General features: G+C 37.5%; 1 protein-coding gene and 2 pseudogenes across 7 annotated transcripts; 1 reads left to right on the top strand and 2 right to left on the bottom strand.

Annotated features, from left to right (window-relative positions):
• Positions 1–16,534: 16,534 nt before the first annotated feature.
• Positions 16,535–17,766, bottom strand: LOC149821056 (putative N-acetyltransferase HLS1 pseudogene; annotated as a pseudogene).
• A 54,295-nt stretch (positions 17,767–72,061) lies between these two features.
• LOC149821055 (ammonium transporter 3 member 1-like) lies at positions 72,062–74,302 on the top strand (annotated as a pseudogene). The gene is made up of 3 exons (XR_016426579.1): positions 72,062–73,329; positions 73,437–73,722; positions 73,814–74,302. The product of XR_016426579.1 is annotated as an ammonium transporter 3 member 1-like (transcript).
• Positions 74,303–74,380: 78 nt separating this feature from the next.
• On the bottom strand, positions 74,381–128,325 carry LOC149821054 (BAG family molecular chaperone regulator 4-like). Of its 6 annotated transcripts, none has more exons than XM_089982989.1 (5): positions 128,253–128,325; positions 127,984–128,168; positions 127,300–127,556; positions 127,009–127,155; positions 74,381–74,763 (listed from the first exon to the last, which is right to left on the bottom strand). In XM_089982989.1, exons 2-5 carry the CDS (start codon positions 128,096–128,098, stop codon positions 74,569–74,571), a joined length of 714 nt encoding a protein of 237 aa, XP_089839115.1. In that variant the 5' UTR covers positions 128,099–128,168; positions 128,253–128,325; the 3' UTR covers positions 74,381–74,568. The 6 variants fall into 6 exon arrangements, with proteins under 6 accessions (XP_089839115.1, XP_089839117.1, XP_089839116.1 ...); XM_089982991.1 differs by having other exon boundaries at positions 127,300–127,605; positions 128,045–128,168; XM_089982990.1 differs by having other exon boundaries at positions 127,984–128,156; positions 128,253–128,279.
• Between the last annotated feature and the right edge of the window lie 15,854 nt (positions 128,326–144,179).

Here is a 144,179-nt window from a genome sequence, read left to right as displayed (position 1 = left end):
GATGACTTTGCAAGAGAAAAGTAGTCATCGCTAAAATTGAAATTTGTTATAGAATTAGCGACGAAAACATTCTGTCTCAAACTCTGTCGCTAATTAGCGATGGTAAAGTTCTATGTCAAACCTTGTCGCAACTTAGCGATGGATTAGCGACAGATTTTTTTCGTCACTATGGAAGTCGCTACTTAGCGACAGATTTTGACACAAAACTTTTTCGTCACTAATCCGTCACTATTTTTTGATATAAGTCTGTCTAAGGCACGAAATTTGCTCTCGCTCTCTTTCCTCTCTCTCTGATTATCCCCAAATCGGGTTCTCAGTCAGAGAACCCTAGCCCTCTGCCTTTGCCTCCGCCGACCGCCCCCTTAGCCTATGGCAGCCCCTTTGCCTCTGTCGGCCCTCTCTGCATCTGGCTACCTGCCGCCAGCATCCCAGACTGAATCCACCCTGCCGCTGCTCCCTTCCCTGAGCCTCGATCCTCGCCTCACCAGAGGTCACCCGATGTCAGATACCCTGTGTGCCATCTGCCGCTAGCGACACCCTCCGCCTTTCGACCCCCCTTAGGTCTCTCTCTCTCTCTCTCTCTCTCTCTCTCTCTCTCTCTCTCTCTCTCTCTCTCTCTCTCTCTCTCTCTTCGTCTCTGCCACCTTTGCCTCCGCCAGCCCCTTTGCCTCTGTCGACCCTCTCTGCATCCGACTACCTGCCGTCAGCAGCCCAGATTGAATCCACTCCATCGTTTCTCTCTTCCCTGAGCCTTGGTCCTCACCTCACCGGAGGTCACCTGATGCCAGAACCCCTGTGCGCCATTTGTCGTTGGTGACACCCTCTGCCTTTCGTCCCCCCCTCAACTCTCTCTCTCTCTCTCTCTCTCTCTCTCTCTCTCTCTCTCTCCTAGTCTCCCGTTGTCTTCCTCTTCGTCTCCTATTTTTTGGCCATTAGGCAGAGGCTGTATGTCCTCTATTTTTTTTTGGCTAACAGGCAGGGGTTGTGCCCCAACTTGTCTCCCTTTTCTGACAGGCAAGCAGGGGCACCCCTGTCAGTTTTTTTGATCGACGGGGGAGACACTCCCTACCGTCTGTGACAAAGAACGAGGCAGGGGCTTTGAGCACCTCCCTTATTCCTTTCGGTTGGCAGGAGCTTTGCCTCTACTGCCTGGATGTTTTCGGCATGTGGGGGCAAGGCCCTTGCCCCACCCGTTCCTTTTTTTTTCGCTAGGGAGGGGTCGAGTTCCCTCCTTGACTTCTTTTTTTTGGGTTTTGAGGGAGTGGCTCAGCCCTCTCTCGTTTCTCCCTCTTCGTAAGGGAAGGGCCGAGACCCCCTCCTTGTTGCTTGGGTTACGGGGGAGGGGTTCAGCCCCGACTGCACCTCCCCTCTCATCGTCGCCCTCGTCCCTCTTCGCTGTATATAAATGTGCATTGCAATATATAAATGTGTATTGCAGGTACATAGCTGAGCTAATTGTGTGATGCTTAGTGCTAAGCATCACATTCGACTAAAAATGCAATGCAAAAGAAATAAGAAAAAAATACAAAGGCAAAAGCAATGCAAATCGGGTAAATACCCATGGTAAGTGATGCAAGCACATCACATGTTATTTACTTTGTTGGATGCAACACTTTTCTGTTCACACACTCACTTAGTTATGGATATCTAGGACTACTTTGTTGGAGTTCGGAGATCATGATGAGCATGATTTGAATGTATGAAAATAGAAATGCTCTTATTTTTATAGTTCGGGGTCCATGGTAGTAGTTAGCGGGATATTGGAGTGTGTTTGTTGTAGGTACATGTTTGACATTATTGTGATATGAATGATTGAATGTATTGCAATGTTTGACATGACTGTATCCATGCTTGCATGAAGTTATTTTCTAATTAATTATGCCCTCCATGTGAAATTGTATTATGAAAACATGCTTAAATTGAATGTATCATGTTTATGAATGTGATTTTATCTTTCTAAATATCTTTGTGATATATATATATATATATGTGTGTGTGTGTGTGTGTGTGTGTGTATGTGTTTATCGTGTATTCATGCTTGCATGAAGTTATTTTCAAATTAAATATGCCCTCCATGTGAAATTATATTATGAAAACATGCTTAAATTGAATGTATCATATTTATGAATGTGATTTCATCTTTTTAAATATATTTATGATGTGTGTGTGTGTGTCATGTATCCATGATTACATGAAGTTATTTTTGAATTAATTATACCCTCCATGTGAAATTGTATTATGAAAACATGCTTAAATTGAATGTATCATGCTTATGAATGTGATTTCATCTTTCTAAACATCTTTGTGATATATATATCCAATAATGCATGATAAATTATATATTTTCTTCATCATAGCATTCTTATGATTCTCTTTTAACTGATTAGGATAATATCCATAACATCATACGACAAAATGGCTGCAAACCGTGAATGGATGTATCGTAGGATAGTTGACAATGAGGTATCACTTGAATATATAGATGTCATTGACAGTTTTATTGAATTTGCAAGAGCAAGTGTCAGTACAGTGGATCCCAACGATCGGATCAGGTGCCCCTGCACGATGTGTAAGAACAATCGATTTGTAGAACCTCATGGCGTTAGACATTACCTATACAGGAAGAGTTTTGTGAGTGATTATCAAAATTGGATGATTCATGGTGAAGAATTTTTGAACAATTTTGATGCATGGGTGAATGTGGTGCACCATAATCTATATGTGGATTTGATATGTGATGTCGCAGGGCCATAACTGGATTCTACTATGGGTCCTAGTGATGTACCAACTTGGGTAGAGGAAGAAGCAACAAACGATGCAGCTAGTAGATTTTATAACTTACTTAGAGATGCTGATGAGACACTTTGGAATGGTTGTGAGAGTCACACTATCTTGTCTGCAGTTCTTCAACTACTGAATTTAAAGTCCGAGTATAATTTGAGTCAATCATGTTTTGACCGTCTGTGCTCTATTATGAAGAGTATGTTGCCTAAAGATGAGAAATTGTTATAAAATTTCTATCGTGCGAAAGTTATGGTCAACACTCTAGGTATGGGGTATCAAAAGATAGATGCTTGTTCAAATCATTGCATGTTGTATTTCAAAGATCATGAAAATAGTAGATCATGTCCATCATGTGTGCATCAGATGGCATGCAAATAAAGAAGTGTCATACAAGTCGCTCAGCTACTTCTCTCTCACCCCTTTATTGCAATGATTGTATATGTCTTAGAGGACAGCTAAACACATGAGATGGCATGCAAATAAAGTTTGACGTGATGAAGACAAGATCACGCATCTTGTTGATGTGAAAGCTTGGAAGTACTTTGATCGTACTCATCAGACCTTCGCAATGGAAGTGAGAAATGTTAGGCTCGGTTTATGTATAAATAGATTTAATCCATTTGGGAGTAGATCAACTTCATACTCGTGTTGGTCAGTATTTGTCACTCCATACATGGTATACACCGATCGCTCAATGAAAAGAGTACCCGAATGAGGTATTAGAAAGATTGTGGTTCTTATTCATGGTATACAATCGTTTATCATAGCTAATGTGTTTCATATTTAATTTTTTGTTATAGTCATGTGTACTAACATTCTGAAATTATTTGTAGGCTTTGAATCGCTCCATGACTCCAAAGAAGGAGCAGGATGTGAGACAAGTATGGCAGAAGGTGGTTGTCAGTCAATTTGCAGACATGCTGCACAATATGAAGACTGCAACAACAAAAGCATCTGGTGGGATAGATGATCAACTGTCGTGGAAGGGGCATGCCCTCCTACTATCAGGTCAGATTATTGGGATGCAATGTGCGACAAGTGGGCAGGCCATGAATTTTGAAAACGCTCAGCAAAGGCTACACAAAACCGAGCGAAGATGCCCGATGATCATCTACACACAGGTGAATCTTGGACTTTTGGGAGCCACCTGAAGAAAATGGTAACTTATATATATATATATATATATTGTCAAATTTATAAGTATTGTTGCATACTTTTTAATTGATTTTTTTATCATTTAACATCTCAGAAAAAGGAGGCATTATGCTTTAAAAGGATGTGTTTGTTGAAACACATAAACATAAGAGCATGGGACAGTTTGTATCAAAGAAGGTGAGAGCGACAATGATATATATTTATTGTATTAATAAATATTATAATAGATAAGTTACCATGAACATTGTAATTCTTAATTATTAATTTATACTGTAATTATTACTTTGTAGGAATCATATGAGCAACAGATGGTAGAGCGATATGGCAATGACTCCACTCAACATCCGCCTTTTGATCCTACAGCATGGGTGACTATAACCGGTGAACCAAAAAGGATCGTGTGTTCGGGTTTGGGAGTAATATGAACACCACACCAGTCATTGCCTCCTCCAGCTAGAACTCTCAGAGTTCTCTCGCCAGCATCAACTCCCAGCGTCTGATTGACCCTGCTAATTCTTGGGATGGTGTCTGCCAGCTTGTTAAGGATACAATGCGTAACTATTTACATGAAGTCATTTCTGACATTGTCCGTAATGAGTTGTGCAACTTTTTCGAGACAGGAGAACTTCGTCTGCAGGTGTCTGTAAGGTATGAAAGTTTCATGTTATTTGTTTCATGTTGTTAGATTTCAAGCTAGTATATGCATGATTTCATCACATATGAGCATGATTTCATCATTATGAAAGTTTTTTTACTGCCTTATAACACATATATGCATGATTGAATCAGTATGAAAGTTTTTTTATAACATTAAAATACATATAAGCATGATTTCATCACTATAAAAGTTTTTTGACTTCCTTATAACATATATATGCATGATTGAATCACTATGAATTTTTTTTTACAACCTTAGAATACATATATAAGCATGATTTTATCACTATGAAAGTTTTTTGACAACCTTAGAACATATATATAAGCATAATTTCATCAGTATGAAATTATTTGACTGCCTTATAACACATATATGCATTATTGAATCACTATGAAAGTTTTTTGACAACCTTAGAACACATATCTGCATGATTGAATCACTATGATTTTCTTTTTACTGCCTTATAACACATATATGCCTGATTGTGATACAGAACACATTTATTTGACAGCCTTATAACACATATATGCATGCTTGAATTACTATGACATTTTTTTGACAACCTTAGAACACATATCTGAATTTTGTTAATGTTCTTTACTTTATTGCTAGCTAGTCTATGTGTAATTCATTAATGTTACTTTGACTGTCTTAGATTATGTGCAGTGCATATAATTTATTTCATTATATTTTGTTTATCAATGCTAACATTTCAGTTCTCTTGTAGGATGCTGGAGACAATCAGCGTAGAGGAGTTGATGGAGGCATGGATGAAGGGCAGATCGAGACAATGGAGAGGATGATGCTCAAAATCTTGGCGATGATTAAATTCATGTATTGAATTTGTTGCACCTTCTTGTTGTTTCAAAAGAAACTCTTTGTATATGTTCACTTGTAAATAATTAGAACTTGACGAGGATTATAGTGGATCGATAATTTTTTTTACCTTGTATCTTGTGTTAAATTTGTTTCAGCTGCTTTGTATATATATTTTTTATGTGTACTTTGTTTTTTATACATAGGATATATAAATTATATAATTTTTCTCGATATTTATAATTTTTATACACAGAATATATAAATTTTTTCTCGATATTTATATTTCAAATATTTTTTTTAAATTTTTTTTTGTGACGGATATTATCCGTCGTTAATTAATATCAGTCTCCAATTTAGTGACGGATATTTATCCGTCGCAAAACTGAATCGGCCGATGTTTTGCAATGGATTGAAATTCATCACAATTCCATCGCTACAATAACAATGGAATTAGTGACGGTTGTGTATCTGTCGCGAAACCAAATCTTTGTGGATTAACGATGGCCTCACGATGAATCATGGCATTCACTAATTCATTGCAAATTAGCGACAAAAGTAGCGACAAATATGTTCCATCGCTAATTAGTGACTAGAAAGTTGCGATGAAAATTATCCGTCGCTAAACTGTTCAGCGACGGATTACAATCATTGCTAATCCACAAATTTCTTGTAGTGAATGATTTTGTTGTCTTTCTGGGTACCAATCTGATCTTTTGGTCTTCTCAAAAGCAAAGAATCATAGCCTAGTCCAGCACTGAAGCCGAGTACAAGTTGCTAACATGCGTTGTGTCAGAGCTTCTTTGGCTACAGTCTCTCCTGACTGATCTTGATCACGCTCCCTCTTTGCCACCTACACTCTAGTGTGATAATGTTGGTGAACTATATCTTGCCATGAATTCAGTCTTTCGTGCTCACACTAAATACGTTAAAATCGATTTCCACTTTGTATAGGATCATCTGCAAAAAGGTCATATCCAGGTTCAGTTCCTCTCCTCATCTGACCAACTGGCTGATGGGCTCACTAAGCCTCTTCCATTCTCGTGTTTCATCTTTTTCATGCAAAGCTCAACGTCATTGACCCCACGTTGAGCTCACAGGGGCATGAAAAGGATATGGTAGGTACCTATGTTCGGAATACTTCAAAACACCATGAGTTTCTTCCATACTCCTGTGTCCAGAATATACCAGCACATAAGGAGTCCGGTTGATGAAGAGTTCTATTGAAGATTGATAAAGAGTCATATTGAAAATCGATGATTATCGTTTTTTATAATGATTATCAAAAACTATAATTCTAGTGTTATCGTTATTTCATGTATGTTAACTCTTGTAAACTGTTGTATACTGTTTGGCTATGAATATCCTTCTCCGCTATCTTCGAAAGCAATGCAATACACTATCTAGTTCTTATCCTGTAGCTCTTTCAAAAAAGCGAGAGATGGGAGAATGGGACAGGTAGAGAACGGACAATGGGGTCGATGAGTTGGGGCATGCAATGTTATAGGTGAGGGTATGCTATGCTTTGGCGTATGTGGTTGCATCAGGCAACGCTTTTCTGCTTGTTTCTAATGAGCCACAGGGGAAGCCAAGTGTGGCAATGGTGGGCTCATTTGGTGCTAAAAATCATAGGGTTGTCTTCGAAGCAGGTTATATGTTACCCCCCCCCCCCCCTCGAATAGGGCATCTCATGCTCGGGGGTCCCAAAAAGCACCATGTATTTAAGCATGTGTGTCTCGTATCCCCATTTTGTCAGCATTAATTAGCGTTGGAGTTTGATGCGATTGCAAAGACTTAAGTACCCTCTCCTCCATTGGTGCCAAAAAAATGACGATTCTAGAAAAGGAGTGGTTGTAGAGACTTAAGTGCCCTGAAGATGATTATTTAAGACCCAGTCTCTGCACTGCAGGATTATCCGAGAAAGAAATCTCCCATGTAAGAGGCCATAAACATCAACCCTCTCACTCTCTCTCTCTCCCTTCTCTTTACGCTTCTGTGCACATCCAACAGAAGATCCTACATTGCTCCTTCAAGCACCGACTGACTTGCACATTGACTGTTATGGAGCCTGATTCAGAGTTTTTACCCTTACAGGAGGAGGGTTTGGGGGCTCCTCCTAGCGTGGGTAGCATCATTCAACTAAAGAAGTTGTGGATCCTGATTCAGAGTTTTTACCCTTACAGGAGAGGGGTCTGGGGGCTCCTCTCAACGTGGGTAGCATCATTCAACTTGAAGAGTTGTGGAGCCTGATTCAGAGTTTTTACCCTTACAGAAGAGGGGTCTGAGGGCTCCTCCCAGCGTGGGTAGCATCATTTAAGTTGATGAGTTGTGGAGCTTGATTCAGAGTTTTTGCTCTTAAAGGAGGAGGGTTTGGGGGCTCCTCCCAACGTGGATAGCATCATTCAACTTGATGAGTTGTGGAGCCTGATTCAGATTTTTTGCCCTTATAGGAGGGGGGGTTTGAGGGCTCCTCCCAGCGTGGGTAGCATCGTTCAACTTGATGAGTTGTGGAGCCTGATTCATAGTTTTTGCCCTTATAGGAGGGGGTTTGGGGGCTCCTCCTAGCGTGAGTAGCATCATTCAACTTGATGAGTTGTGGAGCTTGATTTAGAGTTTTTGCCCTTACAGGAGGGGGGTTCGGGGGCTTTACCCTGGCACGGGCCCCGCTGCGTGGTCAGCGGTCCAGAGGGGGCTGCCCATGGCGGGTGGCTCGGGGGGCAGCGCCCTTCGGACCAAATTTTTTTTGGGCCTTATATAATTTTTTTATTTTCTTTCCCTCTTTTAACTATCGAAAAAGAGCAATAAAGCATTTTGTTTAATCGTGGGGCTCATGTTTCCTTCGGTTGTTTCTTGCTCGAGTTTTTCGTAACACCTCTTCTCACGATTTTTCTATTTTTTTCTGTTTCTTTCCCAAGATTTTTTTAATGACTCCTCTACATCGATTGTTAGTGTTGTCGGGTCTTCAACTAGCCCCACAATGATTTATAGTGTTGTTCGGTCTTCCAACAGTGATTTGTAGTATTGTTGGGCCTTCTTACAGCGATTTATAGTACTTTCGGGTCTCCAACGAGCCCCACAACGATTTATAGTATTATCCAGCTTTCCAACAATTATTTGTAGTATTGTCGGATCTTTCTACATCGATTTGTAGTATTTTCGGGTCTCCAACAAGTCCCACGGTGATTTATAGTGTTATTTGGTCTTTCAACAATGATTTATAGTATTGTCGGGCCTTCCTACATCGATTTTTAGTGTTTTCAGGTCTCCAACGAGTTCAACAACAATTTATAGTATTATTCGGTCTTTCAACAACAATTTGTAGTATTGACGGGCCTTCCTACAACAATTTGTAGTGTTTTTGGGTCTCTAACAAACCCCACAATGATTTATAGTATTATTCGGTCTTCCAACAATGATTTGTAGTGTCTTCCGCAAATCACTATAGTGATTTATAGTGTTTTTGGGTTGCACAATATAGAATAATAGAGGTCTAGTTTTTAGTTAAAATAGATAATGAAATGACCATAGAAATCACTAAAAATTTATAGGAATAAACTAGATTTAATAACAAAGATACCACTTTTACGGATTTGGAATATGACCTCTGATTAGAGAGATATGGCCCTGACAAGTTGGTCCTAATTCGGGTAGCGATTTACAGCGATTTGCTTATTGAATAACACTACAAATCGCTATAGTGATTTGCGGAAGACACTACAATTCGCTATAGTGAGATCCAACAACTCTATAAATCACTGTGGGGCTCGATGAAGACTCAAAAACACTATAAATCGCTATAGTGATTTGTAGAAGACACTATAAATCATTGTTGGAAGACCGTATAACACTATAAATTATTGTGGGGCTTGTTGGAGACCCGAAAACACTACAAATCGTTGTAGGAAGACCCGACAATACTACAAATCGTTGTTGGAAGGCCGAATAACACTATAAATTGTTGTTGGAAGACCGAACAACATTATAAATCGCTGTGGGGCTCGTTAGAGACCTGACAACACTAAAAATCGTTGTAGGGGAGTCATTGAAAAAATCGTGGGAAAGAAACAGAAAAAGAAAAATAGAAAAATCGTGTGAAGGGGTGTTACGAAAACCTCGAGCAAGAAACAACCGAAGGAAACATGAGCCCCACGATTAAACAAAATGATTTATTGCTCTTTTTCGATAGTTAAAAGAGGGAAAGAAAATAAAAAAATTATACAAGGCCCCAAAAAAATTTGGTCCGGGGGGCGCTGCCCCCTGAGTCCTCCGCCAGGGGCAGCCCCCCCTGGATCGTTGACTGCACAGCGGGACCCGCACCGGGGGGGAGCCCCCGAACCCCCCTTCTGTATGGACAAAAACTCTAAATCAGGCTCCACAACTCATCAAGTTGAATGATGCTATCCACGTTGGGAGGAGTCTCAAAACCCTCTCCTGTAAGAGCAAAAACTATGAATCATGTTCCACAACTCATCAAGTTGAACGATGCTACAGTCAGTGTGCAGGTCAGTCGGTGTTTGATGGAGCAATGTAGGATCGTCTGTTGGATGTGCACAGAAGTAGAAAGATAAGGGAGAGAGAGTGAGAGGGTTGATGTTCATGGCCTTCTCCAGGGGGAACTCTTTGCCTCCCTTGATTTCTTCTCTAGAGAGAGAGAGAGAGGGTTTTACAGTGTTTTATGGAGAAGGAAGAAGACAAAGATGATGATGAAAAGTTCAAACAGACATTTTTGATAGTGCAGGTTCGTTTCGCTGGATGACCATCGGATCGCTGGCTCACCATTGTTTCGCCGGATCACCATCGGTGAAACGATTAAGGTTCGTTTCGTTGTGTAGACTTTGAAGAGTCAACATCATCCTCGACTTTCTGGATGGAGGACATGTTTATCCTTTTTTTGAACCGTTTGTTTTTTCTTTTTTGAATGAAAGGCATTTTTGTCATTTTCTCAAACCATCGTTTTATAAGAAGAATAGCAAGAAACGGTACTTAAGTCTTAGTAACCACACCAGACTCCAATGCTAAGTGATGTCAACATACACGGGAATACGAGCCCCATGTGCTTGTATACGTGGTTCTCATTCAGACCCCCGAGCACAGACGTGGGATTCAGTGAATCATCGGAGGAGAACATACACCACCCTCTCGGTTGTCTTGGACAAGACCACATGAAGGAAACACACAAACGCCCACACACAGACCCAAGAGGAGGGACTTTTGGGTTGGATAGCGACCTCACGCACTACTTGAAACGAAGCTTTCACAACCACTACAGGCGGCTTATCAGATGTCCATGCTTTTTGTTAACTTATCCAAAGATGCTCCTCCAAAAAGAACAAGAAAACAAAAAAGACAAAATCCTTATCCAAAGAGATTTCAGTTATCCCCTTCCAAATAAACAATCCGCGTGAACTTTTTTATCCTAAATTGACAGCTTTAACTTTGATATTTGCGTGGACTAAAAAGAAAATCTCAACCATTTCACCATATTTAGCATATCACTCTCTCTCTCTCTCTCTCTCTCTCCAAAATATAGGTGATCTTGTGAAAATATTGCCGAAAATGGTGATATTTTGGTTCCCAATTTAAATAGCCAATATTAATAATATTGTGTTATAGTGTTATATTTTGTGTTGGGTAATGTTTGCTACCTCATAGATGAAAATTTGTAACGTTTTTATTTTTATTTTTTCTGTTTTTTGCACATTTGACCCTTCAAATATAATCTATATATCAAGTTTAGTAGAAACTGACTTTTGGAAAGAACAGGGTAGGAGCTGTATGTGACGTTGCAGGTTCAAAACCCAAATGTACCTTAAATAATAACTTGTGGGGTCTGCCTAACCCCATCTTGCCTTTCAAAAAAAAGGACTGACCTTTGGACCATGTTTTTCTGATGTCTATGTCACATTTTTTTAAGGTTGAAAAATGAATGACATACAATATACCAAATTTTCAAACTTCAAAAAAAAATTTATTTTTATGTTCAAAAACTATAATCCAAGATCGTTTATTATTTTGACCGTGCTGAGCACATCGATGATGTTAGATTTGGTCAAAACATCCTTATATGAATTCCAGATAGAGGGTTGAGTTTTAGCAAAAGCCGTTCTGCGGGGTCGTATTGATTGGTTGAAAGGCCTAAAAAAGAATGCTGTTCTCAGAGATGATACCCATTGGTACTGGATTCAAACAATCCGTTCACCCTTCAAGCGAATACAACAACATTCCTTTGAAAATACAAAAGAAGAATCTATTCAAGGGAAAATGAGAGAGATTCTGTTCCACCACATACAATTATTTGGTTCTTGCATCCCCAAGCCAAAGAATTTCCATAATACATCAGAAAAACCATTCTATGGGATCTAATCCAATCATTCATAAGAGCAGATTCATTATTAGCTAAGCTAATACTATATCACCTAAGAGAATAGCAAATTTTATTCTACCCACAGTATAAAAAAAATGTCATCTATCGTTTTTCCATATATTAGTTTTTATATTTTTCATTTATTAGATAAAAATGTGCGTGTGTGAGCCCGTGTGGTAAGCAATGGCCCCCCTTGACAATTGTGGATGGAGACACATGCCCTAGCGGTCATATTCAAAACGTTTGGTCTCTGTTCTGTTGCCAATGAGTCAAGCCACCATTGTTGTCCAAGACATGATTACTCGGTAAGGAAACTAAAAAAAAAGTCTGAAGGGTGGATGTCATTTTGTACATGAAAGGCATGCTTTTGGTAGAGTGGGCTAAAAAGAAATCATATAGATTGTAAGGTCACTATATGTGCACATCTCTGGATATGTTCTTAGAAATGATATTAGACATTTCACACTATCTATTTAGTGTAGGCACGCGCACTCATTCAATATACACACCATCTACTTAGTGTGGGCAAGCTATATATAGGAAAGCCCGTAACAGTGAACGGGTTTTCCATCGTCGGACTTGCCTTGTATGTCCGATTTGCACAAAAAAAAAAGTATTAGTGGAAAACCACATTTAGCAGCGGTCGTAACTGCGATAAATGTGTCAACAACAACAACTACGCCTTCATCCCAAAATAATTGGGGTCGGCGATATGAACCAAAAAAGAAAATCATTATGGGTCTTCCACATGAATCCTTCTCCTCCAATCATTTCTATCCAATGCCATGTCCTTGGTGAGGTTCAAAGCATTCATATTCTTTCCTATCACCTCCATCCATGTCTTCCTAGGCCTACCTCGACCTCTTTTAACTAATATATTTTCCCATTTCTCCATCCTTCTAACTGGAGCATCATTAGGCCTTCGCCGAATATGTCCAAACCACCGTAAACTATTCTCTCTCATCTTATTTTCAATGGGTGCAATGCCTACCTTCTTACGTATCTCCTCGTTCCGAATCTTATCTTTTATTGTATTTCCACACATCCATCTCAGCATACGCATTTCAGCTACACTCATTTTTTGAATATGATGTCTCTTGGCAGCCCAACATTTTGTACCATATAGTAAAGCAGGCCTAATAGTCGTCCTATAAAACTTTCCCTTCAACCGCAATGGCATTCTACGATCGCACAATACTCCAGTTGCACTTTTTCATTTCATCCACCCAACCTTTATCCTATGATTTACATCTTCATCAATTTCTCCATACTTTTGAATGATAGATCCCAAATATTTGAAACAATCATCCACCGATATTTCTTGCTCACCAAGCTTCACTACACTCTCATCATTACTTCGTTGCTTACTAAACCGACATTCCATGTATTCTGTCTTACTCTTACTCAACTTAAAACCTCTTGCTTCCAATGTCTGTCTCCATAATTCTAACTTAGCATTAACCCCAGCTCTAGACTCATCAATCAAAACAATATCATCAGCAAACAACATACACCACGGCACATTTTCTTGAATTGATCTCGTAAGCTCATCCATCACTATAGCAAATAGGAAAGGGCTTAAAGCAGATCCTTGATGTAACCCAACCGTTATAGGAAAATTGGTTGTCACCCCTCCATAAGTGCGGACATTGGTTACTACTTCATACATATCTTTAATTATTTTAATGTACTTGAGAGAAACACCTTTCTTCATCATTGTCCACCAAAGAACGTCCCTAGGTACTCTATCGTATGCCTTCTCTAAATCAATAAAAACCATATGGAAATCTTTATTCCTCTCTCTATTTCTCTCGATAAGTTGTCTAAGAAGATGTATAGCTTCTATAGTTGATCTTCCAGGCATAAAACCAAATTGATTCTCCGATATCATGACAACCTTCCTCAACCTAGACTCAATCACCCTCTCCCAAAGTTTCATAGTATGACTCATGAGTTTTATACCACGATAGTTTGTGCAATCTTGTATATCACCCTTATTTTTATATAGAGGCACCAAAGTACTCTTCCTCCACTCATTAGGCATCTTATTTGTCCGCCAAATCTTGTTAAAAAGATTTGTCAACCATTCTAAACCTTTCTCTCCCAAGCATTTTCAAGCCTTGATAGGAATACCATCTAAGCCAACTGCCCTTCTTGATTTCATTTTCTTCAAAGCCTCTGCAATTTCTTTCTTTTGAATCTTGCGCATGAAGGCATGATTCATCTCATGAAAAGGAATAGAGAAGTCTCCAAGATCCTGAGCATGACTTTAATTAAATAGCTTATCAAAATAATTTTTCCATCTCTCCTTAATCTCCTCATCTTTGACTAAAACCCTTTGTGTTTCATCTTTGATACATCTAACCATACCCAGATCCCTCGATTTCCTATCTCTCATCTTTGCAAGCCTATAAATATCCTTCTCGCCTTCTTTGGTATCCAACTTGTCATAAACCTCCTTATATACCTTATCCCTCGCGTTCCGAACTACTTTTTTAGCTTCCTTCTTTGCTATCATATACTTCTCCAAATTCTTCTTATCATGACTCTTACTTAGATTTCTATAACACTCTCTTTTAACCTTAATAGCTAATTTGACATCCTCGTTCCACCACGATGTATCCTTACCTAGCGGTGCACCGCCTTTAGACTCACCCAATACCTCCTTAGCCACCTTTCTCATGCCACCCGCTATCTTATTCCACATTGATTCTGAATCCTCCTCGAGACACCAATCAGCTTCATTAACTACCTACTCTACAAACATTCCTTGTTTAGCTCCTTTCAGTGCCCACCACTTAATTCTAGGATCTATCCTATGTCTATCCCTTCTGCGGCATTGTCTAATTCTAAGATCTAAAATTAAGACTCTATATTGTGTAGCTACACTTTCTCCCGCTATAACCTTACAATCGATGCAACAACCCCTATCTCTCTTAATAAGTAGAAAAAAAATCTATCTGACTCGTATTAACCCCACTTTTAAATGTTACTAAGTGAGACTCCCTCTTCCTAAACCAAGTGTTTGCTAAGATCATATCATAGGACAAAACAAAATCTAAAATCCTTTCTCTACTTTCATTTCTTTCTCCTATACCATAGCCTCCATGGATACTCTTAAAACCATCCCTACTAATGCCTACATGCCCATTAAGGTCACCGTCGATAAAAAGCCTTTCTCCATAAGATATCCCTTGTACTACTCCATCTAAATCTTTCCAAAATTGATGCTTAATGAAATCATCTAAACCTACTTGAGGAGCATAAACACTAATAATATTAATAATATATGTACCTAATACTAATTTAATAAGTAAAATCCTATCACCCTTCCTACGGACCTCAACTACATTATCTATAAACTCACGACTCATAACAATACCTACTCCATTCCTATTCCTATTTATTCCTGTATACCAAATCTTATATCCCCAAGGTTCTATCACTCTTGTAGACATAAAATATCAATCTTTCTCCTACACATAACATCTACTAACTCTACCAACTTACCAGTTAAAGACCCTATGTTCCAATAGGCTAACCTAAGTTTATGGTCTTGGACTAACTTCTTTACCCCCACCCGTCCAACAAAGTGAGGGAACCCTTGCCTATTTGACACCACACCCGGGCGTCGGTGTGACGCGTCGCTTCCGGACGACGACCTAGCAACCCTTGCCCATTTATCACTGCCTCCGGACCTATAGAGTACAGCGCATCGCTGAGTAGGGAACGCCCCAATGAAATTCTCATATTGGTTCATATTCATAGGGTATGACTAAGTTTTTATGCTGGCTGTCACAGGCCTACCGCAACCCTCCTCCTTTATCCGGGCTTGGGACTGCGATAAATGTGTTTTTTTCAAAAAAAAAATGTTTGCCACTGATCTTTACACGATCAGCAGCAGATATGCTTCTGATAACAGTTGAAGATTTGCTCGTCCACTGGGCTACTCTCTCTCTCTCTCTCTCTCTCTCTCTCTCTCTCTCTCTCTCTCTCTCTCTCTTGTATATATACCGCATGCAAGTTGCGCAAGTGTAGTTGAAAAAAAGCTTTAGCAGTGGTCTTTAACTGCAGCTAAAGACCTGATTTCTGACCAATTCAAAACCAACGCTGAAGGGTTTTCAAGCAAAAAAAATTACACTGCTCGTAAATTCATCCGATTTGCATTGGACATTTTTAGTGTTTGATGACACACACACACACACACACACACACATATATATATATATATATATATATATATATATATATATAAAGAGAGAGAGAGAGAGAGAGAGAGAGAGAGATTCACTTAATTCAAAGCTTCGTTCACTCTAAAATGATCAATCGGTTATGAAGGCCTCTGTAGAGTGGGTGACCCTTATTGATTTACTAATTTGCCAGGTATTGCACAAAGTTCATTTGAGCCATATCTTTAAAAAATCAAGCTAGTTGAGTTCAATAGGGGTTCATGAACATTATCAAATATCTTGGTTCACATTAGCCTCTCGTTCATTGAATTGGTTCACCAATTCTAGGTTATGATGCATTAATTTCCTTATATCCATCTGAGAGAGAGAAAGAGAGCACTTTAGAGTCCAAGTTGGTAGGCTAGGGTGGGCGCTCATTTTTGGGAGCAACATAAATGGTAAAAGAGGAAGGGAAAGGAGGAAAAGAAACCAATGCAAGTATATACACGATAAAAGAGGGAAAGAACAGACAGTGGTTGTTCATTTGTGAGTACTTATTCAGGTAATATAGTTATTATTACTTCCATTTCAAACTTCGCGTGGGTCAACAAAAAGGGATTGAGGTGGTGGACTCTTGGACCAGTCCACCCCATCCTTAGCACAGCATGGCCTATCACCACCACCTAATGACTTTATGCACCACAGGTCCTCTGACGAAGACAACCATTTCCAGTGTGGTATATGAAGCCTCAGCTCATCCAGCCCACCAACCTCTGTCACAATAACTCTGCAATCCTCACTCTTAGCAGCCAAGTCATGTACAAACCTGCAGAGTGCCTTGATCATGAGCCCTGACTTTGGTCCCTGGCCATGCAAACCATACATAAAATAGAACCCAAATGGGCTAAAGACATCAGGAAATGCAGGGACCCTTAAACAAGGAAAGGCTCTATCTAGCATGCCACAACTCCTAGCATAAAGAGCACAAGCCATTGGTTCACCTTCAACCCTCAACTTGAACAGTTCATTGCTGTTCCATACACTTAGCATTGCCCAGTTCTGTGGTGGCTTGGTGATCTTATCCCAATTCTCGTCCTTCGGATGTGCAACCCACGTCCCCATGCTCAATTCTTTCGCGAGGACCCGATCGATGTCGTCAGGGAAGAATTCGGTGGAGCCCATGTGTTTCCTATAGAGGAACTCTGCCTGGTCTATGCTTAGCTTCATGATGTTAATATTAGATTTGATACTCTTAGAGTGAAATCTCACTGGGTTCACAAGGATTGCAGGGGTCCTAAACTTGGAGTAATGACACTTCTCAGTGAAGAGCTTAACAGAGGCCATGTTATCTTTCTCTGTAGCCATGTACGCGTACTCAGCACCATGGTAGCTGAACCACTCCTCCAAACAAGTAACTAGCTTGTATCCAATGCGTTTTTGACGGTGCTGCGGCAAGACTCGCAGGCCGAGGACGTAGCCCACCTTGGCTAGGTGGGTCGGGGAGTGGGTGCAGGCCACCACGGTCTTTATCGTGCCTCGGACCACGCCAACCAACTCTGTGTGCAATTCAGCAACCTATACATTATAGAACAATATGAATAATAAAGCAAGAATGGAGATTTGGGTGAGTTTGGTAAGTGATGTTGTACCAGCATGGTGTAGAAAGGGCAGTGACGGATCCTAGCGATGGGGTCGCCCATCATGTCAGCCAGAAGACACGAGTTACCGCTTTGCCCTACTTCACATCTACTCTCCAACTCTTCTACCAAAACAGCATCTCTTTTGCTATCGAAGGCTCTTATGGTTATCTCCTCTGCCATTTTTCAAGTACGCAGTTTAAAAATATACAAAACGAACACTCTCTCCTCTGATTTGGCTGCCCATCGACGTATATATATATATATATATATATATATATATATATATATATATATATATATATATATATATATATATATATATATATATATATATATATATAAGAAAAGAAGGATATCAATCATCAAGGCCCACCCTGCCTCATATAATATTTCAAGTTTGCTTTTTAAAATTTTGGGGTGTGTTTTGTTTGAGTCGAAGAGATTTGGTTTAAAGTTAAACGTATGGTAGAGGTGGGAGAAGACCCAATATTCTGGGCAGAATACCTAATAAAATGTTCTGCCCAACTAGGGAGAGACACGCTCTATAGGGGTTTGGCGTAGTGGGATGGGACCTTGGCAGCTAAGCAGGTGGTATAGGTTCAATTCTCATGGGCATCATCTTTTGCACGAGCTGAAGCGTCGTGACTTCGTAAGGGCAAGGGGTAAGCCAAGTGAGTTTTACACTGCCAAGAGAGAGACAGTAAGTACCACTGGCAGAGCCAGCACGGCTAGGTCTTTGATCCTTAAGGTGGTTATTCCGAGTCAATATCAAAAAAACAAAACTACGAAGACACGTAGTGGCTGCCCCTATAAAAACAAGAGGTGCGCCACCAGAGGGCCCAGTGCACGGTCCATGAGTGTTCGGCCTCCAGCAAAGAACCACACCGATAGAGGTGAGGGGCAATGTGGGTACTTTTTATCCTTAATGGAACAACAACAGAATCATTGGATTAATCCTCACAATATAATGAAGATTTCATTTGGAGATAATGACAAATGTTTTCGGTAAGGAATCCGCTCTGGTGATGAAATTATGAATCCACAAGATTTTTTTCTGTGGGCAGCAGAAAAATCTGAATGTGTTAGGCTTGTGTTGCTAGATTAATGTGAGCAAATTTTTTTGAATCATAATCCCTCTCTCTCTCTCCATCCTTTGGACTTTTGCACCAGGCTCTGAAACCTTGCTATTTTCTGAAATAGAAGGGTCAATTCCAATTTCAGTTTTGCCTTGACCCAGTCAGGAAAGATGGGTATGAGGGGATAGAAGATCGGGTGCAATATGATTGCACAAAAGTTGTGCATTAAACACCCGATCACCATCCATCAGGACTTGGGCCCCACACCTGACAGGCCCTGTCCCCAAGATGGAGGGTGATCAGGTGCTTAATGCACAAATATTTGTGCAATCATATTGCACCTGATCTTTTCACGTCTGTGGGGGTCCTATTGAGCGTGAAGACTCAAGGTCAGAAAGGGCCTTGTTGAGAGTGTGAAAGGACACTAGAGAATGGTCTGGTTGTTTCTGCAGGCACTGCTTTTTGGCAAATGCTGAACTCATTTGGCTTTCATTAATCCTGACTGTGCTCAGTCAGGTTAGGTTCCCTCCACTTGCCGATTTTTGTTAAGGCTAGCAATGACCAGCCCCCTCATTCTCATTTCCCAGAGAGGGAATCCATTACTTCTTGTAAATATAATTGGCTCTCGTGGGAAATTGAAAATTTTCATATTTCTGGCATTATCAGTGGCAAAAAAATATATATGCGCAAGAAGAAATAAACTATCATGATTTTTTGCTGTATGAAACAACTCAAGATATTCATTTTTTTTTTGTTTCTTGCAATATCTTCAAGACATATATTTGCTACCTACAATTGAGTTGGAATCTAATGATGAGAGTTGTTTTGACTCAATCTAACCTCATAGATGTGTTAACAATTTTGTAAGAATCTATAATTGCGTTTTTTTAACAAAAAATATGTTTTCATGAGTCGGAAAAAATCAATATATTCATAGTGGTTGAGTTTTGGATGGATGGAAAAACCTGTATACAGGTTAGATTCAGATGAAACACAAAAGCCAGTTCCAACTAATAAAAACATGTAGATCACATTTATGATGTTAGATATGCAAAAAAAATAAAAATAAAAATAAAAACGCTGTTTTTGAAGTCCATTGTAAATACAATCGACTGTAGCAAACATTAACCCATCTTCAAAATATCGCAGATATCAGTGACTTATGATGCATTCATTAACAAGCATGCATTGAGATGATGGTGGTGGGCTCTTTTCATTAGTCAACAAACAAAAAAGTTGATAAAGGCAGGTACCAAATTCTCTCACATAAAATTTGACACCATGTAGATTAAAGTGCTCGCAATATATATTGTCTGTTACCGAAGATTGGTTAGGTCCAAGCAGGCTCTTGCTTTGTGAAGCACATTGATGATATTGATAGCCTGGTATATAACCTAACAAGAAAGATATATTTATAACTCCTTGATATTATCATGAGCTATAGAATACAACAATGCAACATATTAGGAAATTTCTAATCCAACCTAATTGCCCAACATGGCTTTCTTTTGATATACATATTTCCTTCCTGTTGGGAGTTTTTGGCCTATATATGTGGGTTTACTATGAAATGAATTCCGTCTTTGAATGGAATTTCCGTCCGTTTTTGCAGACAATGTTGACAAGGTAAATACTCAGCCATACTTGTCATCATGTTTACTGACCTTACCACTCATGTCTCTCTGTAAAGGTATTGTAAATCTTCATTTGGAATAGTTATAGGTAATAAGACATGAAATTAAAGGTGGACCACTGGTGTCCCTTGGAAATGCTGGTAGGGGCGAGTGCTCCGTTCGTGCACCATATTCGTGGTGCAGGCAGAATGGTAGGGGCATCGTTATCTGAATGCATCAGTGAGACCTGAATAATTATGTCTTCTTCGTGTTATGCTCTGCATAATCATAAGCAGTCGGCGAACGTTGATAGAGAGCTGATGTCGATATATCCACTTCTGATAGATACATATTTATCCTGACTGGACTGATAAAATCTTTTCATGTGAAGCATGTCATTCTCTCTCTCTCTCTCTCTCTCTCTCTCTCTCTCTCTCTCTCTCTCGCTTAAAAGAAACAACTAATTACCGGCGTATTTTTCAGCTGTTAGTAATACCACTGAATCACTGATATAGCCTCCGCCGATACAGGTCATTGCCGACGCATTTGAGTTCGCCCGTATTGAACCTGTAATGGCAGATTTCATGCTGGTAATGACCAAACTATTTAATAGCAGAAAAATCTACCGGTAAAGCCTATATAAATTTTTTTAATATATATATATATATATATATATATATATATATATATATATATATATATATATATATATTTTTTTTTTTTTCTGGCCCCATCACATTAACAGGAAAATGCACTAAAATGCATTACAAATATAAGAGAATTGCATTCCCAAAAAATAGTGAACCAAATAAGTAAAACATCTGTGTGCCATTTGTGATTCTGCTCCCATTTCCAAATCCAGCTAGCAACAAACAACAAAGCCAGCTCAACCAGGATCCGCTGGATTAGAAGAAACCACCATTGAGTGAACGTTGTTCTGATGAAAGGAGAGGTCTCTAAGATGCATACGTAAAATCGCATATACGTCAACCAGGATTTTATGGACAAGATGATTAAGGGTGATCGAAATTTGACGGAAAGTAGCATCATTGCGTGTCATTCAAACAAACCACCAAGTAGTAAGCAAACATGTCTTCCAGATCAGTCTCCACCGCTTGCATCGTCTAATTTCAATAGGGCCCAAGAGTAGATCAAGCACAAAAGACTCCTCTTTGACAATTACGTTCGGAGATCTCCATGTCCTATTAAATAGGGCCACAAAGATTGGGCAGGACCAAAATAAATGAAAAGTAGTTTCTTCAGCAGCTTGAAACAACACACACCAACTTGGAAACTAAAAGCCCACACACCAACTTGGAAACTAAAAGCCCAACTTCTTTAAATAACTGTGAGTCTGAACCCTATCATGCAAAATTAACCAAGCCAAGACCCGAGATCTTGGAGAAGGGCCCTTGCCCCATAACGCACACTCAGGAAACCAATATGCCCCTAGTAGTTTCTTTTTCTTTAGCTTTTGTTTTTTTCTATATTTTAGTTTTGTTTTCTATTTTGTTCGGTTCATGGGTTCAACATTTTGTTGATCTTCATGAGTATTAATGTTGATCTCCTTTCGGCCCATTTCCAAATCCAGCCCCTCAAATCATATTTACTATTTAATAAATGTGGTTTTCCACAAGCATCCAATGACTACCGCGGTTAGCCCCAATGTGAAGACAGCCCTAAATAACTTATAGGAAGAGAGCCGGTCTTGCAATTGAAAATGATAGGTTGGGATGACAGAGGACTGGGGGAAAACGGGGCCTGCGCTGCCTCGCCACATTTGAACCAGGAATGGAGGACATGAAATGGGGATGGAGGGATTGACTTACGCTTTTCCCCTCCCCGTTCTCGTCTCCAAGCATTGCCCCACCCTCTGTCCCCGATCCTTTTTTAGGAATGGCAGTGGATCGAGGGGAAACAAGGTTCTGCCCCGGCTCACCCCGTTTGGATGGGGGGGTGGAGGATATGAAACGGAGATGGAGGGGGGATGGAAGTTAAAATCAAAACATGTGCAGGGATGGAGGGAAAAATTTTGAGACAGGGCAAGAGTGGAGACTTTGTCCCTCGCCTAAGTCCACTGTCGTCCCTAATGATAGGTGTTGCACTGCTTGTGGCTTCATCAGCATTGAAGGCAGTAATTTGGAAAGGGTGGTGTATGTTCTCCCCCGATGATTCACTGAATCACACGTTTGTGTTTGGGGGTTTGAATGAGCACCATGTATACAAGCACATGGGGCTCGTATTCCCGTGTATGTTGACATCACTTAGCATTAGAGTCTGGTGTGGTTGCAAAGACTTAAGTACCCTTTCTTGCTATTCTTTTCATAAAACAACGGTTTGAGAAAATAACAAAAATGCCCTTCATTCAAAAAAGAAAAAACAAACGGTTCAAAAAAAGGACAAACATGTCCACCATCTAGATCGTCTGTTTGAACTTTTCATCGTTTTCTTCTTCTTCTTCTTCCTTCTTCGTAAAACACTGTAAAACCCTCTCTCTCTCTCTAGAGAAGAAATCAAGGGAGGCAAAGAGTTTCCCCTGGAGAAGGCCATGAACATCAACCCTCTCACTCTCTCTCCCATCTCTTTCTACTTTTGTGCACATCGAGCAGACGATCCTACATTGCTCCATCAAACACTGACTGACCTGCACACTGACTGTAGCACCATTCAACTTGATGATTTGTGGAACATGATTCATAGTTTTTGCCCTTACAGGAGGGGGTTTTGAGGCTCCTCTCAGCGTGGGTAGCATCATTCAACTTGATGAGTTGTGGAGCCTGATTTAGAGTTTTTGTCCATACAGAAGAGGAGTTTGGGGGTTCCCCCCCGGTGCGGGTCCCGCTGCGCGGTCAGCGGTCCAGAGGGGGCTGCTCTTGACGGAGAGCTCGGGGGGCACCCCCGAACCAAATTTTTTTGGGGCCTTGTATTATTTTTTTATTTTCTTTCCCTCTTTTAACTATCGAAAAAGAGCAATAAAGCGTTTTGTTTAATCGTGGGGCTTATGTTTCCTTCGGTTGTTTCTTTCTCGAGGTTTTCGTAACACCCCTTCCCACGATTTTTCTATTTTTCTGTTTCTTTCCCACGATTTTTTCAATGACTCTCCTATAGTGATTTTTAGTGTTGTCGGGTCTTCAACGAGCCCCACAACGATTTATAGTGTTATCTGGTCTTTCAATAGTGATTTGTAGTATTGTTGAGCTTTCCTATAATGATTTATAGTGTTTTTGGGTCTCCAACGAGCCCCACAATGATTTATAGTATTATCCGGCCTTCCAACAACGATTTGTAGTATTGTCGGGCGCAAATCACTATAGTGATTTATAGTATTTTTGGGTCTCCAACGAGTCCCACAGCGATTTATAGTGTTGTTGGATCTCACTATAGTGATTTGTAGTGTCTTTCGCAAATCACTATAGCGATTTGTAGTGTTATTCAGTAAGCAAATTGTTGTAAATCGCTACCCGAATTAGAACTAACTTGTCAGGGTCATATCTCCTTAACCGGAGGTCATATTCTAAATCCGTAAAAAGTGGTGTCTTCGTTATTGAGTCTAGTTTATTCTTAAAAATTTTCAGTGATTTATATTGTCATTTCATTTCCCATTTTAACTAAAAACCAAACCCCTATTATTCTGTGTTATTTGAGTTACACAACATCATTCTCGCTTGACATCCACATCTTGATTCTAGCATGCTCCTTGTTGGATTTCGCATTGATTTCTTCCAACCTTGCTTGGAACAAACATATGTCTTTCTCACCACGACACTCTGTACAATTTTTGACCAAGAAAACCTTCTCACAAACTCTAAATCAGGCTCCACAATGAATCAAGTTGAACGATGCTACCCACGCTGAGAGGAGCCCCCAAACCCCCTTCTGTAAGGGCAAAAACTCTGAATCAAGCTCCACAACGAATCAAGTTGAATGATGCTACCCACGCTAGGAGGAGCCCCCAAACCCTCCTTCTGTAAGGGTAAAAACTCTGAATCAGGCTCCACAACAGTCAATGTGTAGGTCAGTCGGTGCTTGATGGAGCAATGTAGGATCTTTTACTGGATATGCACATAAGCAGAAAGAGAAGGGAGAGAGAGAGTGAGAGGGTTGATGTTCATGGCCTCCTTCAAGAGAGATTTCTTTCTCAAATAATCCTGCAGTGCAGAGACTTGGTCTTAAATAATCATCTTTGGGGCACTTAAGTCTTTACAATCACTCCTTTTCTAGAATAGTTATTTTTTTTGGCACCAATGGAGGAGAGGGTACTCAAGTCTTTGCAATCGCATCAAACTTCAATGCTAATTAATGCTGAACGCAATGGGGATATGAGACACACAGGCTTAAATACGTGGTGCTTTTTGGGACCCTCGAGCATGAGATGCCCTGTTCGGGGGGGGACATATAACCTGCTTCGAGTAATTTGGCTTTTTCTTGAGAGAGAGAGAGAGAGAAAATAATGATAGTTTTATTAGAAGTCATGAGGTTGTAACAAAACCATACAGTCCGTCTAGTCAAAAGGGGTGTGATGAGATATCACACCCCGAATTAAATGAAAATACCAAACCGTCACCAGTACAAAAAAGCAAAAGAAAGAAATAATGTGTAGAGTCGGCTTTGACTGAGCGTGGTGCTCAAGCCGCATCCATATTCCCCCATACCAGTTTATGGAGCAATCGAGCCATTTGCCAAGCACCCATTCCTTGAGTTTCCAATTCAGCTGGTGCCAAATACAGTCTATGTCAACAACCTTACCTTTAAAAATATGTTGATTTTTTTAAGCCAAATTAGTCTGTCAAGAACCAATCACGGCACACAAATTTCCAACGGGAGCCTTTAGAGTTCATGTGAGATGCGATCAAGACCTCTCTTGGGAAAGAGATGCTTTCTCAATTCGTGCAATGGTCATTCCATGCCTGGTGCATTAAGGTGCAGATGAAGGCACAAGTCCAAAAGAGATGAGAAATGGACTCCTCACAAAGGCAAAGTGAGCCCCAGCTAGGAAGGTAAAATCTTGGTCTCTTGAGTCTAAGTTCTGGATTGACCACCTCATGAATAATCAGAGTCTTGCCACCCATAAAGATTTTTTTTGGTAGCCAAGTGGGGGCCGGTATGCTAGGAAAATAGTACATGGTGGATGCTATTAGGGGTGGCAATCGGGCCAGTTGGTGTGTCAGCATACATCAACCCAAACCCGACCCGTTTATTAAATGGGTCGGTTGTGGCAAACACGAACCCGGCCCGTTTAATAAACGGGTAACCCAACACGACCCACCAACCCATTTAATAAATGGGTTGGGTCGGGTAAACGGGTTCTCAGGTTGGATGGTCGGGTTGGTGGGTTGGCAGACGAGTTGGCGGGTTGGCATACCCCTAACACGAACCTGACCCGTTTAATAAACGGGTTAGGCAGGTTGACCCGTTTATTAAACAGGTTCATTTTTTCCAAACCCGAACCCGCCTAAGAGGCGGGTTGGCGGGTCGTGTCAGGTTTTGCCACCCCTAGATGCTATAGAATCACCATCCTTGGAGAGTGGGCAACACACCACATTTTCCCATTGAGTGAGTGTGACATCTTCCAACGAAGCCATAAGAGCAGTCCATTCCACATTCGATGGGCTCTCTCCTTAAACCAATGTCACACACTTTGCATCTTTTGCTTGAGCTACATAGTACAAGTTAGGAAAGCTGTCACTAAGTTTGGCCTCTCCACACCAACACTAGAAGAATGAGGGTCAACAGTGGTGACTCTTTTATGGTGAGAAAAAAACTTGCCGATATTGATCAAGCAATAACGGCGAAAGTTTTGTCTCCGCTAATTAATAGGTAATAACGGCAACATAAATGTTACGACATTATTACTCTATTACGGTCATGAATCTCATCATTATTGCTTTATCAATAATGGTGAGCTGGACCGGGCCATGCTCCTGCACACATCTTACCATTATAAACATATCTATAGCAACGACATTTGTATGTCCTCATTAAAGACACATGTATAATGGCAAGATTCTCTACCATTAAATATTGTCGTTAAAACACTTTAATTACAATATTTAAAGGCCACAAATTCTTGTTGTTATAAATCAATAATAACAATATATGGATTGCACCGTTATAGGGTTTTACTAGATAACAGTGATCGTTATGTCACAGATATAGAGTCAAAAAAGGGTCCAACAAGCCCTTTTTATATATCTCTCTAGAGTCATATTTACAAATCTTTCTTTCTTTCTTTCTTTCTTTCTTTCTTTCTTTCTTTCTTTCTGTCTCTCTTTGTGATATTGTTGGACTGCAAGCCTCCTTCCTACTCGTGTGACACCGTTGACGACTACTTCTCGATCCTCCTCCTTGCTCGAATGGCACTGCCAATGAATTCTTCCCCTCAGTATTTCAATGGTTTGTGTTCTCTCTCTCAATTTTCTAGGGTTTTGGCATATCTATCTTTGATTTTCTAGGGTTTCGACATTCATATGGTCGATTTATTGCGATTGAAGTAGCTTTTTCCCTTTGTATAAATCAAAGTGTGCTCAATGTTTCATTCTTATAACTGCAATTACTTCAAAGGTAATTTTTCAATTTTTTTATTTCATGTCAAAGAGTAAAATCTCGATAAGGAATGTGTCTCTACTTCTTTGATTAAGAAACTTCAGCAAGAATGTTGATAAGGTTCCTTCCATTGTACAACAAATGCAGCTATCAGAAAAGTATTTTTTTTACTCAGAATAAGAACACCGATAATAAAGTTTGAAAGAAAAAGGACTGAGAATCAAAGATTGGATTCTACCATTGTGTATCAATAAACTGAATTTAAAAAGTACCAGTAACATGAGTCTTCAGGATGTGCGGGCTATCAACTAGGTTTTATTGAATAAATGAACCATTTTTTACTTGTAGGAATTTGGAATTTAGAAATATTAATTACTTGCTTATTAATGTTAACTACCTGAAGGGAGTTAGAGAATTGGTGTTTCATTGTGCGAGATATCAACTAGGTGTTATATAAATAAATTAAATATTTTTTTACTGATAGAAATTCAAATTTAGAGATATTAATGAGTGCATCATTATTAATGTTAACTATCTGACAGGATTTGGAGAATAGAGTTTGATGTGTGGGATATCAACTCGGTTTTATTGAATAAATTAATCATTATTTTTTTGGTATCAGTTGGAATTTAGGGATATTAACAAGTGCTTTCTTATTAGTGTTAACTATTTTAAAGGAATTGGAGCTTGGTGGGAGGGATATTGAAGGTTTTATTGAATAAAATAATCATTTTTGGGGTGAATTGACATAATTGGATCATCAGTTTGCATTTAGAGTTTTTTGTGTATCGATCATTTTTCTAATATGAATTAAATGATTGGATTATGGTTAGGTTTGAAAACTAGGTGGTTGTCTTGGGGTTTCATTTTTCTGAGTGAAGAAGATTCTAGTTTTGATCAGTCTTTAAGTTTTTAGTTTTATAAAAAAAAAGCAATTTGCATTGACTGAAAAAATTGGCATTTAATGTTTTTGATGTATCGATTCATTTTTCTGAATTGAATGAAATGGTCAGATTATCTTTAGGCCTGAAATTTAGGATTGGGTTTTCAATTTTATAACGATGGGAATGTTAGATTTGTTTTATCTCTTAGTTCTTGGTTTTATCACAAAAAATCAAAGTTCATAACTTGAAATTGCTATGCTTGTTTATGATTTTCCTTTATCTTTGAGTCTCAAAATTTATGGTTGGTGCAAAGAGTGAGCTCTGAGAATGATTCTGTAGTATTTTGCTATACCCATCTTTTTTTTTTGCCCATCTTTTGTTGATATAACTTCAAAAGGTTGAGGATATATATATATATATATATGGGTCCATGCTAAACCATGTGCTAAATGGGTTTTTTGGGTTTTTTATTTTATTTTTAAATTTTGACCGTACCTATGCGATCTATGTACTTGATTTTAGAGGTATCAGCTCTTTAAGAGTTTGATTCCAACACATTGGTGGGTTTTTATAAAGTTCAAAAAATCAACGGTCCAAAATCTTTGTAAATTTTTTAGGCTCCAAACATCATTTTTTTTATAAAAAACACATGATCCATGTGTGGATTCTTAGTAAATCGACCATGCCCAACACATTTATGAGACTGGAACCAAATAAAAAGTATCGGAGAAGCCCAAAAACCCCATTTAGCACGTAGTTTAGCACCAAATTATTTTATCATAGACCCATTTTCCTATATATATATATATACATATATATAGATATACGTATATATATACATATTGAAAACTGAAAATATGAGAACCAATGTGTGAACTGAAATTTCATGGATTTTTTGTTCTTTTCTCTTTAATCTAACTGGATCGATGTGATCTACATGCTTGGTTTTATAAGAACTCACTATTAAATCATCCAATTTTGATGCATAAGCGGGATTTTTTTAAGGCTTTAAAATCAATGGCTCATAATCTTCATAAATATTCAAGCATTCAAAAGTCACATTTTTCATCTAAAATACACGATCCAATGGATGGTTCCTAGCAAACTCACCATGCCAAGCACATCCACATGGTTAGATTTGCAAAAAAAGTTTTGAAATGCCCATATTTCTACTTCTCATATTTTAGCTCTCATATTCTAGTGACTATATATATAGATTAAGTACTTGATGGGCAATCACACCACAACAGTAACATGTGTCTTTAGGATCTTCACTAGCCTTGCACGCATTTACAAATGCAATGCAGTATTAGAAAAAGTTTTTCTACTAGCTAGAAAATTAGAAAGGCCACCATTGACTAGAACTATATCCAAGTCTTAAAATACTCATTCTAGTAAAACGGGAGGGATACCATTATCAATCTCATAAAAAACTAGGACAATTTGGCTCACTCGACCCAAGCCAAGCCAACTAGTTTTACATTAATTTACATGTACCAAAGTCATTCTTTAAGAAAAGATCGGAAGCATGTTAAGAATTTAGCCAACTTATGTAGATTTTTAGAAATTAATTTATTTCTTTTGATAACATAGTGATTCTTAAATTTATAGTAACTCCAAGCATTTCTTAGACACTTTAGATGTCGAACTCTAAATCATGTGACAAGTACTTTTCCATATTAAAATATAAAACAACTCTTTAAGCCTATGTGATTAGGTTCTGAAATATATTTTTTGAAATGAATGTTTATATGCCTATGTGCTTATGTTTTGAATGGGGATTGAATTTAGTTTAGAATTTTTGTGATTTGTTACTCTTGGATGAATTTGTTTGATCTTTTGATATGTGAGCCTTAGTAGGTCACGTGTGTCATTTTGGGATTCATAAACATTGTAGCATATCTCCATTACAAGCAGAGAATGAAGACCCTATGTTGCTAGAAAGGCCTAATTGGTTGAAAGATTCATAGCTAGACCCAGAAATTAATACAAGTGTAATTAAACATCTACCTATTTAAGAGTTGACAAAGCATCTAGGGTCACAAAGAAAGTGTAACGTAAGTGCATGTGTTATTGCTTTGTTTTTTGCCTTTATGTTCTTTTTCCTTTTTTAAAACAAGTTCAAAAATATATATAATCCTTGTTTATATTTCATAATTATATGCTATCTTAACATATCAAATTTAATATTATTTGTGTTTGATAGTAAATATTCTTGTATGATTCAATTATATATAGTGTAGTCTAATCTAATATTGTTTGATATAGATATCAACATATTAACAATGAGGATGTGAACATTCTTTCTCTTTGAGGACCTGTTCACCACCAGTCAACCAAGGCGAACACCTAGTCGAGATCAACTTCATATTATAGGTGAGTGATACTTCAAGGGAGAAATAGGTAACGATCTACACACCACAGGCCACTGCAGCTCTAGATCCATCCACAACGAACTTAGGTAAATATTAATTTAGTATTTTTTTATTATAATTAAAATTTTATTATTGTCATTCTTACTAATATGTGTTTTATTTCTTACTATAAATTAGCAACTATAGAACCTTATCAACACAAATGTGAGAAGAACAAATGTTTAGCCCACCAAAGATAAATCATGCAACGAAAGGCATCAATAACTATCAATCTTAGGATGCAAGAAGTTGTGGACGAGAGCTCCTCCATATTCTCTAGGAGGCTTTTGTGCATCATCAGGGAGCAAGCCATACTCACTCACAATTCATGAAAGAAAATCTCAAATGATGAGAAGATGGTGTTGTGTAAGGTAGTTTATATAAGTATATTGCCTAACTATATTTTGATAAACAAATCAATTCATAAAATATGCATTACTAACTATATTTTGATAATTTGGTATAGAAATAATTTGATTTAGATAAGAATATACCTAAACATCAGTGGTGCGTGAAGAAGCAACTTCAGCTATCATACTCAAGAGTATAAGAAAGTTTCTACAAGCATTACTAGAAGTTTCAAAACCATGACGTAGCATAACATCCTCTTGAGAAAGTCAACTCTGAAGTATGAAAAGGGATTTGCATATTTTTCACCAGAGACTATTGTATGGTAAATATTGAATGTATATTTATAAGTAAATAAATGTTTGAATTTTTTTATTTTTGCATACTAATTGATCTTCTTTTTGTTAACAATGGGTGTCAAAGAAAAAATCAACTTATAGAGCAAAACATACAATCCAACATACCAGTGAATCATCTTCATATCTCTAGAGGTATCATACGATAGTAAGTTTCTAAGTTTATTTTTTATATATAGTATAGTGCTAAATATGTTTGATCTAATAGATTCTTAATTTGTTATTTGCAGACTAAAATAGATGGACAAGAATCGATGACAAGTGCATTCTACAAACAGACCTACACCTATTTAAATCACATGATATTCATTTGTAGTGAAGTAAAAGACACCTTTGTAAATAACTCACACTTTATAGTGCCACATTCATTCATTTTATTTTATACATTATCATTAGTTACTGATAACCAAATATTAATGATGTGCAGACAAAGTTGCAATCTGTGAAGATTGAAAATTCAATATCTTCTTTACAAGAAAGTTCATGTGAGGGGGATGGGTGAATTTTTTCCTCCATCCAAACCATCTTACCCCAATCAGACCCAATTTTTGCAACTATCTACTTAGCTAGAAGCGACACAAACAAAGGTCCAACAATTAAGAGATAAAATGGCGTGAGAGAGAAGCAACTAGGAAGCTCAGAGAGGAGATACATGCCTTCATGGATGCACAAAGACAGTACCCCCCCATCCTACATCTAAAATTTTTAAACTCTTTTCATATATGAGAAGTGTATATGCTTTGATTTCTAAATTCTTTGCTATAAGTGTTATAACTAAATTTTGATTTATGTGTATATTAAAAGTATATGTTTATTGCAGGCTTGGAGAGGATGAAATGGAATGCAAGGGGTTTGTATTTGAAGTGTGTTTGTTATAGGCTTAAAGCGAATGTAGTAAGCTTGTATTTGTTTTAGGCTTGAAGAGGATGTAGTGAGCTTGTATTGGAAGTGTGTTTATTGCAGGCTTAGAGAGATATGGAGGGGGGTTTGTATTTCCGAAGTGTATGTTTATTTTTTGAAGTATATTTAAAGTTTTTGTTGAATGTATGTTTGAAGCATATGTCAATAGTTTGAAGTGTGTTAAATGTTTGAGGATGTATGTTTGAAGTGAATGTTTGAGAATGTATATTTAAAGTAAATGTTTGAAGTGTATTGTTGTTTTAGTTGAATGTACGTTTCAATTGTTAATTTTAGTATATTTAAAGTTTTTGTTGAAGTGTATACTTGAAGTATGTATATGAATATAATTTTTTTTTAAACTAATTTGTAGTTTTTAATTTTCATGTTTATAGCCTATAATGATGGCATTCCTATCTTGTCATTATAGATGAGATCCCTTTCTCGCTGTTATAGTTAGCTTATAACAATGAGTTAATTCTCCCTATTATAGCCTACAACAATGAGTTAATGCTCGCCGTTGTGGGCTATAATGGTGACACAACAATGTTATAACTTATAGGTAACCTATAGCGGCGAGCCAAAGATCTTGTCATTAAAACAATCTTGCCTTTATAGGCTACCTCGCCGCTATTAGTGTTCTTAGTTTTGGTGAGTAATCTCACTAGTGTTGGGTCACCTTTAAAGGACACCTATAAATATCATTGTTATTGGTCAACAAAGACCATTTCTTTATGACAATTTATTAGTGTGAATTCTGATTGTTATAGGCCAATAGGAGCGAGAAAAATCACCACTATTGACCCTTATTCTTACAATGCAAACATCTTGCCAAAACTAAGTACTGGTGCCATTATCCACCTTCACCCGAATAACCAAATTGAAGTGGTCCAACATCATCACCCAACCTTTCCAAATGCTAGAACCTCTTTCTCATTTATAGATTTCGGACCATCTTCAAGTCCATCTAACCAAATCATATTTTTCGAAAATGATTGTGCTAAGAGTGCCCTCTTTCCTACACAACCTCCAAAGCCATTTGGACAAGAGGGCAAGGTTGAACATTCACAAGTTATGTATTCCCAATCCTCTAACTTGTAGTGGTTGGGAGACAAAAGTCCAATTAATAGGCACCTTAGATCTCCATTCATTCGAACCTTGCCAAATAAAATTTTGAAATAAGGTATTTAGGCGCTTGTCAACTTTCTGGGGCAACTTGAATATTTGAAGAAAGGGAAGTACGGAACAAGAGATGTTGAAATGAACAAGGTTCATTCTATTCACTCTCGAGAGCAATTGAGAGACACATAACTGAAATTTTTGATGAATTTTATCCCCCACCATGCTCCAATGTGACTCCCTAAAGACTCCCAAATGTAATGGCATCCCCAAGTATTTTCAAAGGCAAGGAAGCCTCTTCGCAATTAAAAATAGTTGATGTCAATTTTTGGGAGTCTCCATTAGAATCATTAAACACCATTATTTAACTCTTTCTTTTATTTATATGTAGACCAAAAATTTCAGAAAAATATTAGTAATTTGGCTTTTAGATTCATTGATTTGCAAGCATGATATTTTGGAGAAGAAACATAATATAAGTCAAAATGCCCACATGTTTTCCACGTCATCTATAAAAAACAAATGAGAAAAATAGGAAAGACTAGGAACGATTAATCCATGAAAAATACCATTCTGGAAGCAACTTGAAGCATAGAATTGAGACCCTACATGACAACATTGAATAGTAATGGTGAGAGAGGCTCACCCTGCTTCAAACCACTTTCAAGTTTGAAGGAGTGTCCTTGTTGGCCATTAATAGATATGATGGTGTGGGATATGGAGAGAAGGCAATGCAATGTCTCATGAGACAAACGGGTGCATTCATGTAACCACCTCGTAGGGATCACAAAAAATTATGTAGAAGAGATGCTAGAATTTTATGAAGATATGGGGTTATTGATTTTTCAAACCTTATGAAAACCTACCCATGTGTTGAAATCAAACATTCCAAGAGTTGATCCCTACAAAATCAAGCACTCAGATCACATCTTTGTAGTTAAAATTTAAAAATAAAATAAAACATTTTGAAAAAACCATTTACCATGTTTGATTTAGCATATTTTCACCTCTCTGTTTCTCTCCACATGTGTGTGTATGCAAATTGTCTAAATGGGGTTTTCAAAACATTTTTGCAATTCTAACCTAATAGATGTCCAAATGGGGGTTTCAAAACATTTTCGTCCAAATGGTGCACTATGGGTTGTTGATTTTATAAAGCTCCTAGCATATTTTCATCTGTCAGTCAAAATACTGGGTGTCCACAATAAAAAGATTGATTTTAAGAACTTAAAGCATCGACAATCTAGAATACATCATGTAAAACCCAAGATTTTCTTTGACAATTGAATTAAATAAATGAGAAATTTTTATGTGTATCTATGACTTGAGTGCGAATTCTTGATTTTATTTAAATTCTTGAATTTCTTGATTTTGACTAATTATAAAATTCAGTCTCAAGTTATGAAGAACATTGCAAGAATAATTATAAAATTTTAAATATGTAGACTAAACATGAAAGTAAATGATATAAATATTTTTTAGATTATGGATATTGGATTTGGATAGAAATCCTAGCATTCAAATCCAATATGAATTTAAAGTGATAATTTGGATTAGATTTAATTTAAAATGTTAATTGGATCCAATACCAATGGATTGGACCTGATCATGCATAATATTCACATTTTATTAATCATTATTTATGCATGATCCATGTTAAAATCACTAAAAAAACTCATTTTTACCGTTAGTTTTAAGAAACCGCATTAAATTGAATTTTATCAAAAAATCAGGTTTTTCAAAGCTTTCCCTACAGTTTTAGTGTTTTTATTAGATTTAGATTTTCTTAATTGTAGTTTAATTAGTTTAGGCTTGTATTAGCTAAATTTTAATTAGTTTAGTATGTTTTGATTTTTAGAAAAACATGTTTTTCATAAGAGACCTTGTTTTGGAAATTAGCAAAAATCTTCAGACTCTTTTTGAAAAACATGTTTTAACCTAATTAGATCATTATAAATACATCTTTTCCAGTCATGGAGGCTGTTTTTCCAGTAGCCCTTTTGCTTCCCCTCCTTCTTGCCTCCCTCTTCTCTCTCTCCCTTGCTTCCCCTCTCTTTTGCCAATTTATTTCTCTCTTACTCTCCTCTTCTTCTTTTTCTTTCTCTTTTTCATCAAGCTTCGAACCCTTTTATCATCGGCAACTTCTTCTTCGTCGGGGCAGCGTGGATGCAGTTGGATTGACTATCTTCTCTTCTCAACCCTTCCATCGGAGGCGATCCGTGACAGGTTGTTTCTTTCTCTCTTTTTCACCATAGTTTAGGATCATATCATTACATGTATCGTAGATTAATATTTTATTTGTTTTCTTGCATCGTTAGTTCATTTAGAATAATCTGATTTAATACTTTTTGTTTTTTGCATAGTAAGTAGAATAGATGTAGTATAAATAATTTTGTATGATTTGTTTTAGCTTAATCTTTAGGTTTTGTTAGAAGCAGCAATATCCATTGTGATTTTGGCCTAAGAACGAGTTTTGTATGGTTAACAACGATCATGCAAGACTGTTTAGATCTGTGCAATGCAGTTTGATCTTCTATAAATCTTTTTGCGAAGACGATCTGAATAATCCATCTTTGATCTTCAACTTTATGTGTGTTTGGGCCTGATTGAAAATAGGGTGATCATAAATGATTTGTGTGTTTAGCGTGGAACTTGAGATTGAAACCCATCACGCGATAAGTCGAGGTCGTATTCTGTGCAGCATGGTAGTTTTAGCAACTTGCGTTGATTCAGCCATTCACGAAAAATAAAATTGTCTAACGCAATTAGTTGTTTTCAGACCCCGATTGCACGTAGTTGAGGTTGTCATCAATCATGCTATTCACCGTTATTAACGACAACCTGTTCATAGGTTAGAAGTTCAATGGTAGTGCTGCTTGTTTGAATTTTCTTTATAAGCTGTTAACATAGTTCTGATTTTTAGTATAGTAAAATGTTATACCATAATGATTCAAATTGTTTCATGTTTAGTTATCTCCAGTTGGTAGCGTAAATTAAAACTTTTGTTCTTTGGTTTCATGTCATGAATTAGGTAGATTGACTTATGTTAGTAGTTGGTTAAGATAGCATTGCATAGTTAATGATTTAGAGTAATTTTATATTTGGTTGAAATTAGTTAGTGGAGTCATAGTTTGTTACAATTAGCATACGGTGTCTTTGTTTACATTTAATTTTTTTCTTGTGCTTTGTCATCATTTGAGTAATTTATCCTTAGTTTAGTAGCTTAGTTTAATTGAAGGCCAAGGTTAATTGGTTAGCCCAAATTTACATATGTTCATACGGTTCATTAAGTTAGGCATAAATCCATGTGTTTTTATGACATTTGTCTTAGTTTGCTGAAAAGTAATTAAAACCCAGTAGGGGTTAGCTATGATTCAACATTTTATATAAAGTAGTCAGTTTGTTTGTTTGTCTTTTAGTTAATCTGTCATTAGTTGGGTACAAATTAATTCATGATTGTTAGTTAGGCAGTTTTGCTACCTTGTCTTTTAGTGTTAGTTCTTTCAAGTTTTTTATTAGTTTAGTTCATATTTTTTTTTTAATTTAATTCATGTTTTTATGATTTTTTTTGTAGATTTTTTTTTCTGTTGTTTGTTTTGTTTTTATGTTTTGCAGGGAAGCATTAGAACGTGCGGTAGATCCCTTTTCGTGCCCTAAAAGTACCCTCTAAGGTTTCCTCAGGCTCTCAGAAGTTCCCTCAGGGAGCCCTCAGAAAAGCAAAAGTTCAAGAAAACATACATTACCTCAAGAAGGGACAAGAAAACTCGAAGCACTGAAGCTGTTTCTTTTCTTTTTAGATTAGGGTTTTATTTTATTAATGGGGTCTATAATAAAACCATTTATTTATTTTGGTTGAGCCCTCTGCGTAGGGCAGTACTTAGTTATTTAATTATTTAATTAAATCTTTTATTTTTGGCAATAAAGAATAGTTTAGCTTGTGTGTTTGAATACGAGTATTTTCCGTTCCCTAAGATTGACCAGGACTCCACCACTCGTGCGAGCCGGTTTTTATATTTTTGGTGTCTGGCTTTCACTGGATTTTCATTAAAAATATTGTTTTAAAAAAGGTTTTCATAAAACTCACACCAGGACCCTCATATAAGATGACTTATGTGAACCCCATTTGGATCCAAGTCTGAATTTCATTTGGTTCTAAATTGAAAATTAATTAGGATTTTATTTGAGAAATTGGATTTTTTTTAATTAATTAAATTGTTAATTAGGAGATCAAAGAGGGTAGGACGTTCCACACCTCTTAGAATAATTAAAAAACCTAGCTAATTGTTAGTGGTTAGTATGGTGGAAAGTCAAATAAGAAGAGTCCTAATTAACTAAGAGTTTTAAAGAAAATAATAAACAAATAAGGAAAGAAAGTTCAAGAGAGTTGGTAGTTGCTCTAGGCTAGGACTCTTTCTCCACGGGTTTTTGGAAGAGAGAGTTATAACCATGTTATAACACTATCTAGGTGAGAGAGAGGGCTATATAAACCCCCTCCTACACGCCTCTCTTATTCTCACTTGCTACAAAATTTTCTTTTCTCTCTCCTTCTTTTCTTTTTCCTCTTTTTCTTCTTCTTGCTTTTTTTTTCTTCCTCCTCTCCTATTCATGCCTAGGAGGTCCGGTGTGTGTAGATTAAACAACCATTAAACGTGTATATTTAATCAAGTTGGTGGTGGTAAGACTATCGAATCAATGGATTTCTTTACAGTTTATCGACATGTCGATTCTTTCAGGTAAGATTTATGTAATGTATGCTTTGTGCATACACCAAATATGCATATGTGTATGTTATATTATTTTAGAGCTGTATTTTCATTATTAGATCAGTCATACATATTCTTTTTTTAGAAGATGTTGCTTGTTTAGATTTTCAAAAACATGAAACATAGGTTTTTCATAAAAACATTTTTGAAAAACACATCTAAACAAGGTTTAATTGTTTAATCTAGTTAGATTTAGCCATAACATTTTCCTTTTTGGTGTGGTCTGTAGGTTAGTCATTATGTAATATCGCTGAAACTAAAATATTGAAGTTTTAAAGGTTTTATGTACTCAGGATAGTTTTTAGCAAAAACTTTTTATAAGAAACTTTTGTTTGAGATAACTGTTATATTCTTCCGACCAGTTTCAAAAATAATTTTGTATCTTTGAGAATATCAGTTCAAAAAATTTAAGTTAAAATACAGAGACAATTTGCACATCTAGAGTTTAATGTTAGCATCTTGTTTTTCCAAATTTGGATTAGTTTTGGGGGAGAAATGTTCATCCTAATAGAGCTCCAGTTTTAGGCTCTAGTTAAAGGACTATTTTGACATGTCTTTTTGAAAAACATAGCAGCCTAAGTAGAACCACTCCAAATAAATTATGAAAAAATTGGGTGAAGTCCATCGGCTAATAGAAAACTGTGTAAAAAGGGTTTTATCAAAAACATTTTCTATAAATCCCAAAAAATTCTTCAATCAGAGAAAAAAAATTTAGTTTGCAGAATCTGATTTATAACTCTATTGGAACAAGGTTTAGTAGAGGTATTTTTATAATTTTTATACTCATGATTTTAAAGATAAGTTTATTGAGTTTTGTTCCTAACAGGTGAAGACAACTCTAATAAAAATGTAAAGGTTACATATGTACTCTATAATTTTTTGTGGTTTTTGCAAAATTGGGTTATTAGGGATCCAAATTTTCTTGATGACTTGTGCATGTGTTTAGGCAATAGTATGTTTGGATTTTGTTGTTTCACTATTTTTCTTTCATATCTTGCATATTATCAACAATTAGACATCTTACTAAACCACGCCGGCTTATATGTTTTTTGTTATGGATTAGTTGTAATAAACTCATTAATTCAATCTGATATTATTAATGTTTTAATTAGGTCTAATATAATTTGATGTACTAAAAATCAATACATTAATCGAGGTCATATAGATTTGCTTGATAAGGGTTTATAGGAGCTCTTATTAGAAAAGTCGGGTTTCATGACTAATTATGTTTTGATGTTTTTCTTTAAACATTTTATAAATCTAATTTTGAATTATATCAGGTCTAATGTAAATATTTATGATTGAGATGATGATGAGTTAAATCATAATTGATAAGTTGTGGTTTTGGTGTATAGATGCCCTGTTTCGGAGAAATAAACTCCTATGCAAATTGTGATTAATGTCACTTATGATAGCTTGAATGAATTTATTTTCTTGTTAAATTAAGCATGATTATGTTCTTAACTACAATGAATGTGAATATGAATCTGGACATGTTTGGATGCAATGTGATTGGAAAAGCATATTTTAGTTGTGGTTTTGAGTTACTCTAGCCATGGGACTTGAACAACTTAATAAGAATTTAAATAGTGTTTCATAGAATGATATATATTTGTGATGATGATGCATGTTGATTAATATTCGTTAAAATTATATGATATTGCATAAATAATTGTTTAATAACATGTTTACATGATTCTTGTGTTATGAGAATGCATTTGTGTTATGTGATGCAATATTTGTGAAATGCATGAAGGGTGATTGAAAACCCATAGGGTTATGTGGGCATATAGGTGTTCAATAAAATTAAATGTTAAATTAAAGTCCCAGAATAAGAACTATGTGATAATTATCACAATGCACTAACCTAATGGTAGTTGTATTTACCCATGGCTTAATTAATAAGATAACCCTTGAGTAGGATTTTGGGTATGTCTTTGCCAAAGTGTACTTAACTGGAATGGTCTTTTATCTACCTTAGAGAGGGTAGGTGGTATGAACTCTAGGCCCTTCTTTTTATGCTTTGAGAGGAAATGTCTCAGTGGTCTCTGGTCAAGAGAGGTAAGGGAGCTAGTACTGTCAAATTTTGTCCTAGGTCAGCGTGTCTCTGGGTCTTCTGCAGAAGTGAGTGATCATTCTGATATAGCTTGAAGTCATATTCTAAGAAGTTTATCTCAGTATAATGTCACTCCTAGGGAATGACTAAATTAAAATATAGAGCATAATAAACACCCAAGTAGTCTAGTCTATTTAGTAGTGGGCCTATGCAAACCTAATAGGCATTTTATAAACAAGTAAAAATTAAAAATAGCTGTTCACTTTACTTTTCTGCAATCTTATATTTATTCATATGTTTATGTGAATGCATGCATGTGATAAGATGTATTGGATTTGAAATATATTGTTTTTATGTATACCTGAAATGAGATATTATGATTGTAAATATCAAGGAAATATGAATTCTTAAACTTTATTGTTTAGTGATTTAGTTGAATAGTTAATGTTGAATTTTGTATAATGTGAATGATACATTTTATGCAAGCTCAGTGTATTGTATATTTGCATTATCTGTGTAAATTTTACTGGGACTTTTTGAAGTCTCATATTTTCAAAATAAAATATTTTTAGGTAATGTGCGATCTGATAGAGCGGATGTAGGTTGCTGCAAAGGTGCTGTGTGAGATCGATAATTTTAAGATCCCAAGAGCTATCTATTAACATTTAATTAAATATTATTTAATGTTTTAAATGTCAATATTTAGACATGCATAGATGGTTTGATAATTAGATAGACTATTCAATATTTTAATTAATTTCTTTTATAAATGATCGAATGTGTGTGCTTTAGAAATGTAACGCATCTGAGAGGTTTAACTAAAGTCCATGTTGGTTAAAATCTCGCGGACCATCACACATCAGAACTACATGATCCAAAAAATTGGTTTTTACATTGAAAGCACTTGATCCAAAGTGTATTTCCTATTAAATGGACTACTTTGAACATATTTAAATTAACAATGCTTGACCCACAAAAAACACAAAACAAGCAATATATGAATGTTAGGGTTATCAAAACTTAGAAAAACATACCAAATGGAAAGTTTGTCGAGATTTGTGATTATGTTAGATACTTGTGATGGAGTGAAATGGAGAAGGTGTTGGTGATAACTTTGTCTTTTGTTTGCCTTCTCTCTTTCTTATGTCTATGGTTTGTACCAAAAATATTGTTTGGTGGACAGTGGACGTACGGTGGATATGGTAGTAAATTTTAGTTTTGACTGAATGGACCTTTCTGTTTTGTAATATGATGATGATGGACTTATTAGGTTGTCAAACTTATTTTGTGTATGGAATGAAATGTGGACCTTTTGTCCTGAAATATAATAGGTTTGTGTTTATTGATTAATTATACATGCAACTGTTGATTAATGTATGCACAGGTTTATTGGAAACGTCATGTATGCACAATATTAAACAAGTTGATTTGGCTAAACAAGTTTAATTGGATTTGTCAAATCATGTATGGACAAGTTATAAGTGGTTCATGGGCGTATCATGTATGGACAGGTTGTAACAAGGATTGGTCATATAATGTATGGACAGGATGTAACAGGTTGAGTGCGTGAATCATCATATTTGTATAAGAAATGCTCTAAGACGGTTTTATTGTTTGGACCAAGTGCCACCAACTAGCCATCGGTCAGTCAAGTCTTGTAATTGAATCATATTAAGTCTTACGGAATGTTGATAATGTTTGAAAGGGCAGCATGATGCCTTCTTGTAATGTAAAGAGAACCTGGGAGTGAAATGCCTTGTATTCTTTCACCACCTGAGTTTGAAAGGCTAGTATTTTGCCATCATGCAGTTCATAAATATTTTCAATATTTATGATGGTCAATTGGAAACACATAGTGGGTGTGAAACACGGATGTACACATCTAATGTTGGTGATATACCGTAGGTCTTATCAATCATGATAGTGATGAAGGGCCAGGGTGCAACTGGGCAGACAAGGTTTTTGATGATGTGGATAAATTATTTTTTTTTAGTCCTTCCACATGAGTAGAGGCACATCTGGGGAAGTAACAGCAATCCGTAAATATCAGAAAGTAGAGGCTAGTTTTGGTTCTTCTTTTGTGTCAAAACACACTCAGATCAGCACTAGTGACTGGAAAGGGGCACCAACTTGTTGCTCTTTGCAGTTTTCACAGTGTTCTGAAGTTAGATTCCACGGTGATCCGCTTAGTTCGAGAAAGATCAGCGTATTGTGACTCAAACCATTCAGAATTTACCAAGCCTTTGGCAGGACCCTTGTGCTTAATTATCTCACAATCATCGTCAGTTACTAACATATAACTCTTAGGTGCTAAGAATATACCTTTCTTTACAAAGTGCTCCTGCTTGAACTTACCCAATTCTGAAGAGATTTCTTCTTCTGGAAGATGACTTCCTAGAACAGCGTAGTCAGTATCAGTGTAGTCACAGTAGGGTCTTGAAATGTATTGGTACATATGAATACGAGCACAAGCTGTAATGGCTGCGGCCAATTGAACAGCCGATATCCTAGGAGGATTCCAGTCAGAGTTGTCAACATTTCCTGTATTGCTAGTGTAACTCACGATATAGTAATGCTCGCTCAGCTTGTCCCCAAAGATCAAATCTGCCTTCTGTGGAAAAGATCCTGCTAAACGAGTCATGAGGTGCTCATCCAGTATAAACGAGTTGAGACGAGTTGAGACGGAAGAGAAATAAAACAATAGAAAATGACTGTAATATACAACAAATTTGATGTGTTTCTCAAAAACCTACAAATGATAACCAATTTCGCAGGTTTCCAACTGTTTTAGAACCTTTTTATCTTCACTACAAGAATTCTGCGGATTAGCGACGGACGCTATCCAATGCTAATCCATCGCAAATCCATCATTGAACTGTTTAGCAATGGATTGGTGACGGCTTAGCGATGGATAGCGTCTATCGCAATTCCTTTGTCGCTAATTCGCGGCAGATTAGCGAATATCATGATCCGTCGCGAGTTTGTCGCTCTGATTTGGTTTTGCGACAGATACATATCTGTCGTTAATCCGTCACAAAAATTTAACGATGAATACATATCCGTCTCTAATATCTGTCGCCAATTTAGCGATGGATTACACTCTGTCGCAAAACATCAGCTGATTCAGTTTTTGAGACAAATAAATATTTGTCCCTAATCCATCGCTAAATTGAGGACGGATATTATTCATCGCCAAATACCGTCGCCATTTTGTGATTGAATTTCTTCAGAAAATCCATCGTTGAATATTAGCAACGAATAATATTTGTTGCTAATCCATCGCAAAATTTTAAAAAAAAATAAAACAATCTTGTTTGAAATATAAATATCGAGAAAAAATTTCTCGTTATATAATTTCTGACGATAGGTATTGATTTCACTTTGTTGATCTATATCTAACCACACCTAGTCATGTCCTTTAGCATCATCCATCTTGCACCATTTGAACATAGTTATTGAATTTTTTCTAGAGTACCAATTTTTTGTAGTTGTCAATGCAGTCAATTAACAAAAATAGCCATAAGGTTATGGTATATGATACTAGATATGTAAACATGAGTCAATTCCAAAGACAATCATAAGCTTGGGCAGATAGAACTCTGTGAAGTCTTCCGAAAGTATTAACCAAATGAAAGAAATATTTTTGCAAAGCAATGGGCATCAATAGAATCATGGTAGTGGAAATGGTTTTAAGTCAGGATCTTAAGGATCAGATAGATTTGGTAACAAGACAATATTGATCATCAGTTCATTCAATGCTTAACAAGAGATGAGACACTTTCTTTCTTAATGCTTAAACAGAGTTATATTCTTAAGCAGTTTCGCACCACAATGATCTGTTGTAGAAGGCCTTTATGCCTTAATAGAATACAAGACCTTGTTATTATACAAAGGTTTTTTTTTAAAGAACTTGTTATTATACAAAGGTTTTTTATTTTTGAAAGAACTTGTTATTATACAAAGGTTGAAACATCCAAAATTCTACAAGAGAATAATTGAAGAGTTGGAAATTAGATGACTTATAGACCCATATGCAAGACATAGAGAAAGCAATGCAAATTATTCCATCAGCAGAATGTTCACAATTATGAGGTCGAAGACAACTTCAAGCAAAATATCCAAGAACAGAACTTTATTTCAAAAGATAGATATCAGATATTCATGATAGATGGAGCAATGAGGAACGACAGTTGAAAATTATCCATTCAACAGCTAGAGATGATTTCGTTCTCATGCAGATTAAAAGATGACAGTCACATTGGAACTAAATGGCATGGTTAGGGACAATGTTGAAAGAATCACGGTAGAGATGCTACAACAACAAGCTAAATATAAAAAGATGTTACACATGATTGATTCAAGAACAATGTATTTTATACCGTAAGCAGTGAGCAGACAATCATCAACACAAAAAGAAAGTGAACAATGAATAGAAACTAGCTCATGATTTCATTACATCATATTTGTTTCAAGGCTTCTGAACTTCAATAGAGAACCAACATATTGTGTAATTATAACTAATAGATGTTCTTGAGAGAAAAACAATGAATAGAAACTAGCTCAGGATTTCATTCTTCAGGCTAAGGACACAATGTCATGCAGAATTGATAGCCGAACACTACAAACAACTTCTCCTTGAGGAAGAAAATAAATCAAGGATGAAGATCTACTGAATAACCATGTTTTTTTAACCCATAATTGTGGGTTCGTATGTGGGGTCTACATATGCATATACATATATAATCACAGTGAAAAAAAATAATTAGTAAGAATTCAGCTAGAACAAGTAATAAAAATTCATGGGAACTATTTGTTATGGCGATCACAGATAGAATCTGTGATGTTTTTCCAAGATCTCCTGAAACATGTGGATAACTCATCAGAAGCACCACCTTCCACCATTACTTTTGAGGAGCAATACATCCCTAACCCAGAGTTCCTTGCCTGAAAAAAGGTTGATCAACTCGCGTTGAGTTGGATCAAAGCGACTATTAGTAAAGCAGACCTCAGTCGCATTGTTCGTATAACCTCAACAAGAGAAGCTTGGCTAGCTCTTGAACAATCGTATGCATCATCATCCAGCATGCATGTTCTTCAACTTAAACATGACTTACAGAACATAAAGAACGAGTCCAAGTCCATGATTGACTACCTTACTGAGGTAAAATTCCTCTCTGATTCCCTTAGTGTTGTTAATGAGGAAGTTTCTTATAAGGATCTTGTGTAATATACCCTTAATGGTTTACCTCATGCATATGAAAGTCTTGTTACAAATGTAACAGCTTTCAAAACTCTTCCTTCATTCTCTAAGATGTATGACTTGTTGCTTAATCAAGAAAAGAGAGTAGAAACATATAAGACTAAGCAAGATTCCTCTGGATCTAATGTTGTTGCCTTTTCTACTCAACATGGGAGAAAATGTTGGAATAGAGGAAGGGGCAGAAGCCGATTTAATGAGAATTACAATAATCGATCATATCAGAATCGATTATATCAAAATTGTTCTAGTAGCAACCAGAATGTTATCAAAAATCAAAACCATGTTACTTGTCAATATTGTGGACGAAGAAATCATACCACTAGACAATGTCATGACATCCCTAAAGCTTTTGCGACATGGTCTATGAACAATGGAGAAGACACTGCCTAGTATCCAGACACAAGAGAAACTCATCATATGACTATAGATACCTCCCACATGATGAATATATCTGAATACAATAGACTAGACAAGGTGAACGTTGCTAATGGGTCGTCAGTCAACATTGTTGGAACAGGTACTATGGCTTTTCCTTCTAATAGCAAGTTATTCACTTTGAGAAACGTTCTCCATGTTCCAACAATCACCAAAAATTTACTTTTGGTTGCTCGCTTTACTAATGACAATAACTATATTTTTGAGTTTCACCCATCTCATTTTATAGTGAAGAGTATTCAGACAGGGAAAGTGCTACACAAAAGAAAGACTGGCAATGGGCTCTACCTTTGGCCTTATGAAAATCCAGATGAGAAGAATTCTGACATGCATTTGGAAAATTCAGCTAAGTGGTTAAATAAAAAGAATTCCAAAACTTGGCATTGTCGGCTTGGACATCCCAATTATGATGTTATGACTCTTTTGAAAAATAAAAGTTTAATTCTGGTTGATAGTTGTTTAAATTTATTTTGCTCCAGTTGCTTAATTTGCAAAGCTCATAAATTACCTTTTGGTCTCGCTGAATTTCATGCTTCAAATCCTCTTGAATTACTACATGTTGATCTTTGGGGACCTGCTCCTTGCCAATCACGTGAAGGATACCGGTATTTCTTACTTATTGTTGATAATTTTTTTCAGCTTTCATGGTTTTTTCCTTTAAAAGCAAAATATGGCACTCAAGCTTTCTTTGAAAACTTCAAGACCATAGTTGAGAAACAAGTGGGGTTTCCAACCAAAAAATTTCACTCTGACTCAGGAGGAGAATTTATGAGCAATGAATTTTCTACTTTTCTGTTGAAGAATGGTATCCGACGACGGCTCACTTGCCCTCATACACCCCTACAAAATGGGGTTGTATAACACAAAAACAGGCATGTAATTGAATCAGGAATTAGCATGATTGTTTATGCTAGTCTAAACCTTACATTTTAGGTTGATGCCTTTGGGACTGTTGTACATCTCATAAACAGAATGCTCAGACAAAGTTTAAAAGGAAAGCTACCTTATGAACTTCTTCTCAATAGAATTCCCTCCTACAATACTCTTCAAGTTTTTGGATGCACGTACTATCCTTTACTTGTGCCCTATAGAAAACATAAATTAGAGCCCAAGTCCAACCATGCGTGTTTTGGGGATATGGATCTCAACACAAAGGATATTTATGTTTGGATCCTATTACACGACGTGTTTTCATATCACGACATGTCTTATTTTGGGAGAATAGTTTCCTATTTGAAGGCTCACGGGCTGCTCTGACAGAACAGGAAATATCTAACTGGATAAAAAATAAGCAAGTACCAGACCCTACAGTCACCACAGCCAGTCTATGTGTAAAAAAATCCAAGGAGATATCTTATATGGCTTTACCACATATGATTCTTTCTTTAGATTTGAGTAATTTTGTTTCTCTTGAAAATAACCCTAAAGAGAGAGAAAGGGACACACCGTCAAACTATAAAGAAGAGATCAATCTGTCGTCCACTGAGTTCGGCATAGACAATGGCATTCCCATGGAACAACCTTCTAGAGTCCATCACATGGTGACTAGGTCTATGGACGGGACCCGAATACCTAAAACATATTTGGCCAACAAAAATGATGAGAAGGAATTAGAACCAAAGGACTTCATTGAGGCTTTGACTATTCCAAAATGGGTGCATGCTATGAAATGAAAGTGCAGTAGGATCGAGGCAACGAGCACTAGAGGGGGGGTGAATAGTGCTTTTAAAATTTGTCTCTAAAATATAAACGTATTTTGCAATTTGAAAAGCAAACACACAAAGGAACACAAGAATTTATCTTAGTTCGGTCTTTCCTGACCTACATCCAGTCCCCAAGCAAAACCCGCTTGAGATTTCCACTATCAACCTTGTGTAACTACAAGATCATACAGACCAAATCCGGTCCCACTTCTAGTAACACACCTACTGAAAGCAAACAACTCCTTTAAACCAAGGAGTCCTTTCTTTTACAGAAAATTGAAATAAGTAACAACTTACAATACAACCTATGAGCCTTTCTTTTGAATGCAAATGAGATGCAATTGGCTTTTGAGGTTGTTGAAATACTCTACTCACGAATTCACTATCTCTCAAAAGAATTTGAGTGAAAAACTAAAGTGAAAATATCAAGTGAGTGAGAAAACAAATACTTGAATGAATAGGAGTGAAAAGCAAGAAGTAATTCAATTGGATTTGATATTTTTGAGTGTAGAATGCACTCATATTTATAGTTGAAAGTTTTCATACGTTGAGGGTATGAAAGGGTGTCAAAACAGTCCATTTTGAACGATCAAAACGTTTGAAAAATGAAAAGACACGCCTTTTTGAAGTTTCAGGAAAAACGACAAAATTAGTCGACTGGAACAGTAGTTAGTCAACTAATAGTTAGTTATTAGTAGACTGACAGTTATTGTCGATCGACTGATCTGTTTATCGAGCCATTTGAAAATCTAAACTTTTGAAACTTAGTCAACTAGAGATAAAATTAGTCGATTGATAATATCATCAGTAGACTGAAAAACCTTTCAGTCGACTGCTGCTAAAATCTTCTGAAAAACATACATTCTATCTGGTCGACTGATAAAAGCATTAGTCGACTGCTGCTGAATTTCCAGAAAACACATGTTCTGTCCAGTCGACTGATAAAACCATTAGTCGACTGCTGCTAAATTTCCAGAAAACAGACATTTTGTCCAGTCGACTGATAAAACCTTCGGTCGACTAATTTGACAAAAAATACTTTTTAAAAAATATGACGCGAAAGGATTAGTCGACTGGTGAGTCTATTGGTCGACTAATAAACACGAAAATTTAAGAAAAGAGTTTTCTAAAAAGATTTCATGAGGGGTTCTTTTAGAAAAGTTTTTCTAAAGACTTTTTAGGTGAAATGCAATTTAAATATGCACTCTAAGTAAGGCTCTTATAAGAATCTAAGACTTTTAATGAATATAACATTTGCACACTAGTCTTTAAAGATTCTTCATCGAATTCTTCAATGTCTTCATTGCCTTAGTTGAAATGCAGTTGATTTCACTTGCTCATCATCAAAACCTTGTACTTGAAGTATCATGTATGACTTCATTGTTGTAACAATCTCCCCCTTTTTGATGATGACAAACTTAATGAAAGATGAAGCATTTAGATGCATAGATGGAGATTTTACTCCCCCTATCAATATGCTGCAAAACATTAAAAGTTAGTATATTTAAAGCACATATATCACATATTGATTGGTTTGCATTTCCATCATTACTTCATGCATTTTTAAAACTTTTTCAAGAATGCAATTTTCAATGCTTTCTCATGATGTAATTTCCATGTCATAATGTAATATTCAATTTCTATCTTTTTCTCTTAATTTCTCATTTCTCATGCAAGGTTTATCATGTGTCTATCAAGAGACACCAAGTTCTATCTTTTTCTCCCCCTTTGTCATAATAAAAAATAGTAAGGGCAGAAATAGCATAAGCAAAATGTAAATTCAAGTTCAAAATATTACAACCCTTAAAGTATCAAAGTTTAGTAAAGACAGAAAACAAAGATCAGAAAAGTGAGTTAAGCAAGTCCTTGATTGCAGTAATATCTTTCTCAATTGAAGAAAGTTGTTGAGTCACATCTTCACGAAAAGTGTGTTGATGCAGCTCCAAAGCTTCCAGTCGCTGCAAAACTTCATCATTGTCTTGACTTGTAGAAAATTTATTTATTTTTTCTTGAGATGAACGTATCACAAAAGATGGTGAGGGTTCAGAAATTGATGGTTCAGTAGGATCAAATGGTTCAGTTTGATCAACATTTAAAGGAGGCAAATATTTTATTTTCATTCTTTTAAAAATTGTTTGATCAAAGAACTCCTTTTGCTCAATATATTTTTCATTTGTTAAAGGAACTTTGAAATGTCTGAAAATACGAGTTAGAAGACAACCATAAGGAAGAAATGGTTTTTGTTTCCACAAATTTGTAAAAAATACACGTTGGCCCAATTTACAGAAATATTTCCAAATAAAACATAAAGAGTCGTAGATAGATTTATGGAATAGTAATCAAAAGAACCAGTTTTAGGTAGAACATTGTGGGCAAGGATTCGTCCAGCAATGCGTGCACGAGTTTGAAGATTAGTATTTTTGAAAGGAGGGTAGTGAAGTGCACCTGGAAGAAGAATTTGTTCAAAAATTCTCTCATCATTCAGTTCAACAGTATTGAAAAGAGTGTTTGAAGATGGAATTTATAGGATTTCTCCAAGTAGTTTAGAATCAAACTTGATTTCAACATCACGAACAAGAGAGGACAGAACTCTAGTTTCATGATCAAAATATAAATTCGTATAAAACAAGTGAATCAGAAAAGAATAGTAAAGGGTATCTTCACAGGCATCAAAAAGATGTGAAATTCCTGGAAAAAATTCTCTTATTTTGTAACAAGAAAACATATGAAACAGTACATTTCGGCCTAGTAGAATAGGTAGTGCAGAAATCGATCCAAAAGTATCATATAAAAGAGGATTTCAGAGTAATCTGAGAGAAAATCCATGTCTTGAAGAAGGTGTAGGAGGAGGAGAACCTAAACCTTTTGTAGATGCACACTTCGAACGAGGCATGGTTAAAAAACAGATTTACCAAAAAGAATGTCGGCTTCCAAACGACGTCCGATAGAAGGAAGATGTTGTCCGGCGTTGTGAAACAGAAATAGAAGAGGATACGGTGGCTGACGGCGGGTGAGAAGGCGGCCACAAGGGGATTTCGGCAATGGCTGAAGATACACCGTCACGGCAAGAGGGTTCCGGCGCGTTTTGAAGATGCGCTAGTTACTGCAAGAGGATTCCGGCGTTTCCCGATCACGGCATGAAAATCCCGACAAGGATAGGATCGAACGACACTCCGAGGGTTTTTCGGAAGAGAAAGTGGAAAGAGAGAGAGGGTTTTGTTTTAAGGGTTTCATTTTTAAGAAAAACGAAAAGGTGTGAAAATGAAGTGAAACGATGCCTTTTTTTATAAAAAAAAAACGGGTGTTAAAAAATCCAAGGGGTATCGGGTCCCTTCAGTTAAAATTTAAAAAAAATTTAGTCGGCTAAAATTTTATCGGTCGACTAAGAATGTGCGACTCATTCTAAAAAAAAAAAATTAAAACATCAGTCGACTAGAAATTTATCGGTCGACTAATATGGTGTGATTCATTCTAAAAATTTTAAAGCATCAGTCGACTAGAATTTTATCGGTCGACTAATATAGTGTGATTTTGAGATTTTGTTCAAAAATCAGCATTTTTATAAATCCAAAAACAAGCAAATACCTAGTTCTCTCCTAATTCTCATAAAATCTTCATTTTTAAGAGGTTTAGTGAAGATATCGGCATGTTGTTCTTTAGTGGAAATAAAATTTAACAAAATATCTTCTTTTAACACATGATCTCTTAAGAAATGATGTCTAACTTCAATATGCTTAGTTTTTTAGTGCTGAACAGGATTTTTAGAAAGATTTATAGCACTAGTGTTATCACAAGAAATAGTTGTTGTGGAGTAATTCAAACCAAAATCTTTTAAGGTCTGTTTCATCCATAGTACTTGTGAACACGCTAAACTAGCCGCTATATATTCTGCTTCAGTTGTTGAGAGTGACACTGGATTTTGCTTTTTACTAAACCAAGAGACTAAGGAATTTCTTAAGAAATGACAAGTTTCACTAGTACTCTTGCGATCAGATTTACTTCTTGCAAAATCTGCATCACTATATGAAACTAAATCAAAGGAAGATGATTTTGGGTAAAACAAACCGAAATCTGAAGTATCTTTCAAATAACGAAGAATTTGTTTTACTGCAGTTAAATGAGATTCCTTTGGATTAGCTTGAAATCTTGCACACATATAAACACTAAACATAATATCAGGTCGACTAGCAGTTAAGTATAATAGAGATCCGATCATACCTCTGTAGAGCTTAGTATCTACACTTTTACCATTTTCATCTTTATCAAGAGAAGTAGTTGTACTCATAGGATTCCTTCTTGATTTCGATGAGTCCATCCCAAATCTCTTGAGAAGTTCTTTTGTATACTTAGCCTGATTGATGAAGATTCTTTCTTCAGTTTGCTTTATTTGAAGTCTAAGAAAGTAGTTTAATTCGCCCATCAAGCTCATTTCAAACTCTTCTTGCATAGCTTTAGCAAATTCTTTACAAAGAGAATCATTAGTAGAACCAAATATTATGTCATCAACATAAATTTGCACAATAAGAATATCTGAATTAAGATTTTTAATAAATAAAGTGGAATCTACCCGACCAATGGAAAATCCAGATTGTTTTAGAAAATTTTGTAGTCTTTCATACCACGCTCTTGGTGCTTGTTTAAGTCCGTACAAAGCTCTTTTTAATTTGTAGACTTTTTCTGGATATTTCTCATTTTCAAAGTCTGGAGGTTGCTCTACATAAACTTCTTCATTGATGTGTCCATTTAAGAATGCACTCTTAACATCAATTTGATATAACTTGAAGTTCATGTAACTAGCAAAAGCAAGCATCATTCGAATTGACTCCAATCGAGCCACTGGTGCATAGGTTTCATCAAAATCTATGCCTTCTTGATTATAGCCTTGTGCTACTAGCCTTGCTTTGTTTCAAATGACTTCACCATTTTCGTCCAGCTTATTTCGGAAGACCCATCTTGTTCCAATTACCGGATGATCCTTTGGTCTATCAACTATATCCCAAACATCATTCCTAGTAAATTGGTTAAGTTCTTCAGACATGGCCAAAAGCCAAAATTCATCATCACAAGCCTCATTGATATTCTTTGGTTCTATTTTAGATATGAAAGCAACATTTGCAATATATTTTTCTAATTGCCTTCTAGTTTGGACACCACTTTTTATTTCTCCAATAACTTGTTCATGTGGATAATTGGGAACTTCTTTCCAAACCGGTTGAAGAGGAATATTTTCTTGAGAAGTACTCTCTATCAAGGGTTCTTCTTAAAGTATAACTTCTTCTCCTTTGCTTAGAGGTATAACCTGCTCACAATTCTCATCAAATTCAACATGTAGAGATTCTTCAATGCAAGATGTTCTTTTATTGAAAATACGATAAGCTTTACTTCTAGAAGAATATCCAAAAAATATTGATTCATCTGATTTTGAATCAAACTTATCAAGATTATCTTTGGTATTTAACAAGAAACATTTACTACCAAAAATTTTGAAATACGAGATCTTTGGTATATGATCATAATACAATTCAAAACATGTTTTATGTAAGATTGTTCGAATAAGAACACGGTTTAAAACATAACATGTTGTATTTATTGCTTCAACCCAAAAGTATTTTGGTAAATTTTTATCTTGAAGCATGGTTCTAGTACATTCTTGCAAAGTTCTATTCTTTCTTTCAACAACTCCATTTTGTGGAGCCGCTCTAGGAAAAGCAAAGTTGTGAGATATTCCATGTAAATCACAAAACTTTAGAAAAGATTCATTTTCAAATTCACCACCATGATCACTACGAATTTTAATTATAGTTGTAGATTTTTCATTTGTAATTCTTCTACAAAGTTTGGAAAATTCCGAAAAAGTATCATTTTTGCTTTTTAGAAAAATCACCCATGTAAATCGAGAATAATCATCTACTATAACAAAAGCATACTTTCTACCATTCAAACTTTGAATTCTAGATGGTCCAAATAGATCTAAATGTAAAAGTTCAAGAGGACGTTTTGTTGAAACTATATCTTTTGCTTTAAAAGGACTCTTGATTTGTTTACCACTTTGGCAAGCATCACATAAGTGATCTTTCTTATATGGTATTCTAGGTAGGCCTAAAACAAGATCATTCTTGGATAACTTGGAAATTATTTTAAAGGTAACATGTCCAAGTCTCTTGTGCCATAACCATTGAATTTCATTTGAAACAATAAGACATTTTTCATTAAAAGTGGGTAACTCATCTAGATATAGTTCATACACATTGTTCCTTCTTTTACCTTTAAAAATGATCTTTTCAAATTGAAAATCAGAAATTAAGCATAAATCATTTTCAAAAGAAACATGAAAACCTTTATCACATAATTGACTAATAGATAATAAATTATGCATTAAACCATCTACTAAAAGAATATTTTCTATCAAGGGAAATTTTGGATTACCAATATTACCAATACCTATTACTTTTTTCTTGTTATTGTCACCAAAGGTGACGGTTCCTTCATCCTTATTTTGAAGGGTGGAAAATAACTCCGGCCTTCCAGTCATATGTTTGGAACAACCGCTGTCCAATATCCATTTGCTCTTTATTTTGTGTACCTACAACAAAATTAGAAGACAGAGCATTTGACCCCTTTTTATTTTCAGGTCCATGAGAGTTAGTCTTAGGAACCCATATCCATTTGGATTTTGGTTTCCTTTGATAATAAATATTCTTTCTATAAAAAGATTTAGCATTTCTAGAATAATCATGTCTAGGATTATAAGCATTATAAGTTTCATGATTAGATGCATTTCTATTAGAACTAGAAAGTTTAGTTCTATGAACAAATGATTGAGAATAATGTATTTGATTCTTCACAACATAGTTTGGTCTATTTTGAGTATCAAAGAAGCTATATCCCAATCCGGTTTTATTAACCGAGCACCTTTGAGAACCAAGAAGTCTTTCTAGATTCTCTTGACCATTTGTGAATTTGGTCACTATAGAAATGAGATCATTTGATTTTTCTTTTAGACTAGTTATTTCTTTTTGTAAGAGATTGGTTCTAATTCCAATTTCCTTTATCTCAAAAGCTTGGCAAGAGTTTTCCTTCTTGAGATCTTCTATCTCTTGAAGTAATACTTTATTTTGAGAGCCAAGAGTTAAATTTTCAGTTTTTAACTCTTTGTTTTTAGAACTCAGACTCTTAAATTTATCATATAAATCATTAAATGCTTCTAATAAATCATCATACTCAAATTGACTTACCGAGTCTTCTTGTGCTACAAAGCACATGTTGGCGACTTCTTCATTTGATTCTTCATCGAAAGAGGAGTCACTATCATCCCAACATGCTTGAAATGCCTTTTTCTTCTTGAATTGGTCCTTGGGCTTGATTTTGAGAACAGGACAATCTTTCTTGATGTGTCTTGCCTTTTTGCAGTTAAAGCACTTGACTTCATTAGGATTGGAAGAATCCGCTTTCTTTACCTTTCTTTGAAATCTTCCCTTTCTGATGAATCTTCTGAATTGCCTTGTGATGAGGGCAATATCTTCATCTTCATCTTCTTCTGAATTTTCAGAGTCAGAAGTAGCCTTAAAAGCAATAGATTTCTTCTTGGGTTCTTCTTCTTGTTTGTCTTGAAGTTGGACTTCATATGCCATTAGGTTACCAACCAAATCTTCAAGAGTGAGCGTGTTTAAATAATTTGTCTCTTTAATAGCAGTGGTTTTTCTCTCCCATTCAGGAGTTAAACACCTTAGGATCTTTCTGACTAAATCCACTTGTGAATATTCTTTTCCAAGGGATTTCAGAGTGTTAGTTATATCGGTCATTCTTGTTACCATGTCCGATATAGATTCATTTTGATTCATTTTAAATAATTCAAATTTATGAACCAAAGAAGCAATTTTAGATTCTTTTACCTTTGATGTACCTTCGTGAGTCACGAGAAGAGTATGCCAGATTTCATTTGTTGTAGAGCATTGAGAGATGTGATTAAACTCTAACTTGTTAACGGCACAATATAATGCATTCATTGCCTTGGCATTCAGTGAAGCGGTCTTTTTTTCTTCATCGGTCCATCGGCTGAAATCAGTTGATGGAGTTTGGAATTTATCTGAAACAACTCTCCAAATATCGAGATCCATTGATTGCAAGAATATTTTCATTCTCACTTTCTAGTATTCATAGTTTATTTCGTCGAAGAGAGGAGCATCCTTCTTTGTGCTGAGATGTTGTAGTTGTCATGCTAGATGATGGTCAAATCAAAATAATAGCAAACCTGCTCTGATACCAAATAAAAGTGCAGTAGGATTGAGAAAACGAGCACTAGAGGGGGGGTGAATAGTGCTTTTAAAAATTGTCTGCGGAATATAAACGTATTTTGCAATTTGAAAAGCAAACACACAAAGGAACACAAGAATTTATCCTGGTTCGGTCTTTCCCGACCTACATCCAGTCCCCAAGCAAAACCCGCTTGAGATTTCCACTATCAACCTTGTGTAACTACAAGATCATACAGACCAAATCCGGTCCCACTTCCAGTAACACACCTACTGAAAGCAAACAACTCCTTTAAACCAAGGAGTCCTTTCTTTTACAGAAAATTGAAATAAGTAACAACTTACAATACAACCTATGAGCCTTTCTTTTGAATGCAAATGAGATGCAATTGGCTTTTGAGGTTGTTGAAATACTCTACTCATGAATTCACTATCTCTCAAAAGAATTTGAGTGAAAAACTAAAGTGAAAATATCAAGTGAGTGAGAAAACAAATACTTGAATGAATAGGAGTGAAAAGCAAGAAGTAATTCAATTGGATTTGATATTTTTGAGTGTAGAATGCACTCATATTTATAGTTGAAAGTTTTCATACGTTGAGGGTATGAAAGGGTGTCAAAACAGTCCATTTTGAACGATCAAAACGTTTGAAAAATGAAAAGACACGCCTTTTTGAAGTTTCAGGAAAAACGACAAAATTAGTCGACTGGAACAGTAGTTAGTCAACTAATAGTTAGTTATTAGTAGACTGACAGTTATTGTCGATCGACTGATCTGTTTATCGAGCCATTTGAAAATCTAAACTTTTGAAACTTAGTCGACTGATAATATCATCAATAGACTGAAAAACCTTTCAGTCGACTGCTGCTAAAATCTTCTGAAAAACATACATTCTGTCTGGTCGACTGATAAAAGCATTAGTCGACTGCTGCTGAATTTTCAGAAAACACATGTTTTGTCCAGTCGACTGATAAAACCATTAGTCGACTGCTGCTAAATTTCCAGAAAACAGACATTTTGTCCAGTCGACTGATAAAACCTTTGGTCAACTAATTTGACAAAAATGACTTTTTAGAAAATATGGCGCGAAAGGATTAGTCGACTGGTGAGTCTATTGGTCGACTAATAAACACGAAAATTTAAGAAAAGAGTTTTCTAAAAAGATTTTCATAAGGGGTTCTTTTAGAAAACTTTTTCTAAATACTTTTTAGGTGAAATGCAATCTAAATATGCACTCTAAGTAAGGCTCTTACAAGAATCTAAGGCTTTTAATGAATATAACATTTGCACACTAGTCTTCAAAGATTCTTCATTGAATTCTTCAATGTCTTCATTGCCTTAGCTGAAATGCAGTTGATTTCACTTGCTCATCATCAAAACCTTGTACTTGAAGTATCATGTATGGCTTCATTGTTGTAACATGAAAGAGGAAATCTTGGCTCTTCACAAAAATAAAACGTGGACCTTGGTGTCTGCCAGTGAGACAACTAATATTGTTGAATGCAGATGGATCTTTAAAATCAAGCAGCATTCAGATGGGTCTATTGCACGTTATAAAGCAAGATTAATTGCTAAAGGGTATACTTGATGTCTTCTTTATAATCGTTGTAATTTTGAAAAGATTTTTATATGAAAAACATGTGAAAACTAGACATCAAATAATAAAAACCGGTTCTCACTAGTGGATGAGACCGGGTCGAACTCAGGGAACGGGAATATTTCGTATTCAAACACACAAATCTAAACTAATCTTTATTGCCAAATTATTGAAATGTAAAATGTTCAAGAAAGGTAAAAACAACTAACTATTACAACAAATGAATACCCTTCGCAGAGGGCTTAAAGTGCAATATTTACAAACCCAATCAAATTCCTAATTCTAAAAAAATAAAAGCAAAAAGAAGCTTTATTCTTCGTACTTCGTGTTACGTAATCGCTTCCGCTCCACTCCTGTGCAATCCTGCACAAATCAAATGAACACGAGCAGTACAAGAGAGAAAAGTAAAAACTATACTAAACACAGTTTATGCTAATTCAATGCTAAAACATGAAAGCAATCTAATGACAAATAACTAAGTAATCAATTACAACTAATACCTAATTAACAACACAGAAATTGAAAAGTTGAAACACAAAGGAAATGAATGATTTATAGAAAAACAAGGAAATAATATGTAAAATTACATGGAAACATGAAATTACTGAATTGAAAAAGACATGAAATCAGTGTATTAAAAGAAACAAGAAAAATAAAAGTAAAACAGAAAGTAAATGTAATACAAAAAAAACAGGAAATGAATGTACTAAAAAAAAATAGAAAAATGAAATTTAAAAATAGGAAATGAAGGAATAATGAAAAGAAAAAAAAAACTGTAAAATGAATGTAAAAACAAAAAAATGAGAAATCAGTAATTCAAAGAATGAAAGAAAACAAGAAAAAAATTGTAAACAAAACAGAAAATCTTAGAAAACAAGAACAAAAGATGAATGAATCAGGAAATCTAAAACAGAAAACACAAATTGACAAAACAGAATTATAAGAAATCATGAATCAAACAAGTGCTAAAAAGAAACAAGAATTACAACAATGAAACAACAGACAATTAATAACAACAAAATCAGGAAATAAGGAAATTAAAAACAGAAATTATACTAAATGAAAACAGGAAAAGTGAATTTCATGAAAAAAAAAACAGAACACTCAGGGAATGAAATACAGGAATTTAACAAAGGAACAACAGGAATTTATTGAATGCAAATCAGGGGATCGGGTGAATGCAAAACAGAAATTAATGAGAATGAAAGTAAACAAGGAATTATTTGACAAACATGAAATTAAAAAAAAACAGGAAATTTAATGCGTAAAAAAAAGACATGTATCATAATACAGGAAACTTAGCAAAATGAAAAGCAAAATTATACTAAGCTAGATGAATTAAAAACAACCGAAATTGCAGACAACAAAAAACAGGAAACTACACTAAAAAATATATAACCTAATGCTAACAATTTTTCTTTTTTTTTCGTTTTACACAGAATTAATGAAAAAAAGAAGAGGAAAATGAAGATCGGAGAAAGAAGAGAAGGAAGATCTGAATAAGAAGAAGAAGAAGAAGAAGAAGTAGAAGAAGAAATCAGAAGAAGAAGAAGAAGAAGAAGAAGAAGAAGCTGAAGAAGAGGAAGAAGAAGAAATCAGAAGAAGAAACAGATCGGATGAAGAAGAAGAAGAAGAAGAAGAAGAAGAAGAAGAATTTGGAAAAAGAAGAGGAAGAAGAAGAAATCGGATTGACTTACCGTAATTGGAGAAATCGTGGAAGAGGTTGGCGGCCTCCACCACCACCGCTGTCACTGGAATGAAGATTCCACCACCGCTGCCGGCTGGAGTGTCATTAGAGGAAGAGGGAGAAGGGGAAGGTAGGGAAAGGAAGAGGCCGGTGTTGGTGGAGGAGGGTGAGAAAAGAGGGAAAGAGAGGAAAAGAGGGGAAAGAAGAAGCTTCAGCCGTGAATGGGGGAGGCACCTTTTTTTCTTGTTGAAATGCAAAACCGGTTAAACCGGTTTGCGAAGTATTTTTTTCAGTTTTTTTCAAGAAATCAAACCGTGTAAAACGGTTTGTTATTTTATATTTTTTCAGTTTTTAAAATTCAAAAACTATGTAAACCAGTTTATTATAAAGTTTTCAAAAATTAAAATCAAAACTTATTTATAAAGAAACTCAAAAACTATTCTAACTATTTATTTTTATTTAATGTTTTTTTCTAAAAAACAAACATTTAAAATGATTTTATTAACAATATAAAACTATTTTCTCTAATTTTTTATTTTATTTTTATTTTTATTTTTAATTGAAAACTAAAACTAAACTACTACTATGACTATACAAAAACTAAAATATGCATAAAAATATAAAATAAAACTATTTTTCGTGCATTTTCTATTTTTAAATCATTTTAGCACATTTACTCGAAAACTAACATAAAATTGGGTTTTTGAAACATTATTTTATAAAATCATGCATATTTTAATGTTAATTAACCTTGAATTATATGTATGATCAAATACCCCCATGCTTATGTTTTGCTAGTCCTCGAGCAAACTGGAAAAATCCATGAAATCAAACTATCACCTAACTCACTTTCGCAGGAATCATGGTTGCATTTAGCTCATGCAACAAGCCCTTTCAACCCCTGGGTTACCCTAGTGCACGAGTAAGGTCTCGTGAGGGTTTGCAGTGATGATACCCACAAACATCTCTATCATGTATGCAAAATATTACACATCCTCATAAGCAGTAGGTAATTAAAGACTTTGTTTTCACAAATATTTCCTATTATTTCAAAATCGAAATATAATTAGAGTTTTTTATGTACCACCACATAAAAAGAATTTCTTTCACTTTTCTAAATATCACAATTATTTATGTTTTATTCTTAGAAAATCCTATAAAAATATATTATTATTTATTTATCCTCACTCATATGTTTTCTGCACAGGTTTTCTCAATCACACTTCTAAGCACTGAACTTTTCTCTATTTTTCAGCTCTTTTCTCGATTTTTTCATTTTTTCACGCTTTTTCTTTTTGCGCACTTATTCTTCTCTTATAGCTTGTGTGTGGTCTGCTTTTATGCCTTGTGCAATGTCAATATCTTCTATACTTCTTCAATACATACCAAAAGATATCAACTAAGACATAAAAGTGACTTCCTTCATTCACCTTTATAATGTGAGAGTCAAACATTTCAACTTGTATCTGTTCTCAGTTACTTAGGATCACGAAGTTTTCCATTCTCCTTTTCGAAATGGAATTAAAAGTTTCAACTTACATCTAAGTTCCATCTACTAAGGATTGTGGAATTATCCAAACAACCTAACGCATGCTATTTTTTTTTCTATTGAGCTCATTTTTTATGCTTTTGTTCATTTGCTTAGTTTTTCAAAAATAAAACTGTGCATATTCATATTTATGATTCAAAATAAATTCTAACATGTATCTATCATCATTTCTTTGAAATCCACATAAACAACCATAATTTTTAGATCTATGTCAGAAAAAATTTTTGTGGGGCTTAAAAATCCTCTAAAAACATCAGATTTGAAATAACATTCATATAAGTTCAAACTCTTTCTTTAAAAATCTACTTTTCATGAGAGATGTGTAAACATGTGCAAGAACGTAAACAGAAATATCAAGGTGTGCACTCTACACCCTCCCCCATGCTTGAATGACACTGTCCCAGTGGCACTCCCCCATGCTTATATGAAACTACGTGAATGTACATGAGAGAAAATAAATGAGAGAAAAGAGTAGAATAACTTGACATGAATTAAAAAATACACGTTCTATGAATGTAATGAATGCAATGTATACATGACAAAACATAAAACTCATGAATGAAACAAAAAGAACATGAAAAACTTATGAAAAAGTAAAAACAAAATAAAATCTATAAATTCTTAGCAAATCTAATAATATACAAGATATGGGTTGCCTCCCATAAAGCGCTAAGTTTCACGTCTCCAGTCAGACGGATCCCTGGAAAAACCTTCATCATCCATAAGATCAATGGACATGAAGTCAGGCTCAACCGGGCTCTATGTAGAAAAGAGTGTCATCTGTGACACTACGCATTGTGTTTCCATCCCGTCTACCTCTAACTGTAGTATCAAAACTCTCTCGACGTGAAGAACAGAGATTAGTCTCATCTGAGAGACTGGTCAAGAAATGAGAGTCCAGGACCGACCGACTATCAATGAATGCAACTTCAGACAAGTGGTGAATATGATCAGGCTTGACTTGGTCAAGCACCTTCTGCATCTGCACCTCTTGCTTACTAAAAACAATCGGTGATCCTAAAGGCTGAGAAAATGGGGCTTTATATGATGAAAATGTATGCTGTGAGTAAGGCCCCTTCTGTTGAGGTATCATGGAGATCGACTCGTCAGTAGAAATGATATGAGGTTCATGAGTCGATTCCTGAGTGGAGTGACATGCCTTCCCATACTGAAGGGATGTAACAGATTTGACTTGCTCATGATGTGAATCGGTGGGTTGCAAGTCAAATGACATGGAATCCTCTTCTTTTGATGTGACAACAGACTTACTAGATGGGTTCCCCTCGCTTTGCCTACTGAAGGTCTCAACCAACTGTCCCATTTGAGTCTCTAGCTTGGCTATTGACTGCATATGGGAGCTCAAAAGTTGTAATATCCTATCTTGGAAGGATTGACTAGGTGAATGCTCATGAGAATGGGGTTGAGTATAAAGAGGTTGGGCTGGGGGATGAACCTGTGGAAAAATGCGATGCGAGTAACCTTGTGAAGGGTTACTGGGTCTATACTGTGTCTAGGAGGGCTGATGGGATGGGGGAATGGATTGATTTCGCCAACCTGGGGTATATGATGGTGTAAATGAATCAGGCATGGGTCTAGCGAAACCTTGGGCAGCATTCACCTGCTCCTGAACGAATTCAGGATATAATGGCGCTGCCAAACAATCCGCAACACAGTGTGCAGGGCTAGCACATATCTCGCACACTCTTTCTATTGGATTTCTCGAAGAATTGGCTAGGAATTGATCTAACTTCCTAGTCAACTGGTCAACCTTGGTACACAATTCTAACTCAGACCCAACTTCGGAAATCCCAACTTTCCTAGGACCACTAGACACAGGTGTAGTCCTATCGAGACGTGAAGACAAGGTATGATGCATCGTGTTTTCACTCAAGGTCTCGAATAGAGACCACGCCTCGTCCTCACTCTTGAGCATAAAAGTGCCCCCACAAGACGAATCAACCATTTGGCGATGCTTCTCAGTAAGCCCGTCATAAAAATACTGCACCAACTGCCAACGAGGCACCTGGTGATGGGGACACTTGCGGAGAAGATCTTTCAATCTCTCCCAAGACTCGTGAAACTGTTCTCCCTCAATTTGAGAAAAACTGATTATAGCTTTACGAAACTGGTTCGTCTTACCAATTGGGAAATATTTTTTTAAAAATTCTCTTTGCATTCCTTCCCAAGTAGTAATATGAACCGTCTCAAGAGATTTTAGCCAGTGTTTGGCTTTATCTTTGAGAGAGAACGGAAACAAAGTCAACCTCATAGCGTCGTTTCCAAAGTTATTGATTCGCACAGTCGAGCAAATCTCAAGAAATTCGTTGAGATGACGATATGGGTCCTCATTGCTAAGGCCATAAAACGAAGGTAACATTTGAAAATCTCAAAATGGCTCGCTCCTACATCAGGTCTCGTGATGCAGGAGGCGGGAGTATACGTATTTGGCATGAAGTACTCCCTCAAAGGATGGATCAATTGATGATCGTCAGCCATTGCGTACACCTTTGAGTAGACCGGTGTAGCACACGTCCTAACTTTGGGTTTTCTACCTAACTAACGCACTAAGCGGCCAAACCACGCAAACTACAAAGCGAGTAAACTAAAAACAACAAAAACTAAACAAACACCACGCAGTTACACATAACAGAGATTATGCATAAGAAATATGAAATCTATGTGTACGGTACCAATCGTACACAGTCACCTCTAAGGGGATCCTAATAGGTGGGCTGTGCAGAAAAGTAAGCTCGTCTCTAAGATATGCACATACGTGGTTCTAAACCTAAATACAACACAAACACTAGGCAATAAAGTGAATACTAATATTACGCCGTTCCCCGGCAACGGCGCCAAAAATTTGATGTCTTTTTATAATCGTTGTAATTTTGAAAAGATTTTTATATGAAAAACATGTGAAAACTAGACATCAAATAATAAAAACCGGTTCTCACTAGTAGATGAGACCGGGTCGAACTTAGGGAACGGGAATATTTCGTATTCAAACACACAAATCTAAACTAATCTTTATTGCCGAATTATTGAAATGTAAAATGTTCAAGAAAGGTAAAAACAACTAACTATTAGAACAAATGAATACCCTTCGCAGAGGGCTTAAAGTGCAATATTTACAAACCCAATCAAATTCCTAATTCTAAAAAAATAAAAGCAAAAAGAAGCTTTATTCTTCGTACTTCGTGTTACGTAATCGCTTCCGCTCCACTCCTGTGCAATCCTGCACAAATCAAATGAACACGAACAGTACAAGAGAGAAAAGTAAAAACTATACTAAACACAATTTATGCTAATTCAATGCTAAAACATGAAAGCAATCTAATGACAAATAACTAAGTAATCAATTACAACTAATACCTAATTAACAACACAGAAATTGAAAAGTTGAAACACAAAGGAAATGAATGATTTATAGAAAAACAAGGAAATAATATGTAAAATTAGATGGAAACATGAAATTACTGAATTGAAAAGGACATGAAATCAGTGTATTAAAAGAAACAAGAAAAATAAAAGTAAAACAGAAAGTAAATGTAATACAAAGAAAACAGGAAATGAATGTACTAAAAAAAAAACAGAAAAGTGAAATGTAAAAATAGGAAATGAAGGAATAATGAAAAGAAAAAAAACTGTAAAATGAATGTAAAAACAAAAAAATGAGAAATCAGTAATTCAAAGAATGAAAGAAAACAAGAAAAAAATTGTAAACAAAACAGAAAATCTTAGAAAACAAGAACAAAAGATGAATGAATCAGGAAATCTAAAACAGAAAACACAAATTGACAAAACAGAATTATAAGAAATCATGAATCAAACAAGTGCTAAAAAAGAAACAAGAATTACAACAATGAAACAACAGACAATTAATAACAACAAAATCAGGAAATAAGGAAATTAAAAACAGAAATTATACTGAATGAAAACAGGAAAAATGAATTTCAGGAAATAAAAAAAAAACAGAACACTCAGGGAATGAAATACAGGAATTTAACAAAGGAACAACAGGAATTTATTGAATGCAAATCAGGGGATCGGTTGAATGCAAAACAGAAATTAATGAGAATGAAAGTAAACAGGGAATTATTTGACAAACATGAAATTGAAAAAAAACAAGAAATTTAATGCGTAAAAAAAAAAGACATGTATCATAATACAGGAAACTTAGCAAAATGAAAAGCAAAATTATACTAAGCTAGATGAATTAAAAACAACCGAAATTGCAGACAACGAAAAACAGGAAACTACACTAAAAAAAATATAACCTAATGCTAACAATTTTTCTTTTTTTTTCGTTTTACACAGAATTAATGAAAAAAAAGAAGAGGAAAATGAAGATCGGAGGAAGAAGAGAAAGAAGATCTGAATAAGAAGATGAAGAAGAAGAAGAAGTAGAAGTAGAACAAGAAATCGGAAGAAGAAGAAGAAGCTGAAGAAGAGGAAGAATAAGAAATCGGAAGAAGAAACAGATCGGATGAAGAAGAAGAAGAATTTGGAAAAAGAAGAGGAAGAAGAAGAAATCGGATTGACTTACCGTAACTGGAGAAATCGTGGAAGAGGTTGGCGGCATCCACCACCACCGTTGTCACCGGAATGAAGATTCCACCACCGCTGTCGGCTGGAGTGTCATTAGAGGAAGAGGGAGAAGGGGAAGGTAGGGAAAGGAAGAGGCCGGTGTTGGTGGAGGAGGGTGAGAAAAGAGGGAAAGAGAGGAAAAGAGGGGAAAGAAGAAGCTTCAGCCGTGAATGGGGGAGGCGCCTTTTTTTTCTTGTTTTTTCTGTTTTTAAAAACATTCAAAACCGGTTCACCGGTTTGTAACAACTTTTATTTTGAAATGCAAACTGGTTAAACCGGTTTGTGATGTATTTTTTCAGTTTTTTTCAAGAAATCAAACCGCGTAAAACGGTTTGTTATTTTATATTTTTTCAGTTTTTAAAATTCAAAAACTATGTAAACCAGTTTATTATAAAGTTTTCAAAAATTAAAATCAAAACTTATTTATAAAGAAACTCAAAAACTATTCTAACTATTTATTTTTATTTAATGTTTTTTTCTAAAAAACAAACATTTAAAATGATTTTATTAACAATATAAAACTATTTTCTCTAATTTTTTTATTTTATTTTTATTTTTATTTTTAATTGAAAACTAAAACTAAACTACTACTATGACTATACAAAAACTAAAATATGCATAAAAATGTAAAATAAAACTATTTTTCGTGTATTTTCTATTTTTAAATCATTTTAGCACATTTACTCGAAAACTAACATAAAATTGGGTTTTTGAAACATTATTTTATAAAATCATGCATATTTTAATGTTAATTAACCCTGAATTATATGCATGATCAATAATCAACAGGAAAGAGTCGACTATACATAGATTTTTAGTCTTGTCATCAAACCAACTACTATCTACACTATTATTGCAGCAAAAGACTGGCCTATACGGCAATTGAATGTTAACAAAGCATTTCTTCACAGGGTTCTCAAAGAAACTCTTTTTATGAGTCAACCACCAGGATTCGAAAATGCTTAGTGTCCTCAACATGTGTGCAAACTTCACAAAGCCATCTATGGTCTAAAACATGCATCTAGATCCTGGTTTGAAAGACTCAAGACATATCTTACCAAACAAGGGTTTCATGAAACTCAATCAAATGCTTCCTTATTTATCAAAATTGATTGCAATGACAATATATATGTCTTGATATATGTGGATGATATAATTGTAATAGGGAATAATTCCTCAAGGCTCCAACAGTTGGTGAACAATTTTGGAAAAGAATTTTCCATCAAAGATCTTGGATCGGATCCTTGAATTATTTCTTAGGGATTAAAGCTATCCAAGAAAGGCGCAGGCTGATATTGACTCAGAGACAATACATTCTTGATCTCTTAACTAAAGCTCGTATGATAGAATGCAAACCTATTGCAACCCCTGCAGCCAGTAAAGTCACATTATCCAGATATGATGGGCAACTTCTAGAAAATGGATTTATCTATAGAAGCATTGTTGGAGGTTTGCAGTATGCCACTCTTACTCGTCCTGATATCACCTATGTAGTAAATAAAGCATGTCAATTTATGCAAGAACCTACTGAAGAACATTGGAGATACCTTAAGGGAACCATACAATATGGCCTTGGCTTTTCACAAGGAACAAATCTCAAACTTTCTGTTTTCTCTGATACAGATTGGGAAGGATGCCCAGATGACAGATGATCCACCAGTGGATATGTGACCTTCCTTGGACAGTCTACTATATCGTGGGCTTCATCAAAACAAAGAACTATGGCAAGATCTTCTACCAAAGCTAAATACAAAGCTCTTGTAGGAGCTACCTCAGAAGTAGCATGGCTGAAATCTCTTTTGCATGAGCTTGAAATAAGAGACAATCAAAAACCTGTTCTATGGTGTGATAATCTAGGAGCTACTTATCTTTCTGCTAATCCTGTGTTTCATGCTAGAACCAAGCATGTAGAAATTGATTATCATTTTGTTCGTGAGAAAGTTACGAATCAACAGTTAGAAGTAAAATTTATCACCACAGGACAACAGGTCGTATATATCTTTACTAAAGCTCTTTCAGGATCTCAGTTCAATTATTTCATATCCAAACTCAATCTAGAGGAGATTGGTTTGAGGGAGAATGTTGAAGATAAAAAGAGAAAGGCGTTACCGAATTCAAAGGAAACAACAACTCTATCCTCTCTAACAAAATCTGTTATGATAAATATTTTCCTTTCTGATGATAAAAATCTTTTGTTATGTATTAGCAAATCAAATCCAGATTTGATTATGTAAATGAATATTATAAATAGAGGAAGAACTCTATCTCTCGACAGTAGAAAAGAAAAGGAATAAAAGAGAAGAGAGAGGATGTAGGCACATTGACGAACCTCTATAAATCTGTGAGTTCTATTTTTCTACTTATCTGTGTATGGTTGATCTGTTTAACAAATCGAACGTTGAGAGTTAATGCTGGCCAAAGAACTCTGAGAGCCCTGGCTGGAGGAGGCAACGACTGTTGTGGTGTTCATATTACTCTCAAACCTGAACACACGACCTTTTTGGGGTTCACTGGTTGCAATCATCCATATTGCAGGATCAAAAGGCGGATGGTGAGTGGATTCACCACCATATCGCTCTACCATCTGCTGCTCATATGACTCCTACAAAGTAATGATTACAGTATGAATTAATAATTAAGAATTATAATATTTTTGATAATATAATTTATGATAACTTGTATATTATAATATTTATTAATACAATAAATACATATCATTGTCGCTCTCGTCTTCTCTGATACAAACTCTCATGTGCTCTTACGTTTATGTGTTTCAACAAAAACATCCTTGTAAGGCATAATGCCTCCTTTTTTGGCTTCCTGCAAGGTTAAATGATAAAAAAAAATCAATTAGAAACTATGCAAAAATACTTATAAAAATCAATTAAAAACTAGCTGACAAATAGTAGTGACGACAGAATCCTCGAGATTCTTTACCTCAGTTACTATAACTTTTGATGCACACAATGTTCTAAAAAAATGACTCAACTTGAATAATACCCCCCATATAGGTTTGTCTAACATTTCATGGAATGCTAGGGGAATCAATCATTGCATGATGACATGACAATCATGGCTCTTCAACCCATATAATTGTCTCTTATCTATCTTCACAGCCTGAGCAATGTTAGAGACGTATCCATATGAAAATTTCAGTTGTCTCAACCACTGACATACATGTTTTACTTGATATGGTCCAAGCATGTACATTGCCTTTGGTTTCAGTACTTTGTCATTGTACTCTTAGAGTTCCAATTCTGGTCTTTTACATATTACTTTTAAATCCGTATGGGCCTTCGGATTATCCTTCGTTTTTCCTTTAACATTCATTACCGTATCAAACAAATTTTTTTCCATATGCATCACATCCAAATTATGTCATATTAATAAGGTCGACCAATATGGTATATAAAAGAATGGATTAAATATAATGTATAAGCGACTTTATTTTATGAAATAATGAAATGCATACATTGTATTATTATTCATTCATTTTGTGAAAGAATGTCATGAACGCAATATATGAGCAACTTTATTTTGTAAAATAATAGAATGAATGTGATGAATAAGCAATTTTATTTTGTAAAAGAATAAAATGAATGCAATGTATGAGCATCTTCATTTTGTGAATGAATAGATTGAATATAATGCATAGGCAACTTCATTTTGTGAAAGAATGGATTGAATGTAATGCATGAACATTTTCATTTTATAAAAGAATAGAATAAATGCAATGTATGAGCAACTTCATTTTGTGAAAGAATAGGATAAATGCAATATATAAGCAACCTCATTTTAGCAAAATGATAAAAAATTTGCACATATACAAGCAAAAGAATGGTGAATCCACACGTATATATGTGAATTTTTTCCAAAATATAAAAATTTTCTATTTATATGCAAAATTTTATCAAATATGCAATATTTTTTCTTTAAATTTCATTATTATGTAACAGATTCATCTGTTTAATAATTTAACAATACATACAAACAAAAATTCTCAAATTTATAATTAAAATTGTCCACAAACATAACAGAACAACTACAAATTTTGTCAACCTTGCAAAATTATAACCAAGTTTTTAAATACAACTATGAATGAACTTTACATCCAAATGATATCTAAGTTTTCATTCATTTTGTCAAAATTACATCCATGTTTTTTATTGTTAAAATAGAATATATGAGTTACAGTGAATGATCTTTGACAATCTGCCTTCTGCTTGCATTTGCTTTATGTAGTATTTTTGGAGTATCTTTATCAATTTTTCTAAGTGTTGTATCATCAAAATAAGGGATACATTCATGTTAGATTTAAATGAGTACACATATAAATATAACAAACAAACAACCAAACAACATATGATATACTCAGTAAATATAACACATTTGCATGCTAAAACGGAATCTCGCATAGGTTAAAGTCAACAACATGTGAAAGTTCGTGAATTATGCAAACTTGTTATGAGTTTTACATCAAAGCAGACCAACTACCAATATGAAACTCTTGTCAAAATTCGCACTCTTATCACCTTATATATATATATATATATATATATATATATAGAGAGAGAGAGAGAGAGAGAAATTTGCATGCTAAAATGAAATCTTATGTTGCTTAAAGTTGACAACATGTAAAAATTTATGAATTTTGCATCAAAAGTAGACTTTCGTAATAACCAACGCAAAACTTTTAACTAAATTCACACTTTAATTGCTTATATATACACGTAAATTCACATGCTAAAACAAAACTTTGCATGCAAAAGTCTATGAATTCTGCATCGACAGGAAGACTTTTGTAATTACCAATGCAAAACTTTTCAAGAAATTCGCAAGGAATTTTTACACGTGTCATGATTTTTGTAATGTTTGTGCAAAATACATTATTTTTTGCAAAAATATGGTATAAATTCTATTTTTAGTGAGCTTTAGTGAGATTATGAGAGTATTGCGACATAACACACAAAAATCGAGGAGTTCGGCTAGTGCTAAGGTTAGAAAGGTCCTTAAAAAATTGAGAACCTACGTAATTGGTCATGCAAATTTTGGTAAATTGTTAGGTTTTTTTTGAGAAAATGCATCAAATTTGTAGTACAGTACGGTCATTTTCTAAATAAACAATATAAAAAATATAAGGCTAGTGTGTAGGTCTGCAGAGCGGGAGGTGTGTTTTGATTATATGCATCTCATGCTTCGCTCAGGTAAACATTACTCTGAGCCCGAGTTGGATCCAATTGTAAACAAGCCATGCCCAAACATCATGTGTTCGGCTCATTTACCAGCTCTATAAATAAGGGCAAAACACTTATTTTTGCATGTCCTGGGGTTTTTTGCAAAATAGTCCTAGTTGAGGACAAATTATTTTTACATACTTTTTGCAAAATCAGTCGTTGGGTTTTTTGTTTTTTACAAAGTGGATCTCCAGAACAATCATTTTACACAGTTTTTACAAATTTGTCCCTACTTTATTTAGTATTTTCAAAATTGTCCCTGTGAGGTCTGATTTGCATTCCTTTAATGGTTCCAGTCAGGAATGAGGAACGGCTGTTAACCCAGGGACTAATTTCCAAAGGTTAGCAAAAAGGCTGGGACTAATTTGCAAATGGCTGATAAGGTGGAGACTAATTTACATTTTCTTTTTTCTTTTTTTAATAATGGAACCCCCCCTTCCAAAACCAGGTCATTTTATGGGTCTGCTCCTGTGAGATCAACTCCAAGTGAGGTCACCAATACCCAAGTCCTTATGGAGCCCACCAGCATAACCAATGAGAGTAGAACGAAGGATTTAGCACCTTCTCCACAGACACTCGAGCGACTATTGACGCACGATCTTTTTCAATCGACTGTGTGCAGTGAGTTTAACAGGTGCATTTATAGTGGCTTTGGAAGTCATGAATTACTAACAATTTTTTCCTTAATAAAAACCATTTTCTTGGTTTTCATGCCTGCATCGATTGGCCCATCGTGCTACTCCACCGAGGTGGTATCCCATGTGGTAAGCGGGGTCCTGTGCCAAGCTGAAGGCCCAGGTTCGAATCCCTCTGCCACATGGGGCTTAAGAGATATCTGGTAGGGGTCTGCCTAGCCCCAGCTTGCCTTTCAAAAAAAAATGTGTGAAGGTAGGACACACCCCTTCAAATGTTGGAGAGCTAGTAACTAAGGGGTGCAAACGGCTCGGGTTGGGGATGATCATGCCAGATTCAAATCCGAATCAGAAATAGCAAATGGTAGATCTGAATCTGAATCAGGTTCAATGAGGTAAGGTTGAATCTGGACCTGAAATATATGTGGTAATACAGGATCAAATAAGAAAACAAGCTATCGAAAGTATAAAAAATGCAACAAGATCAAATTTGATCCAACTTACAATATTGATTTGAAACTGCAAGTAACCCACTTTAACAGATCCAAATCCAATCCGAATGCACATTGGGATCTTACTTTAAGGATCCAAATCTGAAAACAGCATGTGGGACTCGGATCGAATATCTCAATTATACCCAATCTGTTTGCATTCCTCTCTCTCTCTCTCTCTCTCTCTCTCTCTCTCTCTCTCTCTCTCTCTCTCTGTTCCTCCAATTTGGCCTACATTTTCTTCACCGTAAAGAATCTTAATTACAAGTTCCAATCCATTCGTACAACGAGGGACATTTATGATCAACCTAGAAAAATGCCCTTGGAACTTGTATCAAGAGATGGCTAAGATTTAAAAATTGTAAATGATGCATATTGGTTCCTTCTGAATTCTTTTATCAAGCACCGTGTCTGATGCCGTCCATTCGCTCATTACAGAGGAGTGCAGTCAGTGCACCAAGCTTTCGCTTGAAATTTGATAGAACTATGTAGAGAGACTTGGCTACTGGTCGTGCTCGAGTTCTAGACTAGTTGAGTCTTTCACATGGTTAGTTGAGTCTTGAGGTTGTTAAAGACTTGACTTCTAGACTAGGAGTCTGACTGATAAAACTCGTTTGGTTGGTGTTGACTGAAAATCTGAGTAGGCCTGACTGGGTAGACTCGAGCAAGTACAACACTCAAGCCTACTTAAGAAGTCTATTTTCACCTGAGCCAACAAAGTTCAATATGAACCATGACTTGGGGTTAGTTAATATACTAAACCTACCGTCATGTTCGGAAGCGAGAAAAATTTCCACAGGTAAAGAAAATTGTCGATGTGAAGCTTCCATATGAGAACTTTGCTATTTGAAAATTTTTCTTGCATGTGACATGAGAATATCAGGTTGGGAAAATGTTGAGAGGGATCAGGGTGAGGGCTGCACCCCCAAAAACTGAACTTTTGATATGAAAAAATTCTCCATCTCTCAGATGGAAAAAAAATCGGTCAAAATCAAGGCACAATAGAGATTTTTTTTCTTTAAAAATTTTTCTATTGTTTGGAAGGAATGGAAAAGTTGCTACTTTTTCTTTCCAATTTGCATTTTTTCACTTCCAGACGTGCCCTAGAGGTGCCCTTTTCTGTCACCATTTTCTCTTAACCATGCATTGGCTTGTTGATCAATGAATCAAGACCTAGAGCTGAGTCAACCATGTGAAGGACAAATCTCTGCAATTTTATAATAGTTGGAGAGTTCCAACTCCGGGCAGCTCGGAGCCCCAGAGTCTGACCGTGATTTACTGTAGCTTCAATGGTACTGTGATCAAAGTGACAAACAGAGAACTTGTCAGCAGGATATAAGCACCACGATGAGCTCACAGGTCCATCCGTACATATGGTCTATGTGGGGCAGCAACTTTTGGATGGAGGGGGCCGTCCAGATCCCGTTGGGATCTTCGGTTGCAGTAAAAAAACACATTGGTTGGCTCAGTCACACGCCATTGAGTGGTAGCCCTTGAATGGTGGGAAATATTTCACAAAGCCAAAGACAAACTCAGCCAGTCGCTCTTGTTCATTAGGGTTGCAGGCCAAGCAGACTGCTACATGGTTAGTGCACCATCTATGGCTACGGTGCCAGTTTCTTACCAAGCCAACACCTCCCTCGCCGTCCCCCACTGGCTCAACAAAGGCGACAATGCGTGGCAGTTGGTGTCCGACACTCTTGTAGGCATGCAAGGCATGACCGGCCTGGTCATATTCTATGGCGACATCGTGAAGAAGAAATGGGCTATCAATTCTGCCTTCATGTCTCTCTTTGCCTATGCTGTTGTCATGCCGTGTTGGATACTCTGGGCTTATAAGATGTCATTTGGCCATCGGTTGCTTACCTTCTGGGGCAAAGCTGGCTTTGCGCTTATGCAGGACTACCTGATCCCACAGGCCATTCTTCCTGCAACTGTCCATAATTATGGAAACGGCACACTTGAAACTGCAGCTGTTCAAACTTTCTATCCGATGGCTACCATGGTCTTCTTCCAGTATGCGTTTGCGGCTGTCACTGTGATGATACTTGCTGGAGCTGTGCTTGGGCGCATGAATCTCAAGGCGTGGATGGCCTTTGTACCATTGTGGATCACTTTTTCTTACACTGTTGTAGCTTTCAGCATCTGGGGTGGGGGCTTCCTGTTCCACTGGGGGATCATGGACTATTCAGGTGGTTATGTTGTCCACGTTGCCTCAGGCATCTCTGGATTCACAGCAGCTTATTGGGTACTCTAATGTGCTTTCAGCCATTGATTGATTCAGTACATTTATCATGCATTCATCGATGAGCTTTACTAATAACCACTAGCATCTGACAGATTGCTTCTTCTCAGGTAGGACCAAGATTGAGAAAGGATAGGGAAAACTTCCCCCCAAACAACCTCCTGCTCATGCTGACTGGAGCAGGACTCTTGTGGTCGGGCTGGTCGGGCTTCAACGGTGGTGATCCTTTTGCTGTAAACATAGATTCTTCGCTGGCAGTCTTAAACACACATATCTGTGCAGCTACTAGTGTTGTTATGTGGACCTTTCTGGACATCATTTTCAATGGGAAACCTTCAGTGGTGGGTGCAATTCAAGGGATGATCACCGGACTGGTCTGTATCACTCCTGGTGCAGGTAAAAATTACAACAAAATCAGCCTACACAAGAAGCAGACATTCACATCCATGATATATATTGATCACTAAGTTGCCTCCGTCTTATGCAGGACTTGTAGAAGGATGGGCTGCAGTCATAATGGGACTTCTTTCAGGAAGCATACCCCGGTGCACCATGATACATCTTCATAAGAAGCTGCCATTTCTGCAGGAGATTGATGACACACTTGGAGTCCTGCACACCCATGCCATTGCGGGTATCCTGGGTGGAGCATTTTGCTCATCCGACGCTCTTCAGCATGTTCCTTCCCGTAACCAACTCCAGTGGGGATTTCTACAGACGCCCAGGAGTTCAATTTCTCAAGCAGTTGGCTGGTGCGTGTTTCGTACTTGGTTGGAATGTGCTGGTCACGTCCATTATCCTATTGGTGATCAGCACATTTATACCTCTGAGGATGAAAGAGGAAGAGCTCATGAATGGAGATAATGCAGCCCACGGGGAAGAGGCATATGCTCTTTGGGGCGATGGAGACAAGTACAGAGTATCGCAAAATGATGCATCACTAAATGAAGGGCATATGCAATGGCCTCAAGGTTAACTCCATTACAGTTTCCAAAATCATTAAATGCATCTCATTTCAAAGAAACCATGAGCTGCTCAAGGCTGGAAATTAAAGTTGGTAGTGAAAAGCCTACATAGCCTCAAATTATAGAAATCCATGTGCAGAAATTTCATGATTGTATAATGTAGAACCATGAACCATAAAACATAAAGCAACTGAATGAGCTTAGCTGTAGTGACTAAATTCAGTGTTTCTTAAAATGACATGTAACACAAACTGGATTTAGAAGTCAATAAAGAATGCTAATCAAACTGTTCCCAGTCTTGGGTCGTCCTGGTTGTGGATGCCATTGGATGTGGAGCACTCAAGCTTCCTACATCAGAATCAAATGTCTCCCACTTAGTAGTCACAGTGACCGTGTTACTGCTACCGAATGGATTTGCATTTCTTGCCTTGAGCATGTCAAGTGTCTCTACAAAGTTCTGCACTCTACGCACCTGAGTACAAAAGAATGAGTAAAAAGAAAAGGTGATGAGCTTAGGAGAGCCATTTCATCTGTCGACACATCATAATTCTCATGCAGTGACCTTGCAGATTAAACTCCAGTAAATATTTCTTCATGAATGCCCACACCACAAGGAAAATCTTTCACAAACTTTTACTCATGGTCTTGTACTTCCACAAAGATTCCCAAATTGCACATAAGTTTCCCTCAATAAAATTAAGCTACACACATTCCAGGTCAGGTGGATCTCTCTCTCTCTCTCTCTCTCTCTCTCTCTCTCTCTCTCTCTCTCTCTCTCATACACATACATGCATACCCACATACCCAATCCCATGCACACACCTCATGCCCTAGCCCTTCTCAAGGACTTGATCCAGAAAATGCGTTAACAAATTTATGTAATCACAACCAAGATTTAGAATACAATTAAGATTTTTTCTTGAAAACATGCAAGACAAAGGTAATTCACAATGACACTAACTTCCAGTAATAATTGCAGTTACAAATGCTGCCCAAAAAAAAAATCATTCTTGATTTAAAATTTAAGCATTTTCTTCCTTTCATAGAAACTCCAGATATACAATATGAAATCTAAGCATAACCATTGCCATGATAAATAAAATATAGTAATGTGTACAGCAGAGTGCTCCAGAAGAACAGAGCATTCATATAGTGCTCAGTCACACTTAGAAAAGACTAAATCTTGCATGTGAACTTAAGGCATAGTATGGCATCCTTTTGCAACGCATTCACATACTAAGATCAAGTTAATATTTTCGAACCAAGTATGCTTTAGTAATAATAAATTTTCCCTTGAGCTAACATAGATCATCTTGTTTACTGCTCATAAGGCGCTTCACAAAACATAATATCATAAGTTAAATAGCTGAAGCGTGGGAATGAAGAATAGAAAAAAACAGAGGAATAAGATGGAGGAAAAAAAAAAGATAACAGAAAACGCAAGATCATCATTTCCGCTCTTTTATTCTTGCATGCACAAAGAGATTCCATCAAGTAGGGCTGCACAGCAGATTGGGAATGACCAAATCAAAGGTGTAACCTAAAAGACCCGTTGCATGGGCAAAAAGCCAGGCCACCTGGATGTTATTGGGCTTTGGGCTAGCTGACAAGGGTTTTTTCTTTAGAAAATTTACCATATAATGCAGTTTTCTTGAAAATATGACTAGAAAGACAAAAATTACAAGTATTACATTCCTGTGCCAAAAGACCACAATGTCCAAGGTTGTGTTCTACATAAGACCTAAGTCACACGGATTCGGCAAAGCAGGTGCCGCACCCGCATCGACGTGACGCGATGCGGGTGCCCGTGCGGGTGCGGCACCCGGTGCGGTCAACACGACCCTGGGTGCGTTGATCGCACCAAGGGTCATTTTCGTCCAATTTTCAGACGTAAAAAAAAATGCTCGATCAAAAAGGCTGCGAAAGAGGATTATGAAAAATTTTTGCCCTAATCCTCTCATCTCCTCTCCCGCGCAGCTCTGCTCTCTCGCTCGCCTCCTCTCCTCCCGACGTCTCTTAGGGGAGCCCGACGCCACCTCCTCCTCTCCCTCGTCGCAGACCTCCAGCGATCGTCGACGTCAACCCCACCCGCAACCCCAACGACGCCCGGAGCCACCTCCTCCTCTCCTCTCAAGTAACCTCTCCCCTGTACCCTTCCTTCTTTTGATATTTTCCCAACCCTTCCTCCCCTCGCTCTCTTGTTGGGTCGGCGGGGGAGGGGCCGAGCTCCCCTGCTCCATCTGATTTCAGGGGAGGGGTCGAGCCCCCCGCCCTACTCCCTCTGATTTCAGGTGAGGGGCCAAGTCCCTCCCTGCTTCCCTGTTTTCGGCACGGGAGGGGCCGATCCCCCCTTGCTCCCTCTGATTTTAGAGGAGGGGCTGAGCCCCTCCCTGCTTCCCTGTTTTCGCACGGGAGGGGATGAGCTCCTCCCTACTCCCTGTTTTTCTGACAGTCAGGGGTCGGGCGAGGCCCCAACCCTTCCCCCCTCCTCCTTGTTTTCCCTGGACGGGATGGGAGATGGGCTCGGCGAGAGCTGGACTCGATATTATAAATCTTGATCGTCTGCATAATTGATTTTAATATAATTTTTTTGTGTTTTCAGGACAAAAATGACGGATAAAGGAAAAGGACTTGCGTCATCCTCATCCCCACATGTGAGTTCTGCTGCTAGTTTTGTTGATAGTTGTAGTGGGAGTGATGATGTGGAGCCATTATGGGTACATGTAGATAAGTTTGCAAAAAATGGAGAATGAGGTGGTGGAAACAAGAGATTTCGATGAAGCTCTGTGAAAGATATTTTGTTGAGTCTTACACAAGAGTGAAGGCTTATTTGTTAAAGATATCAGGACATGGCATTTCAGGATGCAGAAAATTTGATGGGGCAATGCTAAGACAATACAAGAAAATACAAGAAGAATATGAGAAGAGAAAAACAATTAGTGATTCTTGTACAATTAGTGTGTCATTTGGAAGTCACCAAAAAGATGTTGAAAAAAAAAGAAAAGTCAATATAGGAGATAGAGGAACGATACAAGCAACATTCAATACATATGGAACGGAGGATATAGATAGAAAAGTAGGGAGGTATTTTTATTCTAGTTCACTCCCATTTAATACGGCTAGAAATCCTTATTGGAAGGATTTAGTAACATCTTTGGCAAATTGCAATTTGAGTGGCTATGTGCCTCCAAGCTCATAAAAACTACGAACCACACTTCTTGCAGAAGAGAGGGCAAATGTGGAGAGGAAATATTCATGAGAACAAAATGGAGTTTCTATTGTTTCTGATGGATGGACAGATATTCAAAGGTGTCCACTGATCAATTTTATTGTTTGTTCGCTTAGTTGCCCAATATTCTTGAAAGCAGTTGATGCATCTGGGGAATATAAAAATGCAGAGTATTTAAGGAGTTATTTATAGAAGTCATAAAAAAATTGAGTGATCAGAAAGTAGTACAAATCATTACAGACCGCTTCAGATTGTAAAAGTGCAGCGTTGAGTTTGGAGAGTGAGTACCCTCACATTTTTTGGACTCTCTGTGTAGCACATAGCTTAAATCTGGCCCTAAAGAGCATCTGCAACCCCAAAGAAGAAGAAAATTCACAAGTATATGCTTTATGTTCATGGATTGAAGATTTAGAAAGAAATGTCAAAAGCATTAGGAATTTTGTTGTTAACCACCATCGTGCTAATGCTATATTTAATAGGCATTTTGACTTGAAATTGTTAAAGGTCGCTGAAACACGTTTTGCGTCCATCATTGTGATTGTTGCACCCAAAATCTCGGAGAGCCTTGCAACGTGCCATAGGTATGGGACTTGGTGCGGTGTATGGGGTTGAAGAGACGTATGCATGCCACTGATAGTGCTGTGTGCCTGAGCTTGGCACTGGGCTGTGCAAAGGGGTGTGGCATGTGCACGGGTTGGTGCAACGCAGGTGCTGAAAAGGTGTGTGCATGTCACTGATTTCGTCATGTGTCTGAGCTTGGCACTGGACAGTGAAAGGAGTGTGACATGTGCACTGGCAAGGTGCAGTGCACATTCATAAGAGGTGCGTGCATGCCACAGATGGTGTCCTGTGCTGGAGTGGGGCACAGGGCTGTGCAAGGAGTGGCATGTGCACAGGTGTGCTGCAGTGCAGATGCGGCAACAGATGCATGGATGTGTGTGAAGTGCGGTGGAAGTGCCCCAAGAGTGATGGATTGGTTGGTTGCGGCGTGCATGAGGCAGTCGGGCCAACCCCGTGGCAAACAGGCCTTGCCCATGTGTGCAGAGTTTGGTGCACATGCATAACAGTGGTGTCGTGTGTTGCACAGACCATTGTCATGCGTTGTGCATGTGGCGTGCGAAGCACATCATGCGGTGGGCACGTAGTTGCGGTGAGCATGGTCAGAGCTTGGCATGTGCAGCAATGTGCGCAGTGTGGGCACAGTTGCGTGCACAATCTTTGAGGCGATAATCCAATGAGCATTTGAAGTTGTTTGGGGCCAAGATCGAAGATTCACCGTGTAAATGGACTATGGGGAACACGTGGGTGAAGGCGGATTTGAAGAATTCCGAAGTTGAGAAATTTATGGTTCCCCAAGTGTTATTCGGGTTCCTCTTGCTGGCAGGGGCCTGGCTCCTAAAACACCTATATAGGGGACCTCCTGTTTGAGTTGTTTGGCACATGTTGCAGCAGTTTAGCATAGGCACCCCCTATATCGCACGGGCAGCACTGGGAGTGCATGGGGGTGTCCGTGTGTAGTTCAAATCCCCCATGGGGCGTAGGCAAAGGCCTTGGGTGCGTAGGCAGGCGGCTCTTGGTGCGGCGATGCGGTCCCAACCATGCCAAGTGGCATGGGGTTGTGCAAGAGAGTGCACAACGCCGGCGAACGAGTTTGGGTGGTGTTGTTCGCTATGGCAGAAAATCATCAACTGGTCTGCGGACTGGGGGTCGAAAGATCTTGTCCCTTCTATGGTGAGGTTATGTTGGGGGCGTGCCCATGGGGCTGCTATCTGCTCCATGGCGCGCGAGGCTAAGGCTTCCGTGCGTTGTTGGCTCGGATGGTTGGGCTTGAGGAAAGGTGGCTTGCAATGATGGTTGGAGGCATGGCATACATCGATAAAGGCTTTGGGGATGTGCCATGCTCCCCATGACCCGTGTTGGATGTTGGTTAAGTCGGTAGTGCTGCGAAGGCACGTTTCAGCCCTTGTCAACGTGCGCTTGCTTGTGGGAGTTGTAAGACACGTTTGGGCTTGGTGGTTGAAGGTGCTAGCCGGTATGGGACGGCTATGCACGTAAGTGGCGATCAGATGCACGATGGACCATGTTCGGAAGGATTTCTTGAAAAGAAGGGTTTGTTAAGTTGACGTTCCGCTGGGTAAGAAGTTTACGTGTGGGAAACACGTGCTGTGAGGCTGACTAGGCCATGAGGCCTAGTGTCGCACGGGGCTTCCTTGGCTTGAAATGCGAAAAATTTGGCCTTGGAAAGTTAGCCCATGACAGTGATGGTGAAGAGGATTAAAAAAGTGAAGAATGCTTTGGTTAGCATAGTGACCAATGTTATCAAAAACGCGCCTTGAGGTGTAAAAGGCGTGCCTCGCCTTGAGGCGCGGCCCTCTGTGCCTAAAGGCGCAAGCCTGAGGCGCAAAAAAATTAATTTTTTTTTTACAACAAGACTTCTGAGACATGATCAAAAAGATTTTTGTAGGTTAATCTCGTATATTTTCCAGTTATTTCAGTTATGTAAAAAGTTTCTTAGTATATTACTATATTTTAACTTTTGTTGGTTAATCTCGTATATTTTTTAGTTATTTCAGTCATGTAATTAGTTTCTTAATATATTTCAACTTTTGTTGGTTAATCTCATATATTTTTCAGTTATGTAATCAGTTTTTTAGTTACTTTTATATGTTAATCTCATATTTTTTAGAATAATCTTATATATTTGAACTTTGTAGGTTAATCTCATATATTTTTCAGTTATTTCAGTTATGTAATCAGTTTCTTAGTATATTTTAACTTTTGTTGGTTAATCTCATATATTTTTCAGTTATGTAACCAGTTTTTAGTTACTTTTATATGTTAATCTCATATATTTTAACTTTTATAGGTTAATCTCATATATTTTCCAGTTATTTCAATTATGTAATAAGTTTCTTAGTATATTTTAACTTTTTTTGGTTAATCTCATATATTTTCCAATTATATAATCAGTTTTTAGTTACTTTTATATGTTAATCTCATATTTTTTAGTACTTATTTGAGATTTTTTATTTCTTATTGGTTGTTATTTCATCAATAAAGCATTTCTTTATTTATTTGTATTTTTATATATTTTTTTATAATTTTTTTAAGGTTTTCAAAGAAAATTTGAGGCTTACGCTTTACGCCTCGCCTCGGTTTTTGGTGGAGCGTCTCGCTACGCCTCAACGCTTTTCACAACACTGATAGTGACTGATGAAAATTGGACATTCTATCGTGCTGATGATGATGTCAAGGCTCAAGAAATTAAGAAATTAAGAAATTCATTATTGATGATGAGTTTTGGGATAGAGTGATATACTCCCTTCAATTTACGCAACCTATTTGGAAAATGTTAAGAGAAGTTGATAAGGATGAGTCCATGCTTCACAGAGTTTATGAAATGTGAGATAATATGATTGAAAAAATACAAGTTGTAGTTTTCAAGCATGAAGAAAAAAATCCTACATTGGATGATTCAGAATTTTGTAACCATATTCATTCAATTTTAGTCAGAAGATGGGATAAGAGCAACACTCATTTGCATTGCATGACACATTCTCTTAATCCAAAATATTACGCAAATAAGTGGCAGGCAGGTGGTATTGGTCGTGTCCCTCCAAATTTAGACCCAGAGCTATCAAAACATAAAAATATGTGTATGATAAGACTTTTTCCAGAAGCATATCTTCTATGTCAAGTCACACAAGAGTTTGAAAATTTTTCATCTTCGAGATTATATGGACCGGCATTATTCGCGAGAGAGGAGGATAATATAGATCCTATCACATGGTGGTCAACATTTGGATCAGAAACACCTCTTCTCCAACGTCTTGCATTAAGATTGTTATCGTAGCCTGCTAGTTCATCTTGTTGTGAAAGAAATTGAAGCACATATTCTCAAATCCATAATACGAAGAGAAACAAACTCACCAGCAAGCGTGCAGAGGATTTAGTATATGTTCATTCAAATCTTCGACTATTTCGCGAACTAATGATGAATACAGGTACTAATTTGCTCTTTTAGTTATTTGATTATTTCTTAGTTTTTCATTTAAATATACTTGTATTGTATTTAACATTTTCAAATTGGGTTTGTAACGCAGACAAGGAACATCCAAATTTTAGAATGTAAACCCAGAAGAGTGTGACTTCGAGGGAGAGCATGATTTCGACATGACAAACATGGATTTATCTGAGCCCAGTATTCCTTCTAATGATGCATTTGATGATGAAGAAGAAAATTATTAAGATTCATTACTTCATCGTCATATACATTGTAGGATATACTTTTAGTATGTAATTTAGTTCTTTTCTGCTTTACTTATTTGATTGATATTTAGGTTGATTTATGTAATTGCTTTACTTATTTGATTGATATTTAGGTTGATATATTACATGCATGATGAATGATATTATGACAATGTTAACTATTAAATTATGACAATGTTAACTGTTAAAACTTCAAAATTATATATATAATATATATATATATATATAATTTTTTACATATTTGCCCTACCGCACCCCCGCACCCAAGGTTTTTTAAAGTGCCGCACCCCCGCACCCATGTGACATAGCATAAGACCAATATTTCAAGGTTACTGCATATCAAACACTTAATTTTGTAGGCTTCTTTTTACCAAAATCAGCACCTGGGGCCTACTACCACTTAGCCAAGATTAGCCCAACATCTTAAGATCAATTTGGACAGTCCTATCCAATTCATTTGTCGGTTGGCCTACTAGATCACATGTGTTGCCATGACTATGACTTCCATTTCAATGTTTTCCCTTAATATGGTTATCATGGAAGTGACGATCTATCAGACTTCACTTGACTTAGCTAACAAGCTGGTTCCCACCTCATCGTGGAGATTCAGAATTATGCTTAGCTACCATCTCAAAGTAACCCACAAGACCATGTATTATGCCTGAAGCCAATGAATTACAGGAAAAGGTTTTGCTCCTACTTGCCTGACATGCACAATTCAGCCTCATGGCCAAATACAGTTGTTTGCAACTGTAAAGACCAAGTAATGCAACAAGCTGCTACATATTTGATGTTTGATGAATCAATTTCAAAATCTCATGCATACCACAGCAGATATCTACAATTTTTGGAAAACAAAATTATGACATAATTATTTCATGATCATGAGAAAAGTAAAGGCATAAACAGCTACTAGGACTGCTAAGATCTAGTTCGTTTATCTCTATGGAAGCACCCTTTATGAGATGTCTTGAGAAGTCTTTACCACAGTCCAAGCTGCACAGAAAACAGAAAAATAGAGAAGAGAGAGAGAGAGAGATGCACAATGGCTGGGGCGGCTAAAGTTAACGCAACCTCCAAGCCCTAATCGTTATATATTAAAACAATTTTACAATAGGACTATATTACAAAAATGCCATTAATAAAAATGACGTCAAGACGTCAACAACATCGTGCATATTTTATTGACGTGCGTATGGATCTGGATCTAGATCCATACGCATGCTCTATATTTTAACACCCTCCCTCAAGTTGTACGTGGTTTTGGAGCATGTACAACTTGCTCTTCAATAGCCAAAATTGACGTCCTGTTAACCCCTTGGTAAACAAGTCTGCCACCTGATCTTTTGTTCGAACATGACGTAGTTCTATCTCTTTCATCTAGACTTTCTACCGTATAAAATGTTGATCAATCTCAATATGCTTCATTCTGCTATGCTGAATAGGGTTACATGCAATATTGATTGCGCTTTGATTGTTGCATAGAAGAAATGATTGAATAATTGTCTCCTCAAGATCACTCAATAAGTGTCTAATCCATGTAACTTTTGTCGTGCCTGCAGCCATCGACCTGTATTCTGCCTCTATACTCGATCGTGTCACTGCCTTTTGTTTTCTACTACTCCAAGACACTAAATTGTGTCCAATGTATACACAATATCCAGAGACAGATCGTCTCTTATCTGGATCCCCTGCCCAATCTGCGTCTATATAAGTGATGAGTTCATGTCCTTTATGTAGGTTATCATTTTTGCGGTAAACAAGTCTGTCTCCTATAGTTCCTTTTAAATAGCGTAGCATACACTTCAAAACTTCCATATGACCTTCTATACAACATAGACTATATCAGGTCTGGTAAAAGTCAAATACTACTACAAGACTTCTATACATTATAGGGTTGACACAAAGGTGGCCATCTTCAGATCTCAGCCTTTGATGTAAAACACTCGGAGTGTTGACTAGTTTGCAATTCATCATCCTGGCTCTTTTCAGAAGATCAAGAGTTTACTTTTGTTGCATGAGTGTCAATGTGTTTTTTTGTGTGTCAACCTCCATACCAAGAAAGTACCTCAACTCCCCTAAATCTTTCATCTTGAAAGTTTTCATAAAAAAACGCTTCACTTCTTGCACATGATTATCTGAACTCCAAGTGATCACAATATCATCAACATATATAAGAAGTGTAACGATGTCTGTCTCTTGGTAAATAAAGAGCAAGTGGTCCAGAGAGCATCTTCTAAAACCATAGCCTTGAATTTGTATGGAAAAACTTTCAAACCAAGAGCGAGACGTCTGTTTCAACCCATATAGAGATTTCCTTAGATTGCACACCCAGGCAGTAGGATCCTTCTCGGCATACCCAGGAGGTTGCTCCATATATACTTTCTCCTTTAAAACCCCATGCAAGAATGCATTTTTAACATCCATCTAGCTAAGCTTTTATCCTCGGTCGACTGCTAAGGATATGATGATACGAATTGTGCTTATTTTGACTATCGGACTAAAGGTTTCAGCGTAATCTTCACCATATTGTTGCGTGAATCCCCAAGCAACAAGTTGTGCCTTATATCTGTCAATACTTCCTTCGGGCTTATATTTTGTCTTATAAACCCATTTTGAGCCAACTACATTCTTTCCTTCTGGCCGAGGTACTATTTCCCAAGTCTGACACTCATGAAGATCTTTCATCTCTTCATTCATAGCCTTAATCCAATGACGGAATTGAAGAGTTTGATTAAAACAAGTGAGTTCATTTTGCTTTGTGAGTTGAGACATAAACAACTGAAAATCAAGAGAAAATGTCTCATAACTCACCCACCGCTGAATAGGGTGCCTGATGCGTGACACCCTTTGAGCCGGATGACTAGAGATGATCTTCACATCTCTCGGCCCTGTATTTCTGTCTCTTCTAATGTAGATATGTCCAGAGAAGCGTTCAACTGGAGGTAGCTCAACTGAAGATGGCTCGACATGCATCAGTGAGTCACCCACCCAACTCACTATTCAAGTCGAAGGAAGGACAAATCGCTTGACATGTCTCTCCTGTATTGGTAAAAAGGTCTGCGCTCATCCATGGATCATATACCTCTACTTCTCGAGATGGCAACGGTTTGGAGTCAGTGATCTGAAATTTTTGTTCATCAAAAACAACATTCCTGGAGGTCCTAATACGTTTTGTAGTAGAGTCATAGCATCGATAGCCTTTGTATTCATCTGCATACCCAACAAGTCCGCACTTAGCAGCCTTGTCCTGAAACTTATTTCGCAAAGATGAATCTATATGTACATAACATATACAACCAAAAACACGCAGCATCATAAGAGGGATGTTGCCCAAATAAAGTATAATAAGGGAATTTCTGATCCAGAAGTGCCATAGGAAGACGATTTATGACATGAACAGATGTATGAAAAACTTTTGTCCAGAAACTAATGGGCACAATGTTGTCATGTAACATGCACTTTCGATAATATGCCGGTGCTTCCTCTCTGCAACCCCATTTTGTTAAGGGGTATGGGGGCAAGAAATCTGTCGACTTATTCCTTTATCCTGAAGAAAGGCAATAAACTCGTTCGATGAATACTCTCCTCCACCATCACATTGTAAATGCACAATATTACAGGAAAACTTTGTTTTGACCATCGAATGGAATTCTCAAAATATTTGGAAAACTTCATGCTTATGTTTCAAGAAATAGATCCAAGTATAGCGGGAATATGAATCAATAAATATAACATAGTAACAACTGCCAAAGAGAGAAGGAATAGGGGTGGGTCCCCAAACATCGGAACAAACAATCTCAAATGGCTTTGAAGCTCTTTTATTAATAATATGAAAAGGAAGAACATGGCTTTTGCAGAGTTCACAAGATGAACATTTTTTATTCTCTAAAAAGGAACATAAACTAGACTCTGGAAGAAAACCATCAGATACAAGTTTTTCAATGAAACCCCGACTACAATGTCCCAAGAGATTGTGCCAGATATCTGGCTTATTACAATGAGATGAATTAAAAACTTTCAATGAACTGAAAGACAAAGACTCTAAAGAATGCTTGGACGGCTCCAACTAGAGAACTGGAACTGCGGGAATCTCCTTGAAGACGTACATGTTTCCTTGTCACTCCCCCTTAGCGAACGTCTCCTTCGTTCGTAGATCCTTAACATAAACAAAGGAGGGAGTAAATTCGACTGAAGAATTCATATCGTCAACAAGTTTAGCCATAGAGACAATATTCTTTTTAATATTAGGAGCAAGAAGGACATTGGACAAGTGAAGTGAGGACTTTGACATAGGAATATGTGCACTGCCGATATGACTAATGGAGTGATAAGTTTCATCTCCCGTAACTATACTACCTTTTTCAAGATAAGGTAATAAGTGAGATAACTTACCCGCATTACCCGTGACATGTATGGCAGCACCAGAATCAACATATCATTCTCCTTGTTCATTTTGCTTGATCGTCATCTATGACAATGTTGATAGCAAAAGTTGTTGCACATCTGCAGATGGCGCTTTCAAGTCCACAGTAGTAGCTGACTTATTCTCAATTTTGTTTATTTTTCCTTTGTTCTGCAAATTAAACCAACAACCAGCTTTCACATGTCCTCGTTTGTTACATAAGAAGCAAGTGGGCACTCTCCTCAGATTCGCTGCATTAAAAACATCTGAACTATTAGGTGTACGCAAATTACCACGTCCTCCCTGCACAAAACGTCCTCAGCCTCTGCCTCCTTGATTTCCTCTATTCCCTCGTCCAAAACCTACAGAAGTGTCTATGGCCAAAACTAAGTGAGAACGAGCTGATTCATTTCCTTCTGTCCTTTGTTTTATAATCATCTCATGCTGGAGAAGTTTCGCCTGAAGATCGTCAAAGTTGGGCAAGTGGGGAAGACAGGACAAAGTTCTGGTAAACATGTCAAAATAAGGGCCCAATCCATTAAGAAATTGTACTTTATCTTTATCTGAAATAGCACTTCCAATAACAGCCAATTGGTCAGTAATACTCTTCATGCGGCCTATGTATTCCATAACTGTCATTCAGCCTTTCTTCAAACTTTGAAACTCATTTTTCAAGTACATAACTTGAGTTTCTAATATTTGAGAGTAGGTCTGAGAGAGCTTACTCCATAGATCTGTAGCAGTGCAATCATCTGAAAGAGTAGCCAACACTTCTTGAGAGAGTGTTGACGTAATATAAGCAACCAAAGACTGATCCCGTTTTCTCCAAGTTGTATACTCTGAATTTTTACCAGATTTGGTAATTGTGTCACCCTTCTCATCCTTGGTTTCCTGCAAAATAAGTTGTGGTGGTACGGGAACAGAACCATCCAGATGTTCATCGAGATCCTGACTCCGTATAAACGGAAGTATTTGTCTTTTCCATGTCAAGAAATTAGAATGTGTAAGTTTTTTTGTAACGAGCTGATTTAAGAAATTTGCATAGGGACCGAAAGACGAGAAGGAATCCATATCAATGAAACAACAAATAAGCAAATAAGACGGGAGGAAAGAAACAAACTGATTTGAGATCTCTTAATCAATCAGCAGAGCTTCAATAAAATATGTATGTGCACAACCAATACTTGAAAAAGAAACCCCTTTTTTTTTAGTTTCAGAGTTGAGAATGTAAACAGCCTATAGACGTTGCGCAGAGAAGCACAAAACTGATTTTACTGCTGATTGAAAAGCACACAAATACAAGTTCGGGAATGATACCACGTCAAATGATATAATAGTGAATGTTGGACTATCAAATGATATGATAGTGAATGCTGTACTACGACAGCAATATATAGAAAATCCGATATGGACGTCCAGCAATATATAAATAAAAAAAATGGGGAACAAAGGAAACGATTCAGACTAGTGCAAGTTGTATATTAAATGGAAAAATCACAACTTGACTTAAGGGGAAAAATCAGATAGCATGAAGTTAAAGGAATCAGAAGAAAGGGAATCAGAAAAGAAGAATGATAATGACGTACAGCAAAGAGAAAAGGAATGAAGGAGGATTCACAGCAGAGATTTAAGGAAGAAAGTACCAGAAATTTTGCCGACGGGGATTAAAAGATAATATGACAGGAAACGAAGATGAATAAAAATAAAACTTTCTTCTTCAGATCTCGTTGAACATTTCTCTGGTAGGGTTCCGCAACCTGGCTCTAATATCATATGAGATGTCTTGAGAAGTCTTTACCACAGTCCAAGCTGCACAGAAAACAGAAAAATAGAGAAGAGAGAGAGAGAGAGATGCACAATGGCTGGGGCGGCTAAAGTTAACGCAGCCTCCAAGCCCTAATTGTTATATATTAAAACAATTTTACAATAGGACTATATTACAAAAATGCCATTAATGAAAATGACGTCAAGACGTCAACAACATCGTGCGTATTTTATTGACGTGCGTATGGATCTGGATCCAGATCCATACGCAGGATCTATATTTTAACACCCTTTTGATTGTAAACGTTGTCTACATGGCAAAACTCAAGCTGCATGGAAAGGTAGAAAGGACTACACGCTGATCTAGTTGCCCGAATGTTCACAATAACTTATGGGACTGATTACACTAAGATCTTTAAATTTGTGTCAAGGTCAAATTTTGTTACTTTTTCAGTCACGACAAACCTAAATTATTCACCAAATGCAGTGTGAATAATGCCTTTCCGAATGGTCCTATGAATAACGAAGTGTACATGGGATTGGGATAGTGACCAAAGTAAATTCAAAGGAGAAATGCTTAGTCAAATTTATACCTCTCAAAACTCAGTTCAAGTGCATCAACAATTGAAATTGGTATAAACAAGGAAAACTTTTTTTGTTGGGAAACTAAAAAGAATTTATTAAAGAAAAAAATAAGGCAGAATAACTGCCTTAGCTTCCTATCTGTGTGGATTATATCAATATCAGGAGATGTTAATAAAAATACACAGAGTTGTTGCAAAACTTACTATGTGCAACATTTAACATAAATGGCTGACTTATTTGAGGTCTTGTTGTCGGCTGAAGGATTGTTTTGGTGCAAGATCTGAAACACCTAAGTGGAAGATTGCAAGTTAAGCAAATATCTAGAAAAGTAGGAAAGTTTTTTCTTTGATAGCATGCTATGGTTTAGCATCACGACTAGATATTCTGTTAGTTTTGGTACACTTGACTTGTGCACTCACCTAAGCAACCAACATGCTATCAAAGATTTCTTTTTGTATGCTTAAAGGAATATAGGCATAATTGCTATGTAACACGGACTCTTCTAATAAGGCACCACACCCACACCCATGCGGGTGCGACACTTGGACACGGCTTCCTTTGTGTCAAGTGAAGTCAACCACGCTGAGGTCTATTTCTGTCCAAAAGTAGATTTAGTTAACCCTAACCAAGTCCAATTTTATCTATATATATATATATATATATATATATATATATATATATAAATACATAAATGCACACACATATCCGTAATGTTAACTTAAAGCTGTTAAAAAATTTATATATATATACAACAACAACAACAACAACAACTACGCCTTCATCCCAAAACAATTGGGGTCAGCGATATGAACCAAAAAAGAAATTCATTTTGGGTCTTCCACATGAATCCTTTTCCTCCAATCATTTCTATCCAATGCCATGTCCTCGGTGAGGTTCAAAGCATTCATATCCTTTCCTATCATCTCCATCCAAGTCTTCCTAGGCCTACCCCGACCTCTTCTAACTAATATATTTTCCCATTTCTCCAACCTTCTAACTGGAGCATCATTAGGCCTTCGCCGAATATGTCCAAACCACCGTAAACGATTCTCTCGCATCTTATTTTCAATGGGTGCAACACCTACCTTCTTACGTATCTCCTCGTTCTGAATCTTATCTTTTATATATATATATAACGCCCTAAAATTTCAACTTGTGATTTCGAAAACATTGACGAAAAACCTTTCAAGATTAAAGTTTTTACTTTTAAAATCGACAACGGAAGCAATTTAGAAAGGAGCACAAGTTACCAAATTCTGGGTACGTTAGCAATAAAATCATCATTTCACATGAAACAACTACTCAAAGGAAATGAGAAAACAAAACAATAGATTATTAATAAAATCTACAGTTTATTACAAAATGAGCATTTTTCCACTATCTAATAATCTAAAAAAAAACTCAAAACTCAAAACTCAGAGCCAAGACCCATGCAGAAAGAAGGACATTCTCGAGCCATGTTGCATCGCGCCATCGGCCGCCTGTGAAGTCCTACTAGTCACCTGCCCATGAAATGGGTTAGTTTCTTAACAAACTAGTAGGTGCACGAATAGACAATGAAGAATAAATTAAAGCAAGACATTCATGAGATAAGCAGTTTATTACATTAAAAGCAACAAGTACAATATATAATCTACTCTAGCAGGTGCAACATATGCAAAGATCTATTTTCTTGAAACAGATATAACAACATTTCAAGTAGAATAAATCTCAATCATCTACAACTTATTTTGAAAGGGATATTCTTTAAGTTCTGATATTAACCGGCCTGTGGGTATGCACAGACGCGAAATGTAGAAACAGCCGAGACCGATCCGAGGGTTTATTATGTTAGGTGTTTTTCATTAACCCGGATGGCTAACTGGGTCCACTCCTAAGGGGACGGTCAGTGACTAAGAGAGTAAATTCCCAAAGGCATTCGTGGCCCATGGATGCATCCAACTTCTGCAGAAGTACCTAGGACTTACCACCTAGGATAATTTATGGTAATCTCAATTCTCCTAACTCCGATGACTGGGAAAGTTGAGTCTCTTGCCCATGGGGTGGTTGTTAACAACCTATCCATCAGAGTTTTTTGTACCATCCATCATCTTCCTTGATGAACCGTGAAAGTCGAATGGGCACGATGGGGGTTTCTTAACCGCCGCCCCACTCTACATGCACTGGTCTGTTAGACCCACTCGAGCATCTTGCCTGTGAAGGCGAGTTGTCATCATTTATGTGATCTCAGCATTTATGTTATATGCACGCTTCGAGGTTGCCACAACCTTATCAACCAAACATTGTAACACCAACGTGATGTACTTGTCTAAAAGTACAATCGTACCTGCCTAAAGGTATGACTACGATGAGAGGGCAAACATTTAATATCTTGCAATTCCTTTAGTTCATACATGACATGTATTGCTCTTTGAGCATTTGGCCTATAGAGGCCGACATCATTATTTATTTATTTCAATAAAGTGCTTATTGCACACTTTGGGGTACTCAATGACCTTTCATACTTCTTATCGTAGTATAAATAGCGTATATGTCTTAAGGTCCGGTTACAATAGCAAACTTGTGGATTTCTCGATGGATAACCTATCACAGTATTTTATAGAATCAGTAATATACTTGGCATGCTCAAATACTATAAAATAAGAAATCTTAAACAGGTCTTGAGATCGTCGTGGATCCAATCATTTCTTCCGAGTAACTGACTCGGGGTACAATTAGTTGCATCTGATGAATATGACCTTGACAGTAACTTTGATGATGATCAAAGAATTATTGTTCTTAATGTTGAAAATGAAGAAGTTCATAGAGATACTAGTATTCAATATTCCAGGCGACAAGAGTCTAATCCTCCATGTGCACTTGAAAAATATTCTAACATTCCAACTAGACAATCATCCCGAGTCTCGAGGCCTCCAGGAAAGTTTGTATCATACGAGTCTTTATCACCCACATATAGGGCAGTTATTGCATTAATTCACTCATATGAAGAACCATCCACATATTTTCAAGCAAAAAATGATATCAAATGGATAGAAGCCATGAAAGCTAAATTAGATGCACTTGAAAAGGCTTCTACATGTAATATTCAAGATCTTCCTCCAAGGAAGAAAACTATAGGATGTCGATGGGTTTATAAAATTAAAACCAAGAGTGATGGTACTCTTGAAAGATATAAAGCTTGTTTAGTAGCCAAAGGTTATGGCCAAGAATATGGGATTGATTATGAAGAAACCTTTGCTTCGGTGGCTCGTATGACTACTGTCTGAACCTTAATTGCCTTAACTAGATCACAAGCTTTATAAGCAGAAATTCGTTCTCGAGGAGTCAACCTTGCACAAGGAAACACCTCCTCTCGAGCTTTTAGTGCTTGTACACAATTTCGCACATTTCCAAAAGGCGCAAGATGTGGTATGTGCACTTGCACACCCTACGAGGCTTGCCTGAGGGCGGCAACAAGATTCATCATGCAATAACAAACAAGGCATCTACAGCAAAATCACAACAGAGAGCAAGTACAGAAACACAGTAATAGGAATTACTGTAGAAATGAGCCTACCCATACAGTATACATCAAGCATGTAATTTTTTAAGAGTAAGAACGAGGAAACACAAAACAGGTAATCACAAGTTATATTGTTCTACATGTAAGCATGTATGCAAAATAAATCATTCTATCTCAGAATTCTTATACTTTATTTTATTCATCCAAAATCCTCGTGCAACTTTCCCCTACCTCGGGATGTGTAACTGTGTGCGCCTATGAGTGTAGATGATACGAGGGTCGGGCCGCAGAGCACGAATGGGACCCGTTGCGTAAATCTGCAAGAGTGTGAAAGCTATTATGCCATAGTTGTAAAAAGAACAGAAGAGCAATGGTAAGGCCTGCCATGTCGGCGGAAAGCATGAGCGGCAAGGGTTGAAACCAGTGTTGTGAAAAGCGTTGAGACATAGCGAGACGCTCCACCAAAATCTGAAGTGAGGCATAAGGCTCGAGGAGTAAAGTGTAAGCTTCAAAAAAAAAAATTGAAAACTTGAAAAAAACTATAAAAAATATCTAAAATTATAAATAAATAAAAATTACTTTATTGATGAAGCAACAACCAACAAGAAATAAAAAATCTCAAATAAATACTGAAAAAATATGAGATTAACATGTAAAAGTAACATTAATGCAACAACTTGATCTACATAAGTATTTAAGAAACCAAAATTCTCTCACAGCATGAGATGAGATCTTATTTATGTTGTTTTTCAAACATTAGAAACCAAAATTCTCTTCAATTAATAACCTACCACTATTGATAAATTGACCCAAATGGGTCCGATTTCTTTGCTTGGATCTGGATACCCAATCCCAAACTTCACCAATTATTCAATTGGATACAAAAAGGCCTAAAGAACCCTTGCCAACTGGGTTTGGTTAGTTTTAATTAGCATTAGATAGTGATGCTAACAGTTTGGATTTGGGTTAGATATCCAACTGAATTTTTATCAATTTAATCGGATTCAATAGAAAAAAGGAAAAGCAAAAGTTTTACATTTGAATCTGGAATTCAATCCAACTAACATCCAAATTCAGATTCCGTGACACAAAATGTTGTTGACCCGGCCCCAGATCCGAATCCTCGGATGTCTGACCCAAAAGATTCTAACGCTACCCTGAATATTCAGCAAATTCACTAAATCTGCAAAACAAAACAATAGTCACAGTTTTCAGTAATTTTGTTTTTGAAAACGATGGCTACTTTGTTTTTCATTCAATTTCGGGGCGTTTTATTAAATCCGCGAGTGGTGAAGGACGTGGAAAGAAATTCCATAAAAAAAACAGATGTAAGAACGTTCCAAAGATCCCCTGCCACCAAAAATATGTACCCTTGAAGGCTCATCCCCTCTCTTCTGGAAGCTTCCAGCCGAGAGCTCACCTTCTCCCTTCTCGGCGACGTGCCCCAGAAGGAAGACCAAGGGGGAGAGAGGGAGGAGAAGATGTGAAGAAGAGTTATTTCAATCCCTCTTCTTCTTCTTTCTTCCTCTCCTTCATCTTCCTCGCGGCCCACTTCTTTGGGGATTTCTTTCGCTGCGTTTGGTTGCCGGGAAATCGTTAACTCGTCAACTTCACTTTTTTGGGGGGTGATGGCAGCCAGAAAGGACAGGAGCGATTTTTAAGCGAACGACAGGGGCCTCGGCCCCTGCCTGACAGAGCAGCGAATGGCAGGGGCCTCGGCCCCTGCTTACCAAAACAGCAAACGACAGGGGCCTCGGCCCCTGCCTGACAAACACTGAATGGCAGGGGCTGAGGCCCCTGCTTGACAAAACAGCCAACAGTAGGGGCCTCAGCCCCTACCTGACAAAAGCAACGAATGGCAGGGGCCTCGGCCCCTGCCTGACAAAACAAGGAATGGTAGGAGCCTCGGCCCCTGTCTGACGAAACGACGAATGGCAAGGGCCTCGACCCCTACCTAATAAAACAGCGACGAATAGGGGGGGAGCATGGCAGGGATCGCCGGCCCCCTGCTAGCTGCCAGCGCAAAGAAAAGAAGAGGGGGGGGGGGGGGGGGGGGGGGGGGGGGAAGGTGCAGTAGGGGGGTCGTCGGTCCCCTGTCGCCCTTCTGGTAGGCACAGAGGGAGCAAGAGGGTGCGACAGGGAGTCGTCGGCCTCCTGCAGAGCCAATAGAGAGAAAGGAGAGAGGAAGGGGAACAAGAAGATAGGGGAGGAGGAGAAGGACGTACCTGTGAGGGGATCGGCGGCGTCGGTCGGCAGCGTCGGGGCTGTCGCGCGCAGGGAACGAGGGAGTTGCAGGCGTACCGGTGAGGGTCGGCCATGGCAGCGTCGAAAGTTGCGAGAAGGGAGCGCCGACGCGAGGAAAGCGAGGAAGAGGAGGAGAGGAGCGTTGTGAAGCCCACCCTCCCCTCCTGCGATGCTCTTAAAGAGCTCGGGGGTGATATTCGGGGGGGGGGGGGGGGTGATATTCGGGGAAACCCTCAAGGGTTTCCCTTATCCAATCGAGGGGGTGGAACGGCACGGGCGGGGTGCAGCGCACAGGAGAGAAGGTTTTGTTTTAAAACCCTCACCCTGCGTCGGGTTTTAAAACTATAACAAGAACAAGAACGAGCCCGGGTCGGGTCTGGACCCGACCCGGGTCCGATCTCTTTTTTTTTTACGTGGGTTTTACATATCCTCCTCGTACCCCCTTACCCAAGTTTTTTTAAAGTGTTGCATCGTCGTATCCGCACTCACACCTATGTGGCAGCATAATTGTATTTACTAGGAATGGGAATCTAAGAATTTAGCAATACACAGATGCAGATTAGTTTCAAATTTTGATTGGCAAAAAAGAAAATCTATTATTGGTTATTGCACATTTATTTTTGGTGTTCTTAAAAGTGCAAGAAAGAAAATGTGTAAAGAGGAAAAAATTGTGATATTCATTAATATATAATGATGCAATATTCATTAATCACCTTCAATAGATGTTAACAAGTTAGATGCTCTTTTCCTTAAGAAATTCACCAGTTATTCATTGGGAAGGAAAATAGACTTTACAAACATTCTTTATAAGTTGAATAAAATACCTTTGCCCACCACATGGTATTACAAGAATCACTAAAACAAATTCATAAACTTACTAACTTCTTGATGCAACCGACTATGGTGGTCAGTTTGCAAACGCACCTACACCTTGGATTCTAATGTGGAAGCGATTTCAGTTTTAAAACATGGGGCAAAATTTTAAAATAAATTTCAGATTCGATGTGAAGAGCGAATCTGATCGCATGCATGTGGCCTATCTGATATATATATATATATATATATATATATATATATATATATATATATATATATATATATATATTAACTAACGCGCCTTGCAACAAAAGAACACTCCATTATTCTGCTCTCCACCTTCCATCGAACTACAATAGCACAAATAAGGTTGGCACTTCAAATAACACTTTAAATAAATACGTTGAATAAAGACTTACAGCTACTAAACATGCATAAACAACTAATATGACAATCAGTTTGTATTTGCACAACAGATAGAAGAAAGATACATGGATAGCAACACCAATCAGTGGCGTCAAATCAGATCCAACGGATCTGATTTAGCTGGACAGGGTATGCACAAACCCTAGGGACAAAAACACTCAAATGAATAAGATTTTGTATGTCAAGGCTGGACCAACAGATTGGTCGATGTTCCTGGGTGCACAACACACAAAACGAACAAGATTCAAAGGCAGCTAGACTGTCGAGCTGCGAATGAAGGCAGCGGCTACTAGGAAAAACACTACCAGTGTTTTCTCTGCTCTATCGATTTTCAGAGATGGAAAATAAGGCACACACAATGACACAGTCAAACTGAATAAGATTAAATTCTTTTGTGATGATTAAAATCTTAACACAATCAGGATAATATATATATATGAACAGCAAACAGTTGACAACGATTTTCAAACTTCAATCACCAACTCATTCAATCCACGAAAAACGATTTTCTTAAGAACATGACTGCAGCAGAAAATCAAATGTAACACAACAGCTATTAGAATTTTTATATCAATCATACTAATCTCTGAAATTGGAAACAACATGCATGGTTTCTGCAAACAGGATTTTTTCAAACATAAAACACGCAGCAATGACAATAGTTAAAATCAATGACAACAGTTTTCAAAAAATCAGCACAACAGAAATCAAATATAATAGTTTCAAGTATTCCAAACAGGTAAAAACAATGGCAGCAGCGGTGGTTCTTGGTCAGTTCAGCCACCACAACTCAGCAAGTTTATCGAACAATAGCATACATGGGTTCAAATGTCAAACAGTTGAACACCACACTAGATGTTGAACAGGTTCTGCAACAAGTTGGTTCACTCCCGAACAGAAATGATGCACCACTGTGGTCACGCCAGCAACAACTCCTTACAAGAACAAACTCAAGCTTGTCCACCAAGCTTTCACACCAAAGGAGGGACTGAATGGGGTCACGCCCAATGAGCTCCATAAGTTCTCAACTCCACCAAAGCTTCACAAGAGTCACGTCGTACAAGCTCTCCAATAACTGTGACTCACTAGTCCACGATGTTCAAACGAGTTTTTTCTAGCTCACATTTTCTTCAATAGAGAACCGAATTTTTGAAAATTCAAGAATAGACACAAAAAGTCACTCTACACAAATTTTGGAGCCTCTTTAAAGGGAAGCAATAATTGCTCTTAGCTCTTATTCAGCTTTTGGGAGGTCACTTTCCAAGAGGCCAATGGGAGAACAAGATTTGAATCCTCTTGTCTCATTGCACCTCTTGGCTGACCAATGGAAAGCCACCAAAATTGACAGGAAGGCTCAAAGTGGGTGGCACCTCTAGAGGCCACCAATAGGGTGGGCGGTGTGGTGGCAGAATTTTGATTGGTCACTTGAGTGGCTACCTCACTCCATGCTCAGTCACAAGAGGCCACTTGGCACGTGGGCTTACATACAATGGATCCAAATCTGGATCAAAAATCAAAATCCACTCAATAAACTCACTATACCCTCTAGTACCACAAAACAGATCTTACAGAGCACTAAACTATCCGGGTCTGTAAGATCCAGCTCCTACCAAAAAATAAAAATAAAATAAAAATACAAATGTTTTTATGTGGTTCCAAAAATCACAAAAGTGGAACCAAAAAAATAAAAAATTGATTTTCTAAGATGTATAACACAGAAATATCAGAAAATCAATGCATATAAAATGATGAAACTACCCTTGAAATCTGTTTGGACCCAAATGGGTTGAATATGGCTTGGATCTTCTTGAATATGTTTACACATATCGGGTTGTCAATGGCGGATCATCCTCCAGCTCTTCGCATATGTTGGGATGATCTGGATGCGGGGTGGACAATAGCAATATGTCTACATGTGGCAGCAACCAGAAGTACCAGCTTCACCAGGCTACACAGAGCATTTGAAGTGCCCATATCATGCCAAAATATCATTGATGACTAGAGATAGTGATTTCCCTATTTCATCAATTGTTGCAACTAATCAGGTTTTGTCTAAGTGATTAATGATCTAACAAAACAATTATAGGTTAGGTAAGAAATCTAATATTACAGAGTTTTTAGGAAAATGAAGTGGATATAACTTAACACAATCATGCTTCTATAGCTTATAAGTTACTATACTCTCAATAGCTAGCTTAATGAACATCATGAGAGATAATGCTTTTTTTTGTCTTTTCCTGGAATAGGAATGTATCGTTCTTGGGAGTTTCTTGGCAAGGTTTTTCTTAGGAGTTTATTTTTTTCTAAAGTAGGTTTTCTCAGAAAACCTCAGGAAAATTATGGAAGTTTCAAAAGTTGAAAATACAAATAATAATAAAAAAGATAGAAAAAACAGGTTTTGTATTATTTTTATTGCGAAAAGACAAAGAACAAGCAGAGAAGTTTTTAAATACGAAAGAAATAAAAAAGTAGAAAATATAGGCTTAGAATATATAAATATATATATATATATATAACATTTGCTAATGTCGACCCGGCCATCCGAATGAGCTAGAAATCATATATGTGGGTCATATTGACCTAATACGAACTCATGGATGGATTCAGCATGGTCCAAATGCTCAGAACCAGCTTTTGGATCATGTGTTTTCGATGAAAAAACATGATTTTATGAGCTGATAAAATATCACACATTGTATTCTGTTGATTTTTCAAGGCTTATAAAATTGTGCCTACACATGGTAATCGGACAAACTAAGAGCCAACCTCCACTAACCTAAACATGTAGACTATGTCACCTAGGTACAGTTGCGGGTGCAGGTATGGCCTACGAGTACAGGTACGGAGGATATGACACAACAATTCAAAAAAATGTGGGTACGGGGACATGGCTATATATTAAATATCACATAAATTCAAAATAAACTGAATACAATCTAATCTAAACATATGTTATATCTAAAATATATATTATATACTGAAAAATATAATTATAAATTATAAATTGAATACAAACTTATATATATGGAGGGAAAAATGGCGTGTCCAGGTGTCGACGCGTGTCCAGGTGTGTTAACACGGGGACTGTAAAAATGTCTAGGAAGAGACACTACGCATACGAGCACCAATACTTCACAAAAGATGTGCACAAAAGCATTCAAACCACACTTGAACAAATATGCACAAGAGCGTAAAATAAGGAAAACATGCACAAACGCATGTAACAAGAATATATTAAATGAGAAGGAGGAGCTTGAGACACTCAAGCCATAACAAATTACAAGGGGGAACACCCCTATTTATACACACAAAAAGAAGCCACAAGGGGGGGCTCCCAAAGGAGTCGTTGGGAGCCCCCAACGATCACATTTGTGACCGTTGGGGGCCCCAACAACTCTATTGGGGGGGGGGCTATGTGGCGCAAACCAAGAAAATAAAAAATAAAAATAAAAATTACAAGCATATTCGAAATGAAATATGTGTAAAATGAGAAATTATAGGAATACCCTTTTCGAGTATATTTGGAAAATAAATATATATCTATATATACATATTCATAGAGATACGTATACATGTATACGTATCTCTATATAAGTATATATATACGGATATATATGTATCCATACAACTAGATTTAGGGATTACATTTTAACACCCCCCCCCCTCCTCAAACTTACAGTGTGATGACCGCAAGTTTGACAAGAAGTGAAAGCTAGGCGAACAAAGTACCTTAGTGAAGAAGTCAGTCAGTTGATACTCAAACGTTACATACGGAAGATCAATAATCCTCTTCAAGTACTCTTCTCTGACATAGTGGCAGTCCATCTCAATATGCTTCGTGCGCTCATGAAAGGTGTGATTCTTGGCAATATATATTGCACTTTTATTGTCGCAACATAGCTTTGTTGGCTCCTTAATACAAACACCCATATCTTCTAGAAGACGCTGAATCCCTACAATTTCCATGGTTGTGGATGTCATGGCTCTATATTCAACTTCAGTAAAGGACAAAGAGACCTTCTGTTGCTTCTTACACCTCCACGAGACCAGCGATTCACCTAAAAAGATATAGAAACCAGTGGTAGAGTGACGATTATTAGGGTCACTGTAAACACCCCAAATTTTCCAAAAAAATCCAAAAATTCTCTTTTTACCTCTAGTCTCATCCTCTGAATAAATCGGGTTAATTTCTAATCAAAATTTCATTTATTTCTCGGATTCATTGGAATTCGGATTCAAATTTTACATCTGACCCAATTTCAGATCCAAATCGGATATCCAGATCCAATTATGATCCCGGATCTTCTATTCTTCAAAAAAAATAAAAAAAAAACAATTCTTTGTATTTTCTCATATATTTTATCTGAATTCATCCCAATTCGAGGACCAAACTCGAATATTTACCAAAAACCTCTGATCCAAACCCGTTTTAAAAAACTCAAATTTCAAAACTAACCTTATATTTACCAAAAACCTCATTTCAAAAAAACTTACAATTTCAAAACAAATATTTTATAAAAATCTTTCAAAAACTTTGTTTGGATCCCATCTTTTAAAAATCCTCAGTATTTTCCTCGTATTTTTATAACTTGTCAGAAACATAAAAAACTTTCAAAAAAAATATTAGTTTAAAACCCTTTTTGAAGAAATCTTGTAAATGAGCCCTTATTTTGAAAAATTTTAAAAATTACAAGGATCAATTTTGAAAAAGGCCTAACGGCCTTCTGTTATAAAACAGAAGTCGCAGGCCTCCTCTCATCCATCGCCTCTTCACCCCAGCACCCTTCTCCTTCTCCATTGATCGCTTCTTCTTCCCCTCTTCTTCTTCCTATTTCTCCTTTTTTTTTTCGATCGACTGAAGAAGGTCGATCCCGAAGCTCCAGCAATCCGGTAAGAGCCTCTCTCCTTTTCTCTCTGTTACTTCCAATTTCCTTGTTTTCTTGTTTTAATTTTTCTGCTTAATCGCCCCCTTTTAAGCACCTTTGGTAGCATTCGATTTGCTTATGGCAAATCAATCTACCTGTGTGCAACATGAAAAGGAGTGGTCGTGCTCCGATATCTTTCTTCTATTTTCTACAATTAATTTGTTCTTTTCGTTGTTTCGTTCATGTTATCGGGTTCAGGAATCCGATGTGATTCATTTGAGTTCTGATTTGATTTTGTTCACGTTTTCCAGTATAATGTCTATCTATTAGTTTAATCTTAGCAGCATTATATATTCCCTGCTCATCGCATCTGATTTTAGTCTAAGTTCTTTTCCTTTTATTTTGTTTCCTCTTTTGCATCGGATTTTCTGTTATATCATGATAATCGGTTTATATTTTGAATTCTTTTGATGCTCCTCAATGCTCTCCTCACTCACTGTATTCCATCGCATGACATTGGTTCCCAACATGAATACCTATATGAGAGGGGAATGCTGGAATCGGTGTGTTGTTGCTCAAATTTACACAGGCACAATGATGTGTTGTTGTGCGCTGTCCATTCAGGCAAGGAAACCGTTGTGTGCTCTTACCAAGTCATGCAGAAGCCTTCTTAAAGCTGAAATCGGCAGATCTGAATTCAGCACCGTATGCATAATCAGATTTCCATCCGTATTTACTGGTTAATTGCGATTAGCACCATCCATTCTGATCCCCTTTGTTTCATCCCCCCCTGTGCAATCCATGTTTTCTGTATTTGAGAATTACATTACCTGCATTTCATTTTCAATAATTTGATGATTTCGTTTAACAGTATTTTGCTATTTCTGAAATTTTATTTCATTGTTAGTATATGCACATTCCCATTTCCTGCTCTTAAGCAACTTATAGTATCAATCCTGTGTATTCAAACATCCTGATTGTGTTGTTGTTCAAAACCACACTGGGTCGATCAGCCTCAATACTGTTTTGCCTTATTGCTGTTTGGGGCAAGCATTTCGGTACCATCCATCTGATTCCTTTGAAATGTGAGATACAGAATTAGGCGATGTTTGTTTGATGAGTTATCCTCAATCGATGCATAGTTGAACTGGGATGTGCTGAGATTTGATCTCCCCTCCATTAGATCCAATCCAGAAGTGGAATTATGTCCTTTGTCGCATTTATTGCTATCGAATATACTTTCATTTACATTCAATTTTCGTCAACTGATATGTGTTTTGCATATTCATATTAGGAGGTATGTATATTTACCATGCAATATCCTGTAGTATATCCATTTCTTGTATATCTCATAATACAGCATGATTTTCTGTTTCATGATTTGCTTTTCATTTTTCGCACACAAGTATGTTCATTAACATTCCTCAGGACAGTCCCTGCTTCATTTCATTTCTACCCACACCTCTGTATTAGCCTCGCAGTGGCGGGTGTCTCAGCATCCTAATCCACCTATGCACATGTCTCTACATTGATTCAAAACTATACATATTACTGCAGTTAAGTTTGAGGCATGTATTTCTTCACATAGGTACACGGTCTTCACCCTCATACCAGCCCAGCATGTCAGACACTGTGCGTCTTATAATCCCTGTACACGGTCCCCACCTGCTACATGCACAACATTCATTTTCTCATCCTACTGCATTCACCATGTTCACCTTCTCACATCATCCATCACCATTTACAGTCCCCTGCTACACCTGCTGAAGCCCCTTTTGCAGCATCACTATCCATTCAATACCTTTCACCTTCCATATTCCCTGTGCACTCTATTTCACCACTACCAGAGCACATGTGTATCACCTGTCAGCCATTTCCCTACACCTTCACCCACAGCAGCATCGTTTACAGTAGCAATACTGTGTCTACTCACTGGCTATACAAGCATCCACTGCTATAGCTCAGCCACCACCTCCAAAATTGGGCATCATGAATGGTGATTGTAAGAAGAGGCTGGGTTCAAGCATGAAATATTTTCATGAGAATGGTAATTTATATAACATGGCGTCCAGCAATGGACGACATCATACAGTGATTGCTTCAGAAACTCACTTAGTCGAAGAGGCTTTAAAATAGAGTTCACCAACTTGCTTGGATGTTGAGGTTGCTGCGAATTCAGCTGCTGCTGCTTCTGCAGCTGGAAATGCATGTTCCACAGCTTGAGACTGTGTCTGGATGTGCATTTGTGGTTGATGCTTGCTTGCCTTCTGTGGAGAGCCACAACAGGAAAGTTAGTGCTAATACATGCACTGATTCCAGCGTCACTGAGAAGGTAGCAGAAATAAAGCCTACAACAAGAACCTTGTCACACAACTCTTCTGGAATTTGCCTGCCTAATGCGTTCAGGGATGAGCTCAAGCAAGATTCACCCTAAGCCTTGTCAGATGGAAGATGAATCTTATGTCAGTTCACACATGCATGCTTCCTGTCATGATAATGGTGTTTGATAAGTATATTCCAAATTATGCATTTCTATCTGTCACTGAGATTAACATTCAGATACAACCTACCTGCTGTGCATTACTGTAGGTCACCTCTCCAGCCCAATCCTCATTGACAGACCCCTTCATCACTTGCACAGCCAGTCACACTTGCCATACAGCAATTCTCCCCCCCCCCCCACCCCATCACTACATTCACCATTGCTCCACCACATTGTTGCACCCCACTGCACCTTCCCTGTTCACTGCTTAACATCCACGACCCAGCCTTCCACTGTTACTGTAGCACCTAATTTTACAGCACCCCTTCACATTCCTGCACCTGCAGCAACACTCATTCCATCTTCATCCCCTCTGATTTGCACAGCTTATCACCTTCACTATACCTCTATAGCAAATTCACAGCTCCACTGCAATTTAATCTTACCCCAGCCATTACCTAGCACCATTCACATTTCCTGCACCTACAGCAATACTTCTGCTGTCCAGTATCAGCAGACACGCATTTCCACCCGTGTCACCTGCAATATCCGTATAGCCTTCACTGTTATTTTCATTTCTCGTTCATAGCTCTGCCTCTTCACCTTGCTGCAAATCAATCCACCTACCTGCTGCTATGTTTCACCTTCCAGCACCATTACTGCATCATTTAGAATATTCGAATGGCAATAGCCCCAGCATGTTACCCATCTTCATTAGCAGCAGCTCCCTGTTACATAATCTTAGGCTACATTAATTCCCTGCTGTATCAACACAGCATTACCTTCAGCAACCTCTTACCCTTTCCACCATCATACCACCCCATCTACACACTTGCTACACTTTGCATACATTTACCCCCAACTGCATTCCATCTACATGCATATACCATCATATACACCTTCTCATGTAGGTTTTTCATTAGATCTTCATTAGCTTAAACATATATATATATATATATATATATATATATATATATATATATATATATATATATATATATATATATTCAACATGCAATGGATATTTTCTTATTAATTTAGTGTATTATATATGTATTAATACATCCAATTTTCCATCAACTTAGGGTGCTACCCATGCATTCTAGATATAGATGTTCCCATTTAGTCCTTAGACATATACACATGCATGTTGGTTTTCCAATATGACATTTCTTTTCTATATTGCTTGTGCTAACTTGAAATTTTGCAGGAATTAAGTAGAAAAGACTATTTTTCCTTCTTAGTCTAGGAATTTGAATTTTAATTCAAATCAAAGTTGTAATAGCTAGATATTAATGAGAATCTTTACTTTCTAGCTTAGAATAGAATGTATGAGCATGCATTTTTCATAGAATTACCTGTTTCATCTCATTTTTTCTTTTATTTCAAAAATTCACGAATGGTGAAACACGAATGACACGTGCACCTTTCTAATAAGATGTAATTAATCCTAAGTAAATTATTCACATTTATGACCATAGTCAAAATGTGAATAATATTTAGGATTTTTATCTTTTATGGAATAACATTTGATCCACACTTGGGTCTCTTTCAAAAATCATCATATTTTCTAAAAAATTTCTTCCTTTATTAGAGTTTGACTTGTAAATTAACTCAAAATATATATTCATGGCCATAATCAGAATATATTGAAGGTTAATTTCATTTCAAACTCTATAAATGGCACCAAAAATGTATTTTATTCTTTATCTGAATTTAAATACAGATTATTTTATAATACATCTATGACCATAGTCATGAATGAATTATAACTTTAGTTTTATTTCAATTCTCCTAAAGAATGAAATATGCTTTTCAAATCCGATTCTCAAATTCCTTTCAAATCATTCATCATTTAGGATAGACTTGCATTTCTTTTCATATCTTTTTCAAATTATTTTCCCAAATTCCAAGTGATTTTGAGATAAATTTCCAAATGTTTTCCTCATTTCTCAAATCAATCTTCAATTCTTATTTATAAATTCAAATTCACCTATTCATTCTCAATTCTATCTTATTTCAGGATTCAAACTTCAATATTCCAATTTCAAAGTTCGATTCAACTTTAGAATTTCAATTTCATTTTCAAATCCAAGATTCAATTTCCAAACCAGATCAAATTTTAGAATTCAATTCAACTTTGAAATTCCAAATTCATTTTCCAAGTTCAAGATTCAAATCCAAAATCAATTCAATATTCTAAATCAAATTTCAAAGTTCAATTCAACTTTGAAATTTCAAATTCAGCTCCAAGTTCAGAATTCAATTTCAAAATCAATTCAATATTCCAAATCAAATTTCAAAGTTTGATTCAACTTTGAAATTCCAAGATTCATCTCCTGATTTCAAAACTCAAGTTTAAAAATCAAGTTTCATTCTCTATTCTCTATTTCAAATTCCAAAAAATCTCCAAGTTCTATCTAAGTCTGAGTTTGATTCTCAATCTAATTCATTGTGGAAATCCAAAAATCAAAGTTTTGAGATTGATTTTGAATCTCAGAAAAATGGTTTTCTCTAAAATTCAAAGCAGATTTCAAGATCGATTCAGGATTCTCAAATTCAATTTCATCTTTAAAAATCCATCTTGATTTCCTAAAATCCAAATTCAAATTCTATTCCCAATTCCATTTTTACATCTCATCTTGATTTCCAATTTCAAATCCATTTCCCATTTCTAAAACAGAATTCAATTTCGAAACCAATTCAAAGTTTCAAATTGAATTGCCAATTCAATTTTCAATTTTCAATTTTCAATTTTCAATTTTCAATTTTCAATTTTCAATTTTCAATTTTCAATTTTCAATTTTCAATTTTCAATTTTCAATTTTCAATTTCCAAAGACTGAGTCCAAATATCAAATTCAAAGATCCGATCTCTATTTCAAAATCAAAAGTCGATTTTTGAACTCCATAATCAGATATCATTCAGACTCCAAGTCTGAAATTTCAAAATCAATATTTTCTCTCAATTTATCAGACTCTAAACCCAATCTTTCTCCTTCAATTCAAATCCTAACCCATTTTTTCAATCTCTGATTATTCCAAGACTTAGAACTACAAAGTCTCTTCCCCCAAAACTATTTCAAGTCTTAAGCTTAGATTCAAAGCTTAACTCTTCCAAATCGATGTCAACTCTGTAAAAACCATTTCTTCAAAATATTTTCAAACTTATTTCGAAATCACTTAGAAAATCCCAAAATTTCTGAATTATTCTTCTCAAAAGTATACATCTCTGTATTCACATTACACAAACATGATTCCTTGTGCACTTTACAACAACAACAACAACAACTACGCCTTCATCCCAAAACAATTGGGGTCAGCGATATGAACCAAAAAAGAAATTCATTTTGGGTCTTCCACATGAATCCTTTTCCTCCAATCATTTCTATCCAACGCCATGTCCTCAGTGAGGTTCAAAGCATTCATATCCTTTCCTATCATCTCCATCCAAGTCTTCCTAGGCCTACCCCGACCTCTTTTAACTAATATATTTTCCCATTTCTCCAACCTTCTAACTGGAGCATCATTAGGCCTTCGCCGAATATGTCCAAACCACCGTAAACGATTCTCTCGCATCTTATTTTCAATGGGTGCAACACCTACCTTCTTACGTATCTCTTCGTTCCGAATCTTATCTTTTATTGTATTTCCACACATCCATCTAAGCATCCGCATCTCAGCTACACTCATTTTTTGAATATGATGTCTCTTGGCAGCCCAACATTCCGTACCATATAGTAAAGCGGGTCTAATAGTCGTCCTATAAAACTTTCCCTTCAACCGCAATGGCATTCTACGATCGCACAGCACTCCAGTAGCACTTTTCCATTTCATCCACCCAACCTTTATCCTATGATTTACATCTCCATCAATTTCTCCATACTTTTGAATGATGGATCCCAAATATTTGAAATAATCATTCACCAGTATATCTTGCTCACCAAGCTTCACTACACTCCCATCACTACTTCGTTGCTTACTAAACCGACATTCCATATATTCAGTCTTACTCTTACTCAACTTAAAACCTCTAGCTTCCAATGTCTGTCTCCATAATTCTAACTTAGCATTAACCCCAGCTCTAGACTCATCAATCAAAACAATATCATCAGCAAACAACATACACCACGGTACATTTTCTTGAATTGATCTCGTAAGCTCATCCATCACTATCGCAAATAGGAAAGGGCTTAAAGCAGATCCTTGATGTAACCCAACCGTTATCGGGAAATTGGTTGTCACCCCTCCACAAGTGCGGACATTGGTTACTACTCCTTCATACATATCTTAGACTTAGAATAATTTCTTGTGCATTTTAGACTTAGAATAATTTCTTAGACATTATTTAGGCAAAGCAAAAGGCATATGTAAAAACCTAACAAAACAAAAAAATCAGACCCGGGTCGAATCCGGATCCAGGCCCCTAAGGGTTGTCGGTGGGCCGTAAGGCCCTACCGAGGGGCGCCCGCCTGCCTTTCTCCTTTTATAAAAGGAGCAAAGGGGGAGCATCGAATGCTCTCCCCGACGCCTCTCCCCTCTGCCATCTCTCTCCCCTCTCTCTCGGCTCTGACCCTCTCCGACGACCGCACCTCCCCCTCTGCCATCTCTCTCCCCTCTCTCTCGGCTCCAGTCAACTCCGGCGACCCTCATCTCTCCTTTTTTTTTCTCTCTGCTCTCGTCCGTCTCGCTCAACTCCTCTCTGATAGCCTCCCCAGGTGCGTCCCCTTCCTTCTTCTCCTTTTTCTTTCTTTTCCCCCTCCCTCTCGCTGCCTTTGTCCCGCAGCAGTTCGACGAAAGGGGGGGTCGGGAACTCCCCCCCCCCCCCCCTTTCTACTTGTCTCAAGGTTTTCCAGCAGGGGGCCATTGGCCCCTACCTCCTTTTTCCAATCAAAAGCGATAGGGGCCTTTGGCCCCTGTCTCCTTTCCTGTCAAGCAGGCCCGACAGGGGCCTTGGGCCCCTGCCTCCTCTTTTAAGAGTCGCAGGGGGGCCTTTGGCCCCTGCGCCCCCCCCCCCCCCCCCGCCCCCCCTCTTGTTCCGGCAGGGGCCGATGGCCCCTGCCCCTCTCCTATTTGTCTGACAGGCGCCAAAGGCCCCTGTCCCTCTTTTAAGATCTGACAGGGGCCGATGGCCCCTGCGCTTCCCTTTAAACTTCAGTAGGGGTAGATGGCCCCTGCACCTATTCTTTTGGCTGCGAAGGTCATTGGACCCTGCCTCGCACTTTTTTTCAAATTTGGCGGGGACCATTGACCCCTGCCTTGTTTTTGGAGAAGTTGAGTCTTCTCCCTATCCTTGTTCGTTATATTCATGCTAATATCGCATTTTGCAGTTGCAACGGAGCCCGTTCGTGCCCCACGAACCGAACCGACGATCACTTACGCTCGAAGATGACTGTTTCCTCGCAACACCCCAAGGTAGGGGAAGTTACACAAGGACTTGAACGATTGAATCAGACTTAAATAAAAAGGGCTTAAATATATATTTATATACATATACGTATATAAGTACACATTTAATTCAAGGACGTGGTTTTGTGATCCTTGTCCTTTGCTTTTGCATTGTCTTTAAATTCGCCGTCGTGCTTTGCGCCTAGGCTCCTATTTTCTGCATTTACTGTTTTGTCTTTTGATCAAGGATGCGGTTTCGCGATCCTTGTCATTTGCTTTTACATTCCTGTCTTTAAATTTGTCGTTGCGCTTTGCGCCCAGGCTTCTATTTTGTACTTACTGTTTTTTGTCTCTTTTTGCTTAAGGATGCGGTTTTGCGATCTTTGTCCTTTGTTTTCAAGTTTTTGTTCTTTTGCTTTGCAATCGCGCTTCGCACCCAGGCTCTTACTTTCGCATTATTTGTCTTACATTTTTGCCTTGCCATTGCACATGCTTTCCCTGTTGCATTCTTCATGGAAGAATTCCATGGTTGTGGCCTCATGAATGTGCTTCGACATCCACCACTTTCGCTCTCGCAATCGTGGTGGATTTGAGGCTTAAGTGATGCAACCTCGAAGTTAATTGGGTCCTTTGCGAGGTTCCCAGTTCTTCGGTTGCGCAGTTCTGCAGATAAAGCTTGAGTCCCCTTTGAGTGATGCGCTATTACATCTAGGCCTCCCCCTACTCAGCATAATCGGGAGGAGTATCCTCTTTTATGTTAATTCGTTTTCCCGACACGTTTCGAGAAATCTTTGATCTGGTGCTAGGTTGAGTTCATAAGCGGGAAGGTTTCTTTTAAGAAACCCATTACTGAGACCAGTGTCAAGACATGCGTAGCATGTAGGCACTGCGTTATCGGAGGCGAGATTCAAGATAATTGCATGCCATGTATAGGCAATTTGTTGATCGTTTTGAAAGATTCAGAATGTTAAAATAAGTTTGTAAAACATTATATCTTTGCGAAACACACTGTTGAGGCTCCTATTGAGGACCTATACCCCTTTCCTCATAGCGTACTTTTGAACATGTGAGACATGTTAGTACTATAACAATTGGATGTGATGGTCTTTTGACCTCGATTAGTGTTTTGCGCACATTGCTAAAGAAATGCATAAAAATGGGATCGCCTTCACAGGCAAGATGCTTATTTGGTCTAATGGACCAGAGCATGAAGAATGAGGCGGTGGTTAAGAAACCTCGTCGCGCTCGATTCAACCTGGCTTCGCCAAGAGAGAGGACGAAGGGTACCAACTCCGATGGACAGGCCATAAATGGCAATTTGTGGGCAAAAGGCTTTGCTTCCCCAGTCATCGGAGGTTAGGGGATAGGGGCTACATAAGTTAGCCTAACACTTCTGCAGAAGTTTGATGCATCCCTGTCAGGCCTTTGGGGGCTTACTCTTTCGACCATCGGTCGTCCCCTTAGGAATAGGATTCAGTCAGACAACCGAGGTATCTTAAAATACATAGCATAATGAACCCTCGACTTGATCTCGGTTGTTTTGACTCACGTGCCATGTATGTACCCGCATGGTCGGTTAACAAGTGATAACTAAATTAAGCATGCTTACCTTTCAGTTTGTTACACACTCAGCTTTCTGGTTTTTAGCTCGCGTGTAGTTCGGCTTATGTGTTAGCTTTCATGCTTGACTTAGTTGCTTAACTTGTTTGTTGGGTTTACCTGCTTAGCTTGCTTGTGCAAGTTGCTTGTTTAAGCTTTCTTGATCAGCATATTTGCTTGACTTGCCTAGCGGACTCACTTAGCTTATTTGCTTAGCTTGCTCGTTCAGCTTACTTGCACAGGTCTATATTTACGCATAACTATGCTATGGCATGTTGCTCTTTATAAGTGAAGAGTGGCACTCGTAATATCAAATTGATTATCGTAACTTCATGTATTGATTGATGGTTTGGATGAGTTCGCTACTCTCTATTAAGAGAATCAGTTGAACTGTTAAGTAGCTCATATTGTCTTAGCACTTGCTCTTGCTGCTTCTGTGTTTTCTGCTTATGACTGTAATACTTGACATCATGCTTGTTCAGTTCTGATAACCTTATGCTATTTTGATTTCTTTGCTTGTTTTAGTATTCGATCTTTCTTGTTCTTTGCACCCCTACTAGTTTCTTGCAAAATTGACCCGTTTTATGGGCAGGTGGTGGTACAGGTCGATACAGCTGGCGATGGCACGATGACGTGACAATCAAGATGAGGCACTTTCCTTGATGTTGCGCTCTTGGGGATATTTTGGTATAAAAGTATCATCTGAGAAAGCTTTCTTTCGTTTCAACTTGGTATCATTTAATAAAAACTCATTTCCAACCTAATTGTTTCAAATGGTTGTCCGAATTACAAAAAGAGATGTTTAAGTTGTAATGTGCCCAAGAACCCGAGACTTGTTATTTCAACTATTGTTTTTCCGTTGTTTCAAACTTTGATTAATGACCACTTTCGAAGCTTTACAACTTTTATTAAAAAGTTTCAAGTCCTGGATTTTGGGGCGTTACAGCATAAGTTCGATCCTTGGTTCAATTACGCCTGGTAAAGGCGACAGGAACGGTTGAACCTCGTACCGACGAGTGAATCCCGTCTCTTCATTTTTCCTACGAATTTTTCAAAAACGGAGGCGAGTAATTGCAAAATATTTTTTAAGGTCAAGTGAGACTTTGCAAAAGAGTTCTTTTTTTTCTTTCTTTCTCTTCTCTCTTCTTTCTTTCTCTAATCCCCTTCAAAAAGGAAAAAGAGGCTAGAAAGGAAAGAGAAAAATGAAAAGAGGAAAAATTTTGCAATGGTCACAGTCACCTCCCTAATCAGAGTCAGTGTAAGCAATTAAGTTCAATTCAGAGGATGAATAAATAAATACTCCCTTATTTGTTGTTCCCTTTATATATCGGATGATTCGAAGGACGACACTCATGTGAACCGATGTAGGTGCATGTTGGAATTGACTTGCAATATGAACTGCATGAGATATATCAGGCCTAGTGATGCTAAGATACATCAATGACCCAATCAACTATCTGTAAGGAGTAGGATTATCCAAAATAATCCCATCATCGATCCTCATCTTAGATCCAACAACTTCAAGTGTTTCATAAATTTTGTCATCATTAATACCAGACCTGTCAATTATCTCATAAGCAAGCTTAGTTTGGGATAAAAAATATCCTCTATGAGAAAAAGCAACTTCAATGCCCAGAAAGTATGTTAAAAAACCTAAGTCTGACATTTCAAATTTTTCAGTGAGCGCAGACTTAATTTTTTTAATTCCCTTGGTATCATCACCTGTAATTAACATGTCATCAACATAAAGTAGCAAGATAACAATTCCTGCATCAGATTTCTTTACAAATAAGGCAGTGTCAGTATAACATGAGACAAATCCATTTTCCATCATTAAACTGTTAAATCGGTCATACCAAGCTTTAGGAGCTTGGTTTAGACCATAAATAGCTTTTCGTAAATGAAAAACTTTACCATTAGGGCAATCCATTCCGGGAGGAGCAGTCATATAAACTTCTTTATTTAAATCTCCATTTAAGAAAGCATTTTTAACATCCATTTGAAAAATATTTCATTTTTTAATTGATGCGATGGTAATAAGGTATCTAATTGTAACCATTCGAGCAACAGGGGCAAACGTTTCATCGTAGTCTACCTCATATTCTTGTCCATATCCCTTAGCAACTAGACACACCTTGTATCTTTCAAGAGTTTCATCACTCTTGGTCTTGACTTTAAAAACCCACCTACATCCTATACTTTTCTTTCCTTTAGGAAGATCCTGAAATTCCCATGTTCTAGCTTTCTTAAGAGCTCTTAGTTTATTGTCCATGGCTTCTACCCATTCATTCATCTTTTTGGCTTCTTCAAAAATTTTGGGCTCAACATATGAGTGTATGGCATTAAGGCGCGCTCTACGTTTGGGAGAAAAGGAGTCATAAGATATGAATCTAGAAGGAGGTCTCCTATTTCTCTCAGTTCTTTGAGAACTTTCACCCAAAGTGATTGTTTCACTAAGCTCACTAAATTTTTCCAAAGCACTTTTAAAACTGCTTTGGTCTCTATGTCTGTATACAACAAGTTCCCTAGAGGATCTATCATTAGCCTCATGATAGATAAAAGGCTAAGACGGATTGATATCCTCTTCTACTTCATTTTCACTTGGTGTGGATTCCTCATCACTGATGTCATCATCCCTAGACAAAAGATCAAATAAAAAGGAATAATCCATATTTTCCTTGTGGGATTCAGGTTTTTCAAACCCACTAACAATTTCTAGAAAGCTTACATTTCTAGACACATATAACTTATCATTCTTGATATCGTAGCACCGAAATCCTTTTTGAGTCTCGGAGTACCCAAGGAAGGCACATGGAATGGCCTTAGGAGAAAGTTTATCATTTTTATCTGTCAAAATAAAATATTTGCACCCAAAAACCCTTAACCTACTATAATCAAGATCTCTACAACAAACAACAACAACTACGCCTTCATCCCAAAATAATTGAGGTCGGCGATATGAACCAAAAAAAAATCATTCTGGGTCTTCCACATGAATCCTTCTCCTCCAATCATTTCTATCCAATGCCATGTCCTCGGTGAGGTTCAAAGCATTCATATCCTTTCCTATCATCTCCATCCATGTCTTCCTAGGCCTACCGGGACCTCTTTTAACTAATATATTTTCCCATTTCTCCATCCTTCTAACTAGAGCATCATTAGGCCTTCGCCGAATATGTCCAAACCACCGTAAACGATTCTCTCTCATGTTATTTTCAATGGGTGCAACGCCTACCTTCTTACGTATTTCCTCGTTCTGAATCTTATCTTTTATTGTATTTTCACACATCCATCTAAGCATACGCATCTCGGCTACACTCATGTTTTGAATATGATGTCTCTTGGCAGCCCAACATTCCGTACCATATAGTAAAGCGGGCCTAATAGTCATCCTATAAAACTTTTCCTTCAACCGCAATGGCATTCTATGATCGCACAACACTCCAATTGCACTTTTTCATTTCATCCACCCAACCTTTATCCTATGATTTACATCTCCATCAATTTCTCCATACTTTTGAATGATAGATCCCAAATATTTGAAACAATCATCCACCGGTATTTTTTGCTCACCAAGCTTCACTACACTCCCATCACTACTTCGTTGCTTACTAAACCGACATTCCATATATTCTGTCTTACTCTTACTCAACTTAAAACCTCTTGCTTCCAATGTCTGTCTCCATAATTCTAACTTAGCATTAACCCCAGCTCTAGACTCATCAATCAAAACAATATCATCAGCAAACAACATACACCACGGCACATTTTCTTGAATTGATCTTGTAAGCTCATCCATCACTATAACAAATAGGAAAAGGCTTAAAGCAGATCCTTGATGTAACCCAACTGTTATAGGAAAATTGGTTGTCACCCCTCCACAAGTGCGGACATTGGTTACTACTCCTTCATGCATATCTTTAATTATACTAATATACTTGAGAGAAACACCTTTCTTCATTATTGTCCACCAGAGAACGTCCCTAGGTACTCTATCGTATGCCTTATCCAAATCAATAAAAACCATATGCAAATCTTTGTTTCTCTCTCTATATCTCTTAATAAGTTGTCTAAGAAGATGTATAGCTTCCATAGTTAATCTTCCAGGCATAAAACCAAATTGATTCTCTGATATCATGACAACCTTCCTCAACCTAGACTCAATCACCCTCTCCCAAAGTTTCATAGTATGACTCATGAGTTTTATACCACGATAGTTTGTGCAATCTTGTATATCACCCTTATTTTTATATAGAGGCACCAAAGTACTTTTCCTCCACTCATTAGGCATCTTATTTGTCCACCAAATCTTGTTAAAAAGATTTGTCAACCATTCTAAACCTTTCTCTCCCAAGCATTTTCAAGCCTCGATAGGTATACCATCTGGGCCAACTGCCCTTCTTGATTTCATTTTCTTCAAATCCTCTGCAATTTCTTTCTTTTGAATCTTGCGCATGAAGTCACGATTCATCTCATGAAAAGGAATTGAGAAGTCTCCAAAATCCTGAGCATGACTTCCATTAAATAGCTTATCAAAATAATCTTTTCATCTCTCCTTAATCTCCTCATCTTTGACTAAAACCCTTTGCGTTTCATCTTTGATACATCTAACCATACCCAGATCCCTCGATTTCCTATATCTCATCTTTACAAGCTTATAAATATCCTTCTCGCCCTCTTTGGTATCCAACTTGTCATAAACCTCCTTATATACCTTATCCCTCGCGTTTTGAACTACTTTTTTAGCTTCCTTCTTTGCTATCATATACTTCTCCAAATTCTCATTATCATGACTCTTACTTAGATTTCTATAACACTCTCTTTTAACTTTAATAATTAATTTGACATCCTCGTTCCACCATGATGTATTCTTACCTAGCGGTGCACCGCCTTTAGACTCACCCAATACCTCCTTAGTCACCTTTCTCATGCCACCCGCTATCTTATTCCACATTGATTCTGAATCCTCCTCGAGACACCAATCAGCTTCCTTAACTACCTGCTCTACAAACATTCTGTGTTTAGCTCCTTTCAGTGCCCACCACTTAACTCTAGGATTTATCCTATGTCTATCCCTTTTACGGCATTGTCTAATTCTAAGATCTAAAATTAAGACTCTATGTTGTGTAGCTACACTTTCTCCCGGTATAACCTTACAATCGATGCAACAACTCCTATCTCTCTTTCTAAGTAGGAAAAAATCTATCTAACTCGTATTAACCCCACTTTTAAATGTTACTAGACGAGACTCCCTCTTCCTAAACCAAGTGTTTACTAAGATCATATCATAGGACAAACCAAAATCTAAAATCCTTTCTCCACTTTCGTTTCTTTCTCCTATATCATAGCCTCCATGGATACTCTCAAATCCATCCCTACTAATGCTTACATGTTCATTAAGGTCACCGCCGATGAAAAGCTTTTCTCCATAAGATATCCCTTGTACTACTCCATCTAAATCTTCCCAAAATTGACGCTTAATGGAATCATCTAAACATACTTGAGGTGCATAAACACTAATAATATTAATAATATTCGTACCTAATACTAATTTAATAAGTAAAATCCTATCACCCTTCCTATGGACTGTAACTACATTATCTATAAACTCACGACTCATAACAATCCCTACTCCATTCCTATTTCTATTTATTCTTGTATACCAAATCTTATATCTCCAAGGTTCTATCACTTTTGCTTTCTTACCTACCCATTTGGTCTCTTGTAGACATAAAATATCAATCTTTCTCCTACACATAACATCTACTAACAACTTACCAGTTAAAGACCCTATGTTCCAAGTGGCTAACCTAATTTTATGGTCTTGGACTAACTTCTTTACCCCCCACCCGTCCAACAAAGTGAGGGAACCCTTGCCTATTTGACACCATACTCGGGCGTCGGTGTGACGTGTCGTTTCTGGGCGACGACCTAGGAACCCTTGCCCATTTATCCCTGCCTCCGGGCCTATAGAGTACAGCGCGTCGCTCAGTAGGGAACGCCCCAACGAAATTCTCAAATTGGTTCATATTCATAGGGTATGACTAAGTTTTTATGTTGGTTGTCACTGCCTAACACAACCCCCCTCCTTTGTCCGGGCTTGGGACCGGCAGTGTATAACTAAATAAACAGTTATACAAAGGCGGAGTTTATAATCATGGGCTCTTTTATACAAAATTTCAAATGGTGAAATTTTACCCAAGTTTTTGGATGAAAGACGATTGATAAGATAGACAGATGCAAGGGTCGCTTCGGCCCAAAATCTTTTTGGGATGTTTTGGGAAATGAGCAGGGTTTTGGTTGTCTCAATAATGTCATATGTTTTCTTTCGGTCAAACCATTTTGTTGGGGTGTTTTAGAGCAGGATTTTTGATGAATTATTCCATATTTTTCAAGATAACTTTTAAAATCATTTGAAAGATATTCTCCCCCAAAATTGATTCTAAGAATTTTTAAATTTTTGTCAAATTGATTCTTAATCATCATATGATAAGATTTAAATGTTGCAAAAACCTCGTGTTTATATTTGAGGAAATATATCAAAGTAAATCTAGAGAAATCATCCACAAATATCACATAATAGGAGAACCCTCCTTTTGAAGAAATGGGTGTCGGTCTCCAAAAATCTGAATTAACAAGTTCAAAAGGTTTTGAAGTAAACATGGATCTTTGATAATATGGCAAACTTCTCATTTTTCCAAGTGTGCAATCATTACAAACAAATTTTTTTTACATAGTTGTTTGGCAAACGGAAGATACAAAATTTTTGTGACATTGGGGTGGCCAAGTTTTTTGTGTCATACATTAATGTCTTTGTGATGTAGCACATTACAAAAAGAATCTTTTAAAAATTGAAGAAAATCCACATAGTAAAGATCTCATTTTCTAGAGCCTTCTCCAATCAATTTCCCGGACCGACGATCCTATATCCAACATTTATCAAATGAGAATTTTATATCACATCCATGGTCCGAGAGTTGAGAGACAGAAAGCAAGTTTAAATTTAGTTTTGGAATAAATCTAATTTTAGGAATAAAAAAATCTTTTTCATCAAAATTTAGTTCCTTTAATTTCAAGAGAAGTGTCATCAGCAGTTGAAACAAAAGATGGTGATGAATTCTTTAAAAAATTGGATAAAGAACATACGTTGGGGGACATACGAAAAGAGACACCTGAATCTAAGAGCCAAGAGGTCTTACCAAGAGAAGAGCAGGTAGATGTAGCGGCTCCAGAAACAACTCCCTTAAGTAGTGATTGAAGCGCTTCCACGATCTGATGTAGAGAAAGAGATCCATTTGAGGGAGTCACATTTTCTTCCTTTTGAAATGTGGTGGTCATGGCAAGCAACTTCTTCCACTTGGGGCGAACAGATTTGATGTGCCCGGGTTCCTTACAAAAGTGGCATACAATTTTACTGAAGTCCTTTCTACCTCCTTGACCACTTGATCCTTGATTTTGATTTTTTAAGTGAGGAGACTTATAAGTTCGAACATTATTCCTCGGCCTTGAAACGGCATTAACGGCATCACTTTCTTCATTAGTTGAAACGGTAAGAACACTTGGATTGTTTTTACAAGTATTCATACGTGTTTCCTCCCCACTAAGCTTTGTAATGACATCTTCAAGCGAGGGAGAAACAAAAGAGGAGAGAAGAGCGGACCGAATTTGCTCAAACTCGGGTCTAAGCCCATTCAAAAAAATGGTCCTCATCCAATTGTTTGTACCTAAGCTGAATGGCTTCTCCACTCCATTTAGGCTCAAGCATGGCGAGTTTATCCCATATGGATGATAATTTCGCAAAATATTGCCTTATAGACATTTCATTTTGTTGAAGGGTCAAAGCCCTTTTTTGAAGATAGTATTTATGAGACAAGTCTCTTGACGTGTACATTTTCTTAAGATAATGCCAAGCTTTGGATGCTTTCTTGAATTTAATAATATTGGCATTTATCTTAGTTTCAACCGGTGAAAAAATCTAAGAAAGAATCTTAAAAAATTTCATTTTCCATTCCTCATGCTTCTTAGAATATTCTTCAAAAAGCTCTACTCCTTTCATCTCCTTCGAGGATTTTAATTTTTCCTTCCTCTACCAAAGTAATCTTTGGTTCGGGTTCCAGTATAGAACCAATAACGTATCCCCAAAGACCTTTACCTTTTATGTGAGCTTCCATGTTTCCGGCCCAAACATGATAGTTCGAGCCATTCAACTTGAAGCCAAGAGAGAAGTGAGAGTCTTTTTCGCCTATTAGAGATATGAGAATAGAGAAAAAATCACGTACCGCAATAAAATTTTAGATCTTACTTGATGTAGGAAACTTCTAAAATATTGAAGAGAAGTCGCCACTCCAATCTCCAAGAAGTCAAAGGCACGTTTTTCGAAGCACCCAAAAAATGAAGAATCACACGATCTTTAATCTTTGACCAAGCTCTGATACCATGTAAAAATGTCTACAAAGAGACACTACGCATTACGAGCACCAATACTTCACAAAAGATGTGCACAAAAGCACTCAAACCACACTTGAACAAATGTGCACAAGAGCGTAAAATAAGGCAAACATGCACAAACGCATGTAACAAGAATATATTGAATGAGAAGGAGGAGCTTGAGACACTCAAGGCATAACAAATTACAAGGGGGAACACCCCTATTTATACACACAAAAAGAAGCCACAAGGGGGGCTCCCAAAGGAGTGGTTGGGAGCCCCCAACGGTCACATTTGTGACCGTTGGGGGCCCCAACAACTCTATTGGGGGGGGGGGGGGGCTAGGGGGCGCAAACCAAGAAAATAAAGAAATAAAAAATAAAATAAAAATTACAAGCATATTTCAAATGAAATATGCGTAAAATGGGAAATTACAGGAATACCCCTTTCAGGTATATTTGGAAAATAAATATATATCTATATATACATATTCATAGAGATACGTATACATGTATACGTATCTCTATATAAGTATATATATGTATCCATACAACTAGATTTAGGGATTACATTTTAACAGGGACACGCGTGTCGACACGGGTTCAGAGGGAAAATGGACTGTCCAGGTACCATAGCATGTAGATCACATAGCATGTAGATCACAGTTGTAAGGTTAGTTTCATGAAAAACAACAAAAAAAATGAAAAAGAAAACTCATTTGTAGGCAATGTCGACATGAGCAAATGTTAACCCTACATATATATATATATATATATATATATATATATATATATATATATATATATATATATATATATGTATATATATATATATATATGTGTGTATTGTGATACTGAGTTCTGGTGATATTTGACAATACCATGATACTTTCTTCTTCTTTTTTTATAGGCAAACTGGGGTTAGGCAGACCCCCACTAGTTATACAACTCATACCATTGGGTTTTGAACTTGCAATGTCTCAACACAAGGTGACGTGCACTAACTGCTCCTACCAAACAAGTGGAGCCCATGTTGGTAATACCATGATACTTTCACGTTCTTTCGGCTGAAAAAAAATATAATCTCAATATTTATTAAATATCAACAATATTGGTGACTATAGCATTATGACTTGAAGGCTATTGCATGCATTACATATGTGTTGTTTTACATGGAAAAACTAAAGCTCCCAGGGGTGGATACTGTTAGAAATGGTATCCCACCTTCAGCATAGAAGAAAGAGAAGCAGAGAGGGAGAGAGAGATCGATGGCTGCAGAAAAACCCCACACACTTAGGGTCTGTTGTATTCTGTATTAGATATACACACGTACATTTTATTAGGGTACAAAAACACCCTTTACACAAAGTATAGAATTTACAACATGCCATTAATGAGCATGTGTTTAAATACAACTTAAAAACAGATTGGGTATCCAGACCCAGTCGTGATAATCTTTTCACCCTCCCTCAAGTTGGACATAGTTTTGAACCATGAACAACTTGCCTTTTAACATCCAAAATCTGTCTTTGATAAGTCCTTTTATAAACAAGTCAGCAACTTGATCAGCAGTCCGAACGTATTCTGGTTCAATTTCCTTCTCTTCAACCTTCTGTCTTACAAAATGCTGATCAATTTCAATATGCTTGGCACGACTGTGATAGATGGGATTGAATGACATGTTGATAGCACTTTGATTGTCACACAAGAGAATGCTTTTAGAAATCGATTCTCCTACTTCTGTCAACAGGTGTCTGATCCAAGTCACTTCGGCTGTAGCAGATGCCATTGATCTGTATTCAGCTTCTGTACTCGACCTGGCAATAGCCTTTTGTTTTCTACTGCTCCAGGAGACAAGATTTAGGCCAATGAAAACACAGTATCCTGAGACTGATCTACGCTCATCTGGATCTCATGCCCAATCTGCATCTGTATAAGTAAGAAGTTCATGCATGTGATGGTCATGCATACTCTTTCTGTATAGAAGACCATCGTCAATAGTTCCCTTCAAATATCGAAGAATGCGTTTAACAGCTTCCATATGTCCAATATGTGGTTCATGCATAAACTGGGATACCTGATTGACCGAATAGACAATGTCAGGTCGAGTGAAGGTAAGATACTAAAGCATTCCGAATACCCTGCGATATCCTGTAGGGTCCTCATACAAATCTCCATCTTGAGAACTGAGTTTCTGATGAAGTACACTGGGTGTGCTTAGGGGCTTGCAGTCAGTCATACCTGCCTTGCTAAGAACATCAACAGTATACTTATGTTGAGTAAGTGTCATACCTTCACGAGTCCTATCAACTTCTACTCCAAGAAAATATCGCAGTTTACCAAGATCTTTCATCTTAAATCTATGGTTCAAAAGTTCTTTGACCTGTTCAATATGTTCATTAGAGTTACCTGTAATGATAATGTCATCAACATATATCAATAACAGGGTAACTATATTTGCACATTTGAATATGAAAAGAGAATGGTCAAGAAGAGACCGACTAAAACCATATTTTTCTACTTCAAGAGAGAAACTATCAAACCAAGATCGAGATGCCTGTTTCAAACCATATATAGCTCTCTTTAATTTGCACACGTATTCTTTGGAGTTCCCTTCAGCATACCTAGTGGGTTGCTCCATATATACTTCCTCCTTCAGAGTTCCATGAAGAAAGGCATTTTTTACATCCAGTTGACTAAGAGTCCATTGATGCTCAATAGCCAATGACAATATAATGCGGATAGTACTCATTTTCACGACTGGACTGAAGGTCTCATCATAGTCTTCTCCTGGCTCCTGTGTGAAGCCTCTGGCAACCAGTCGAGCCTTGTATCGCTCGATAGTACCATCTGGCTTATACTTTATCTTATACACCCACATTGAACCAACCACATTTCGATTGTGTGGTCTGGGAACTATATCCCAAGTGCCACACTCATGAAGAGCCTTCATTTCTTCGTTCATAGCTTCAATCCATCTTTTAGAATTTACTGCTTGATAAAACGTGGTGGGTTGATCTTATTTGCCCAAGGCGGTTAAGAAAAGTTGAAAATCCATTGTGAAATTCTCATAACTAACCCACCTATCAATAGGATGCCGAGTCCGGGTAGACCTTCTGTGTACAGGTGATTGAATGGAAACAGAAGGAGAATTCAGCTCCTGATTAGGGTTGGGGAAGATCTCCTTCTCACGTCGAGAGTAAACAATGCCTTTATACCTTTCGGGAGCCAATGATGATTCAGAGATCACACTTTCCTGAGTTCTTTGCACAGCAGTAGACACGTTTGCCTCATCTCTTCGATTACAGTCTGTAGAGCAAACACCATCAATACTAGAAAAGAGATCTGAGTTGAGCCAAGGGTGGTAAGTTTCAATTTCAGGAGTGACTACATTATGACCAAAATTGGATTCATCAAACACAACATTTCTGGATATCTTGATGTGTTTGCTCACGGGATCATAGCATCTATATCCTTTGTAATCATCAGCATATCCCACAAATCTGCACTGTAAGGCTTTATCCTGAAACTTGTGTCGCATTGAACTGTCAACATGAACATAACATACACACCCAAATACACGCAAATCGTGATAATTTGGATGCACACAATGCAAAGAAAAATAGGGTGATTTGTTTTCCAAGATATTCATGGGCAATCGATTTATGACATAGACTGTTGTATGAAAGGCCTCTGCCCACAAGGTAACTGGAAGATTACTATCATGCATCATGCTCATTGCACTTTCAACAATATGGCGATGCTTTCGTTCAGCAATCCCATTCTGTTGAGGTGTATGAGGGCAAGACACCTGCCTACTTATTCTATTTGTCTGGAGGAAATTAATAAAGTCATTTGAAGATAACTCACCCCCTCCATCACATGGGAAACACGTAATATTCTCAGAGAATTTATTTTGAACAAAGGTATGAAAATTCTGAAACAATTTGAAGGTTTCAGATTTACTTTTCATGAAGAAAATTCATGTATAACAAGAATAGTTATCAACAAAAATGAGATAATATCTAGTGCCAGACGTGGAAGGAACTGGAGCGGGACCCCAAACATCAGAACATATAATTTCAAATGGTCTTGAAGCTCTTTTATTAATGGAATGAAATGGAAGAACATGACTCTTACACTGAAGACAACTGGAACATTTTTTATTATCGACATTTAAATTCAAACTTGACTTGGGAATGACTGCTTAAAACAAGTTTATCAATAAAACGACTACTACAATGACCCAGACGACCATGCCAAAGATTCGGCTCAATACATTCAGAAAGATTAAAAACACTCTCAGGAGAAGCTGATGATGATGAAGTGAGCTTCAAGATGGAATCAACAGGTTGAACACGAGAGGAAGGATTCTCTTGGAACACGTACATATTCCCTTGCCGTTTTCCTTCAACGAACGTTTCCCTCATGTGAAGGTCCTTAACATGAACAGAAAAAGGAGTAAACTCGACTGAAGTATTAATGTCATCAACAAGTTTAGAGACTGAAACAATATTTTTCTTGATATTAGGAGCATGAATGACATTTCAAAGAGCAAGAGAAGAGTTGGACATAGGAATTACAGAATTTCCAATGTGCGAGATATGGTGATGAGACCCATCTCCAGTGACAATACTATTTCTACCAACATAAGGAGCAATATTTAGGAGCTTACCAGTATCACCAGTAACATGGGTGGCTGCACCAGAATCAACATACCAAGTACCGTGATCATTCTGTTTGATGTTCAATTCAGCCAAGGCAGATAACAATAGTTGCTTGACTTCCCCAGTATTCTTCAACGTATTTGTTCTCTTTCTTGTCTCCAATTGTTTCCCTCGATTTTGTGGGTTATACCAGCAATTTGCTTTGATGTGCCCCCTTTTGTTGCAGAGAAAGCAGGTAGGTATCGTCCTTTGCCTTTGCAGATTAGGAGACATACTGGGAGTAGGTAAAATTCTACGGGCTCCTTGTCCATTCTTCTCTTGACCTCCCCTTTCCTGAGATTCCCACCTGCCACGTCCTCGACCATATGTAACACATGTGGCAAGGACCTCATGTGCTCCAATGGGATTATGAATACCTTCAGAGAATCCCTTTAAGGTCATCTCATATTGTAAGAGCTTAGCACGTAGATCTTCAAAAGTAGGTAAGTCTGGCAAACACAGCAAGGAAGTAACCATCATGTGATAATCGGGTCCCAGCCCGCTTAAGGTCTGTTGCACCATATCTTTGTCACTGACCGCGTAACCCACGATGGCCAACTGATCTGTGATAGTCTTCATTTTGTTTAAGTACTCCATGACCGTCATGGAGTCCTTCCTCAACATTTGAAACTCTTTCTTTAAAAATAGAATTCTGGCCTAAGAAACTTGAGAATATGTCTGAACAAGACGATGCCATAACTACATAGCTGAGCAGTCATCTGGGATTGCCACAAGCACCTCCTGTGACAAAGTGGAAGTGATGTAGGCAATCAAAGCCTAATCTCGCTTCATCCAGGATACATACTCTGGATTTCTAACAAATGTAATTGAAGTTTCACCCTCTCCATTCTTGCCTTCTTGTGATAAGAACTCTGGAGGGACAGGAACAGAGCCATCCAGATGTCCAGAAAGATCCTGACTCCTTATGAATGGGATGATTTGTCTCTTCCAGGTTAAAAAGTTGGAATTGTTCAGTTTCTCAGACACAAGCTGACTGAGAAAGTTGGAAGATAGACCAGAGTGCGAAGAAGGGAATGAGTCCATAGTCAATGGGTGAAAAACAAGAAGGATTAAGAGACCGGAAAGGAAAATCGCTTTTAGAGCAAACAAAGTAAACTCGAAACTCGACTGTTGTTTTTTTTTTTTTTTTTACCTGCAGACCCGAGACAGAAAACAGAATATGCAGTGAGAAAGAAAAGAAACTGCTCTAAAAGAAATATGGATCAATCAGCAAGAAGGCACGTTAATATGAAAATAACATGTTTTATCTAATCGTATTTTCTTTCTAAAAGGGAAAATTCCAAAGTTGAGAGGTAGGCAGAATGATCTTAATCAATTAAGGAACTACAGCGAACTCACAGAAGAAGACAGATCAGATTCAGTTCTGACCTTAATTATGAGGAAAGATAAGGGATGGGTTTGACGTGATTTCAATCTTTGAAATCACGCAAACATGAATTCAGATTTGCGGGAAATAAAAAAAAATTATGGATCAGAAAAGAATATGCTATATGAAGAGAGGAATAGAGAAAGAGGAAAGAAACATGATAAGAAGAAATCGTTGGATTGAGAAGAAGGGAAGAAGTGATGAAAATCAAGAGGAAAATACCTTAGAGAATAGCAAGTAGGTTGGACACGATCTTCAAGGGATCTGTTGCTCTGATACCATGTTAGAAATGGTATCCCACCTTCAGCATAGAAGAAAGAGAAGCAGAGAGGGAGAGAGAGATCGATGGCTGCAGAAAAACCCCACACACTTAGGGTCTGCTGTATTCTGTATTAGATATACACACATACATTTTATTAGGGTACAAAAACACCCTTTACACAAAGTATAGAATTTACAACATGCCATTAATGAGCATGTGTTTAAATACAACTTAAAAACAGATTGGGTCTGGATCCTGAGATCCAGACCCAGTCGTGATAATCTTTTCAGATACCGGTTACAAAGAATAGCACCCAAGTAAAACAAACAGCCAGAACTTTATAAGCCTACTTGTGCAATGTGTATTTTTTTACAAGTGACCTAGTTTCATGTGATTCACAAAGTTCAAAAGTAACAGATTTTTGTTATTAAAGATCATGTAAATAAAATATGAACACATTCTTTCTCTCATCACCGACTTTCCTGGAAAAAGCAAAACTCATCAAGTCAGTTAACTTTAATTTTCGTGTCACTAGGCATCATCTAATAAATAAATGCATTGTTATGGTTACAGAAACAGAATTGTTTGACATAAGAAAGTGCAAGTGGTACCATTCGACACGCTATGATAATCATCCTATACCTATCTTTATTTATATACTGTTCACTATAATGGGTTTTTAAGCTTTCTACAAATTTCAGGTCACACTTATTCACTATAGTAACTACATACACATTTATTTGTGTCAAACATTTCTATTACTCTAGTGGAATTTGTATAGCACATAGGCCATAAACCTTCTTATAGTGTAGTCTAATATGACAAGAAATAATATAGATAGAAGCATTGCAGCAGTTCAAAATAGCCCAAGAGAATAGAACTATTGGACCAAATTCACAAAATAAATCAAATTATGAATAATTTCAATTAATTATCAATACACTAAGAAGGATTAGAAACTAGAACAATAACTTAAATACAAAAGCGGTGAATCATTTAATTAATATACACCAACACAATAGGCTTTGAACATGATCGAAAATATACAAAAAATCCACCTGGAATCATCACAAAATTAACAGGTGAGTTTAACAATGATGGCCAAAGAGTCTTAGCTTTAAAGATCCACCACACGTAAACTACCTTGGAACGACTTGTGCCAGTCCCAAGCCTGGATAAAGGAGGAGGGTTGGTGTCAGTGGCAAACGGCCGTGAAACTCAAGCCGCATCTTATGAAAATGAGTCCTAAGAACGTGTACCTTGGAAGATTCCTAGTAAAAGCAGTAGCAAGAAAGACACGTGCTAAAACATTCCTTTGAAACAACAACCAGCAATAGTAATCAACTATTCTTGGTAACACTTCCATGAACTGGAAACTGATAGAAGGATGCTTGAAAACAAGGCTTAAAATCAAAATTTGGTAGGGTACTAGTTTCACTAAGAAACAATTGGAAGTCATGTCTTGACAATCAAATCTATTCCTCATTGCTTTGACAAACAAAAGAATGCCACCCCCTCCAAAATCCTCAAGTCAATCATCAAGGAAATGCTTTCTATAAGGCATTCAACTCCTAGAATCTTGGAACTTGATGTTGCACATAATAAATAAGAAAGGATCAACCTATGTTTTTTTTTTGGATTTATAACCCAAAGAAACTGCACCCAGCACGCAGACCTGATCACAGTGTCTCAGCCTTCCATACCTATGGTCGTCATGCCGGCAGCGTAAAACTCCGAGGCTAGGACCCCTGCCCCAGGGCCTATGCTAGCCGTTGGCTTGCGTAGAGGGGTGACGCCCATGGGAATTGAACCTTGACTGCCTGTTTAGCAGCCAAGGCCCCACCCCACTACACCAACCCCCCCATGGGTCAAGGATCAACATATGTTGCACAAAATGCCATCTGAAACATGATATCTTCTCCCCAAGCAATAGGCTTGTCAATATATTCAACTTATTATCCTGATTAAGCAAGATTTTCCATAAATAGGGAAACGGAGAACTAGATAAATACTGATTTCTCAGACATGAAAACATGCATTAAGCTATATAACATTACGTGCCAAGTAAGTTATGCAGCTAAAAGGAAGATATCCTTTCTCAAACTGATCTCAGACAGGGAAAAATATACATCATATTCTAGCATATTTTCAAAAGCCATATACATTATGCTCCATCAAATTTCATCTTTCATGAACACCACAAACAAACATAGAGCAGTTGAATGATGCTAATGAGACGGGGAAATATCAAAACTGCCTTAACCAGGTCAGATTGTTTATAATATCACCTAATTACTTGCAGCAGAAAATTAATAACAAAGTAGCCAATATCATCAACATTTGTACAATTTTCAGGAGATTACCTCTATTCTTCGCTGCACTTTGGCCTCTCCCTCAGCCTCTATGCTGTCCAATTTCAATAATTGCATCATCAACATTTCTGTTAACACAATGAATCCTTTGTCAGCCACCTTCGTCCCACTGTGCACAGCCCTTTCCAAGGCTAAAACCTGCAAATAAAGACTTGCTATGAAAACACATGTAACCAAACCATGCTAAGGCAGCCATGTTCAACCAAAAAACCAATCACGTTTTCTCGCTCTAACTTCTAAAACATGTAGGAATTTTCTCGAATAGTGGCAAAGAACTTCTACCTTTTCTAAGAGATTATCCACCTCTACTCTGACTTGACCTAAAGCTTCACAAGCCTTGGAAATCCCTTGATCCTTCTTCATCTGCTCCAACTTCCTCCCTTTGCTTCCAGGGTCTTCTAAAAGCATCATCTTTGACATGTCCTTGACACCAACCATGTGCAAGAACTCATTATTAGCTTTTTCTTTACCTCTGAATAAGAGCCTTTGTTCTTGAGGCTCTAATCCTGTCTCCTGGGCAACCACCTTCTTCAAATCCCCTTCATTGGAATAAGATGAAAAAAGAAAAAGGAAAACAATGAAAATAACCTGAAAATTGTAAACAATCAAAAGGATCGAATCAGGAAATGCACATCTATCTGTAGATGTAAGACAAGAAAAGCGAAATTTCCAAATTGCCTTCGTTGGTAATTCAAATGGAGAAAATGACAAATACGAACACGTTGCAACTTCGTATGCAAACAAGCAGTGTACTCCCCAGACATCGAGAGAGAGAGAGAGAGAGAAAGAGAGTATCCATCACTCTACCTATAGAAATGCAACAACAAAGAACATGGGGGAGCAAAAAAGAAGAAGAAGAAAATAATAATGGAGAAAAATGAGAAATACCCAAAAATACAAACAACCAAGTTGCACCCATTAACCAATTTACAGATAGAAAACAAAAGAACGGGTTGTTTCTTATACCAAAAGTAGCCTGAGCAGGTATACTGATATCATGTTGGTAAGAGCCATGAGAGACCTTGACCTTAATCAAAGGCCCAGAAGACGACGCCCCATCATTCCTCGTCTGTACAAGCATCCCTCCGGGCCTTAATTTCTACTCTACGTCTTCACTGGCTTTATGATCTTGAACCCCTCTGCAATTCCAACTGCGCATGCTGAGATGTTATTCTCAATCACCAACAAAAGAAAACGAAACAACACAGAAAAGGAAATGTGGAAAAAGGAGAGACCACAATTGCAGCAGTCTGATGAGGAGGATGAATTGGTAGGCTTATGCGTCCGTGATGCTTTACAGTTTTGCATATATGGATTGAAGAAAAAATTGAACAAAAATGGGTATGGACGACCTTTCTCCTTTGGGCGGTGGTCCCGCAGGGACACAGGAAAAGTGCCAGGGAACTTTTCACAGACACCGCAAACATTTTGTGGGCTAAATTTTCTACTGTTTACTGCAAACTTCTTTGTTTTGTTTTTTTCGATGAAGAAAAAAAAGAACACTTTTTGAGTTTTCGTTGGTCAATGGCCTAGTAGTTCCGGCACGCCAATATTCTCGTTTTTTGTTTTTCGTTTAACAAGGAAAAATCACCTCACTCGTTCTCCAAGTCAATGGTGTAAAAACCTGCCGATACCTATCGTATCGCCAGAAAATCAATAAGATAATGACCTGAATCGGCTATTTTTTAATAAATATAAAATAAGCTTAAAAATATTTTTTAGTATTATTTTAATGACTATTGACCTAATATTTTTTAATTATTTTTTGGCTGATTCAGAACGATTCACATAAGAGTAAGTATCAATTGATTCACCTAAATGGTTGTACAAACAATATAGATATGACAACATTGGTAAGAACCCTATAACCCTTTTACACCAAATTGAGTGAAGTTACCAACCTTTTTTCTGCCGCTCAGCCTGAGTCTCATCAAACTGGAATTGTGTAGAGAGAGTCTTCATTTTCTTAGGACTCTCTAGAAAAACCCACCCAGCTCACAGTCTATCCAGGTAGGGACTATGGTGGGATGCTTTTTCTAGAACTCCACTCAAGGTAGGAGTGTGTTTGTACTTCTACTAATTTAAGCTTCTTTAAAGCTATATATAGGTGTATCTTGTTTAGGAAAGAGAATGTATTTTTCTTACTTCTCTTTCACACCTGTCATTGACTCCCAAGAAACGCTTTTTCTCTCTTGTTGTCGACCTTCATCCATCTCACGCTTTCCTATGTAGTTGATTAGGAAAGACAATTCTCTCACTCCCCCAACATTGTTCGTCGCTCTTGCTTGTGGTGTGTAATTTTTTGTGGAGTTGTGTCTCAAGTCCAATTTGTCAGAATCTGTAAAACCGTTCTCTGTAAGAGTTTGGGTTTTAACAATTGTATAAAAGCATTATTTTTGAGGGCCACAACATCCAATCGATTGCCTTAGACAAGGCAGCAAGGGCCCACACCGTTCACGGTTTTTGTACAAGTTTGATTTGATACCTTATTTTCTAAATCATATTTTGTTCAGTTGCATTAAATTTTTTATCGTGTGTGAAATTAGATTAGACACAACATTGATCTACCCCCAATCTTTAGGATTCTGGTTGATTAACGTTCCCCAAGACATTTTTGTCTGTCACCAAGAGCTTGATAACAGTCCCGATGGCTTGGTAGTTGTGTGGCTAAATTTTTTCTCATGCCTACATCCAAGTTCGGCTTTCAAAATTTTATCTCTGTAGTTTTTTAGCTCTAAAAAATCATAAAAAAATCATCTTAGTTAGTCCTACGTATCCTAAACGGAACTCAATTTACATATCAAAAAAATCAATTTCCAATTTCTAGATATTACCATTTTAACCTGTTAGATTCAGTGACTAGATCCTAATGACCTAACATTTTTAAACTTTAAAAATTTTCTTAGGCCTGATCATATATCCATAAATCCTGAAATTTTTATCTTAGAAACGTAAATTTGTTACCTTTCAATCTCAATTTACAGATCTCAAAAATCATCTAGATCGCTGAGATCTGGTTCGATCTTTGAAACCTGTCAGAACCTAAAAAACTAACTAAACTTGTAACGTCCTGACTCAACCCAGAATTAAATTAATTATGACCTTATAAAGGCCCTAAAAAATCTTAGAAAAAATATTTTTACGTACATGATATCTCTGACCAAACGACCAAATCCAAAGTCAGCCTTAAACTCTAGTCTGTAGCAACTTTGGAGGGCCCTGACATGACATGGGCTCAATATATGGTTGGTGAACTCGATGCAGAGTTCTTAGCTCGCATCAATCCAATTGATGAGAGGAAGAGCAGGGTGACAACAGATCCTTAAGTGACTTGTTATTGTGGTTGGATTTGCTCCATATCATAATCAAGGAGCCCTCTAAGCAACTCCATAGAAAAGTGAATAAATATGCTCAAAAGACCCTTGAGTTGCTGCAAGCACAAATCAATAATGAATTCAGAACTATAGAATTATAGATTTTGTGTGACGTTAGATAGGAACTTCAATGGGTGCAGATGTACACCGGTTTTTCTAGCGGACCGTGAAGCAGAAAATCTTAGAGGATGTCGGATTGAATCTGACGACATTATATGATGAGCTCAAGAGTATGCTCAGATGTTGCCTTAAACCACCACCACCTAAGGAGGTTAACCATCCAACCGAGCCACCCAGGTTGGCTCCCCCTTTCCCTCATCCTTGTTCTTCCTCTAGAAACGACTAGACCTTAGCGTCGACCATTGCGAATATGCCCACCACCTACCCAACAACTCCAAAAACTCCCCTGACAACGACTACGTATGATCGAAGGATGACCATCACCTGGTTCATGGATGACATGTTTCCATGATAATGAGGCGCTAAGCCCCACAAACCCAAAGTTTTGGTGCCCCTCACCGTCTACATCTTTGACCCATGCAACTATATGGAGTTAGCATCTAGCTTCGACAGGACTGACCTCGCGAGAGATCCCTCTCCCTCTCAACAAAGAACGATAGAAGAAAAGGGAGATGGGACAACGCTCGACGGCCCACTCGCTTGTGATCATCCATCAAACCTCTATTGAGTCATGGGCTATCGATAGAGAGGTGACCAAGACCGATTCTGACCTAGTCCTTACTGGTTCTCAAACTCTGAATCAATTGCGATTAGCTTTGAACTTGGATTCACCTTCCCCTTACTTAAAGTGGATCTAAAAGTCGTTACAATTGGATCATACATTACAAGTGGTTCTGTTCGGGGTTATGCACCCACCACTCTCTTTATTTGGATCATCAACAAACTACATCTTTTCACCACCAGCTTCTCTAGATCAATGCTCAATTGATTTGCATCTTTTGGAGATTGTGTTTCTTTTATAGGTCTTAGAAGTCAAGCAAAACGAAAAGAAATAAAAGTGAACCATACTTGAGGCTGAGTTGTGCACTGGGTCTGAAGGGGAGCAACAAAGTTCAGCCACTGTGCACATATAAAGGTTGAGGATGAACAGCTGTAGCAGTGCTTAGAGTTTCTGCTTGAGGGTGAGGTGTGTTTGAGAAGAGTAGATTATTACATACCCATTTCTACCATAAGTCCTCATTTTCCTAAGACTCTCCAGAGAAACCCGTTAGGACTATGGTGGGATGCCCCTTAGAATCTCATTCAAGTTAAGAGTGTATTTGTACTTTTACTAATTTACCCTCTTATAAAGTTATATATAGAGATATCATGTTTAGTTGTTTTTAATAAAGTTTATTTAGAGATTTCTTCAATCTTTCTACAAGAGAACACATTTTTTTCTAAACTCTCTTCCACCCCGTTATCGACTCGGCCTCTCATGTCATCACCCTCCATCCACCAAATGCTTTCGTGTATAGCTAACCAAGAGAGACAACTCTCTCATTCTCCCAATGTTGCACACCCCTCCTGCTCGTAGTGCACACCACTATATGTTGTATTTCACGTCCAGCTCATTGGAATCCGTAGAACCATCTTCTATGAAAGTTCTAACAAGTGAGGTGCAATGATATTGCATGTTTTAAGTGTGTTGTTGTACCTGATCACCCACCATCTGTTGTTGGGCTCCACTGTTGACAGTCTATATCTCAAAGATAGTGGGTGATCAGGTGATGCAGAGTACTAAAAAGTGTGCAATCATATTGCACCTTATCCTAACTCCCATACACCTAACTTCATGGCATGCACCCATGGATTTCAAATTCACGATACTTCAGCTTGGTGACGTCTACCAGTGGCCTTAACCAGATGAGCACCCTTGTGGGCCGTTTGTGTCTTATGGCACGTTTGCTTACATCTCATGCGATTCAGGTACTGTCATTCAAAATCACAGGGTGGACAATATGATTTCCAATCAAAATGAGAAGTAAAATGTCCCTAATGTGATTTTGAATCTGGCTGCTCAATTTTCTCATATTTGCTTGTCCATGAGAAATGCGGTAGATGAGAATCGCTCTCATTACGAGATTTTAAGAGTGTTTTACAAATAATTGCCTAATAATTTATTAGCTAGTTACAAAAGGCACCTAACAAGCTGGTCATTACATTAGCCGTTTGCTTTTATAATTAGTGCTAGTAAATGAGCCAAACAAACCAAAGAAGAGGTGCCCAAGCTTGGCTAGGTTTGTGGTGAGTTGAGCTGAGATCGAGCTTGTCAAATTATCCCAGTTAGAACTGGATCATCTGCCAAAAATACACTATCTCAAAAGTGAAAGTAGTAAAATGTATTTGCACTCTAGACCTATTGACCCAGCTCAATGTGTCTCCTTTACCAAAAAATTATACTATTTTAAAGTTGAGATTTGAACCTGCTAGCAAGCCAAACACTTTGACTATTTATTTTTCACTATTTTATGTAATATCAAATATATTTATTACTATTTTTTTTATAGGCAAGCTGGGGTTTGGCAGACCCCTTCCCGACCTTCTGACTCTCCTTCATACTTTCTTCCATCAGTCATTCCTGTTTTCCCTCCTCAAGACTTATCTCCTTACCTGCATCTGAGATTAATGGGGCAAATAGGTTTTCTGATGTGTATGAGGGCTCTACCATAGATTTCCTTCCGTTCTTTCTTGTTGTTTTCACCTGTTTCCATCCATCGACGTCCTCAGAAAGTGTGCTCTCCTGTGCCTTGGATCTGATCCTGCTCCTGAGTAGATGATCTCTTGCTGGATCAATATCTATCACCTAGACAGGATGAAAATCGAGCAGAACCTCGATTTTCAATCGAGCAAAATGCTTCATCCTTGTTTTTTATTTCGTGAAGGAATCCAATATGAGAAGCTCCCCCCTCCCAAGGAGGCGGCTATCGCCGCAAAGACATCCAACTTCCCAAAATTCTGTCAAGAGATCACCATGCCCCCTTTTTTGCATGATGGTTTTCATGTGTTCGTCACTTGTTATTGAAATAAAGAATGATTCTTCTTATAGCCCAAAAGAGCAATTTGGGCATAGGATTGTTGGAATATGGATTGGATCCAACCTGATGGGACCTGGTTTGACATGAGTACATTATAGTATAGCATAACTCATGAGCAGTTATGCTAACCAACCAAAGGGTTTCCTTTTTCTCTTATTTTGAGTTCAGGGTTGACTTGAGGGCTTGGACTCATCGCCGATAGGTTGAGAAGAATGCCAAGTACCCGGGTACGCTCATTTTATCCATGGCATTTACCAGTATGTATTACTGCTTTTACATTGCAGTTCTATTTTGAAGAACGCCAACAATTATTTCAAAGATTGAACATGAACTCATATTCCATGTTTTTTACCGAGAGGATACTCAAAAGATCCTGCAAGCATGGTCCATATGAGAGGCTCTTACAACTGCTCGTGTCCTGATTAAAAAAAAAAATCATAGACTTGAGAATTGGAGTAGCAGGACCCTCTGTATGGCTGGCAGATTGACCCTTATTAAATAAGTTTTAGCATCTCTTCCCATTTATTGGATGTCAGGTTTGTCGTGTAAAGCATCCTAAGATTTCGCTCGGCCATTTGATATAGAGAAAATGCCATTATCCAGAGCAGCAGCACCCTTTTGCTAGACAGCTGATTTTGTAAAACGCTGGGTGAGATTAACAAATCAATTGTTACAAACTGATGGCTGTTTATGAACTGGCGGGGGGGGGGGGTGTTGGGTGGGGAGGGGGCATTTGATTAAGAGTACAAACCTTTAGTAGAAAATTGAAATTTTATACATGAATTAGGCCAAAAAAGTTGTTCAAATATTTGAAAATTTATTGAGTCACTTGTACCCGCCTGAGGCATAAGGGTATGTTTGATGGCTTGTCCAAGGTTGGAAGAAATGAACAAAAAGAACGGAACAGAGCATTGGTTCTGTTCGTTCTGTGACAACTGTTCTAAGTCCAACGTTTGTTTGAACCGTACTCAAATGCTATGTTCCAATTGTCTGGTGTTTGATGACGATGTGCCCCCAGGTCGGATTGCACTGTAGCAATCTACAGTGGAACCTGTTCAGTTTCTCAAACCCCCATGGCTATGTCTGACCACTGCCACCAACGGTAGGCGTTAAATGTCGCCACCTTTCGATGATGGCCGGTGAAGAGAGGAGTTTTTTCTTTTTTTGCAGAGGGTTTACACCCTCTTCTCAGCATCCTTCCTCGGTTGTAGTCATCGTTGGCCGACCACAACAGTCCACAATGACCAGCCATCGCAGGTTATAGTGATGGAGGGTTGCAAGGCAGGGAACAAATTTTATTTTTTTTTGTGAACCGCGACCCTGTGCCAGCAGCCACCATCGCCAACGGCCGCCTCAGGTGGTCAGTCCCGGATGCAGCCCGCCAGCGACGGCCAACCATCAGTACCCAAGGTCGACCACCGACAGCTGCAGCAGTGGAAGCTGTGAAAAAATAGGGTTTCACCCCGTCTCTGCTAACCCCCTTGTTGCAGCCGACCACACTGGTATCGGCGATGGCAGCCATCAACAACCAGCCATCGTCAGCGACAGAAAACTGCTAGCAGCAAGCTGGTTGTAGCTTGAGCAAGGGGGGGGGGGTGTCATTGTGGGGAAACTCATGTCAGGGGCTTCAAAAACATGATAGAAATCTAGATTTTGGCATCGCGGTGACCATCGTTGCCTCTGTGAGAGGGAAGATCTTTCGGTAGGTGCCGCACTAGAATTTCTGATGACGGCTGGGTGCCGTGAAGGAGGAGGCAACGATGGAGGAGTCTGGCTGGGGGCGGACGTTGGGGAGAGGAGCATGAGGGAGATGGAAACGTTCTCCTCCGGCGTGGTGTCAGAGATGGAGCTCACGGGCTCCTCCGACGAAACATCACCGTCGGTGGGCCGCCGGGGGTGAGGAAGAAGCGGCGGTGGTCCCTCCTCCTCCTACTTGGCTGGTGGATCTCTTCCGTCTCATCCGGCTATCATGGACGGTGGTGGTGGGGCGATGAAAGAGGAGGCGTAGATGGCGAAGGAGAACTCGGGATCCGATAGGAACCAAGAGCTCACGCGCGCGCCCATCGAGAAACTTTCATTTTATTTTTGTAACAAGGAAGAGGGTGGAACGAAAATAACATACTTATAAGAACGCGGTGGACGTGCGGAACGTCGTCCGCCGTGTCCAACGTTTGTTGAAAATCGCCATTCTTAGCGTAATTTTCGTCTGAATCACGCTGAGAACAGAGCATCAAACGTACCCTAAAGGAACACTTTCACCTTTTCTGTTAAATAACTCTATGCTATTTATTGATCTTATGCTAAACAGATAAATATCGAGGGCATTTTAATCACCTTTTAATAAAATGAAGTCAACTAATTGATTCTAAACAAGGCTGGCTGGTAAATAAAATAAGCCACGCATTATTTAATTTGCACTTGGCTTGCCCAAATTCGGAAAAATAAGCTTGGCAAGCCAAAACATGAACAATAGGTGTTCAACTCAACTCTGTTGGTAGGAACTCATTAAATAGTAATGAAAATGGAACCCGCCCGGATTTACTTACTGGAAAAATAGGAAGCCCCTGATGATTTCGTCAATGGAAGAAGGTGATGGTGATGGAGAGGGAGGGAGACATCCTTACTTCTTAGATTGACGTCCATCATGGAGCATGGACAGACCCCTGCATTAATCCCTCAAGGTGTGTTTGATGTTTTGTCCAAGATTAGATGGAACAAACAGAACATAACAAACACAACACATGTTATCTGTTATGTAACAACCGTACCACATCATGAGAGAAGAGTAAGCGCCATGGAACTTGAGCCACTTCGGGTAACTTTTTGGGTGGAGATAAATGGGAAAAAAAAACGACAGAGAACAACCCAATGAAGGAACTGAAGATAGACCAAATCAGAGGGCGACTGAGGGGGTGATAATCCTTGTTCACAGAGACTGTTTGAGTTGTTCTTTGAAAAGAGGAAGGCTTAAATATTTGATAGGAAGGTGGGCCCTTTGCCAACCACATTGACGATTTATGTGATCCAACTGACTATGAGATAAGTTGAAAGGAACATACATGGATTTCTCAAGACTAACAATGAGGCAGGATTTTTCTTCAAATCCTTAAATAATTCGAAAGAAATAATTTACAGATTGCTTCTTGACTCTAAGGAAGAACAATGCATCATTCCCAAAAAGATAGTGGCTTCAATTGAAACCTTTCACCAAAACCAGGGTGATATGACCAACACCCTCAGCTTGATTAAGGCGACGACTAAGTCTCTCCATCACCAAGAGGAAAAGGAAAATGAAAAGGAGAAGGGACAGAGGATCCCCGTCAGATTCCTCTACTATTATTCAAGACCCGGTCTGCCATTGACGACCACCGCAAACTTAGGAGTAGATATACTACAACACATAATGCGGTGAGTCCAGACCTCCTCAAATCCAAAATGCGGAAGAGTATCCTGCAATTAGTTTTAAACACGATGGATGGTGTCTTGCTATAGGCCATAGAAGAAATTAACTCATGGGCAATGATGATGCTTTCTTAGATGGAGCGACCCTTTAAAAAGTCTCACTGGTTTTGAGAAATAATCCTTTGGAGGATGGGAGTCATGTTATATAAAAAATTACACAAGCTAATAGGCCGAAATTTTATAAGAGAGTTGGTTTTGTATTCCTTTGAAATGAGATCAATGTGAGTGGAGTTGATGCTTTTAAGAATTTTACCTTTGGCTAAGAAGTAGTGGATAGCCACACAAACATCTTTGGAGGTAATTAATTGATCAAAATTGCTGAAAGAAACTCCCTAAAAGCCTTCAGGGCCTAGAGAGCTTTTTCCATAAAGGAAAAAGACTGCGTGAGAGATCTCAGCTTCAGAGATGGGTCTGAGGAGGCTCTCATTCTCCTTTCTAGTAACGTGAAAGTCCAAAGACCCCTAAAAAATGTTTGAATCAACATTTGATCGCGAAAGTAATTTAGAGAAAAACCAGTAACTTCTCTAAATATATCTTCCCTACCCAACACACTCCAAACGTCCTCCTTTTGAATCCAGTGGATCTGCTTTCATTGAATGTTTGTGGTGACCATGAGGTGAAACAAATTGGCCCTGCTCTACTTGGCCTGCAAGTTGGAGATTTTCTCACTAATTTGGGTTTTTCCCTACTATATATCTCTTTCTCCCAATCATGAAGTTCGCGACAAACAATTGATAGCTTCTAAGACACATGAAACATAGGGCATCCCGGCGACCTCCGTGGACCACCATTAATGGTCGCGGCACCTTGGTATGGCTGTTTGAGTCATAAAAGAGGGAATTATGGTCAGAGACCAATTTCGCACTGCAAGAAATATAGGTTTTGCTGGCGCACCCCGACAATAGCGCCACAGTAAAGGACTTTTTGCTGGCTCAGAAATCATCTGTGCTAGCCAAATTTTTTCCTCTGGCACAGAAAATAGAGGGCCATTAAAAAGTGTTTTTGCTGGCGCAAAATAGCTTTGGGGTAGCAAAAAATTAGGACATTGTTTGTTGTTCCACGGTTTTTCTTGCCCGATCAGGAGAGTTGAAAGCGAGGATGATGGGAATCGGAACATCCAATAGTCGTTCATGAAGCATTAATCAATCTTGCTTGTCCAGTAATGAGTGGAGGAAAAGTACTTTGGTGCCTAATGAGTGGAGGAAAAGTGCTTTGGTGCCTCTATATAAGAATAAGGGTGATATATAAGATTGCACAAACTATCGTGGTATAAAACTCATGAGTCATACTATGAAACTTTGGGAGAGGGTGATTGAGTCTAGGTTGAGAAAGGTTGTCATGATATCGGAGAATCAATTTGGTTTTATGCCTGAAAGATCTATTATGGAAGCTATACATCTTCTTAGACAACTTATTGAGAGAAATAGAGAGAGGAACAAAGATTTGCATATGGTTTTTATTGATTTGGAGAAGGCTTACGATAGAGTACCTAGGGACGTTCTCTGGTGGACAATGATGAAGAAAGGTGTTTCTCTCAAGTACATTAGTATAATTAAAGATATGTATGAAGGAGTAGTAACCAATGTCTTTACTTGTGGAGGGGTGACAACCAATTTTCCTATAACGGTTGGGTTACATCAAGGATCTGCTTTAAGCCCTTTCTTATTTGCTATAGTAATGGATGAGCTTACGAGATCAATTCAAGAAAATGTGCCATGGTGTATGTTGTTTGCTGATGATATTGTTTTGATTGATGAGTCTAGAGCTGGGGTTAATGCTAAGTTAGAATTATGGAGACAGACATTGGAAGCAAGAGGTTTTAAGTTGAGTAAGAGTAAGACATAATACATGGAATGTCGATTTAGTAAGCAACGAAATAGAGATAGGAGTGTAGTGAAGCTTGGTGAGCAAGAAATACTGGTGGATGATTCTTTCAAATATTTGGGATCTATCATTCAAAAGTATGGAGAAATTGATGAAGATGTAAATCATAGGATAAAGGTTGGGTGGATGAAATGGAAGAGTGCAACTGGAGTGTTGTGCGATCGTAGAATGCCATTGCGGTTGAAGGAAAAGTTTTATAGGACAACTATTAGGCCCGCTTTACTATATGGTACGGAATGTTGGGCTGCCAAGAGACATCATATTCAAAAAATGAGTGTAGCTGAGATGCGTATGCTGAGATGGATGTGTGGAAATACAATAAAAGATAAGATTCGGAACGAGGAGATACGTAAGAAGGTAGGCATTGCACCCATTGAAAATAAGATGAGAGAGAATCATTTACGGTGGTTTGGACATATTTGACGAAGGCCTAATGATGCTCCAGTTAGAAGGATGGAGAAATGGGAAAATATATTAGTTAAAAGAGGTCGGGGTAGGCCTAAGAAGACATGGATGGAGGTGATAGGAAAGGATATGAATGCTTTGAACCTCACCGAGGACATGGCATTGGATAGAAATGAATGGAGGAGAAGGATTCATGTGGAAGACCCAGAATGATTTTCTTTGTTGGTTCATATCGCCGACCCCAATTGTTTTGGGATGAAGGCGTAGTTGTTGTTGTTGCTTGTCCAGTAATGAGATCCCATTTGTTTGTTGTGCCATGTGAACCGGGTTGAGACATCTTCAATTTCCATAAGACCAATTGAATCCAAAAATGTTAGTCTTCAAAGCCAATACCACATTCATACACTTAAAAATGGGCCTGTATTTAGATCCAAATTCAACACGTCACAGGGAAGTTATGGATTTGTGTAGGATCTAAGCTTTAGCTATATAGTATCCACTAAGATTTGGTGAAACCTATTTCTTCTCATATGGAAAAAGTACGTTTTTGGATTTGACAATATGAGTTGGATTCAGGTTAGACCAAAGAGAGTTCTCTCATCCTTTTATACTTCCATTTGATGTTATGATAAGTAGAAGATGGGAAAAGAGATGAGCCACTCATGGCTAGGAATGTGCTTGACTTGCAAACAACTCGTTCGAACACCTAAAAGGTAGAAGTTTAACAAGTTAAACACAAACAATAGGTTGCTCGGCTTGTCTTGACTCATATAGGCTTGTTAGCTAAGAATTAATATTTTTAAATATATGTTATACAACATAATTAGTGCAAAATAAATGGCTGAAGTGTTTGGTTTGCAAAGAATAGGTTTAGAGTTAAAATTCTGTCATTTCTTGCTTTGGAATGATGTATATTTTTTCACAAATGAGACAGCTTAAGCATGCCTTGATAGGCCTAGTGTTCAAACCTATTACTTTCAGTTTGAAAACAATGTATTCTTTTTGTAAATGAGACAACTTGAGCTGAGTTCAACTTACCACAAGAATGAGCTAATTAAGCTTGAATATCTCAAGCACAGCTACTTTAGATTGTACCAGCCCTAATGATAATATTATAATCCTATATAAATTTGCCACATTTGCTTCTTCAATTTATTAATTTGTCATTAATTGGAAAATATTTTCCTAAGTTTTTTTTTTCTCTTAGAAATATTAATAAGTATATGCATTAACCAAAATCAGCATAACAATGCAGTCTCATTGAACCCAAAGCCAATTTGGTTATAGATGACAAAAACTTTTATTGATCTAGGATCAATTAGCTATCTTTATGTATGTGACAATGTGAGCGATCAATATGCAAGTGCCTTCCATCTTTCACATGAATCTGACACCACTATAGGTAAGTTCTACCACATTATTAAAGAAAAATTGTTTGGTTTTTAAAATTAAGAAAAAAGAATCATTTAGGAAAGAGAAAAAGCAAAATAAAGATTGTTGAGTGGGTGGAATGCATAAATATCTCATGTAAAGCCTGAAGTTAATGAAACCATGGTATTCAAGGTGCACTGTAATAAACATATACAGGAAAAGGTTGGTGAAGCGACAACAACAGCAACAACACAGGTTGAAGAAACAATATATAGAAGCAATGGAAAGATTAAGGGCTTAGATTCAAGAAAAACAGCATCATTGTCAATAATGATGCTCTGACATAGGGCCCAACAATGGGCCGAGCCGTCCCTGGTGGCCCATGGCCCTGCCTGAATTGGTCAGGCTTGAGCTTTAGTTTTTGGAAGAATGCTCGATCTGAACTGGGCTTGAACCCAACCCGAAAAAATCTCAGGTTGGGGGGCTAGCCCATGAACTAACAATATATATATTGAATGAATTCAACCTTTTTAAAATGACTAAAATATTATTAAAATAATGATAATTTTTAAAATACATAATTACTTTTTTAAGTCAAAAGATAATTTTGATACTTATAAATTATTTTTTTGGAAAAGGTGCTTGACTTTTCATTTCTTTCTAAGTTTAAAGACTTACAATACTAAAAAAGCAATCATAGATTTTCAAAAATACCATTCTTTTCTTATGGGGTATTCTAATATTTTTTAATATGATTGAACGTAGCTAATGTTATACACAACTATTTTAATGTTATATATATATATATATATATATATATTTATATATAGAGTAATGAGCTGGTTCTGCTCACTTTCTCATTCTCCCCCGTTCTGCACCCCTCGAAATAGCATGTTTTTGGTTTTTTTTCCTCACATATAATACCAATATAATACCATAGATGTGATCTATAGGTTTTGTTTAGCGAGAACCAGCTTTTTGATCATGGGAATCTGACCTGTATACAGTTTTTTCTAGTGATCCAAAATCAATGGCCACGAAGGTATCACTTTTTCCCGGCTTATAAAAATATATTTTTTTGTCAATAAAAATATGATTCAAGAGTCGAATCCCACTAAATCGGGCATTCTAAACACATCTAACGGTTCATATCTATCATAAAAGACTTCAAAACTATGAGCAGAACTAGAAATGAGGCCTAATATGTTCAGTTCTCATATATATATATATATATATATATATATATATATATATATATATATATATATATATATATATATATATATATATATATATATATATATATATATATTAAGGAGCAATGGAGGGCAGTAGGGCTTAAAAAAATAGTACTTCGTAACAATTCAGAAAATGACAAGATGTTTGTATTTGGTTCATTGGGTCTTGTACCATTTGTTGACTTCACTGTATGGTTTCAAACCAAATCCAGGGTGTAAATTTGTTTGAAAATTTTTTCGTGTTCTGAAATGTATAAAGTGAGGCCATGCTGTAATTTTCTTATAGTTTTCAGTTGTTTTTTAGATGGTAAAATGGTCATCCGTAACAAGAGAGTTCTGATTTTTCCTTCTTTCCATCCCTACTCCCTAGCAAAGAAGAAATCATATACACTCTAACATTTGATCCGGTCTCTCTTTCTCTCTTTCCTCTGCATCTCCTCTTCTGTTCTCAAATCCTCACCTCAGAGTTCATTTTCATCGACTACGTGAAGGGATTGCCAGTTTGGTGGTCTGTCAAGGGTGGGGATGTGGCTGCATGTAGAAGCAAGGATGCAAAGAAGAAAATGAGGCAACAATAGAGGATGCTTCGACGAGGAAGAGAGGATGGCTGTTGGGGTTAAAACAGACGTATCGGGTCTCCCCACAAGTGTGAATCAATGAAAACAATAAAACAATGACAGTAGAAGAAATAAAACCAAAACAAACCAATAGCGAAAACAAAACATCACACAACGATTTACATGGTTCCCTCTCAACTGAGGTACGTCCATGGCGATCAATAGGTCAACAACTTTCACTTTCTTCCAATAAAGATTACAGAGTGGCCAAAAGGCATAAGCCTTACAAACACACAAGGTGTAACAAAATGAACAAGAGGATATACCCCACTGAGGAACAAAGAATAAATGATCTGAAGAACCAGCTTGACGAAGTTGTCCTGAAAGAAGTGTATCAGCACTTCTTGCTTTTGTTCACTCCACACCTTTTCGGTGCTCTAAAAGAGTTTTTCACACCTTTTTGCTCTCTTCTACTTCTTTTTTTGCTCTCTCATCTATCTCTTAAATAGAGGGCGAGACCCGCATTTAATGTAGAAGACTAAATGTCTTGCACAACTTACAATGCGCCTGAAGCGCATTAGCACAAGCCACAAATCGCTATCCAGCGATACCACAAATCACTATGCAGCGATACCACAAATCACTATACAACGATACTGCAATTGCTATACAGCAAGTACTGCAAATCGCTTTGCAGCAATACCACAAAACACTATGCAGTGATACCACAAATCTCTATTCAACGATACTGCAAATCGCTATCCAGCGAGTATTGCAAATCACTATTCAGGTTAAAGCACTCTTCACCAAATCGTTATCAACAAATTATTGATCCTCAAACTCTGAACAGCTGAATCGTCATTCAGCTGAGAGGACTTCTACAAATTGCTATCCAACGAATGCGAAAATCGTCCTCAAGAAGATTAGGTATCGTGCTTGGAATTCTGCAGCGATACTGAATGTGCATCAAACCAATGGATCCCACAAAGGAGGGAAACCCAACAATTATCCCCCTTCCTGACTTATGTGGAAGCTTCTTCCATTCCTTCTAGGAATCAACACTTCTCATGCTTGTCCTTAGGCAGTGACTTGGTCAACATATCTGATGTATTGTCATCAGTATGCACTTTTTCCAATTGTAGCAATCTTTCATTCAAGACATCTCAAATTCAGTGGTATCAAACATTAATATGTTTTGATCTTGAATGAAACGAGGAATTCTTACTCAAGTGAATCACTCTGGCTATCATAGTGAAGAGCATACTCTTCTTGCTTCAAGCCCAACTCTTGCAAGAATTTTTTCACCCACATCAATTCCTTACTGGCTTCTGTAATGACGATGAACTCAGCTTCTGTAGTGAAAAGAGCTACACATTTTTGTAATTTCGACAACCATGCAATTGTTCCTCCTGCAAAAGTAATCAAATACCCAGAAGTAGACTTTCTACTGTCTACATCACCAGCCATATCAGAATCTGTGAACCCATCAAGAATAGGTTCACCCTTTCCAAAACATAGGCTTAACTTTGAAGTGCTGTGAAGATACCTCAGAATCCATTTCACTGTTGCCCAATGTTCCTTCCCTGGATTTGATAGAAATCGACTAACAACTCCAATAGCATGAGCTATGTCTGGTCGAGTACAAACTATAGCATATATCAACGAACCTACTGTCGAAGCATAAGAATTTTTTTGCATCTCTATTCCTTCTTCATCATTTGCAGAACATTGACTTGAGTTAAGTTCGAAATGGCCTGCAAGTGGACAATTAACAGGCTTTGTTTTGTCCATGTTGAACCTCTCAAGAACCTTTCTGATATACTTCTCTTGCGA

The sequence above is a fragment of the Nuphar pumila genome, chromosome 12 (assembly GCF_984573655.1).
Source record: "Nuphar pumila chromosome 12, dmNupPumi1.hap1.1, whole genome shotgun sequence".
Taxonomy (NCBI): domain Eukaryota; kingdom Viridiplantae; phylum Streptophyta; class Magnoliopsida; order Nymphaeales; family Nymphaeaceae; genus Nuphar; species Nuphar pumila.
This window is presented reverse-complemented; position numbering and strand designations above follow the sequence as displayed.

Coding starts and splice junctions, on each gene's coding strand:
- LOC149821054 (XM_089982989.1), bottom strand. CDS start 128,098: ATGCTTGTACAGACGAGGAATGATGGGGCGTCGTCTTCTGGGCCTTTG. Junction 127,156..127,299: donor TGGATAATCTCTTAGAAAAG/GTAGAAGTTCTT, acceptor CTTTATTTGCAG/GTTTTAGCCTTGGAAAGGGC. Junction 74,764..127,008: donor AAGTGCAGCGAAGAATAGAG/GTAATCTCCTGA, acceptor TTTTGTACTCAG/GTGCGTAGAGTGCAGAACTT.